Source organism: Anser brachyrhynchus (assembly GCF_964034855.1).
Source record: "Anser brachyrhynchus genome assembly, chromosome: 1".
NCBI lineage: Eukaryota > Metazoa > Chordata > Aves > Anseriformes > Anatidae > Anser > Anser brachyrhynchus.
This window is the reverse complement of record NC_137694.1, coordinates 130,922,714-131,066,892: the sequence shown is the minus strand read 5'-3', so window position 1 is coordinate 131,066,892 and position 144,179 is coordinate 130,922,714. Positions and strand designations below refer to the sequence as shown.

General features: G+C 41.0%; 1 protein-coding gene and 2 long non-coding RNA genes across 4 annotated transcripts; 2 read left to right on the top strand and 1 right to left on the bottom strand.

The window, feature by feature from the left end:
- Positions 1–38,246: 38,246 nt before the first annotated feature.
- Positions 38,247–44,940, bottom strand: LOC308198488. 2 transcript variants are annotated; one of them, XR_013953963.1, is made up of 3 exons: positions 44,238–44,940; positions 40,722–40,829; positions 38,247–39,885 (listed from the first exon to the last, which is right to left on the bottom strand). It is a non-coding gene; the product is annotated as an uncharacterized lncRNA (long non-coding RNA). The 2 variants fall into 2 exon arrangements; XR_013953964.1 differs by lacking the exon at positions 38,247–39,885 and having other exon boundaries at positions 40,543–40,829.
- A 10,255-nt stretch (positions 44,941–55,195) lies between these two features.
- On the top strand, positions 55,196–87,806 carry GRPR (gastrin releasing peptide receptor). Its single transcript, XM_080557779.1, has 4 exons — positions 55,196–55,664; positions 55,756–56,259; positions 75,725–76,076; positions 79,307–87,806. The coding sequence occupies exons 2-4, from the start codon at positions 55,841–55,843 to the stop codon at positions 79,697–79,699; spliced, it is 1,164 nt and encodes a 387-aa protein (XP_080413905.1). The 5' UTR covers positions 55,196–55,664; positions 55,756–55,840; the 3' UTR covers positions 79,700–87,806.
- Positions 87,807–104,571: 16,765 nt separating this feature from the next.
- LOC308180076 lies at positions 104,572–106,293 on the top strand. The gene is made up of 3 exons (XR_013940719.1): positions 104,572–105,080; positions 105,206–105,259; positions 105,598–106,293. It is a non-coding gene; the product is annotated as an uncharacterized lncRNA (long non-coding RNA).
- The last annotated feature ends 37,886 nt before the right edge of the window (positions 106,294–144,179 follow it).

Here is a 144,179-nt window from a genome sequence, read left to right as displayed (position 1 = left end):
ACTTTGGGGGAATGGCTTATCCTGACTCCAAAACCATGCCTGGAAATTGTTCGGGGAACGTTGGGTGGTTCAGGGCAAGAGTACAACAGAAACCACTCTAAAAATTTATACATATCTAGTTTCTGTGACTGGGAAGCTTTTCTGAAAATATTTACTTTACAAATAAACAGAGCTTGAGAGCTCCAGAGATCTAGGTAGACTTAAATGTGTAGAGAACAAGAAGTGAAGGACCTGACCGTGCAATACTTTCAGTTTATGATTTATCATATGTCAATTGTGTAATACAGGGTGTTCCTCTTAGATCCCCAGCTCTGGGCCACTGGTTTCTGTATGAGAAGTTCAGCTTCCATTGCCAAAAGAAAAGATTTCAAGATTCACCCTTCTCTGTTGGAGAAAGCCTGAAATCTTGAGAGAGCCTGAAGTGTACTGGAGATCAGGAAAGAGAGAACTAATTTTACTTTTATAAGTCTTCTGACCTGGGGAAAATTAATTCACCACTTAGAAGTATTTGGCGATAACAATGCTCTTAATCTGAAATCAAATGCAACTGAGTGAGTGTAAAAATAATTACTCTTGATATTGATTATTGGATATTGTAAAGTTGTATATTTCAAAGTAGAATTGCAAATATTCCTAAAGTTCCTCTGATGTTAGAGGAAGGAGTCAGCTCTGGAGTACTTGGTGTACTGGCTCTGGCTGGGATGTTACCTGTCCCTGCAGCAGCCCACACAGCGCTGTGCTCTGCACTTGGAGCTAGAACAGCACTGGTATCACACCAGTGTTGTGTCTGCTGCTGAGCAGTGCTGGCACCGCATCAGGACTCACTCCAACCCCCCCAGAGCCAGCAGGCTGAGGGTGGGCAAGAGGTGGGGAGGAGACACCACCAAGGCAGCTGATCAAAGAGATATTCCATACCATGTGGTGTCACACTCAGCAACAAAAGGTGGGAAAGGGGAAGGAGAAGGGGGGGCTGTCATGAAGACATCCACCCTACCAGACAACTGCTACACAAATCGAGACCTTGCTTCCCAGGACGTGGCCAAACATCACTTCTTGATGGGAAAAAGAGAATAAATGTTTTGTTTGTTTGTTTGTTTTCCTCTTTGCATCCACATGGCCTTTGCTTCTTTTCTCTCTTTCATTTCCATTTAATTAGATTATCTATATCTCAACCCTCGAGCCCTTTTCGTAGTATATTCTCCCCCTTTTTCTTTGAGAAGGGGGAGTGAGAGAGCAGTTCTGGTGGAGCTCAGCTGCCCAGCAGGGTGAAACCACCACACTTGGCACACTGATGGACTCAGCTGGGTCCATCCTCAGGAATGAGAAAAGCCAAGAGGCAACACTAGTGTCAATTCTTACATCACAGCTTTGCTCCCCTTATGAATCATCCTTCCAGCTGCATCAGAAAAGAGAGGACATTTATTTAACCCTCTGACTCAGAATGTTGTTTTTTTTTTTAAATATATATTTTGTGCTGCTACTCTGAGGCTGAGTAGTTCAGAGTTGAATTAACAGTATTGTTATGAGAGTGCGTAAAACACTGTTGTGATTTACCCCTTGACAATGACCTTCCTCGCCTAAGAAGAGCATCATTTCAGCAACACCACTATAAATATGACACAGACCTCCACTACATTTGAGGGACTGCTCATGCAGCACCTCTCCAGTACAGTGGAACATGCTCCAGAGCAGGATGACATGGTTTGCTGCCCAAGGAAATCTCCCCACTGCTAAGAGGCTGAGGGCTGGGTTCATCTCTCCTGGTGCAGCCAGTCAAGGTGAAATCAGAGATCTCTTACTAAACCCAGGCTGCAGTCTGATGGTGATTTAGCTCCCTGAGGCTGAACTCCCGCATGGACAGCACCCAGGGCAGCTCTCATCCCATCCCCTCCAGCCCCCTCACACCCTCCACCTTTCTGCCTCCCTCTCCTGCTCAAAGCCATGTGGCTTCAGGTGGCAACCTCTGATGCAAATTAAAACGTAACACGCAGCCGAGGACATCAGCCTGAAAACGGATCCCTTTGGCAACTGGCCCTTCTGCGGGTGTAAAATAGATGGCCTCTGCTTAGACAAATGTTTACAACTTTAAATATGAAATATTAAGTTGACAACTGCAAATTCGCTAATGCTTAATATTTATGTGTTGCATATACAGCTGTGAATTTGTTGCCTGTTGTGATCGATGAATTACCCACTAATTAAGGTCACCAAATTACAAAAGGCCTCGCTTTCCCTGTCTGATAGCCCTATTCAAGTTTGTTCAAAGGCTTTGGAGAGACAATACAGGGTAAAAAGAGGAACTGCAAACAGACTCTGAGATTTATAAAATGTGACATTTTATTATAAGTAATAAAGTCAACCTACAAAGCATAGATAAATGTTAAATGATACAGTTATGCATTTTGTTATCTAGGCAAATATTTTTATTGTGTCAGCTTCGGTTGGGCCTACGCAAGTTCTGGCTGACCATCTTTGTGAAACAGAGGAGATATTTCTTCTGCTCATAGCACTATCTCCATGTGAGTTATCACTTTCAGCCATTTCCTTTAATGCATGTCGTTAACATCTTTCACAATGCATCAGGTGTCTTTTGCTTATTGATGCATTATACTGCTATTAAACCATAAACATTAGTTGCTGTGACATTATTTTTCTTTCAAATCTTCACTTTAATCAGTATTCCAAGCATGTAACTTCAGTCCTTCAGCTCATAAAAAATAAAATAAAATAAAATAAAATAAAATAAAATAAAATAAAATAAAATAAAATAAAATAAAATAAAATAAAATAAAACCCCCAAATACATTTGCTTTTCAGAGTCTGTCAATCTTAGCCCCCAAATTTCCATTTGAACCTCACCAATATTCAAGTGGTATACGACTCTGTGGGTTGTTATGTGTATATATTATATATATATATGTATGTATACATAATATTTCTAAATTCACAATCCTCAGCCATCTGTATTTATTCCCTGGGCTAATTCCCTATATTTAAGTAAATATAGTTCTAGGTTAATCTGCAGTAAGATTAAAGTCTAAATGATTCTTCTTGCATCTGCCTTGTGTCATTGCTTCATCTTAGAAATGGTGAACATAGCAAAAGAAATAATATTAAATAGAAATTACAGATTAACATTTTACTTCAATGTTTCTGCATTTTAAAAAGCCAAGAACATGTACTGACACATAGTACCAGTGCAGTGCTGGGTAGACCAGACAGTTCTTTTAATGTCTCACTCCTATTTTGTGTAGAAATCAAAGATACTAAGAGTAAAAGGAAGCGATAGATTCATCATGTACCAGCATTCTCTGGTCCTGAAGGGCATCAGAGCTCAGCTAGCATGCACGGGTACCTGAAGGACATGAAAGTTCTGGTTTGCTTGAGCAGATCACCATATGTTGGATGCTGTTGGCTGAAGTGTACGGGATGTACACGAGAACTTGTGAAGTGAGCTTGTTACTTTTCCTTCAGATTGTATTCAGAAATATGGAAGTTTATTTTCTCACTTGAATATTTTTTAGCTCTTTATTCTCCTTTCTTCCCTTTCTCCAGGTATGATGACTCCCAGTTTGCTTTCTTTTTTTCCTTTCCTGTTCCATAATTGTCTTTTAAACAATGTAGCAAACTTTATTATAGTCCTGTAATATCCCATATGCATACATTATCTTCAGTATCCTCCATTCATAGTCTTTGGGTTAAGGACCAGTTTTTATGTCAACATTTTTAAAGAACCATGCACTGAGGAGTATTGTATGTGACCATGTACCATATACATTCTGACAAAAATAACTTAAAACAATTACTATGAAATTAGTCATTACTTAATATTTTTTACAGCTAATTATGTTCGTGATGCTTTCTGAGCAAATATCTTGATTACACCCCAATTATGTGGTGGGATGAATCTTGGGTACACAACATACTCCCTTTGGAAGGAAATCCAGACACGTGGTCACAGGACAGCTGCATTTTAATCCAGGAGTCTGCTGAGGCTCCCTAACTGGAGCTAAAAAATTGACTTAGCTGCCCATGATATGGTCATAGCCTGTATTCATATCTCTTGGAAAGCCCCAAATTCATATTCTGATCATTTGATCAATCAATGCATTCAATCCCACTCCAGCAAGTTCCTTTTAGTCTTTTTCATCCAGAACAACTGTGTCTTGGCATTTGGGTTAGAAATTACAATTCTGCCCCTTGGTTTCTCATGCTCTTTGCAATAATTTGCAAAATACTTTTTGATTTGCCCCTTATCATACTTATTTTACTAGCTGGAGAGGTATAGACTTTTGCTAACTTCATCACTTTCTTAACTCAAGCTCTTTTAAAATTTGAGTACTTCCCATCTTTTTGCTGTTCATAATTCTATCATCACCATTGCTTTATCCCAAGGTTTTTCTTTTTGCTAAAAGAACATGTATAGATTTTCCAGCCTCCTCTTATGTTTGTCCTACTTTCAGTTCTGTGTGGTCTATTGCCCAGATGAGATACTCAGGACTCAGAGTCCTGTTGCTATAAATGTCTTACAGGTTAAAAAAATGTATCCACCTCTTCATGACATGTTAACTCTATCAACATCCCATTAAGTCTCTGTCTTCTCTGCTGACAGAAAGCTAGTTCAGAACACTAGTACATCTCTAGTTGTAGAAACTGTAAGGAATAGTAGGAACTTTTATATGGATAGGAGAATTTTTACAATGACTCTGTTTATTATCATTTCACATCTCTGACTTACTACTGTGAAAGGTTTTCATTCAAGTTAACATTTTTGTTGTGTTCTTGCTGATGTCTTAAAGGATGCAGAAAATACCTGTTTTTCAAATGATAGAATAATAGATTGTTAGAATATCTGGATATATATCATTCACACAACTGAAATGAATAGCCTCTTACATATCTTTCAAGAATGACATCACTTTTAAAATGTAATTTTTAAGGATGAACAGATGAGTACAAATATTATACATTCACTTCCTGATTTTCTCTGTTAGAGCACCTATTTAGTTTGCATTAAGACATCCCAGATATGAGTTTTTCAAGCTAACAAACAACGACTTTTGTGACTGAAAATCATAATAATGAAATGCTGGATGATGCTGACCTTGTCATAAAATCAATTATAAAATGTGACACATTATCTTTAAACACAGTAATGTAAATGTAAGTACAGTTGAAGCCAAAAGTCTCTAACAAACAACCCCAATTAGTCTATAATCCCATGTAGGCAGAGTTGTTTCCTTTCTAACAGTCCTTGCATAGAGACCATACATAACTCTTTGTTTGTATTTGCTGAGCCTGGCTCAGCTTAAAATACCTGCCCACCAAGTTTTGGGGAGTCTTTTCTTCTTCTAGTTGTGCCATCTGGGCTTGATGGGTGCAGCAAGGAATACCCCCACACCCTGTGCATAAAGTAGGGTAGTACATGTGTTCCTTGTTCACCATGTCTGTCAGAGGGAAGAAATGCAATGTTTTCCAGGGTAAGTTTCATCTCACTTAACTTCAGGTGTGTGCAGCTTCTTTAGCTTCTCTTACCTGTGCTCGGTGCCTAAGCTTCCTTTGCTATCAATGGAGGGAAGCAGACATTTCTAGCGCATGAGTCACCTCATCCTAATACAGACATCTAAGATAGGTCAGACATTTTGTCCTTTCTCTCTATCGCCTAGGGTCAGTCTATCTTTTCATCCATTCAGCTGGAGCAACAAATCCACCATATTTTTTTCTGAAGCAATTGCAAAAAATGTCCTGGACCAGCAGCTGCTCAATCTCAGGTGTCACTAACTGTGTTTTAGGTGAGAAACATTCAGAATTCCCAGCTCCTTCATGACATCATGTGCAGTGTTTACAAGTCTTTGTGACCCAGGAATGGGGGAGGTTGTTCACACCTCCATTCCCCAGAGCCCTGGGCATATCTCAGTGGTAAATATGCCACTGTGGCTGAAAAAGAACAGCTAGTACAGTGTCCATCTCTAAAATTATTCATTTTAGAAAAAGTTAACCTGACAGCTTTCACCAAGTTTCATGTAGCTGGGGGTTCCTTGGCATTTTTGCAGTTCTGGCACTATGTCTATTTTGTCTCCCTCACATCTACAAGTGTATTCTGAAATGTGATCAGTTGCAGTTCATTGTACGATTGAGATTGCATTACCTCTCTCAGCTGAATGAATTTGTGGTGCTCTTCAATACTGTGCTAGCAAAGGAAATGCTTATAAAACTAAGACACTGTTCTGAAATATATTTATAGATCATAGCTTCCTGGTTTGCTTTTAATGAGAAATATTCCCCCTTCCTGACAAGAACACCAAAGTCAAAGGTTTCAAAAAATTTAAGTTATTTTTTGACTCCATATTTTTAATGGAGATTAACTGGAAGAGTTTGCTTAGATTAACAGCCCTCTTCCACTCCCTGCTTGCGATTTCTCCATGTCTTGGTCTTTTGTCAGAAGAAAAAGTGGATGTGCAAATCTATGTCTGTCTGGACAAAGTTTTTGAATGTCTCAGTAGCTTCAGTATAGAGGGACAGCTAAAAAGAGAAGAGGGACCAGAGAATAAAGCAGCTGAGCAAGCATCTATGCAGCAGTAAATTAATCTGGGCTATAAACAAGCAAAGTAGCTCTTCACTTCAGTGATTCTCTTTCAAAAGGTAGGTCAGAAAACAGAGTCATTCAGGAATGGGGCATGGAATTCACCATGGTGAAATTTTCAGGTTAGGACAAACTGCAGTGGCTGAGTCTCTTCTCTTCATTTTGGAGAGGCAACAGGGGAACTCCATGCTGGAGCTATACAAAGCTACTTACAGAAAGATAAAATAAAAACCAGCAACTTTCAGGGTGCAGTGCCACATGCTCAAAGTTTAGCAAGTGCAAGCTGCATCCATCTCCTTGAGTGTTTTCAGTCTGCCCTAGGTCTGTCCACACTGTCCCTGGTGCAGACGCTGCTGTGCATTAGTCGCTGTGAGCCCCCGTGGTGGGCCGGTCCCCACAGCTGGGATCTCAGAACACCCATCCAATATTTCTTCAGCTGCTCAGTGCAGCTTTGCAGCCCTCCTTGAGGTTTCTGGTACTGTGACTAGACTGCTTTGGGCAGCTGAGTTAACCATCATAAACTGTGCTCAGGAATGCATTTGTTTGACTTCATTTACAGTAATAATCCCAGTGTAGGCATACCTACCGCAGGTAATTACATGATATCCATTTTTGCTGGGAACCTTAGCTTGTTCAGTACAGATTTAGCAGTTTTTTGTTGCTGTGTTTTGTTCTGCTTTCTCGCTGTTTTGGCTCCATGTTTTACCTCCTGCAGGCTGATGAAACCACACACTGGAGGCAGAATTTCTCATTTCTTCTCATGATGCCTAATGCTTCTGCATTCGTTAACAATTTGTGTTTCTGTTATACTGCCACCAAATGAGCAGGTCTCCATTTTCCAAACAGGGAGCTGAGACACAGCTATTAGAGTAAAAAATATTTTCCTAAAATTTGAATATCTAATTAAAGAGACTTAAAACCACATTTTTTTCAGAGCATTATGTAACACATTTTAATTCAAGCAGCAGCCCTGAGTGTTAAGTGTTTTGGTAGATCAGACCCCAGGGTCTCAAATCAGATATCACAGAAAACAAGGAAAGTACCATTTTTGATCATGTATGAAAGTCTCATCAGATGCCCCACCTGGTCTTGCAGACGAGCACAGTGTCAGAGGCAGGGATTGATGCTGATCCCCTACAGGGGCACTCAGCCACACCAACATCGTTTTTTTCTCCCACAGACGCCTGCAACTCCAACCACCTTCTTTAGTAAACAGCGAGAGGTCCTACAAGGAGCTGTCTCCTGTACTGCATATCCCAGATGTACCCCTAAAGAAGTTTAATTCCAGTTTCTCCCTGACCTGACTTTCTCCTCCTTTCTTCCACTTCCAGCCTTGGTGTCCCCCCTCTGATATTTCCCATCTCTGTCTCTGCTCAGGCTGGCCTGGAGCTGCAAAGGGGTGGATGCCTCAGTTGCTCCACAAAGAAGGAGACCTGGAGATGTGGACATCCAATGGCACAGAGCAGCCATCGGGGTGGATATTTAAAAGAGAAGAACCTGTTAAGTCCCCAGACTTTTACTTCAGTTGGAAAGAGTAGAAATTCCTCAGACTGAAGATGCTGCCAGATATGCACAGATCTCCCCACAGTCACAATAAGTACGTTTCCAATAGAAAGCCCACAGGTCCTAAGACCCTGAGCCAGAGGACGCAGGTTTTGTTTCTCTCTGGAAATGAGATTATGGGGCATTTCTTAACACTGAAAACTAGCTGCTGCTTTTTCTTCTTTTTCTTTTTCTTCTTTTTCTTTTTTTCTTTTGTTTTTTTTTTTTTTTTTTATTTTTGCTCCAGTTGTTTTCTTCATTCTCAGAAATGGCTAATCTGCTTTACCTGAAACCTTAAAAAAAATAATAATAAAAAAAAAATCAGCTCACAGCAGGCATGTAGCACTGGGATTTTCAGCCTGATGCACTCATGTTGGACAAAGTTAGAAGCAACTGAAAACAGAGTCTCATAACAGCAAAATCTGAGCAAGCTTAATAATAGGAATCTGTACCATTTCTGCCTATTATAATGAATGATCCAAGGAAGGTAACTCAAAGGACTCTCATTTGCCCTTTCTCAGAAGACAGGAACAAGACAACATTAAATGAAATGAAAAGGCTGAAGGGAAATATTCCTCATACAGCACAACAGCACACAGCACGTGAAACGTGCTGTCACAGGATAATGCTGAGAACAAGAATTTAGTAATTCACAGAAGAGTCAGATACGTATAATGAGAACATCTACAACCACATTTGATAGGACACGTTTATAGAGGGTATTTTTCTTCATGCTTGAGGACATATGCCAAGTGCTAACTGCCTAAAGAAGAACCTTCCCTTACAGTCTCATTGGCCACTGTCCATAACAGATCTGTTCTTCCAAAGCATCCAGCATTATTACTGAGTGTAAGTTGACTATATTCAGACCCACCAGTCCATTTTTATGTGGACTTAAATAGACCATTTGTCAGATCTAGAAAGGTGATTCGAAGGACCGTGATGAGAACTCCTGTTCTTTCAGCTCTGTCTTTCTGCCCTATTTTTGTTAATCTTTTGTTTTTGTCAGACACTGTTGTTCTTGCCTTTTTTTTTTTTTTTTTTTTTTTGCAAACAGTTTAAATGAAGTTGACTTACTCTATTTAAAGGATGAAACATTTAAACGTTTGCAACTTTAGGTCCCTTCATGAATGAAATAATTACAACTTTAACATCAATATTCATTGTTCCCCAAATAAATTGAAACTACAGTTATTTATTTAAAATATAACCTCTTTTCTTGATCAGTATCTCACCAATGGTTTTAAACTGTAACATATATCCTCTCCTGCAGACAAGGTATGGTATAACACATTTCAAAGGAAGAAAGTCACAATCACCTTTCACAGAGAACGTCTAAAATGCAGCGCACTCTTTAATTGTCAGCTTACCACCAGATATTTTCTGCTACTTATCTAAAATACTGCTGAATGTTGTCATCAGTGGCACAGATGCCTAGTAATAAAACAAACACAGTTATCTCCCCTGGAAGCTGTTTACCCTGCCTACACTGATATGATGAAAATGTATGGGCATTGTATTTAGAATTTATTCTTTAGCTATGTGGTTCATTGTATCTGTGTAATAACGTTCCTCGTATAAGCAGAATACATTGTCTTTGAACCATAATAGCCTAACACACACTAGCTGTGAGTTTGAGATTAAATCACTTACCTTTATCAAGTTGTGCCATTTACATTTGTGCATATACTTTTCTTTATCTGGTAAACCTCTAGCTGCAGCTAACAGTGGCTGCTGTTAGTCTTGTTCTTTAGAAAAGAAAGAAACAAACAAAAAACAGTTGGCATGTGTGTTAGCTTAAATTAGTCTTGATTCAGCAATTCCAGCTGGGCTAGAAGTATTCCGAATAATGAGTTTCTCTCATTTGAATATCTCAGTATGCTGGTGGGCTTTTAAAATTAATACTTGTTTACAACTCACGTTAGATATAAATCATATCACAGAATCATAAAACCATGGAATCATCAAATCATAGAATATCCTGAGTTGGAAGGTGCCCACAAGGATCATCAAGTCTAACTCCCGGCTCCTCACAGGACCACCCCAAAATCAAACCAGATGTCTGAGAGCGTTGTCCAAATGCTTCTTGAAGTCCAGCAGGCTCAGTGCTGTGACCACTGCCCTGGGGAGCCTGAAAGTCCCAGTTGTGTCCACTGAACTAGCCTCCAGTTGTGTCCACCGAGCTATGCCACTTTTGTGCGTACACCATCCAATTTACCACAGGACTGCTCAGACCTGGTGGGGCACCCTTCCATCCATATAGGAGGCACTGACTCCACAAGCCCCTGAAATGCAGCTGTCTCAGGTAGGAATACAACACCTTCTTCACAGTACATGGCAAGCCTTACTACACGCATGGCCAGAAAGAGAAGACCACCATATACCACTGAAACTGCAGGGGCACTATTCATAACAAGCACAGAAAAAAAAAATAGGATCAAGACACAGAGCCAACATACATACTTTTGTTAAAAGATCAGTACTTGCCTCTAGCACTCAGTGCTTAGAAACCCAGCATAACGCTGTGTCCCCCAAATACACTGTAATGCAAAGCTTGTTCTAAACAGGAGACAAAACAAACCAGACAGGAGACAATGAGAAGAGCAGAGGGACAAAGGCTGAATAGTGTCCCCGAGAGCTTTAAAATTACCTGTATTTTAACTGTACTGCCAGATAACCCTTCCTAAAGGACAATTGTTATGGCTGCAAAATAAGCACCAGTGTGTGTGGGTTGGGGGAAATTTTTGTGAGGGAAACAAATTGCTATTTAAAGCTCTTTTACATAACATAGCTGCAGAATCTCTTAATGGCTCTTAAAATACTTTAACCAGAAAAGCACTTTGGATGACCAAGAAGCACAGGGAGAATGAAGTGTAGCTGTGTTCCCAACCTGATGTCTGTGAAACTGTTTATAAAGAAGCAGCATGGGAATATCTCACACTTGTGCTGTGCATCACTTTCATTACTCAGACACCATGGGAAGCACTTCGTTAAAGAACCAAAAATGCCCAACTTCTAGCTGTCTCTTGTGAACATGTTGACATAACAAGGTAAAGCTGAACTAGTTTTTTTTAGGTAAAATTAAGAATTCATGGGATGCACTGGAAAAAATGTTTCTACAGCAAACTTTTGGCAATCAAAAGCCAGCATAAAAAAGCTATTGGATTTTGTTGTTGGTGGTGGTTTTTGTTTGCTTGTTTTTGTTTGTTTGTTTTTCTCCTTCTCCCATTTGTTTTTAAAGGAAGTTTGAACCTTTTAATAGAGAAGAGTATGGTCATTTTTTATCAGTTTTTTTCCAGAAAACTGTTTATTAATGAGCTCTTGAGTATAAATATACTCTGGGTATAATGGATTTTTCCCCTACGGTTTCTTGCCTACAGGTCCCAGAAGCAGACAAAATCACCTGTGGGTCACCTCTAGCAAGGATGCAATTCTCTGTTGTCTTCAAGTTTGCTAGGCCTACTATCCATTCATTTCTTAGTGAAGTACTGGATTTTCTTCTCTATTCTACTTTTTCAGGACATGTTCCCTTCTTAGTGTAATGATCAAGCTGTTAGCTAAACTGTTGGGAAGAAAAAAAATCAGGGCTGGAAAAAAACATTTCAAAGAATGGAAAACATTGACTGATTTATCAAATCATAACAAGATTAAAATTGCTCCATTTGAAGTCCTGGAAAATATAATTTAGCTCCAGGAGTATCCAAGCGAGTATCAATAAAAGCACTATGATATGATTTCACACTTCATGTCAATGCATTATTATTCTTGCTGCAGGTAAGCTAGAGAGAGAAAAGTATTACCAGTGCATATTAACAAATATGTAACTCTGATGAGTTGTGCACTGAATGCACTAGTCTTAGAAAAATAAAGCTTCTAGAACCTGGGAAACCAACATGCTCCCTGAAAGACATCCACCCAAGGTCCACACACCATCTGGGCTAGTTGAAAGGCCTGCTTTCCTAATTAAAGCTGCATGCTTGCCACAGTCCTTTCTCTGGTAGAGCATGGGCTCTGCTTTTGCCGGTGGGACAGGAGCTCTTGCACCGTTTCAGGAAGAAGCTGGCGTGTTCATTAGTTGCTCTTTTGGGAGCTGCAGGGGGCATTCCTCCAGTATAACATGGCTTTCTAGTACTAACATGAAAATTCTTGAGACAAAACTTATATACAGTGTAAGCCTAATACCAGTAGCTCAGCTTGGGCTGACTTCAGCATACCTCCTTCCAGGAAGAGACACAAGTCCCCATAAGGCACAACTATGTGGTGGCACAAAACCAGGTCTCTATAACTTTGGAATGAAAGTAAAGACACAGATGTAGACAAGCAGGAAAAAAAAAATATATATATATATATAAAATCCGACCGTGACATAACAGAGGTCACCCATTTTCATTTAATAACAAAATACTTCTCAGACGGTGCTGTCATCACCTGTGGAGGAATAGGACAAACCATCCTTCTCACTGTGGATAGCACAAAACCATCACCACTGGAAGGTTAGGAACTTCTCTGTATAAAAATGCAACACCTGCTCTAGCCCTATCTCTCATGCTGTTTAAATTACGCGTCTGTGCTGCAGGGCGGTCAATGCAGCCGAGGCACTAGGGAGGAGATTTGAGATTTCTGGGGTAGCATGGTTCTAATTTAAACACCAGATTCTTGCTCACTACCAAGAGAAAAGCTTGGTTATTTAGCTGTTTTTAACCGGGACATTTGGCTGTTGTTTTAACTTAGTATTTGTGTGAGAGGATTGAAAGAAAATACTCTATAAACTCAGCCTGATCTTGCAATACTCAAGTCACAATAGGTGTGTTAAGGCTACAAAGGCAGACCTAAATGATTCTTCTTGCTTTCCGCTATCAAGAGAGATGCTAAACCAAGCAGTTTCAAAGAACTTCCTAGGACTAAGTCTGAAAGCGCTTGTGAGACTAACTGCCACTGTAACAATGGGGTCAATATAATTTAGCTTAATTTCTTTTCTCCGTCTAGTTTCTCAATTCACTTAAGCTGTTACTCAAGCTAACTCATTATTTCAGGTGATACAGAAAGGTTTTAGCTAGCAATTCGTACAATGCAGTATGAATTGTAACCTTTGATGTCAAGGGTTACCACCGTTGAGGGTTAGGGATGGTGTTTTGCAAGATAGAATATGCTGAGACCCAGTAGATCTGGGGCTGCCACAAGAAGGTGAAGACTGCCAAGAGCTTTCAATATTGACCAATTTTTGGTGGGAGCCAGAGATGGGAGGCCCTGTTGCACCTGGTCACCATTTAGGGTAGGCTTTGGGTTAGGGTTTTGCAAGATAAAAAATGCAGAGCCTCTCTAGTTGTAGGTATGTGGATGGGTTGCCAAGGGAAGGTGAAGTCTGCCAACAGCTTTCATTTTTGTCCACTTTTTGGTAGGAACCAGAGATGGGGGCTCCTGTTGGACCTAGCCACTGTCATAAATATCACCAAAGCATTACTTTATTTTTGTCATCAGACTTTTAAAACATAATAAAAAATGAGAGAGGACAAATAGGTTTGCATAACTGGGATTTAGATCTAGTTTTAGATACACCTGTCTTTTATGCAGGATATCGATCAGTAATTGACAGACTCATAACAGTTCATCTCTTTGTCATAACCTCTGCTTTCCCAATGTCTAGTGATGAAGTTTTCCTCTTCTGGACCAGAAGCTGCATGCCAGTCTTGACTTTGACAGGACATCCAAACAGGCAGTAACAGGCAGAAACAGTGAGTGCAGTGTCTGCGTGCGTGCTGCATTCCCCAGTGCAGTCCCCTGAGCACCTGGAAATGAAGAATCAGCTAGTGACAGCACTGAAGCTCTACAGCAATATTTAAAACCTCACAAATTAATAATTTAAAGGGAAAGTATTGAGGTGCTCAGGGAAAAAAAAATCTTGTTCAGATTATAGGGTCATTAAAGGTTGTCAGATTTCTTTTTTTTCTTTTTTCTGCACTGAATAATCAGTGTAGTAATTCAATTCACTGAAGCAAAGCTAAATACGTGCAAGAAGGATGCTGGAACTACTCAGAGCTTCTGCAGGTCTGCGTAAGCACCAGAGATATGTGTACTGCTTAATTAGTAAGAGAAAAGAGTCAGAAGGAAGCAGCTGGAAATGCAGATAAACTGTGGGAGGACTGGGCATTCTGATCATTTGCTACTTCATATTACCGGGTCTCACCCTCATGTCTAAATTGTTTAATATTTTCATTAATCAGTGGTAAAGTGGATGAAATTTAAAAAATGTTAATTTTAGTGACATTTAATTTCTGATTGTAAGTAGATGATATAAAATATCTGAAAGGAAAAAGATATGGAATGAACTTAAACTGCTAATAACTGCCCAATAGAAGAACAAGATCTTTTCAATATATTTGGAAGGAAAAAAATCAAGAATATTTAACAGACAATGGGACTGAACAGGTCATTGCATATATATGAGGAGTACCTTCGGCTGCTGCAGATTTATATGTGTACATCGGTGTGTGAACATGTGTGCTTATATAGTACATAAATGTATGTTTGAACATATATTTATTTATATCTATATATTTATGGGTTTGTTTATATCTGTATACATAAGGTGTATGAAATCACTGGAGAAGCCAGATGTTTAATTTTATAAGTGGGAAACATTCTGTGTGCGAAAACCTCAATTTTCTTTCTAATCTATCAAGAACACCAGTCAAGGATAATTATCTGATGTCAAAGTGATACCGGTGGGAAGCAGAAGTGAGAATTTTCCTCTTCCATTGCAAAACTATGCAGAATATTGAATATCCATTTTTTCCCGAGGTGCAAAACTGGTTGAAGAGGTTCTCATCACTGTCCATTTAGTTCCGTTACTATAGAGTAATTTACTGCCCTTTCAATTAAGACAGTCCACATGTTAGTGAGTCTGCAGTGTGAATTACACAAGTGAAATCAACCTGGCTAAAAATAACACACATCGAGTGTAATTTTTGTATGGATATTATTAACCCAAATTATTCCAGCGTTCTGGCCTGTACTCGAACATGGAGTTGAAGTGAGAGGCAGTTTTTTTGGGGCAGGAGGAAAGAGCAGGCACAGTGAGGACCACTGAAGCCAGATTTGCATCATGTATAGACATACAGAGTTAAAATCCATAGAACTGAACCAGACACACTGAAATGTCTTTCTAAGCTCCAAGAGCATCTGGGAAGCAGCCTTGTCTTGGTGAGGGATCTGGCCATGCTGTGAGGGAAAAGGTTCCCAGTCTGTGCTGGCCTCTGAACAGCAAGCACTGAAATCTAAAGGTGAGATGATGTATGGCCATCGGTGCCCATGCCATGCAGTGCTGCTGGGCTAGTGTGAGCCACCCCATCTGCTTGCCCATCAGCATAATTTAACTTGGCTCATTCGCTGTTCACAGGTGAAGTTCAGGTCACATCCCCTGATTTTTTCTCAGTGAATTTCTGCAGAGAGAGATGCCTGCACTGGTCCAAAATCTGGGCATGCCACCAGGGCCAGGGTAGGTAGGAGGCAGCATGGGCAGCAGCTGCGTGCAGCTGAGTCAGGCAGCTGGGACCACAGTGACTGGCAAAGACACATGGGGAGCAGGGCATGGGCACCTGGCTCCTGCAGAGGAATGACACTCCTGTATGCTCCATTGGGCAGCCTAGATGTCATTTCCCAATAAAGCTGCCCTGCTTGCATACAAAATCCTGATAAAAAGTCCTTTATGTAAGCATTAAGACCAAACATCCCCAGACATACCCCAGAACAACCAAGTTAGGTTCAGCAGAAAGGCTGGAATTCAGCTGTGTTACACAACAAAGTCACCATAGCTACAGCAAACCCATAAAATGCCTTTAAAAATCATCTGAATCCTTGTAAGGCCAAAAGGGCTCCAGTCAGCTCTTCAGAGTTATGGGGTGGGTGGTGTGCCTGGGGAGACACCCTCAGTCACCTCAGCACCTGGGGTTTTCTTCAGCACTAAACTTCTGATCTCTCTGTGGTATCGAAAACACCAGTTTCTGGTATAACCTCCCTATAACATTTTTGTCACCTTGAGGATTGTTCAGTGCTAACCCCAGCCTAACTGATCGTTGCAGCAAGGAGCTGCTGTGCTGTGGGACATGCGCATGCATGACTGAAATCTCCGGGCTTTAATTCACTGGGAAATCTATGCCATTACATCACTCTATCTGCACACTACAGCATGTCTTGCTGCTACTTCTAATTTTATATGACTTGCAGCCACCCCTTTCCCGTTTGGTCAGTAATGCTTCAGGACCAGCATATCAGCTGGAGTTAACCAGCACAAAATCACTTGTCTCCATAGAACTATGCCACTTTGCATCCACCATCTGGCCTAAGGCAGTTATGATGACTCTTATGTCAATAGTTATAATTTTGGTTCAGTTGCTTTCACTTATCTGTGACATACCAGCTGCTAGACACAACAGCTTTTTAAATTTTTGATTCTTACTCCATATGGTAAAGTGCCTGAGTATTTTCAGTACAGTTTGACAAGCTAAGAAAGTGCCAAGTGGTCCAGTCTTACAGATTGTCAACACTATTCTACCAACCTGTCTAGAAGGATAATCTTAGGCCATAATTTGCTATGTAGGTTTTCTTTGTTTTTATTTACCATATGCTACATTTGAACTATTCTGCTTCAGTGTGAGGTCTGTACATGGTTGCATGGCTATATGGAGTACGGCAGTGTGAAAATATAGGTGGATATTTTATGGTTTATTCAAAGTGCAAGAGATCTCTGCACTCATGCAATCTAATTCTCTCTCCCAGGTTAACTCAGCTTTGGGGCATACAAAGGTCTTTGCTACTTCAGCTCTTTGCTGTCATTTCCATAATGAGCTGTCATCTCTGAATTTGTAGGTGTAATAGCTAGTTTCTGCTTATTTTTACAGTTTCATTGCAATTTAAGAGATGGGGTAAAACTGACAAATCAATCCCAAAAGAAACAGCAACAAATCATATGTGTACAACCATGCTAGTGTCAGCAAATACACAGGAGGATTTGAATAATGAGAGAAATGAGTGAATAATAAGAGAGATAAGGGAAATGTTTTCATTAAGGTAATTACCCTGGAAGCAGTTATTGTTTGAAACAATATAAAGATTATATTTTGCTTAGAGTTCAGTTTAAAGAAATTATTTAATACGATACTTATGAGAGTTCTGCTGCTTTAAAATAAAAACAGTACAGTCTGAGGCTGTGCCCAGGGAGTTAATGACAAAACAAAGTCCTTCAGCCTGGCTCTCACTGACATTAAAAGCATTTTACATTGCCCTGCCAGTCTCAAAAAGCCAAACCTGTGCCAGGATTAAGAATTAGAAATAAATGTGTACTTTTGCACATTTGGATGAAGTTCAAAAAGTATCTGAATACTGAGTACATTTTAAGCAGGTTAAGGTAGCTTTACATGATGAGAATGGTGGAAAAGCTCATTAGAGCAAATGGCTATGAGGTGCAGCAGCTTCAGATATCCACACTCAAGCCCCAAAGCCAGAACCACATTGTGCTATTCTTACCAACTCCCACTCTGGTATTTATCAGCTTTCCAACATCAGAGATAGCCCTGGGTACCAGTACCACTGGGACAGATTTGGATGCAGCGTTTGAGACGTCCCGAGAGAGCAAAGAAAGGTGTTTTGGTACAGAATGCATTAGCTGCAGTAAACACAGTCTTGGGGTATGAAACATAACTGTTAAGGGAGTTTCTTTTTCCAGATTTGTGTGGTTTTGCCTGCAAATTAAAGCAGTACAAAGGAGTTTTCCAGACTTTGAGCACTGTACATCCCTAATGGCAAATTGTTAGACAGGTCCTAGGTATGTTTCTGGTCCGGGCCAGCCCCTACCTGACAACCCGGACCACCATTTGGGAGCTAGCATGGACCAAGGACATCTATAAAAGCTCGTAGTTTGGGTAATGCTGTTCCATTTTGGAGCATCCTTCAAGGGAGTCCAATGCTGTGGACATAGGCTGCTTCACATCAGTTTGATGCATAGGCATAGACAAAGTGTGCCTATACAGATGGTGACTGGGTCTCCTATGCACCATATCAGCAGGTCTCCCTCTCTCTATGCCTCTTCTTGATGTCAGTACCTCTCAAAAGCAGCCTATACAGTCACAGGCTGAAAACAAGACTTCTCCCTTAGAGCATCAACCAGAATTCTGAAGACGTTTAAGATGTGACAGAAATACATAGACCAACACTTTCCCCTGATTACGCACTAAGGTCACATACAGGTCTTCAAACTGAATAAACAAATTAGCAGTGTTACTGTGGAAATTCCTCCCAGACCCAGCTCTGCACAATGGAAAACTTGAAGTTTTATCACACTATGAACAAAAACAATTCTACTAGTATCAGATTGTAGCACCAAAACAAATTTAGTAAAAAACAAGCCTTTCAAATGTCATGGAGGATTAGAATGAACCTGCAAAATCTTTATCTTTTAACAATGATTTAAAACTCTGCTATATTACATGGTGAATGAGTAGAGCAAAAAGGTTGGACTAGATGATCTTAGAGGTCTTTTTCAACCTGAATGATTCGATGATTCTATGAAAGAAAAAAAAAAACAACTCATAATCAAAAGGAAAACCAAAAAGCAGACTTATTTCAGCCTCTTTGAGACAGAAACAAAGCCAACCACACAGATATGCTTCTAGTGAGTTATGTTCAAGTGACAATGATTTACTTTTGAAGAAAAGTCTTACAGTTCCAAAAATAAACCTGAATTTAAAACTGAGTATAAATGTTATATCATCTTCTGAATTGCAGTCATTTTTTTCAGTATCCCTGCCTTCTCTGCTGGGATGGAAAAACAGTCAGTTGCAGGGTAACTTTTGCATATGTAGATTGAAATACAAAGTGCATGCAAGCTCATAAATGTCAGGCTCCTTTTTAATTACTCTTCTGCAACTCTCATGCTAAATTCCTGAATATTTCACTGCTCAATATGAAGAACCACACCTGTAGAACTGCAAACTGAAACTGGTTTTAATTCTGTTATAACCTGCTTAGACTCTACACCCTTCCAGAGAACTTCATCCAAAAGAAAAACAAACAAACAAATAAAAAAGTATTGACAATATAGTAAGGAGGATTCCCTGATTATATGAACACGTCGAAGTCTGGAAGATGTTTCCTATTTGCTTCAGCAGACCACTGAGTAAGTCTTACAATGCTTAATAGTGTTCCTATTGTGTTCTAGAGACTGAATGAAAAGATTTAATGAAAAGGGTACTCTGTGGCAAATAATTCTTTGTTATATTGTATGTTATTTTATGCAATGTCTTCTGAACTTTAATCCTGCTTTAATGCTGGAACTCATCCTCTTAAGAATATCCATAAACAGTAATGGGAGGATGTTGTTCTGTGGAGTGCACACAGACCCCTGCTCTTAATTGCCATTCCAGATACTTCAGCTTGATGCAGTGCTCAGGCTAATAGATACCGCTGAGAGGGAGGGAATTATAGCCAGCACGTCAAAGACCTAATGCATTTAGTCTGTTCCTGGAGGTGACTTGGTACATCCATGTAGACCTGTACAATGCTTAATTGGTTGTGGAGATGTGTCTCAAATATACATAAACATTGACACATTGGCACAGGTCTGAAGAGACAGCCTGGCAGAAGACGGAGCATGTGTATTCTTGATATATTACTTAGGAAAATGTCATTAAACATTTCTTTCAGGATACGCCAACATCAAAACTGAGGGGATGGGATTTGCAAACTGAATATATATGTGATTCAGAAACTCTCCTGGACTTGACATTGAGACAATAATGAATTTCGCTTCCAGTCACGTGTCCTGTCTGTTGATACTCCTTTAGAGTTTCATGCTAAGGTAGTACCACATAATAATATTTAATGGGAACCCCTTTGCAAGCATTCATTAACCACCTTAATGATGGCCTCTTCATAAAGTGGCTTCAAAGGATGATTATTCAAGAGACACTGACAAATGAAGCCTGGCACATACTAAGCAAGGAGGGGGTGTGAGTGAAAAGCCAGACCGTTATTAATGCTCAGGGTAGAGACCTCTGCCTCCTTCCATCACACACAAATAAGTCATTCCACACTTGTCTCACCCCAGCCAGGCCAATAACGACAAAAAAAAAGAAATCTCATAAAAATGGTAATGCACCCAGGAACTAAAGACTGCTTTTTGGTGCAGCTGCAATACAGCAGGTGAGGGTACCAGCCCAGGTCTTGGTGCAGTGGCCACAATGCCAGTGCAAAAGTCCCTCTGCAAAGCCCTGCAGAGAGAATGGTGGCCCCAGGCATCCACATGCTCCTCCTGTAGACCTAAAATCACCATTTTATTCCTTCCATTAAGACCTATTAGTTATTACAGCGACTATAAAGTAGCAAGAAAGAATCTATCCCTCCCTTTTAAGTGATTTCACTTAGAGTAGCAAAGCTTCACCAGAAACAAACATTGCAAGAAAGAGATTACTCCCCTGTAACCAAAACATAAACTCTTGGTGAAGGAACAAGATATGTAATAAGAAAAAAGCCCATAGCAATATTTTGTTAAAGCAGTGAGGCTGAGCATGAAAACATGATCCAGATGATGCCTATTATGAGGGCATAGTGAAGATTTAGCTCTATCTTACTCTACCTGTTCAGAATGTCCTCTCCTAATAGCGTGGCCCTAATGGGGCCATGGCACTTCAGCATTTCAAAACCTGTTTAATCACTGAAAGTCTAAGCAAAGGGTGTTTCTTGGACATTTAGTAGAATTTGTTGAAAATTTTCCATGGGGAAAAAAAAAAAGAAAAGAAAAAAAAAGTAAAAATATAGCTTTGATGGGAAAATGTACAGATCAAATGTCTCCCTACTTAAGTATTTTGAAGTTCATTCTTCTCTATGCTCTCACGTATCACACACCCATCAGCCTTCTATGTATTTTCCCTGCCAGAAGTTAATGTGACACAAGTTTCCATAAAGATAAGTTCAGTCAGTCCCACTCTGCACTGAAAGGGTTTACCAGAGGAGACTAATGACTCTTCGAAATACTCAACGTTTTTTCAGACTGTCACAATATCCATCAGCTTACTCTCACCTTTTGCTGCACAAGTTTCATTGGTCTCATTTATACTTGATAGAAAGGACTGGGAAAGAAACATGTCAGAAAAGAAACTGAAATATTTAGAACATCAAAGAAGAGATCAATTTTTCTTCCGCTCAGATTTTATTTCCATTTTTACTGTCTTCCATCTGGGAATGAGAAAGAAAGGAAGAAAACAAATTGTATTTGGTTAATACATGTTTTCTTATAAATAACATTAACTAAATTCAGTGATATTGAGTTGCTGGTGAGGATATCATTAATTTTACAGGGTATTGAGACAATATTGTGCTAAGAATTATGTGTCTTTTCTGGCTTCGCTCTGCGTCTCCAGCCTACAAGGTCCTTCTCCCAGACCTTTATAGTAAGCTCCTATTCTCAAAATATGATGTAATCACGAAATCATAACCCAGATATCCTGGTCTTCTATTATTTTCCCCACTTTAAATGTAAAATTGTCAAGCCACTCTATTAAAACTGTCTTTGTATCAATGTCAAAATCATATTTTCAAATAACAGTAATTGTTTATCATTAAGCACCTACCTCTACTATTTAATTTGAACCACTGCAAATAAAAGTAGTAGTAAATTTAATCCTGTTGAGAAGCATTTATGGAATCATTCCGTTTTCCACAAACACATGTAATTTCTGTAAGCAGTAGCAAATGTTTTCTCTGAGAGTATTTTAACAGAGTATTTTTTCATTTTTCTGTCTTCAAAAGTACTTGGCTGAAAATTTGAGGCAGGCGAATAATGGCTAGAACATTCCAAAAGTTTGAAATGCAATATTGGCACCACAATGATTCATTAAATTAGATAAGAATTCATTAAGGTTTTCCTAAATTTCAGGAAGCTGTCTCACTTACTATAAGTGATAAATATTGTTATGAAAATAATTGAAAACCAAATCACTGCTTTTATTCCTCAAAACATTCACAAATCACTCACAGTAATGAGTCAAGATTAAATATACATTTAATGCTTCTGGAGCATCTCAACTTTATTTATGAAATACCTGTCCTTCCTGTCTGCTGCCAGAGGCTTTGTCTAGGGTGGGATCTCAATCCTCGTTAAGCTGTCCTTGCCCAGCACTGTAGCATACTGTAAAAGGTTGGATTAAACCAGTGCCGTTTCCATTTGAGCAAATTCAGTGTGCATTCCCTCTTCTGTTAAAAAGTGTTCTCCTTGGAGATCTGACTTACAGTGACACTTGGATCACCGCTGATGGCCAAAACCTTAGCAATAGGCATGATTTACGAGGCAAACCTGGGATATAAAATTCACAGCTCTGCTGGTGCTCAACATCCAGGTTCCAGCAGGGATGCTGATTCTGTGGCACGGCACAGATTCCTGCACTGCACCCATGCAAAGCAATTGAGCCCCTAACGGCATGGATTACCAATCTACCTTCCCATCACACAGGACTTCTCTTTGCTACTGCATTTCCCCACTGCACTCCCACCCACTCCACAGGGATGAGATGTCTTTCTCTCTCAGATCATCCAGCAAAAAGCACGGTCAAGCGCAGCTCAGCACAATGACTCTCCACCCATCCTGAGTGTTCAGTTTGGAGGGCATCTTTCAGACAAGGATGATTTGTGTACAGTGTATTCTGATAAAATAAAGGATACACTAAAACTTCTCTACAGAGAATGAAAGACCTGTCACAAGTTTAAGCATATAAATAAATGATTTTTACATTTTTGGTCATGATCCTTTGTTTGTGGCCATGACACAGTTTTCTCACTGAAGACAATTTCTGACTTTGTGAGCTGAAGATCCTGAAAGAATTAAAATCCATACATTTTGCCTTTCTTATTTTCATTCTGAGGCTGGGGAAAACATTGTGTAAAACAAATGGTAAATGTAAAGGTAAAGCTTAGACAAGGTCAAAAACACTTTGGAACTGGTCAGTGGCTGTAAATATCTCCAGTTTTACTGCAAGTAGGCAAATAAATTTTATGTTTTGACTCAGAACAATAAAAGATTTTAAGCGTATTTCCAGCCAGACTTTTTCACTGCAGCTGCCAGAGGCTTGAGGCAAAATCCTGCCCTTCACCTCCAGCCTTGTCTATGCACAGCCCTAGGGCACCTGGCTGATTGTTGCTGTTCACCTCCCACAACAATTCATGTTCGATAGAAGTCTATTTACTGCTTGTACCAAACCACTGTACCTTGTTGGTTTCTGTTCTACTCAGGCATCTCATCATCACAAACACCCTTTGAAAGTTGGCTGGGTGTTGTTCTTTTTTTTTCCATTCCATACAGTTACACCCTCCTGTTGCAGATGCATCCATTGGGAAGCCCAGAATAGCCGTGTTTTGCTGCTCACTGACCCTTTGACGTTGTTAGCAGCTTATCTGCCCACCTTACCTCTGAGTTTAGGAACGGGGCTTATTAATTTAGTTTGGAACATTTCTTGGCGGGTGCGTTTCCTTTCTTTATCAGCAAGGATGGATAACCTTCTGGCAGGTTAAAACATGTCTGCTGTAGCATGTTGAACAGGCTCATAAAGAGATATAAAAGAGAGAATGGAAATAACGCAGAGGTGGGACAATCCATACAAAAACAATATGATCTAGATCCTTAAATATGCCACCAATCTACCTTACCCCATACCTCAAAAACATGCAACATCTTTCATATTTCTTTCATGGTGAGTTAGCTGTTGGAGTGCATTACTGAATGAAAATCATCCATTTCCAAGAAAAAAGTCATAGGATGTCTGGTGGATTGGTTAAGAATAAAGAATTAGGTGGTAAAAGAATATTAAGAAGAAGAACCTTGCCTCAAAACCAGGTAATACAGCTGTGAGGGTGCTGGTGAGGTGGAAGCAAAAGAATGGGGTTTGTTGTAGGTGTTGTAGGTGTTTTGTTGTAGTTGGTTGGGAAGCCAGCTGAGATTATAACAGCCAATTATACTGAACTGAACCAAAGCTTCAGCAGAGCCCTGATTTTGCAGAGGCACCAAAGCGTTTATCAAAAGGTATTGATTGACAAAATGAATATGTCCTCCAGCCATTGGAACATTATCTATTTAACTGGAAAAGAAAAAAGAAAAGATTAGCTGCAGCAGCAAAATTCACTGTGGTAAATTCTGTAGAGTCGGTTTATCTGAGACTGGAAACACTCAGGTAACTGTGTAGTGGTGAACTTCCTACCAAGACTATAAAGAGTGTTCTAGAAAAGAGTAGCAAAGTCTGTATCAATTAAAGATGCACTGTAGATGTTGGCCAAAACAAACTGACACACTTCAGTAATTTAGCTTCAGAAATATTGAAGAGATTACAACATTGCAGATGAATCTGACTCAAAAACTATGGCTACAGAATTGATTGTTGTTCAAAGGAAGGACAGAAGGACAAGGAAAGATGATGACTGCAGGGATGAAACCAACAGTGAGTTTCTGGCAGTACCTACAGGGACTTCAGCCTGAAAAATGCTACTAACTAAAAGAGTGCTTTGTCAGAGTGACTGACTCCATGTGTCTTTGTTATTAAAGAAGGACTGTAGGGAAAACAATTAAGACAATAAATGATATAAAGAAGAAAACTGTCATCATGGATTTTTCTATCTGAAATAGTTACAGCAGTAAAGAAGATCTATTTGACTGTAACTGCAACTAAATTATTATTTTTTTAATGCATGAGCATGTTGGAGGTTTTTTATAACTACACTGTTGCTTAGACTTTGAGCAACTCAGCAATCATCTCAGAAGTTCAAAGCCAGACATTCCATAGCTTACATCTTAAATGTATAAAACAGACACAAATTTAATCTTAATTTTCAATAATTATTAATTTATTACCTAGGTAAAAGAAACTAATTGTAGGGAATATCCATCTCATGCTGTTTGCTTCTGTTGTTGTTGTCTAAATATCTTAGGAAAATTTGAGCTCTGTTGTATTTTTTCAGTTCCTATGCTTTTCTCTAAAGGCCATATTCTGGAATTTCTACTTTCATTGTTCTTATTTTATTTGTGTTCTATTGGATCTTTAGATTCAAAACCTCACTGTAATAGGTATCTCTGATGCGATACAAGGCCAGCATATACTGCAACATCAATGCAGTAAGGAGTCAGAAGTGCTCTAGCACAACGTTTTGTGTCAAGGATGTCCCTAGGAATAGAAACGTAGGGAAGCTTTGGCAAAACAATGAATGAACAGATTTGAAAGAAGTTAGCCATCACATGGTGGAAGAAGGTACTTTTTAAATGTGCTGTGTCAAAGTATCAAAGATTCTGAGAAAAGAAAGAAAGAAACTTGAATGAAAAGTATCACCTAATACAATGAAGGGAATGCACAAAGAGCGAAAAAGATAGAGTCGACCAGTGGAAAGGACACACACCAGAAAGAGGTCTACAGTGATAGTAGGTCAAATGGTTGTTGTTGTTTTGTTTGTTTGTTTGTTTGTTTGTTTTTGGTTTTGTTTTTTTTTTTTAAAGGAGGGTTGCGACAATGCACTTGCCACACATCATCACTTAATGCATGACCCATGAGAAAAGATGACACGGATAAAAAGTTCCTTTGGAAAGGGCAAAAGAAGTAGCAATTTTGGGCAATCATCAAAGGGTGTAATTGCTCTGTTTGTACTGAATGAAGAACATTCTGCAAAGGAGCCAATTTACATAATGTGCAGGCATTTACTATGATTTATAGATCTGCTTTAGAGGCAGTGGAGTGAAAAAAAGCTGTCATTTAAAATCCAGCTTTTTATCAGAGGAATAATTGCTGTTGGACCAGAAACTTCAAGGAACAGCCAGAGCTGGGAGACAGAAGCCCAAGGAGAAGCTGCAGAGCTCTGGGCCATGCTTTGTTGCATGGTTAGCCGAGGCACTGCACCGACACCTCTCCCCTACCACTGTCTTGGGGATCAGGAGGAAAGTGCCTTGCAGCTATAGTCAGAGGACACAAAGCACTGGAGACACTTTCCCCTGGTGTGCTATTTTGTGGTGCAAGAGTGGGTCATGCCCTCCACCTTTATCATGAAGAAGCAGCTGTCTGCCCTGCTGCCACCACTGGAGATGTCTGCCTGTGTTGATACCTTCACGCCTGGTATCTCGCTTGGCATCTTCCACCCTCAAACTGAGGGCAGTGGGATGGGGAGGATAAGGCAGCGCTGGGATGAAAGGGGAGAGTACACTGTCACATATCTATTTAGATGTTGGAGGTTTTCCTACAAGTCAGAAAGTGGGAGCATCTTTTCCTTCTCTAGCTTTTTCTGGCATGCTTCCTGTGTGTGCACTCTGCTACATGGTCTGGGAGGCAGAGCCCAGCTTCCCTCAGCCTCAGGGCTCATGCTGCCCTCCTTATCATATTCTAATATGCTCTTCCCAGGCTCATCACAGAAGACAGCTGTTTCCTGGCTCATCATTTACCTCTCATGGAGTACCAGTTACCTCCAGCACATGGTGAGAATTGGCATAAGTTGCTGAAAGATACAGACCCTGTTTTTTATCATGAGGCAAGCTCCAGTGCAATGTAGGCTACCTCTCTGGGCCAAAGCCTTCACCCATCGCAGCACCCGCTGATTGAGGAGGGTCTGGCCTTCTTCCAGCAGCACACAGCTCTGAACATAATACAGCTTTCTGAGCCCAACCAAATTACAATCAAGTGAAGTGGAGATAAAGTGTAGATAAATCAGGACAGAATGCATTACACAGGTATAACAGGGCTGTCCAACATTGATAACAGGGAAAACTAGCAAAGAAGATCTGGCAGAGCTGTGAGAAAAAGCTCACTGAAGGTGGGTTGCCAGCCCTCCATGAGCTGCATTACTCACTTCTTGCAGGGATGAGTGATTGATGCTGGGTGTCTTCTTAGTTTGATGAGCCTAAAGTTGTAACACTGCCTTGTTTCTGGAGCAAAGACATTTTTATTTCCAGGCTTTGCTCCAGCAAAGTGACTGCTTTTCCTGGAGAGCTGCTACCCCAGCACTGGTGACATTATTGCTCTGTGCTGAACCCTTGGTACTTTTCCTGTTTTGCAGTTTCAGAAGCCAGGACATATTCGCTCTTTGCAGCTTACAAGTGGCTATTCCCATCAGTCCCACACTGCTTATAGGATAATCTCCCTTTCAAGCAGATCTGGTTTACAGTGCTGCTCACATTCCTGCTGGGATCGAATTGGTCACGTGCTTATTTGTCTTACATCTCAATGTGGTCATCTTTTGATTTGTCCATGGATGATATTTACTACAGGCTTTTAAATGGGAAACTTCTTGCCTTATTCTTCAAGACGTTGAGCACCCCCAAATCTCACTGATCTAAATGACTAATCATAATCCCTTGCATGACAAAGGAACAATCTTGGTGATCTTCTGATGACAGTCACTTAGAAATGGATGAAAGCTACAGCTAGACTGTCTTCTTTTCAAACTTAAAGTACTATTTACTTGCCTGAAAAATACTGGGTTTAGGTTTCCTCAGCAGAGCACAAAATAATTTCTGCCACACAACCACTTAGGGAAGTAAGCTGTTCATGAATTCTTTTGAGAGATGTAAAAAAACAGAATGAGAACATTTTTGTGAAAATTACCACAGATAATGTTTTACTGTTTATCTTTGAAAAAGCTATGTTACACTAAATACTCTGCCTCACAGTGTCAAGAGCTTCTACTAACTGCAAGTTAAATGTTGATGGTGCATGTAAAATCAATACCAGATAACTTAATTGTTGACTAATATCAGTTCACATGTTTCCAAGAAAAAATACACTAAAAAGCCTGCTGTGATTTTTATCATAAGAGTTTGGTTAACAAAACAATAAAAAAAAAAGGAAAGATTCCTTCCCCAACCCCCCTGGCTGTTCTACAAACTTTATAGATTGTCCTCTGAACACAGCATTCTGCAATAGCGAGGGAAGAGGAATTATACATCTGACAGAAAAGACACTTGTGTAAATCATATTTCGAACTCCCTTCATAAATATTTTAGCTTTCTAAAGATAGAAAAAAGATTTACCTCCACATGTAATCTAACTCCTAATCTCTGTCTGGTACTATAGTCACCACACTTGCAATTTGAATGAATTAAATAATTTAAATAATTTAAACTCATTAGGAACTACAAGACCATCATGTCCAGGGAGCAGTGTTTTACATCATGAGTACTCTCACGGATCTTACCTATGCAATAAGGTATTGGCCAGCCTCACTAAAGATGCTGTAGCCTGGTCCCAGGTGCAATGGTAGCCAGAGTAGAAAGAGCAATTGTCAACGTGTTATTATGCCAGCATGAAAGGTCTTAGTGTTCCCAATCTAATCCCCCTTAGTCCTGAACATGCTCATGTCACACAACTACTGTGGGATTCACAGCTATTTCAGAGTATCCATGACTCAGTTATAAATCTTCACAAACAAGAACAATTGTCAGCATGGGCACAGGTGAATTTGCCATTTTCAAGGAGAAATAATCATCTATTAAGAAGTATATTTCTCATTTCACATGTTAACACAAATACAGCCTCACGTCATTCAGATCTACACCCCTTAAAACCTGCCCAGAGAGAGTATGACTGCACCTGGCATGTAAACAAGAAGCTTTCAAGGAGCTGAAGTGGAGCCACTGAAACACATAGAGGAGGGATGGCAATGAGCATTAAACCCAGCAAAGAGATGCATGATGCAATATAACAACATGGAAACCTTGACAGAACAAGAATTGTGTTAATAGCTTACAGTGTTTTGTTTTGTTTTTAAGGAGAATAAACTTTATTTCCAGAGTGGTTAAAAGGTTTTTTTGTGTTTAAACTCTTTATAATTTTCTTCACATAATAGCGTTTCATGTATTTTTTTTCTTGGAATCCCTCAGACAATATGCACTGCTGTTCTGCACAAGCATTTCTGCCAAAGATAGCACTCCAAATATTGATAATCATCTTACAGGGGGATGAGTTAGGTTTCAACCGTCCTAATCCATCGTATTTTCTGTTTCTCTCTTCAGTGAAAGAAAAGTAAGTTGCCACATACTTCACAGGGATTTGCTCCAATGGCCATGAAATTGCTGAATGATGACACTGATACAGATTTGCTTATCTGGATGAGGCTGATATTTCTATTAAGTCTTAATAAATATCAACAATTCCAGAATTAAACCATTCTCCTCTCTCCTTCATCTGATAAGAACTGCATTTGTAAGGGAAGATACTTAACTTTCAGTACAAAACCTGTTATCAAACAGAAGTCTACCTCTATTTATAGCCTTTGACGCCTGACCTTAAAAGGAAGCATCAACCCATTTTAGACCCCCAAAAATGAATTAGATAAGGGACATAAATCATACCCTGCATCTTTTCCCATAGTACAGGGGTGGAGCCTGTGTCCTTAATCTAAAAATCCAAACACCTTTTCACTATTCCTAATGAAAAATGAACTTGGGTGAGGTGAGGTGATTTTCTGAATCCTGATATCTAACACAGAAAAGGTGGTAGTACTTCATCCCTGACAGGTATCTGCAGAGAGTTTGCCAGCACGCCAATTCCTCTTGATTAGGGCCATTTGGGCCAACTCCAGTGAAAATGTCAATGGCTCTACTGAACCAACTACAGGAATGGTAAGACCAGAGAAATTATTATTGATGGGCTGGCTGGTGCGATGACTGCTGCTCTAGGGAAATGTGCTGAGCCAAAAGTGTTAACAGAGAGTGCAAGGCTCAGGAATGGGAAGAAAATGAAAAGTCAGGGTGAGAAACGTAAGGAGAGCCAATTGCCTCATGGTGTGGGTGCCCTGGTCCCTGGTCCTGGGAATGAAGTGGGAGCCCAGGTCCCACTAACATGTGTTCCCCTTCCCCATCTTCCCACTGGTTCAGTCCTTCAGTGTGCCATGAATGAAACAAAAATATAGAAACATCTTTATTTTCTGTAGTCACACAGTGCTTTTCACTCATGACCACTACCTTGCCTGTGCTGAAGTCAGTGTGCATTTTCCTGTTGATTTCAGTAAGCTTGGGTTCTCACCAACCATATTTCTTCCAAACCTTGGTGATCATTGTTAATCATTTCCTGGAGGAGACAGTGGAGAGATGTATTTTTCAGAGGTGAAGAGATTAAAGACCAGGAAGTCTCCTGGAAGTACTGCACCACCATCGCTGCTTAGTTTGGTGGCATTTAGGGGTCCTGCAGCTCCTGGTGGGACCAGCATCCTTTCTCAGAGTTCAGTTGGGCAGACCTGGTCCCTTAAGAATCCTGCAGTTTTATCAGCTTAACTTGCAGAAATTATAATTTTCAGATGAAAATTTATAGTTTTGGAAGCATTCATAGATGTATACTGAAATACAGAGCAAATTTCCTACACCTCTAAATAAAAGTCTTTGAACTCCACAGACAAATTGTGAGATGTGATTTCTTAGAGTGGAAGACTTTTTCTAATAGCTTTGCATTGCAGATTTGATTAACCTCATATTACACTGGTTTAAGCACTGTTAATATCCATGCTGAATGAAAGAACAGCTTGGGCAGTGAGTTGAGGCTCCTGCTGTGTTAGCCCAGATAAAAAAAAGTGTTTGAAATTGCCATTACACACACAGACATCACTGTCAAAACAGGTATTGTCATCTACTAGCTCCCTCACAGAGATTTCATGAGAATATTTTCTAGTTTTTCTGGTTCTTTACTATAAGATTAGAGTTACTCGGATAGGAAATGTAGGTTATCTTTCAGTGTACAAGGAACTTGCTACCTTTTAGTGTCCAGTTTAGGCAAGGTTTCCATGGCAGGTAAAGGGCTCTGATTAGACGCTGAAAGACTGTGTTCACTACTCAGCATACTGACATTAATGCAAATCCTCCCTTTGACTACTCTGAGTTTGAAAAAGTGCCACAAAGGCTGTGCTGACTTTTCAGATGTAACTGAAGGTTTACGGCTGAGTTAGGTGGGGTGTATCTGAAAATTTTTCGATACCACAGTGGATATGGTCTCACTTTACCTGCATCATGTTTAACTCACTTGAAATGGTCTGTTTGCATCAGGCATTGCAGAGAGCAGCCTGAACTATTAATGCTGTAAAATGTCTTCTCAGTGCTAGGGTTTTTTCATCTAAAGAATTGAATAGTTTTTAGTTTTGGAAGGCAAAGTGTTTTATTTTTTCTATTCTTTCTTTCCATAGCATTGTTCACATTAGTGTGATATCTATGTTTTGGCAAACCCTGAAGACCAGATTGAATCAGATTAAAAGTTTAGCCTCACAGAAGGTGAGTGAAGGATGCTTTTGTTCTCAGTTACTGCCTGAGTTCCTAGCAAGGATTTGCAGTGAAACAGCATCACTGGTGTTGTACAGATATTGACAGTTCAAGTTCCTCTGGCAGCTTTTTTCTTTGTGTCAACTACCCTAGCAGAACTGTTATTTTCCTGAGAGTGGCTGTTCTCCTTTGTGATTCTGAATTATTTTTCTTGACAATTTCTTTGGAAAATAAATGTCTACTGAAGTTCTTATCTTTACTGTATGATTTATTAGGTGGAATCTGAGGACCCAGATTTCTCCATGTAGTCCACAAAGTGTAGATATTGTGTAAGATTTTAACTCCTTTGCCTCCAAAGAAGGGAATAAATTGGCTCCAGATGCATATCACCCATTCTCAACACTTTGGGTACGTGCCAGTCAAGGTTTTCTGATGTTTATTTAATTTTAACAAGACACATGCAGCCATTTGGGACGATCAGTATCAACAGTTGATAATGTGCCTCTCATGAGTGTGCAAGACTGTTTTTGCTTTTCTGGAGTTATCTGTACTGCTAAATGTTCCTGGTCTGGGAAGTGATTTCTGACTGTCAGGGCTCACAGGGTATCACACCTTCTGTTCAAGCAAGTCCTGTACAGATCAGCTGGTGCATCCACATTGTGCTGTACTGGTGCAGGCCTCCTCTGGATCCCAACATATGACCCATGTATTTTGTCATGTGTTTTCTCAGTCCATAGTGTCTGAACGTCTTGACTGCAGCCCACCTGAGTGGTATTTTTACAGTGGAACACCAAGAATATGCAGGGCATACTTTGGGATGTGGTGGCATAAAAACACTGGAGAATACCTAAGGATATCATACTCACAGAAGTAGTGTTGGAGGACCTTTTGGGGGTTAGGGAGGGAAACATGATGAAGCCTTAATCAAACTGATTGTTGAGAGTAGTCTCTGGTTTTGTCTGAGAAAAAACTAGTTGGTTCAGCCTTGGGGTTGTGATTTACGCAGTGTAGACAATCAGTGGGCCAAGATCTGAGAATGAACAGGGAAGCTCAGACTTTCGGCTATATAGACATAATTCATACATGTATTGTTCAGTCCACTCACCTGTGACTTTTCAGAAGATATTTCGTATGCAGTGGTACAACATCTGCTTATGATGGAGAACCTCCTTGCCCTTTCTTCCACTTTCACTGTAAGGGTCAGGAACAGTTTGGGAAGGAATTCAATTAGTAGGCAGACTGCCAATGATCAGTGTAAATTCCTTTGAAGTTCATGTGTTATATTTGACATTTGAGTGAAAAAATGCATATTCCCTACCACCTGGGAGGCCCGTGTTGTGTGAGGAAGTATTAACATTGTAGCTCCTGCCCTATTACTGCTGAAAGGTGAAGCTATTCTAAAAGTGACAGACAGCTACTGAGCAGATCGGTTTAATTCAGCTGGAAGCAATCTGTGAACACAAATTTACTGTCAGCTATTAACTGCTCTTTTGGGTTTTCTAGCACAGCATATTGTATCCAAATCAACAACACAAGCAAACTAGAAGTATACTAATATGTGGATTGTGTGGTGGATGAAAATCACTCCAACGTAAATAAATATCCTATTTGCATGTGTCTAAGTAAAGGGATCAAAGCACCATGTCACAGCTACTGCTCCTGTTAAATGACTGCATAGAGTTGTCTCTTGGTAGCAGAGCCTCAAAGCATTTCCTAGAAGCTTCCTTTATTCAAAGTTTCACTGAAATTCCAGGGTGATACATATACTTAGTACTTGAATTCCTGTCTCTTTTAGCGTTGTGGTCTAGCAGATAATAGGATTATTTCCATGAAATGAAGAAAAAGCAATAATTATGCTTGTGCTGTATTGTGTCGGAAGCCCCTTATTTGGGATTTCTATGAATAGGATGCTTGCTGAAGACCAGTGCTATGCTGAGGAAATAACTCCAAGTCATTTATTTCCCACCCGCTTGTCTGTCTGCCCAGTAAACTACTAATTTGTTTATTCAGTTAAATAAGTTGGGATACTGACTTGTCAAAATTTTGAAAGGAGTGTCGAGAGCTGTCACTACATACCTGAATGCAGATATTGTTTTCAGATGACGTTGAGCTGATTTTAGCTGAGGGTATATGCATCGTTCTCAAAGATCTTTCCATTTGGTACAGAAGGCGAGGCATTATGGCCACTGTTATAGCTGTAAACTCCAGGGATCTCCTGTCTCTCTTATTTCATGTAGGTAACATCCAGTGTTGGAAGCGGTGGCCAAAGAAGAGCTACATTTTAGTGGAATGATGTAACTGAACTGAGGTCTTTGTAAATCATATCCATTGGCAAATTGTCTACAAATCTTTTGTAATCTGATTTCCCAGTGAAGTTTAGGAACGTGTTTATGAATGGATTCTCCCTAAACAGAGTAGAAGTTGCACACTGTGCCTTTTTTATTCAACAAGTGTAGGGAGCTTTCTTCTGATTCAGGGCCAGATTTTCCAAGTGCACACATATTTCTGCATGTCAGTCTTGACTCTCTCTGCAGCTGCTATAAATGCATAATACAATTTGTTGTGCATTGTTATGTACACTTTTATGGTAAATCAGGACTGTAATCTGCAGAGTTCAGGGAAGTTATGCCATTAAAAAAACAGGATGAGATCAGAATTGGCTCTCTGTCTCATTGCAAGCAAAGCTGTGCTCCAAATAAGACAAAACGTGACCAGTTTCACACTTTCACGTTCTCTTCTGATGCAGTATCTATTCTGGGGACAAAAGCTCACCCTTGTAATTCTATTTCAAAGTCTTCACCTTCCACCTGCTTTCTTTGTAGCTAATCTAATTGCTTGTTGCAAATGATTCATTTTCCTCTTTTCTCCTGTTATTAGTTCATCATAGTTTAGATGCTCAGAAATACCACAGGACTGCTCTGAATCTTTCAACCCACATATTTGCTGAAGTTTTTTATACAAAGCACTCCTCTGAATACACTTTCTTGGCCAATTAGCCTTGCCGTCCTGTAACAGAGTCCATCCTTCAGCAGACACCACAGAACCTGAAGCAAGGATGTGATCCCACGTGGTGGGGCTGCAGCAGTGGTCCTGGAGTGAGGAGATCCCTCCCAGACCCAATCACCAGGCGCTTGCTCCCAACCCCACACCGGTGCACACTGCCTCGCTGCCAGACTGTGTTTTCCTCATCCACCTTTCTCTTCCTTCTCAGCACAACGGTGGAGGAAGACGCCATCAGTGGAGAGAAAAGGGGAATTATTTAAGCCAGTGTTATCCCCAAAGCCCTGCATCAAGGACATACTGAATTGTGTCCCGTTTCAGGGAGAGCATGCACAGACAGGTAAGGTAAGATCATTTCATCCACCACTGGTTGGCCACTCATTGCCATGCCGTCACTACTGAACACTTTATTAAATTGACAGACTGATCCAGTAAAGGTGTGGAAGGCTTTGAATAATTTTCCAAACGGCCGTAACCCCCCATATATTTGCTTTTTTCTTCTTCTGCTTCTTCTTCTTCTTCTTTTTCTTTTTTTAAAAAAAAAAAAACTCCACTTCCTGAAGTCTTTGAATTCCAGAAAATCCCAAACCCATTATTATTATTTTCTGTTACATTGTGATCTTCATCCATTAATGGAGCCCACTGAAACCAGCAGATCTTTAGCTACAAATTTCTTTGACAGATTTGCTGTCAGATGTACTCATCTAAATTGCTATGGTTTGGGAAAGTCATCAAATGCTTCCTCCAGCTGTTCATAAAATGATAAAATAGTAGTTTGTTGCAGCATACATTTAAATGTTATTCCAAAGCAATTCAAGACTCTGTGCATTTTTTTTTTATATATATATTAGTTGGTTTAGCTTTTTTCTCAAGGGATGATAGCTTAATTTATTTGAGTCTGAATCTTATTTTCCTTCAAGAGCAGAACGATGACTGTGTAGTCTACAGCAGGGACAGAGAAAGCAGAATGTGCACGGCATGCTACAGGGGCTTTTGTGTTTTTCATAAGGATGACTAACTGAAAATACAAAACCAAATTTCTCATCAAGAATGTCTAAATCAAGTTTTAAATTTTGGGTTGGTTCAGACTAGAATCTTCAATTTTCCTAAACAGATCACAAATGTCTCTTTCAGAAGCAATTATAAATATATATATATATATTAAATTACATTCCATATTAGTCTTCCGTTACATGCAGCCGTAATTTATGTTCCTATTCTCTTTTATGGAGTTAGATGTATTTTCCAGGGTGGAAATGCGTTTTTTCTTCTGAATCTATTATGTGCCACATCATGGAGGATGCCGTAAGATTTGGATTAAAGGAGATAATTATGACGGTTGGCTCCCCAAATAAAGGTTTAACACAGTCATGTCACAAAACAGGAAAAGCAATTATTTATTCATCTGAATTGAAAAAAAAATAATCCAATTTGTTGAAAAATTTGAAATAAAATGTTTTTGATAAATCCAAATAACAAATCTTCAGAATTTTGATTGCATGTCCTTATTTGGGCTGAAAAAAGACTGGCTATCCCAGTTTTTGATGGGTATTTGGGATTTCATTCAGCGGAGTTGAACGTGAGACTAAAAAAATGGCTGCTATCACAGAAATCCATATTTGTCTTATATTGCAACTCCTTTTCATTGCCTTTCTGTCTAGCTAATTAGAATATCTGATAACAGTGGTAACAGATACTGATTTTCAATTTTTTTTTCTAGTATTCTGACTTTTTAAGCTTATGGCACCTTTGGCAGTCAATGCAAACTCCAATTGATGAGCAGATCTCTGAGCTCTCTCAGGTGTCACCAAAGTGGTGATTATGTCAGGGATCATCTCTCTCCTCTGAGCCCCAAAATGAATATTGACAGAACATAACCTTTATCTTAGGTTAGATTCTGATGATATTGGGATATTCTTGACAGGGATACATTGGTTAGCACATTGGAAGAATACAGAGCTCATATCCTGCCTGTCTTCATAGACAAAATATGAGTTTCCACCAGAGAATATAAGCCTTGGATATGTCAATATGTTAATTAGTACAAGAATGTCAAGAGCATCCAAACATCATTATTTAAAATTTAATCCAGGTCTTACCAGCTTTTCAATCTATAGCTAATGAATAAGAAGACAGCTGTAGGTGATTGGCTTCACAAAGCATTTAGATACTTAACTCCCAGTGTTCACACTGGGACTTATATTCTTAAATGTTTTTGAGGATCGGGGCCAATTCTGCTTATATGTCTTTATGATCATCTTTCAGATGACTTCTGGAGGTATGGACAATAATCTCCAGGGTTTTGGTCACACACAACTAGTTTCTCAGCATGGGACAATGTAAATATTTACATTAGAAAACACTAAAAACTAAAGATTGCTAGCCAGTGCTTCATTATTGACCAATTTTCTGCTGGATTGCAAATAAATATGTCCCAGCAACCTCAAGCACTGTCATGTGATAACTGTTGGCAAAGGCAGATTAAGGCATTCCATGCCATGCAGAGCAGTTCCTATTCTTTAATGCAATTAGCGCTATCATTTGTAAGGGGCAGGAAACCCAGACATTAAAATGAATTACTCATTCCCTACTTATTCCTTCATCTTTCCTTCCTTGTTGTTTGCCTTTAGGTCTGTGTGCATTGAGCTGATGTTTTTGAGTATTAATCACAGTGATTTCAAGGTTGCTTTTCTTACTGGAAACAGGTTGTTTAGATCCCATCAAATATGGGTATGATTACTCAAAGTCATTTATTCCCATGAGTATCATATTGTCTTTCTTGTCATTTATTGTCCAGCCACACAACCCAAACACCACATTTCCTGCCAGTCTCAGCAATCAGTTTTCCTTGTTAGTGCTTTGAAGAACTCAGGACCATCAACAGACTTTGGCTCCTTACAGATCACTCCCTTTTCTAGAATATTTATGAATATTTTGGGCCACACAGAGAGTAGGAGAGCTTTCCAGAGTGCTCTGGATGCCTTTCTTCTTGGAGAAGAGTGACTCATTTCTACTCTTGATTTCCTATTTTGTAGGTGTTATTAAACAATAACTTCCTGAATGCTTTCAGAGAGTCCAAGCTCACAGGTATCATATGTTTATCGTTAGATACAGCCTCCTTGCCTGTTAACTTAAACAATATTAGTTTCATAAATTATGACTTCCCCTTATGAATGTTATGTTGAGCTTTCCCCAAGACCTTACATTTCTCCACATAGCTACTGATTATTTTTTTTTTTATTTTAGCATACTGACATATATGACATCATCAAAAGCAAGGTGTCTGTCCTGTGGCACCCCGCTTCTCTCTGCACATGTTTTGGATGTCAGTATGACAACTGCATCATCTTTCTGTATCAGGTTTACATGGCAAGGTTTTGGTAGCAGGGGGCTTCAGGGGTAGCCTCTGTGAGAAGAGCCCAGAAGCTTCCCCTTTTAAGAGAAGGGCCAGTTTCAGAAGGCTCCAAAGGGACCTGACACTGCCCAGACCTGAGCCAATGACTGAAGTTGTTTGTGCCTCTGTGAGAGCAGATTTAAGAAAGGGGAAAAAAAAAACAACTGCTGCACAACAGCAGCTGGGAGGCAGGAGTGAGACCCAGCCCTGCAGCCCCCCAACTCAGTGCAGCAGGAGGGCAGGAGGTGCTCCAGGCAGGCAGCAGCAGTTCCCCTGCGGCCTGTGCAGGGAGAGGCCCCTGGTGGAGCAGGCTGTCCCCCTGCAGCCCATGGGTCCCACATGGAGCAGATCTCCACGCTGAAGCCTGTGGAGGAGCCCCCGGTGGAGCAGACCCCATTCCCCGTTTCCCTGCGCTGCTCAGGGGGAGGAAGTAGAAGTGGATGGATGGGGGAGTGGAAGGTTGTTATAAATGACTGGGTCCCAAATAGGATTACAATCAGAGTTTACAATTTATTAAACGAATAGAGGCAAGCAAACAGCGCTGGGTGCGCCGGGAGTCTCTGCTCCACCGGGACGCACACCTGTTACGTAAGGCGGCTGGTTTTTATGCTCCTAGGCTAATACATATTCATTACTACTTCTAGAAGAGGCAGGGTTATTATAATTGGTTTCCCGAATCCGAAGTCCTCCCAGGTGCGCCTGCTTATCAGTCTCTGTTAGTTTCTCGGGGGCCGCTCGGACAGGGAGGCTCATATTCTTCCTCCTTATCTAGTGGTCTCTTGGCCGGCTGTCAGAAGTTACTGCATGTCCGTGCAAAGTCAGCAGTTTTTCTCTGAAGAAATCCCTTTGTTCTCTTCTCGCCTAAACCCAGGCCTCAATGTTAACCCTTCACACCCCTTAGTGGCACGAATTGCTGGACTATTCCTTACAATTCCTCCCTTTTTTTTTTAATATCATCAATTCGTGTCTCTTCTTCAACTTTTGTTAGTAGCAATTGGATTTCATCAGTCAGTTCTCGGGGTGTCCATTTCTTAAGCATCATTATCGACACATCACCTTTTCTCTCGCAAAGTCATCACAAATTGGGTGCTATTTATTATCCGCCGTATCAACAACATAAAGCAAGGTATCATACAAGGTATAAACAATAATGTCATTACACCACATAAAAATAAAAATAGCATTCTTTTAACCCATGGTCCACCGGGCAACCATGAAAAGAAATCCCAATCCATACCCTTCCAAGTTTGTACTGGGACGTGGGCTAGCTTTTTAATTTCTTTTGTTATCTGCTTAACTACTTTTCCATTATCATCAATTTGTAAACAACAATTAGAATCGTTCAGTTTTCCACACACTCCCCCTTCTTCTGCTAGTAAATAGTCTATGACCATTCTACGTTGAAAGATAGCATTCCTCATCTGAGTGGACTGATCAGCCAGAAGATCCAAGGCCGTCGCTGTTTGATTGGTTACAACTTCGAGGATAGCTTGCGACCTAATTATTCGGTTCAAATTATAAATAGGTTCTCGGGCTCCTGATACCAATTCATTTGGGTTCCAGGTAGCTGGCCCATAATGCTGTATGATTGGGCACTATCCCCGGATAAGGAAGTATCAATAGATCGTTTTAGTCTGTTCAGGTCATCATATAATCTTATTCCTAAATGATTTCCTTGTGTTTGTGACAATAAAAAGAACAAGGGTCTTATGTACCCCACATAGCATATTCCCGACCAGTTTCCGGGTAGCCTCTTCTAAGCATGTTTGCCACACACCCAATAATGTCCCTTTAGGGCCCACGTCCCGTTTGGAAAATGACCATCCCATCCATCTTTACCCTTTGGGGTGTGATAATACAGAGTGTCCTTGTTACCGAGTGGTCCTGTTACAATGTCTGCCCCGTTTGTACTCGTATATGCACGCTTCCAAGCTCCCACGTTGGGTTTCCACTTACAGTCACAATTCAGTTCTCTTTGGCGACCTGTCATATTATAAGCCTTTTTCGCCGTCCAATCTTGAGAGTGTGGGAAGCTCCTTCAATCATGGGGTTGGGCCCGCTTTCAGAGCTTGTGTTACCATTCAGCCCTTCAGGGTGATCCAGCTCCTGGAAAAACTAATCACAATTTTATTATGGGTTTAAAAGGTTCTCATGTTATTTTTCTCAGGACAACCTGATCTTAGCGCGGGAGAAGTCCGGTCGAGGCACTCTCACTCGGCGGTCAATACCCATAGGGGTTGCCTCCCTCGGTAGACCATACACGCCGCAGTGGAGGGTCCTACCCCGGTCTTGCCTTCTCCCTTTCCTCCCTTCAGCCTTGTCCTCTTTATCCAGTGCCCTTAATTCATGCAGAACCTCACTGCTGGGATATCAGTTCCTCTTTAGTCTCAGTTTCAGTTCCCCAGGAGTGGACTCAACCCTCCAGGCTTCGGTAGTTATTGGTCCTTTTATTCTGGATGCGTGGGTCCAACCCCTTCTTGCTGTTCTCACAGCTGTTTCAGTAGTAAGTAAAACAAGGTACAGTCCCTCCCATCGGGGGTTCAATGATTCTTCTCTCCAGGTTTTTATTAAGACCTTGTCTCCTGGTTGTATTTTATGAATAGCAAATCCTAAAGGTGGTGTCTGAGTCATCATCCCAATTTCTCTTATCTCCTGTAATCTCCTTCCAATGGTAATTATGTATTTCTGGATACTATGATCCTCAACTACATTGTTCCCTAGGGGCATCCCTTGAGAATAAGGCATACCATATAACATTTCATGTGATGATAATCCAGTCTCACTGTGTGGTTTAGTTCTTATGTTTAAAAGTGCCAATGGTAAGCATTTCGTCCAGGGCAGCTGTGTCTCGATCATTAACTTAGCCAATTGTTGTTTTATTGTTTGATTCATCCTTTCTACTTTCCCTGAGCTTTGTGGGTGCCACGGAGTGTGGTATTCCCACTGAATACCTTTCAAGGGGTACATCCTTCAAATCTTTGTGGCTGGCGTATGTTCGATTATTTCCACACAATTGTGTTCCAACGGTCCTTCTTCTGGAACGGTTCCTAGAAATACTGCTGGATATAACAGGTTAGTCGTTTTCAAGGTTATGTCATCTTGTTCAGTTAGGATTGCCTGATATTTCATCATCCGGCTGGGTGATAACCAGTGCCCCCCCCCTTTGTTCCAAAACGGTTGTTACCATATGTGGTCCAAAAACTTCAATACGTTTCCCCATTTGAAGGCAAATAATTTTCTACTATCTTTATCAAGAGGTATGCAAAAGAAGGCATCCTTTAAATCTATCACGGTAAACCATTTATATTTCTCTTTCACAGATGTTAACAATGTGTAAGGATTAGCTACTACTGGGTGAATATCCTTTGTTATTTCATTTATTGCTCTAAGATCTTGTACAGATCCATACTCGCCATTCGGCTTCTTTACTGGAAAAATTGGAGTATTGTATTCCGATTTACATTCTTCCAGAATCTGATATTTGAGAAATTTGTCAATAATTTTCACTATTCCCGTGCCTAGCTTCTATCTTAAGTGGATATTGTTTGATTCAAACAGGTTTGGCTCCTTCCTTTAATTCCACCTTTACCAGTTGTGCCAGTTTCGACTTCCCTGGTACATCTGTTTCCCGTACTGTTGCTATAACTGCATTTTCTACTTCTCTTGGAATATTAACAAAGGGTTTATCTTTGATCATTAGGATTTGGCCTACTTTGGACTCAGGTACCTTCATTATTAATTCTCCATCCTCAAAGGTTATTGTTGCATCTAATTTGGCTAATAGATCCCGTCCCAAGAGTGGCATCGGGCATTCTGGTACATACTAAAATTTATGGGTTAGTTCCTCACCCCCAAAACGCAAATCAAGGGGTCGTAAGAATGACCATTCTTCCTCTTTCCCTGTGGCTCCAATTATTGTAGTTGTCTTAGTTCCTAATCGTCCTTTTAAACTATTTAACACTGAATATGTTGCTCCTATTACATTTACAGCCTAATTAACACAGAGAAAGAAGCTCCCATAACCAACAAAAAATTCAAGCCTGTCTTCGTTTCCTAGCTTTATTTCAACTAGTGGACCTGCTAGGGTAGATGCCCCAGGTCCCCATCATTCCTGACTGTTGTTTGTCCTGCAGCCTAAGACAATTTCTTTCTGATATCAGGGGCTGATTGCCCTGGAAAGAGGTTAGCCAGTTGCCTCTCTCTTTTTTTTTTTTTTTTTTAAGCCAGGTCCATTTTTTTTTTTTCATTGCATTTCAAAGTTGGTCCAGAAATTCAAAAATTCCATAAATTCCATAGGGGTTTCTTTTGGACCTTGTTGGAACAGATTCTCAATTCCCAATAGCCAATTTAACCAGATTTTAGTATTTACATAATTTCCGGGGTGATTAGGGTCTCAGTGAGGGGGTCGGTCAGGGGAATGCAATCGTTGAAAGTTCCCTGAGCGGTCCCATTGGCAATCTGAGCTCACACAGGAACTCAGGTTGTTTCAAGAGTTAGCTGCTTTTCTGTTTCCACGACAACTCTCTCGGACCCATCATGGTCCCTCCGCCCCAGAGGGCTCACACCGTGATTTTGAGATCTCAGCCTCGGGTTGAGGCGGAACTATTAGCATTCCTACATCCTCTTTCCCTGCTCATTCAGCATCAAACAGCTCTGTTAAATACTACATGCCACACAACCTTTAACACCTTCAACAATCCTTTTAACACTTCCTTTATCTTTCTCCAGCCCGTACTTTTCTAATGCCAACACCAAAGGCTCAGTCAGGGGCCAACTTAATTCCAAACCTTTTCCCTCCAACATGCTGAAACAACATATCACTATACAACATTTCATCCTATTTTCCTTCTCTCGTCAAAAACATTAATTGCAAGACACTGTTATAGTCGATTGATCCATAAAGTGGCCATTTAGTTTATATAGTGGCCACCATTGATTGCAATACTTAGTGAAAGTCCTCTTGCTTTCTGTGCCCCCATTTCTAACAATATCCTTCCAATGTGCCAATATGCACCCAAGGACGTCTTTTTTTTTTTTTTTTTTTTTTTTTGGATTTTCCCCTTTTCCTTGATTTCCCATTCCCTTTTATTTATTTATATTAGTTACTGTCCCTTGTTTCAATTTCCACACAAACCTTTTTATTGCAGGTTTTTACTATCTTTCCTAATCTTCTTCCCAAATGTCCCAATTCTCTGGGATTAAACTCTTCTTTCCACATACAAACTTTACTATTTCAGATTATTAATGAGCCCCATTCCAATCATAAATCCGCAGGACTTCGGAAAAACACCTGAAGCACTCAGCCTTCTGTCTTCTAGACAAACAATAACACCTTTTCCACAAAATTTACATTTCAATAAGACCGAATTTCAAGCCAAATGCTAATTTTTCTCATGCACTTTGTTAGTAAGCCTACACAAAACAAGGAATCACTCCTGTGTATCCGTCAAGATGGGGGTTTAAAAAGGTATTGAGGCCTAAATAAATTCGCTCTCCCCCTTCTTACCAAATTCCCAGGGCTCAGGCCCGAACCACCAAAGAAGTGGCTCTCCGTTCTACCACTTTGATAATCAGTCAGCCCCCCACCCCCGATACTTGGGAAACTGACCGAACACCACCGCGAATATACCCAAACTTCTAAACTGTTACTTAGATAATGCTCCCACCTTCCTCCTTGACACAGTCAAAACATTTAAGAACAAAACAGGATTACAAGATGCACCACCGGGGGTGGATTGTTAGGATATAGAGGTGGTAGGTTATCCAATGACTCCCATTCATCATCTTTTTCTTTTTCCTTTTTTTTTTATTTTTTATTTTTTTGTTCTCTTCTTCGTCAAACTTCTCGTCTGCTTTTAGTGTAAATATTGAGGCTGGAAAAGGACGTGAGATCCTGATCCATAATCCTGCATAATCACTTTCCTCCCGGCTAAAAGGTTCCTTTGAATTAACATGTATATTTAAGGCCTGGCAAACCCAGTCTTCAAAGGATCCGAAAACGGGCCAAAAGACATGTGGTCTTAAAGGCTCCTTTGGCCATTCTGTCATACAATACTGAACCATTTTTAATTTACTTTTTCCCTTTTCTGGGGCCCCTATCGTTCCAATTTCTAATCATTATCCCTAATGGACTTTCTGGTGGTATGTCTGGTAATTTGCTCCCTTTTCTCTGGTCCCGGGTCTTCAATTTTGTCTGACCCATCTAGGAATTTTACTGTGGCAATTCCTACAGCCCTTGGTTGCCTTAGTGAGAGTGTCTTGCAGGGGGTTTAGGACCTATCACCCACCCACGAATCCTATAGGAATCGCTTCGGTCCTTCACCGGCCAAGTCCCTCGCGGGAGATTGGAACCGCGGTTAGAAGACCTCCACAATCGCTTCGGAACTACGTTCCGTCTCAGTCACACTCTCACACACACAGGCAACCGAAACCCACCCAACCGAACGGTATACGCCCTAAATACTTACGACTCCGTCGTCTTCGTTCGGATCTTCGCGCGCAGAATTACGGGCAAAATATAGTGCTGCAGCCGGCAAAGGGAGCTCATAAAAAAATCTAAATCTTTGCTTGCCCTTATTCAGGTTCAAGATGGCATTAGCCCTGACCTGACTCGAACAGGAGCCACCAAATGGTGGGGGCGCCCCTCCTAGATCAAGTCAGAATTCAGGAACCAAGACCATCCCGGACGAGCCCCCAATTGTTATAAATGACTGGGTCCCAAATAGGATTACAATCAGAGTTTACAATTTATTAAACGAATAGAGGCAAGCAAACAGCGCTGGGTGCGCCGGGAGTCTCTGCTCCACCGGGACGCACACCTGTTACGTAAGGCGGCTGGTTTTTATGCTCCTAGGCTAATACATATTCATTACTACTTCTAGAAGAGGCAGGGTTATTATAATTGGTTTCCCGAATCCGAAGTCCTCCCAGGTGCGCCTGCTTATCAGTCTCTGTTAGTTTCTCAGGGGCCGCTCGGACAGGGAGGCTCATATTCTTCCTCCTTATCTAGTGGTCTCTTGGCCGGCTGTCAGAAGTTACTGCATGTCCGTGCAAAGTCAGCAGTTTTTCTCTGAAGAAATCCCTTTGTTCTCTTCTCGCCTAAACCCAGGCCTCAATGTTAACCCTTCACACCCCTTAGTGGCACGAATTGCTGGACTATTCCTTACAAAGGTGTTTTTAGTTTGTTTTCTTTGTTTTTCGCTTCTCTAGATTGCTAGTAATTGGTAATACGTTTCTTTAATCTCCCTATGCTGAGTCTGTTTTGCAGATTATGATAATTGCTGAGTGATCTCCTTGTCCTTATTTTAACCCTTGAGCCCTTTTCATCGTATTTTCTCCCTCTTTCCTTTGAGGGGAGGGAATGAGAGAGTGGTTGTGATGGAGCTCAGCTGCCCACCTGAGTAAAACCACCACATTTTCTTTCTGCTACCCCTTGTCAGGTTCAACATGGCATATTCTACAGCACTAAAAATGCCATTTTAAAAAAAGAGTAAACCCATTTCTTTGCACAAAAGCCAGTGCTGCTATATATGTAGGAGGTGTTTTAAGAGACTAGACTACACTGGTAGGTGGTTTTGCTTCCCAGAAAACAAACAAACAAACAAAAACATTCTGCGTTTGTTCCTCAGGCACACTAACCTGTGCTTTCATATTTTAAGTTAGCTCAAGTTGACCAGTAAGAATGGAGCCCATCAGACAGATGCTTTGTTGATATTCAAAGACACTAAGATGTATCCTGCAAATGGGTGGTGAGATACCGGAGCACAGACCACCAAATTAAACCCAGAGTTTAATTTAACTGAGACAAGAAGAAAAGGTCTGCCTTGCTTCTGCCTCTTCCTCTCATTGCTGTAGGATTATCCCCCAAACAGGGGCACCCATCAGTGCAGCAGAGTGCTTTGCTGGCGCTCACTTTTCCATTTTTCTGCATACCCCAACACAGTAGTGATTTCCTTTCAGTCATTTCTCTGTCCCTGAGGGTGGACTTGTTTTCAAGTGTTTTTTGCTTGGAATGCTTTCCAAACACCTTCTAACAGTGCCCACCCTTCTAACCCAGATTTATTTGTGACCTTGTTGAATATTTTCTGTGTCCTCTAGGGTTGCTATCTGCTCCTTTCCAGCTTCTGTCTCCTGCAGACACAATGATTGCAGGGAAGAGATCTATCTAATTATCCACTTGTGTGGTCTCTTGCTACCCAGGGTCAGAAGATAGACATTAGGGTTGCTGCCTTATATCTGGAGGGAGTTGGCCCTGTGATTAACACCCAGCCCGGCTCTCCAAGTCCTTTTGCTTTGCGGGGAATATATACCCCACCAGCGGTCATGCCATGAAGTGGAGAGAGCCATGTCCACGTGCTACCATCCCCTCACAAAGGGACGTGCCAGTGTACATGCAGAAGACTTAGAAAACCGTTCTATTGGGCTCTGGAGAAACAGCAGGAGCATGCCAGCCCCTCCACTTCGTAGTACTGCTCACCCTGCACCGTGAAGTACCTACTTACCCCTACCCCACTCCATCAACGGAGCAAGCCTACGCATCATTTAGCTTAATGCAAAGTGGATAGAAAGCCAGAGCACTGCTCAGCAAAAAACGTATGTCACCCATGTCCTCTAGTGGCCAATATTCTCAGACAAAACTCCTACCCTCAGCGTTTCTGTAAGGCTGTATGGGTTTGAGGTTTTTTTTGTTTTGTTTTGTTTTGGTTTTTTTTGTAGTTGTGGAGTTGTTTTTTTTTTCTTTTTCTTTGTTTTTTTTTCTTTTTCTTTGGTTTTTTTTTTTTTTTTTCCTTCTCTATGGGAAGCTGCTGTGCCACACATCACAGGGTGGAGGTCTGGGCCCAGAGGTGCAAGGTGGATCCTGGGATTCATCCAGGGCTCAACCCAGAGCATCTGTGGGGTCTGCTCCCTGCTGTCACAACTGCAGCTGTCCTCTGTTTAAAGTTAGGAGGCAAATTAGAGCCTCTATCTGAAATCTCCTCTCCTTCTCATGAGAGAGAAGATAATAGAAAGCAAATCAGATAGTAGATGTCGAGAAAAACAATTTGTTCAGAGTTATCGTTATCGAATGCCTCTGTGTTATGTGATTTGCTTTCTGAAACATCCCTCAGGTACAGTATAAAGATGGTAAATGGTAATATTACATTGCTGTGTTTCTCCAGTGCATTTCTTCAGGATTTTTGCCAGCTAGCTTTGAAATCCCTTTTTAAGAAAAAAAAGTTTAAACAACCTTGTTGACAACAAATTTTACTTTTTTCTTTTTTTTTTTTTTTTTTTTTCTCTTAAAATAAGTAGTTGACACTGTGGTGTTTCATTTGTTCCCATCTCCCAGAGTACCACCTTTATTATTAACAATAACAATATTGCCATCTTTGTCTGTCTTTCTGTAGCTGGGGAATTGTTCTCTCCCATGGCAACTAAGATTTAAAAAATAAAAAAATGCATCTCCAGTACATCTTTCATTATAAAATGGAAAGAATAGCATGCATTCAGCAATAATTTATTGCACCAGCTGCTTATCAGCAACAGCACTGGAAGAGAGAATGTTCAAACTCCAAGAGCCCACACGGGAGCACTGGGATGGGACAGGGACAGGGGTGAAACTTGAGTGAACCCATCAGCCCAGGGTAGGAGCTACAAGGGCTTGCAGCTCCTGAACACTGCTTCTGCGTGCCAGGGGCCAGGAGAAACAAATGTCTGCAAGGTGATACAGCTGGGGAAGATGTTCACAGTTCAGGGTTTCACACAGATGTTAATGGCCTTTAGCATTCCTGTCCAGTCTTGCCAGTGTTAATATTTAAATAAATGCTGAGGCTGACTCTATCCAGATTTCACCTACCAAGTAAAGTCTATTAAATCAGCACTGACATAACTTCCACCTGTCCCAGTGGACTTCACAGCTCTCTAAAGAGAAGTTTTTCAGCAGGTCCTGAAAAAATGTGCCTCTAAGGTAGGTTTTCAGCCTTGAAGTTGGTGTTAGAGCCTTAAGATTACCTGTTTTGCAGCCTTCCTGTGCTCTGCTCTACTTGGCTGTCTCTCTAGGGCAATGCCTCCACATCCCTGTTAAGTGCCAGCAACTTCAGGAAAGTGCTGGTTCTGCTGGTGGCCAAGAGCAGGAGATTTTTGCCTTCACCTTCCAGGAACTCCTGACCAAAGTGTCTGGCTTGGAAATGCCCTCCAGAAATAAGTAGAGAACAGAGGAAAAACATGGGGTGTGTGCAATTTCCTTGCCCTTTCTAAAGCTGCTATCCTCATCCTTTCTAGCACAAAAGTCTCTAACTCTTTCAGCCTAATCTAGCTTAAGTTGTACACTATCCTTGGCCAATTATCTATTTAGGATAATATGCTTCAACATACACTTAACCCAAAATCTTGGCCTTCCCTGATTTATTCAACTGACCTCTCTTCTCCTGCCCACTTCTTCCCTTCTGAAGCATTTCTAATGGCTTCTTTTCATCTTGCTCAGATGTCTGTGGGGTTTCAGGGTACTCTTCAGTTGGTTCTCTTCTTTTCCACTCTGAGCAGTCCATATCCACAATCTCATCTCTTCTCTTCCTGCAGGTGACTCTCAAATCTCTCCAACTTTGTCTTGCCTCCATCTGACAGGACAGGAATCTTCCCCTGTGATGTTTCTTTGGTAGTGATCAGTTGCCAGCAGAAGCTCAGCATGTTTAGCAGAGATCTTGTTTTCTCTGCACCAAGGTCACTCTGCTGCCATCTTTCCTGATTGCTTATCACTCAAGCCAGCTTTCTGTTTGTTTCTCTGCATCCTCATAGCTATCACTTTTGAAGGGGGGAGGAGAGAGTCTGTATATAGGATGAAGCTTTTCCTATCTCTTTTACTGCTAGGGTTTTGTATTGGGTTTACGTGCCAAGGTTTTGGTAGTGGTGGGCTTCATGTTTGGCCTCTGAGCAGAGCCCAGCAGCTGCCCCATGTCAGACCAGAGCCAACTCCAGCCAGCTCCAAAAGGGACCTGCTGCTGGCCAGAACCAAGCCAGGGATCAATGCTGGGTGGGCCTCTGGGAGAGCAGATTAAAGAAAAGGGAAAAAACTGCTGTGTGACAGCAGCTGGGAGAGAGAGGAGAGAGAAGCAGCCCTGCAGCCCCCAGGTGAGTGCAGCAGGAGGGCAGGAGGTGCTCCAGGCACACAGCAGCAGTTCCCCTGCGGCCTGTGGAGAGGCCCCTGGTGGAGCAGGCTGTCCCCCTGCAGCCCATGGTGTGGGAATAAAAATGTTGTTTTTGCAGAGTTACATTGTTTAAAGGTAAGGAATGGGGTATTGAGATATGCTTGCAGTGATAAGAAAACTTAGCAGGCGACCTTGTAAAATGCAGACAACCAGACTCCTTAGAACAGTTAGGTGAAAATCACGGTGTTAAGTCAGATAAGTGAAGAAACATTACCGTTCCAAACAGTAAAAAAGACAAAAGAAATTTGAAATTTAACGGGCCGGCAACTGAAGGCCATGCATTGTCTGTGAAGCATCAGATAGATTGTGAACCTGGATTACCCATTCAGTGGGGAAACAGGGGAGGGTCCTGTCATCAAAAAGCATATAAACTATGTTTTGGAACCAGTAGGTGCGCTCCTGCTTGTGGGACGCCCGCCATTGCAATCGCAAATAAATTACTACTTCACTGAGATCCTCGCCTGAGCCTAAGTTATTGGCTATGGAGTGTTTCTCACAATGGGTCCCACACAGAGCAGATCTCCACGCTGCAGCCCATGGGTGGAGGAGCCCCCGGTGGAGCAGGTGGATGTGGCCTGGAGGAGGCTGCGGCCCATGGAGAGCCCCCGCAGGAGCAGGCCCCGGGCCGGAGCTGCAGCCCGTGGAGAGGAGCCCACGCAGGAGCAGGGGGTCTGGGGGGAGCTGCCGCCCGTGGGGGACCCGTGCTGGAGCAGTTTGCTCCTGGGGGATGGATGGACCCCGTGGTACGGAGCCGTGTGGGAGCAGTGCTTGAAGAGCTGCTGCCTGTGGGCAGCCCCCGCAGGCTCAGTTCGGGCAGGACGGCATCCCGTGGGAGGGACCCCACGGGGAGCAGGGGCAGAGAGGGACCATGAAGGAGTGGCAGAGATGGAGTGCTATAGACTGACCGCAGCCCCCATTCCCTGTTCCCCTGCACCTCTCGGGGGAGAGGAAGTAGAAGTGGGAGGATGGGGGCAGGAGGTGTGTTTAGTTTGCTTTTTGTAGTTTGCTTTTTGTTTCTCACTGCTTTACTCTTCTATCAATAGACAATAAATTACATTATCTCCTTATTCTGAGTCTGTTTTGCCCATGGCAGTAATTGGTGAGTGATTCCCTTGTCCTTATCTCAACCATGAGCCCTTTTTTATTGCATTTTCTCCCCCTTTTCTTTTGAGAAGGGGGAGTGAGAGAGTGGTTCTAGTGGAGCTTAGCTACACTTCTGTGTGAAATCACCACAGGTGCCCAGTGTCTCGTATCTTCCCGGCTACAGCATTGTTTTCTCTGATCTCAAAAAAGTGCGGTTGTGCTCTTCCAATATATGCAGAGGGCTGCTGCCAAGGTCATTTCCCTTTCTGTTTGCTCACACGACACTCTTCCTGCACCTTTTCCTGTTGCTCCATCCTCAAGAGCATCTCATACATGTATTCTCAAGTCCCTCCTCATCCTACATTTGCAAAGCCTGGTCTAGTTCCTTCCTCTTGCTGGTCCAACACTCAGCCTTTGTCTCGCTGCATTTTTAGATGCTGTTACGCTTTTGCTTTATCAAGCCTGGCAGGAGATTCCTGTAAATAAATGTCTGCATGCTCTCTCCTTCAAATCCTTCCTTGCCTGTATGCACATATCCTAGGTGCTATCCAGTTCAGACGTCCCCTCCAGCCGTGTCTGTTTTTGATGACTTTGTGTCATGATGAGATGCTGGGAGTGAGTACAGGATTTATGAAGTTCAATAACAAACTGAAGGAGTTGTCTAATTTAAGATGAGTAAGCTGTTTTCAAAGGCACAGTAGGAGTGCCTCACATTCTGGGATTTGCATCTTCTGCTTGATCAAGGAGCAAACCTGACAATGCTTCATTTCCATATTTACACATACAAGAAATCAGCATGTAATATACACTCAAGAGACTTCTGTACCATGGGTTATATTCAGTTTCCTCTCCACCCCCTCTGACCTCCAGTTATGCAGGTATGAGACCAGATCATTGTTTGAAAAATATACATTTTAATGTAATTATCTTGCTGTAAAGCTCTACTGTAAACCAGATCTCTGGAATGGACTAAGTTAGAAAATTACCCTTTTGTAAACAGTTACTGTTAACTTCAGTGACTGAAACAGAGAGGTGAACTGAGACAAAGATCATGATGTGAACGGGTCAGGGTAACAGCAGTGAAAATGAAGACCTTACTTGAACAGATCATAGGAAGGATGTTCTCCATCACTTTGTTCCCTCTAGGAGATAATTTGCTGAAGGGAAATATTTGGTAAATCAATGGATGAGCTCAGCAAGGAACAATCCCTTGTCACTGCTCCTAGCCCCAGTGACCCAGTTCTCAAGGAACAGTAGAGCCCTAAGTCCAGAGACATCCTTTCTGACACTTGACTGTGGAAGGTATTTTATCCTCCTCCTCCAAGGAGGTGCTCAAGAGGCTGCTACAAAGGAAAGTCTTACTAGTAGCAAAGTAATGAACATGACACCCTCAGCAAAGAGCCATGCTCTCCGGGGGATGACCCCCATCACCTCCACCTCTGTGATTTCGAGCGTGCTGCTGGCTCGAGCCAGCCACAGAGTCTGTGGGTGGTCACAGCAGCGTCCTCTGCCTCCCATCACCAAAGCATCTCCTGTGGGACCTCACAGGGTCTGTGTTCCTGAAGTCTGCGAGGTTTCTTAGCTGTTTGGAAGGTGTCCCACATCTTAATTTCTCTGGGGAAATTTCCACTCATCTTAATACACAGAGAGTAGTTTAGTGCTGTGCTTGTTGGACTAGATTTTCAAAAAAAGCCAATTTAGATATGAAGAGTAAATGATCAGTGTCTTTCAAAAGATCTCAGTACACTGGGTGTTTGAGCTCTTTGATAATCTGCCTGTGGCTGTCACTGTGGCAGCTGCAGCTTGCTGAGTTCCTTTGAAAAACGGGTCCCCATGTACTTCTCTCAATGTGGGTTGCATTCGTTTAAAAATTTGGCTCCATTTCTGGGTGGTGAGTTCATGAGCAGTGTAGAAGCCTAAAATTCATTACTTTTCAAATAGGTTTAACTGCTTTTGAAAATTTTACTCAAGGACCTTTTTTACAAATTTTGTGCACAATTAAGGAGAAAGAAGATAGTCTCTTTGCAGCTATCATTTAGAGGCTGGTTAAAGGTTGAGAACTGACAAAAGCATCTATTGAAAGTATCTGTGGAATCTCTCATTGTCCAGCAGAAAAACATTACAATGCAGGACCAGGCTTGGGAGACCTGCATTATTCTATTCACAACTCTGCCAACAGCCTGTTAAGTAACATTGTGCCAGTCACTTTTTGTCTGCATGTGACTGAAGGTTACCCCCAGCGAAATATGGATAATGATGCTTACCTTGTTTTGGAGGGAGGTTTGGGATCTTGAAATGAACACTACAGCAGAGGTGCCTATGCTCATTTAAAGGCCCAAATGTTTTGTCTGCTCAGGGAAGATAATGCTAGACAGCATTCATTTTATGATGAAAGAAAAGTTTAATAATTAACAAAACTTCTCATATACAAATTATGACAAGACAAAAATATCTCTGGGAAGCGTGTTCTACATTTCTAAGTTACTTGTGGGGAAGTAGGCTAGGCAAGTGTGAATACAGCCTGTGTCCTGCATGCTGGTAGCAGGCATGTAACCCAAAGCAGTCTATTAAGTCTGACATAAACAATAAATATTTTTGTAATCTGAACTAAGTTTCAGGCTTCACAGAACCTGTAGTGTTTTTTTCTTCTTTTTTTTTCTTCTTTTTTTTTTTCTGTGTGTATTTTCAATTTCTCATTCTCTATGATCAAAAGAGGTTGTCCTAAAACCTGAAGCCTGGTTTTATTAAACCCCCAAAACTAGAAATCTTTTACTTTAGACTCGAAAATTTTCTTGGAATGAAATAGCTGCCTTGCAATGACAAAGGTGAAGTGGATCTTCTCAGAGAACATGAAAGCCTCTTCCATCACATGTGAAAACACCTGGGACATGCTGATCTGCCTACACTCATCTCAAAAGAACAGAAGAGTGACCCAAATCCAAGTCTGCTGGAAGATAACAAGTGGTTCCAGCAGGGTTTTCCCTTTCCTGTCTTTGTTCACCCCACAAAGTTCACTATGTAACAGTATGAAAAATGTCAGCATATAATCATTTAAACTGTGATGAATCATGACTTAGTGGCTGTACTAGAGGATTTTTGGCAAATGAATCATATTGTTGTCCATCTGGAAGACTAAAGGCTCGTGGTGAGAGCTGGAGCTGTTATGGCTCTCAGTTGTGGGTTTACAAATCCCAGAGGTTCACAGAATTACAGAATGGTTTGGTTGGAAGGGACATTAAAGTTCATTTAATTCCAACCCCCCTGCCCTGGGCAGGGACACCTCCCACCAGACCAGGTTGCCCAAAGCCCCATCCAGCCTGGCCTTGAGCACCTCCAGGGATGGGGCATCCACAGCTTCTCTGGGCAGCCTGTGTCAGTGCCTCACCACCCTCTGAGTGAAGAATTTCTTCCTTATAGCTAATTTAAATCTACTCTCTTTTAGTTTAAAGCCATTATCAGTTGTCCTATCACTACGCCCCTGACCAAGAGTCCCTCCTCAGCTTTCCTGTAGGCCCCCTTTAGGTACTGGAAGGCTGCTGTAAGGTCTGCCCTGAACCTTCCCTTCTCCAGGCTGAACAACCCCAACTCCCTCAGCCTGTCTTCATAGGAGAGGAGCTCTAGTTCTTCAGTCATCCTCGTGGAAGCACACATTCTTCTGTTGTGAAGTCCCTCTGACCAGACTCCCAACAAACCTGGGGGAACTCCTGGGAGAGGTGTCCCACTGCGCAGTGTAGACAGGCTGCTTTGGTAGCCCCGTGGTGTCTCTCCATGCCCCCAGCATGTATTCTGTTGTGCCAAACCCTGTGCTGCCTCCAGCTGGGCTCTGCCCAACCTGGCAGCCTTGCACAGGGCTGGCCCCAACCCACTGAAGCACTTTTTCTAGTGCACCTGGATCAAATAGCACAGTTGCTCTGCGTCCTCTTTTTTTTTTTTTTTTTTTTTTAACATTGGAAACCTAAGGTCTATTTTTTAAAACAGGCTTTTGTCTGAAAGGAATACCAGAAAATCTGGCTTGTTTTCCATTCCCTTGAGCTCTCAGCACAGCACTCTCTCGGGTGCTTGGTTTGAAAACATATGTAAGTAGCCCTTCTTAAAGTTAAGGGTACACATAAGTCCTTTGTTGACTGAGTGAACAGCAGCAAAGCAGCTGAAAACACTGACCTGGGTCACAAGAATGAAGCAGAAAAACGGCTCCTGGAGTCTCCCTCTTATGATCCCTTTCTGGGACATGGCTCCCAAGTGCCTGGATATTTTCCAGATCATGTTCTGATATATTTCCCTTCTCAGCAAATCAATTATCACACTTTTGTCGTCTAATGTCTGATTTGAATCACCATCTCCTTCACTTCCAAGTACTTCTAGCAGTTGATAAAACATTCTTTTTGCCTGCAAAAATGAGCAGTTGCAAGGGGAAATGTAAATTACAGCTTCATTTAATTTTGCAGGCTGGATTCCAAATTAGCTGTATTTTTCTGCAGTCCAGAAAGTCCTTGTATATAATCATAAATAGCCTATCTGATATAAAGCCGTAAGCCATCAGTGTTGGTTATACCTTAATTAAGCTCTAAGAAAGAGCATTTCCAGACTTTTGTAATCTGAGCGAGTCCCTCTCTGCTGCATCTAAACATGTGTTACCTACAGATGCCATTATGATGGGTATCTCATAAATAGCAATGATCACCTTGAACAGTAAACTTTGTCCCTTGCTATTGTTACCTCCAAATTAAAACATAAACAAAAAATGTGCAGAGTTCAGCCTTCCATGGTTAACTGCAGGTGCATGGTGTTAATATGCATTTGCCTGCTTTAACTATGTTGCTGATTTTATCTTAATTGGCTTTATTCGGTTCATTTACCCTGGGGGATGAGTTTGGCTCCATATCATTATACTCTTTCATTGGAACAATTGAATACTGGAGTGCAAACAAAGTAAGTGTGCTCTCATTTAAGAATGCCCAAAAGCTGTTTTGGTCACATTATTTGCAGTATGAAATAAACTTTTATTTTTATTATTTTTATTTTTGGCGAGGCGGTGAACCTCATCTCACGAGGTATTAGTGAGCAGACCTTTTTTCATCTAAAGAGTTAACGGAGATTTTTTTTCCCCCCTATTTTTTCTCCTACCCAGGCAGTGATGAGATTGTCCAGTAGGTGGCTGGCATTCCCCGGCACTAGCCGGCGGCTCCCACGGAATGACTGCGATCATTTAAAGCAATCCTGCTCTCATCATGGGAAGCCGGGGAAGAATTGACGTCCGGAAGATCCTGCCTATAGGATCCGAGCCGTCAGAGGAGCCGTGCTTTTCCCTCACTTTAAATCCGGCCGGGGAGTGCAGGTGCTGAAAGCCAGAAGATATGGGGAAAGCAGCATGACGGCAACTACCAAAAGTTCTTGCTGGCTGCAATTCCCTCCTTTCGGACTCCGTTCTGCTCGGCAGACCTGGAGCTGGGAAATTAACTAGCCTTGATTTTGAAAATGCCTCCCACTGACTGGGCTTTGAATGTGATAAATGGCCTTCCAGAGCTGGGGAGCAGCTAACAGAAAGACAAGGCAACGAGGAAAAGACAAGTTCCAGGATTCAAACTCTGGTAAAAGATGTTCTCTTTTCAACTTACAGAAACTGTACTGGTAAGCAACGTGCAGTGGCTTTTTTGTTTTATTTATTTTAAAAACGTTTCACAAGGTGAAATGACTTTTAAACTTTTCTGACTGTTTAAAGCAACCAAGCGGCAGCAAAATCAAAGGAAGAAATTTTATTCAAGGATTTTCAAAAAGTTGTCTTCTGAGAAAAGAAAAGTAGGACAATGGCATCTGGAGAGTGCCTTCTGCTGGACCTGGAAACGGATAGCTTCATTCTCTACAACATCTCTGTCAACCAGAGTGCAAACCTCTCCATCCTCAGCGATGAGTGGTTCTACCCAGCCTTCCTCTACGCCATCCCCACCATTTACGGGATCATCATTTTGATAGGCCTTATCGGCAACATCACTTTGATTAAGATCTTCTGTACTGTGAAATCCATGAGAAATGTCCCTAATTTGTTCATCTCCAGCTTGGCTCTGGGAGACCTGCTGCTCTTAGTGACTTGCGTGCCTGTGGATGCCAGTAGGTACCTTGCTGATGAGTGGCTCTTTGGCAGAATCGGATGTAAACTTATCCCCTTCATACAGCTCACTTCTGTAGGGGTGTCAGTCTTCACTCTCACTGCTCTCTCAGCTGACAGGTAAGCCTGCTGCTGTAGCTTTGAAAACTCTGCATATTTCCAGTTCTGTAAAATGCACAATTATGGACATCTATTTTCAGGTCACAAATACATTGCTCATAAGTGACATTTTTAACCTAACATTGGAAAAAGAACACATTCTTTTAAATTTCTGCTGGTTATGAGCACAAAACTTGAGGAAGAAACAAGCTGAATGCAGGTTACTTTTTCTGGGTTAAACTGTGCAGTTTAGCAACTAGTCTAACTTAATTAAAAGAAAACCAAGAACAGATCAAGCCCAGAGAGGAAAAACAGCTATTCATGAAAGAAGCTCTACTAAAAGACAGCATGTCCATATTTGCCAAAAAGATAATTGATCCATACTTCATGAAGTGTGAAGGCACTGGAACAGCAATTTAAAGTGCAGTTAGAATCAATTTTTTCTAGTGGCTTGCTTCCTTAGGGCTAACACCATATGAGGCAACATTTCATGAAATATGTTCAAAGTACTCAAATAAAGATGCCTGAAGTCAGGCATCTCAGTTCACTGTAGTCAGTACATTTCCCTTGATTAAATGCTTTGCCCCGTAGCCAATCAAAAATGATCTGTGCTGTTGGTTTGGAAACTTTGTCTTCCAATAAAGTTTGGTGAAAAGAACATGTAATAGCTGTGCTATTTTAGGCTATATGAGAAAAAGGTTTTCTGCAGATGATAAGCTTCTAATAATCCAACTCTGTTTTGGATTTCTGTGAGGATTTGGAAAATTATCTCAGAGCATTTAGATTTAAAATCAAAAGACCTTGAAATCAAATGTTGTTTTGAAGAAGGAAGCCTTCCTTTATGAAAAGATTTTAAGTATTTGTTAGACTGTTGGCCTTCACAGAAGCTCATATGCACATCATAGAGGCCAAGATGTCTTGTTTCTAATTTTGATGCTTCAGAAAGAGACTAAGGAATACATTGTCACCATGTTAAACATAGGAAATTTCACAGAAATACTAAGATTTCATATGAGAAAAATCCTTATAGTTTTGTCTTGGTCACAAGGAAGTGGAAATAGCCTTGTTTTAGGTAGTGCCTTACATGCCATGCTGTGTGTCTCCTCCCAACCTCCTAGTTTAAAATATCAGACTGTTTATGCTCAGTTTTCAGGGTTGTTCACATACACATTTCAATATACCTTATGGGATTTCAATAAACGCAGATCACACACTGTGTTTCAGAGACAGAGAATGGTCAATATGTTTTGTATCACAGCAGTTCAACTCCTCTGCGATAGTTATGTATAAAAATAGCACCGCCTGCCCAAATAGCAGATAACAAACATGCCTATGTGCAGACAAAAGTCTTCAGACAATTTACTGTAAAAACACTGGGAAAATGGGAAAACTGCACAAACTCTTTACTAAAGGATCACCTACACTTTCACCCTTGAGTTTCTTGTGACAGCTGGAACCCTGCTCTGGAGAAAATGTTAGGAAAATAAGTATTTCTCCAGGGAATTCATCTTTCCAAAGCTCTGGTCAAAGTTGTTTTAAAAAAAGTGTCAGGGAAAGAAAAATGCATCATAAAGAAGATTATATTAGAGAGATTTGTTGCTGTCTCATCACGCCACATAAAGTAAACAAGGCAAATGCTTTTACTGAGCAGCACATCAATAGTGTTTTTTGCCTGAAGTAAGTCAACAGAGCAGAAAACAGCAGCTGTAGCAAGCTTGGGTTTAGGCGACTTTAAATTCCCAACTTCAGCATTGTCTGAATCCTCTTAACCATCATGCTGCACTGGTAATCAAATTTTGCAACACTTTTCCAAGCCAGTTGGCTATAAGGGAGGTGGGCACGTGTGTGCGAGAAGACTTTATGTTCCCATCTTCAAGGGACAATTTTGCTGTCTTTGAATGCATCTCTAGTTCAGTGCAGAAGGAGATAATAATAAAACATTTACCTTTATTAGATCTATGAATCTTAACTGCTGTGCACTGGACCACAAACAGGATTTATATATTAGGTTTACTGAAGTTTTCATTTTGGTATATTAGCAGCAGTGCTAGGATAATTTTCTCATGGAATAATATGGTCTACATTTTGCCAACTCACAGACCATTAGTCTATCTATATTTTCTGAGAAATGTCACCCCAAACTCTAGTACACAGTATTAATCATTTCAGAATCATTAAGAAAATAAACTTAAAATGTACAGGGAAAACTTCCAAGACATGCTTTGGCTGTGAGCAGCATGGTGATGCTTGCCTGAGTCCACAGAGGGACCATTAGTCCAGCATTCTGAGGTGGCCCCTAGGGCAAGGAGATGCTGACCCTGGAGTGTGGAGAGGTTTCATAGCAGGCTGCTTCCAAGGTCAGATGTGGCCTTGCAGAAAGGGTGAGCAGCAGCTCAGCCCTGCAGGGAGATGTCTGAGGGTGTTGTGGTCAGAGCAGGGTAACAGGAGGACTCAGGAGTCTGGTGGGTGACACTGCTCAGGCACAGCTCATCTCCCTCAGCTTTTGCTGTCTGAACGGAGGAGCCCCTCCAGGATAGCCAGCAAGGTGTCCCATAGTCCATGGAGAAAGGTACCTCCAGAGGAGATAGGATAAACCACTGTGTCAGGATACTTCCCTTCCTCCTTGGGTACAGACAAAGTCTTGCTGTTTAACATGAAACCTGCCTGAGATGCTCACATAAAACACGTGAATTTCCCTGTTCTCATGAATCAAAGCCATGGACCTTTAGAGAGAAAAGCCTCCTAACCCATCTGATGTGAATAACACTTCACAGCACTGTCTCCAAGGAAAGGGAGACCTGTCGGTGCACCACAGACTTTTGTCTATAATTCATTTTCTGAGGAAAAAAATAAAAAAAAAGATAAAAAAACGCTCAATTATAGTCAGCTTCTATTAACAAAAAGCTAGTAGGAACAACTGCAGGCATTGCTGACAGTGTCGTGGTAATGCCTAGAGACCTGGTATCCCTGGGATCAGAAATCTGCTGTGCAAAGAAAAAGCAGTGTGATAGAACAGGGTTATTCCCATAGAGGTGCCCATTGAAACATAGTACGAAAAGCAATGGGTGGATGTGATGAGCCAATACGCTATGGCAGAGAGTGGTGAGAAAAGTCTGCTAGAAGTTACCACAGTGCCACAAACCATCTCTGTTGCTTTACATCCCCTTCTGAAGACCAGGGGCCCAGTTTTAATACGTTGTGCTCACCCCACATCAAGGGGGCAGAGGTGTCCTGAGGTACACTATTATTCTTTCCATCTCCACTTCATCATGTGTTAGGCAGGGTCAATAACACCGACTCTGTCATCTCCTGGTGACTGCAGATGCTGAGGTAAGTGCCAGCCTCCACCACAGAGCACTCAAAGCAGCTCCGTGGTTTGACCCACCAAGACCCAGAGGTTATACAGAGGATTGGTTGCTCGCTTGCAAACCTTTCTCAGAATAAAACAGAAGGACAAACTGCCAGCTTCATCTTTTCCTGCGGTGGGAGTCTCCCAGGCTGCGAGGTGCTCTGTGTGCACATGCACACGTGCAGATCTGCACAGGTTTAGTTACATAGGACATAGCCATGGGGTCCCTGGGTGTTCAGCCTGGCTCTGTGTACAACCAAGAGATTGCATCAGGCTAAAGTTAAATTATTCGAGAGTGTGAGGTAGGGTAAAATAGATTTAACAATATTAGAAATGTATTTTCTTCCAGACCACTCTGATGGCTGCATAGTGTCCTCATCTCTCTGGCCACATTTGTAGGAGCAGTGGGAGCTGCCTGTGAGACTTTTCCTTTGAGCCTGGCAGATTTACAGAGCAGCCAGGACAGGGTTAAGGCCTGTGGTGTGCTTACAGCCACCCTCCAGGAGCGATAAGGTGCCAGGGCTGAGTATACAAGAGCAAGGAAACAAGCAGTCGATGAGTGTGTATGCATGTTTGTGTGTTTTAGAAAGGCTGCAAACGAGGCTGACAGGGGAAGGACATCTGTCTGAGCTGCTCTTCTGCTCTGACAGAGCAGCAGATTTCTTCAGCTACTCTTCAGCTCACCCCTGCAAAGAGGGAGCTTCAGTTTGCTTGTCTGCCCTCCTCCTGCAAGAGACTCAAGGTATAGAGGCAGCCTGCACGAGCGATCACACCTGGGCTGAGAGCCCTGGCAGAAAAGCCGAAGCTGGCTCGGCAAGTGACAAGAAATTAAGGAAAATTTCTGCACAGTAAGAGGAAAAGCAGCCCATTTAATTGCCCTTGTCATGGGAGATGTCTTTATTTAATTGACTGTTTCTCCCATGACTGACAGGGTTTAGACATTTGCATTTAAATTAGGCAAGCTGTCAGGCACTGATCATACTTGCCCACTGTTTTGCTGAGATTGTAAAAAAATCGAAATGCCCTGGTGCTCATGCAATGAAGCCTTCCTGAAGTAATGTTTCTTTTACAAGTACACAACAGAGCAAGTGTAAAGCGTAATTGGAGTTTGCAAACGGAATCTTTACCTTAAGCACCTTGCATTATCCAGATTTTAGTGCTGGAAAACTGCAGGAATGCCTGACACCCTGAGCTGCTGCCAGCCAGTCATAGGAGGCAGTGACATTTATTGTGGGGAGACACATGGGGTGACGTTATGAATATGAGGGTAGGTGGCTTACCTTGGTGAGACCAGCTGGAGACAGCAGGAATTGCAGTAATACAGGAGCTCTGAGGCCTGAAATAAGGCTACTAACAATGGCAATCAGTCTTGCAAATGTTGACCTCAGTGTTTGGATGCAGGTATGGATGCAGGGATGCAGCAGTGGGTCCAGATGCCCTGGACCCCTTGGAGTGGGTCACAGCCACAACCTTCTGATGTTCCTCTGAACTCATGAAGAAGTTTGTTTATGTAAGAAATAAAGACCCATACAATCCTCTCTCCCCCCCCCCCCCCCCCCCAAAAAAAAAATAAAAATCAGTGGTGGAAGGAAAGAAACAGACCCAGAATTTCTAGAAGGAAGTCTCTGAATATGCAAAAAATATTTGTTTGGTGGACTCATCCCTTTTGAGCTTTAGATGTCTCCTGCTCCCACTATTAATAACACATACAATACCAGAGAAGGAGTAACATCTACATGTCAGTTCGTTTTATTTTACAATGCCAGATTATGGCTCCACAAGAGGATTAAGTGTTCCACCCTGAAATAAAGCTATGAAAAGCTTTTCTCGCTCTACTCTGCGCTGGTGCGGCCTCACCTCGAGTACTGTGTGCAGTTCTGGGCACCACGGTACAAAAAGGACATTAAACTGTTAGAGAGTGTCCAGAGGAGGGCGACGAAGATGGAGAAGGGCCTAGAGGGGAAGACGTACGAGAAGCGGCTGAGGTCACTGGGCCTGTTCAGCCTGGAGAAGAGGAGGCTGAGGGGGGACCTCATCACAGCCTACAACTTCCTCGCGAGGGGAAGTGGAGAGGCAGGTGACCTATTCTCCGTTATCACCAGTGATAGGACCCATGGGAACAGTGTTAAGCTGAGGCAGGGAAAGTTTAGGCTGGACATCAGGAAGAGGTTCTTCACCGAGAGGGTGGTTGCACACTGGAACAGGCTCCCCAGTGAAGTAGTCACTGCACCAAGCCTGTCTGAATTTAAGAAGCGTTTGGACTGTGCACTTAGTCACATGGTCTGAAATTTTGGGCAGACCTGTGAGGTGCCAGGAATTGGACTTGATGATCCTTATGGGTCCCTTCCAACTCGGGATATTCTATGATTCTATGAAAAGCCAAACTGATTTCCACAGAGTTGATTTACAGAATGATGCTTTTCTTTAATACATCATTTACAAAGTGTCAGGTCCACGGTGGTTATGAATTCATTCCAGGCAGTCTAGTAGCAACATTCATGAAATCCCTTCAGGTCACCAAGGCACAATTTTGGGGCAATTTACTTGTGCTGTAAGTTAGTGTGCAGCCTCAGGAAGGTTTTGAAAGGGTGGCTGAGAAAGCCGCTCTCTGAACTACCAGGACAATCCCAAGTCTGGTCAATGCAAGCTGGCAGAATGATACCCTCACACGTGCATTTTGGATCCACCAGTGTGATCTCAGCCAGCATATCAGTCCTTCCAAACCAGAGAAGAAGTCCTGAGGGGCTTTGAATGCCATCCCAAAGCCTTCTCTCCCACTGAAGCACGGGGCAGGCACTGCCAGTCGGTGCTGCTGGCATGGTGGCCCTGCCGCTGCTCTTCCTGTGCTGATGGCAGAAGGTGCACACAGGGAGATACAGGTATCTCTTTCATCCCATTCTCCAAGTCTTAGATACTGTGTTGCTGCCCAGTGTCAATACAATACAAACACTCTTAACACTCTTGGTTTTAGCTCTCATTTCCTAAGCTCCTGCATCCATCTGTACCAAGAGAAACAGATCAACAGCACAAACTTTCAGAGTATCTTGATTAGCTGGAGCAGATGGCTAAAACATGATAGATGCAGTACTATAGCCAGGAACATTAGAGCTCCCATTCATATCAGTGGGACCAGCGCACGAATCCAGGGCTAGAGTCAGTGCTAATGTGTTGGAGACTGTCAATATTTAAGCAATCAAAAGGAAGAAAAGTTGGATTACCTATTGTTTACATTTCAGTAAAACCTGAAAACCCCAATCAGTTGTCATGGTCTCGTGGTATGAGGTGCTGTGTGCACCGTTAGCAAGGAGAGCAATTGGCCGCAGAGAATTTGCCAGTCCCATCAGCTCAGGCATTCGTACGTGGAATTCAGAGGTGGGCAACAGCCTGGCCAAAAAGAGGAAAAGGGATTTCAGCTGAAAAAGCTCACCTGCATATGCAGTGAAAAATCCTATATCTGCTTTGCTGGCAGAAAGCCTCTGGAATAACCTGTTTTCTTTTTATTTTGAAAAGCGACTCAAGCATTAGCCCTGCAGAGACCCCTCCGGTTGCCTCTCACCAATTCTGAACCCGCGTGCCCAGCTCACCCATGTCGTGTGAGCAGCTGGGGACCACGGGGTCCTGCCCGAGCTCCTGTCAGCAGGCTCTTTGGTTTGCCCCCACACCATCTGATCGAGCAGAGCAGGGAATTTCAGTGTCCAGAAACCAGCCTGTGTCTTGGGCAGAAACCAAAGTGATGCTTCAGCCCATTCCAGTGGTGAAGCACCAAAAGGAATCCTAGCACCAGCCGATATGTGTGATGTAGAGAAAGGCAGAAAGATGGAGTCCCTTGCAGAAAACTGCCTTCCTGACCACAGGCTAGCAGTCAGTTTAGCCAGAGTGCAGCAAACTGTCAAGAATCAAAGGGAAAAGCATTGCCAAAGCTCTGTCCACCCTGTCCTTGCCTGCCCTCTGGACAGTCCCTGTGGCTCCTTGGGAGGGCAGGACGAAAAGCAGCAGTGGCACTCTAAGAGTGAAAACTATTTCTTCATACCTGCAGACAGCTCTGAAGCATGAGATTTAGCCATGGCTGGTCAAATGGCCTGGAAGGGCCAGAGATGCAGATGCTGGGCCAGAACTGACGGCTCCGGCCATCCAGATCAGCTGCTTTTCTTGCCCTCACCCACACACAGAGGCTGCTGCGTATCTCATGGCATTTGTATTAAAACAGATCATTTCAGTGACACGAGGCAACATTAAAATATTCTAACTAAAGGTGCCCTTTCCCTCTCATTGGTCTCCAATATTCTGCTATCCTCACTGCTTGGAAATTGTCATATTTCAATCTAAATTTGTCTGACCTCTGACCACTGCATCTGTCTATGCCTTTCTCAGCAGGATGGAAATATCCCTTACCTCTGCTTATCTTCTCAATATGAAAATGCATTCTTGTGGTGATCAAGGCTCCTTGGAAGGCATCATCCAGCTACACTGGCTTAAAGCTGTATTCTCTGATTCGATCTCCTCTTGGCAGGCTATTCTGAACTCTTCCTGCTATTTGATATTCTTCTTAAAAGCATATGGTACCACAGACAGACCATTCACCATGGTCCTACAGTGCTGGAGGCACTACAGACACCATCACTTCCCTGCTACTATTAATAATTGAACTAATAACAGCAGTAAAGGATAGTGTTAGACTATTTAGCCCCAACATGGAGCTAAAAGTTGATATGGAGGTAATGGCCTTTTGGGACACCTATCTTTGATGAAGCCACAGAAAGGACATACACATCATATAAGCATAGCTGACAGCTTTATACTAGCTAGCTCAGATACTGATTGCTCCAAAGCCATAACACCATAAGAATGGCATGGGATATTTGATTGCCAGGTGTATAAGAGATGCTCCAAAGTCTTGTTCTCCTTTCCTTGAAAGCCCCCCAATTATTTTGCCGTAATCTGCTCACTTGGGTCCTACATGCACTGCACTCATATGAGTTAAAATGGCTTCTGTTAGACTATGGGCAGTTATCCCAATCACTCTGACATATTTTTTTGCAGTCTGCTCAGTAACTGTGCCATCTGCAGACTTTCCCAGCAGAGGCTTCATACCTTGCCCAAGGCACCTGATAACTGCAGTAAATAGTACTGCAGCTAGAGCAGGTTCCCAGGACCCAGGCTACAAATGGCTTCACGCACTGCTACAATTTTACCAGCATGTTTGGGGACCCTCTGGGGTTGCCAAGGGGCTCGGGGTCCTCACCTGGACCAGCTCCCCTTCTTGAGCCAGGGCATCTATTTTTAACCCTTGTTTCATAGGAGAGAGGCAGGGATCACCTGGGCATGTATGGAGAAGGGAAGAGCATGCATGTCTGGGCACACTCTTGGGCAAGTCTACATCTAACAAGGTCACCCATGCAAGCATGCCCAAACAGGCTGCTCGCTTGTATGCCAGCAGGGCACACACCCTTCTTACATCACCTACAACCTTGTGACAACAGAAAAAAAAAAAAAAAGAAAAAAAAAAGACTAACCTTGCCATACATTAAACAACAAGGATTAATATTAATTGTCATCTGTTAGTATTATTAGCCTCTCCATTCTACCATCTACTACTGGCCTTGAACAGCCCAAATTCTTGCACTTTTCTCAGTCACAACTTCCACCTTTTTGAACTTCACAGTTTTGGAGCCAGTTCCCCAGTTCTCGGGAATTTCTCTATTTTTTCAAGATATGTAGAAAAATTAAAAAAAAATAAAAAAAATAACACCAGTTATTCCCCAGCTGGTTCCTTTAATACTCCTAGGTGCAAATTATTCAGGCCTGCTGGTGTGAAAATGTTTTGGGCTTGCAGATGTTGGCTCACATCTTCTTTAATACAGCTGGTGACTTTTCTGCTACATCTAGAGCACTGCACACAAGCTATGGATACCTCCTCCACATTTGGGCTTAAATATCTAGTGATTGCCTTTCACCTTGTCTCCATCATTGTTTATATCTTCACTGTTTATATGTACGCCTGACTTAATGATTTTTTTGTTCCCGATGTATTTAAAAATGCACATTTGTTTGTCACACAGCGACCTTTGATATTTTGTTGGTTCCTCCAGCTTTCCTTATCAGACACCGACATTTTTAAACTCCAATATTTGCTGTCATTTACTTTTGTTTTTTTTCCCATCTGTTGCATATTGATTTTTTTTAATTACTTCTTTGAGGTTCTAGCACAACTCCTCATTTTCTCTCACTCAACGTAGCTTTTTGCCCTGCATGTTTTTTTCAGGGCAAGGTGTGGCAAGGGAGGAGGCTGGTGGTCAGCTGCTATTGTGTCATTAGCATTTCTCACTTTACATTTGCATTCCCAGTCCATTGCACTGGCAGCTGTTTTTAACTTCAAGAAGCCTGCTTCTTTTAGGTTCCATATATATACAGCGTTTTGTCCTTTTTCCACAAAATAAAGATAAGGTGCCATGGCTGTGCACTGTAGTGTAAGTGCTACGGTGTAAGGAACTGTTAAGTTGTAGGTCAGTGATGAGCTCTTCTTTCTCTGTCAGAGCAAAGTACAATATTGATTTATTGCTCATCACAGGCAGGACTTCTGGGGCTGAGAAACTGCCATTTTTAGAAACTCCAATGAATTTCGATTGCAGGCTCTGTAAGATATTCAGCAGTTACCTCATGTGTTTAGGTTAACCACTGATGCTCCTTTTGTGCACTGAAGGCTGTGCTTTCCAGAGAAATTAGGCTGACTCTCTAGTGAGATGAAGGGTCTGCACCTGAGGCCCCAGCTTTAGCTTCCCTGTTAAAATTTTAGTTCCATGCCCTCAGTCCTACACCACTGACAACACTGGAGACTTGTCCTGTTACAGCAAATCCTTAGATGGAAAGCATCACCAGCAGCCCTGGCATGAGCAAACCACACTGGTGGTGCCTGATCCCACACCATGCAGTGTGGGCACCAGCACATCCCCCTGTCCATACCGGGTGCTGAGCACTCAGAGAACTGCACAGCAGTTAGCTGGCACCAAGGAGCTTCTCCAGCTGGGGCACTGGCTGTGTTGGAGAGCTCACTAGTTTTGAAATCAAAGGAGGTATTTCAGTGCATAGGTCCCATCCCTCCCTCAGATAGCAGGTCTTATGTCCAACTTCAAGAACTGCGGCAAATGGCAAGGCTGACCCAACCGAAATCTTTGACTTGAGATCAGGGTTTCATTCACAGGCGTGAATGAAGGTCACCTGCAGAGAATAAATACCCTAGGTGCTAGGGGGTCTTTCTAATAAGGACAGCATTGCCCATGGGACATCCACTATTTACTCCAGTGACCTTTATATCTGTTGCTTCCTATATGTATAGTTAATTTTTTAAATATCTTGTCTTCTGGGTAGTCATGACTAGGAATAACACAGTCATTACTAAATAGTTACTATGTAAGCCTTCTTCCCCCCAGTGTGTAGTCTCAGTGTCGACCCCAGTCATTCCTGGATTGAAATTCCCATTCATCCAGATTTCAGACTAATGTAGCAGTGTGCAGGTACATGGACTGAAATTGGAAAACATGCTTCAAAAATTCAGAACTACGCCACTCCGTTCATTGCATCCTGTTTCTTTCTGTTTGAATGTTAATTACTGGAAAGAGAGAGAAAGTAGGCAGTACCTGCCAATGTATGTAAGACTAGCCCGTCAGGGATGTCTTTGTGCCCATGTGCAATTTACTAAAGATTTTAATAACAGATGTTCACCCAAGAGTCATGCATAATAATGATAATCTTAACTAAGTATGCAGAAAGCAGATAGGCCCAAAATAGATTGTCGTAGGGTGCTGATGGCTTAGACAGTCTAGCAATTTTGTGGATTTATTCAATTATTTATCTTTGGAACTATAAATATTCATAACATTCAAGCTGGAAACAATGAGAAAGTTTTGGACATCACATTTCTCATAAAGTTCTTCCAATATTTAGTAAGACTTTTTTGTTGCTTTCAAATTCAGACTTCACACTCAACAAGGCTCCATGTGCTTCATTTATGCAGTCTTAGCATAGGATCAACTTTTTTTCTGTTGCTTGAGGCTTTTTGCATGGTAATTGAGCCAGTCCTTCGTATTGTGTGGGCAAAATGATAATGTGATACTAGCAGAACATAATTACAAATTTTTAATTAGAAGATTTTCATTCAGCCTATTCACAGGCCAAGACCAGATCAAGGTGCACATGTTAAGCTTAAAACTGGGACAATTTTTCTCCCTCTTTCAGTTACAGGTTGGAACAGAAGAAATACGTGGACATCCTGACTAAGAGGCAGCTCTTCCATCATCACAATAGGAAGTGGTTGCAATTTCAGAAGCTCATTTTCTAGATCTGGGAAGAACTCAGTGTTTTTATGTAACGGCAATTTAAATGACTATTTTTGTAAGGCTTCAGTCCATTCTAACAAAATCCTGCTTTTTATTTAAGTTTTAGGTTCACATTTACTCAACATCTCAAAATAAAGCTCAGTTTAAACAGATAAAAAAGTTTGTAAGTGGCTTTCTACCTTCAGAGAAAAAACAGAAAGTGGGTCTGAAATATGGAAAATCTTTCTGTGAGCCTGATGCAGTCTAAGCAGTGTGGTTGGTAATGAAGCAAAGGTAGGCCAGGTTTTGCAAATTTCATTTGTTCTTGGCCACAGAGGTACTATTATTACAGCAGACACAAGTGATTTTGTCTGAAGTTAAGATCTATCAACCTCCTCATTTTAAAAATACTGCAGGAGGTGGTATCTCTGAGCATAAAATAGCCTGCCTTTTTATTTGCATCCCATATCTACCAAGTATACAATGAGGACTGTATGGAACATCTATATCACTTGTAATTACTGACGTAAGAGAAGAGGGGAAAGCATTAATACAAAGCAATCATAAAAGAGGAAAGCAAGCTAAGGCTGCCTACAGCACAAGCTTCTCCACAAAGCATGAAGTTACCTCCCTAAAAAAAAAAAAAAAAAAAAAAAAGAGGAGCTAAATTAATTTAAAATCCAAGGGAAACACCAGATTTTCGTCCTGTGCTTTTGTTGTTTTAATTTCATTTTTGTGGCTGATGTAGCAGGCAGCAAGTAAGTGGATGAAGGTGGCAGGAAAAGAAACATGAAAGATTCACTGGAGGTGCCATTTTAGGGATAAGTTCCTTTCTCCCCTAGTGTGAGTGTGAAAGCAACCCTTCAGATCTCTGTGCCTAGGAACATACAGGCAATACCACTTTGAAGGCAAAGTTCATTTATACTTCAGCCAATGTGCATTTTCTTGTCTCAGCTGTGGAGCACAAAGATGGCTAGAATATTTTGCACCAGCAGAGAAGCTGCATCTAGGAAATTGACATCCATTTGGGATCTTAACTGTCTTTTTCATGATAAAGCTACTTCTGTGTTTATATTTGAAGTTGTGCCTTTGGGGCTAAGTGTACAGTATTAACCAATGTTTGCATAAAGTTTTAGAGTACATTATGTGGTGTTATCGTTAGTAGCATTATTATTAACACAAGGATAACGACACAGTTTTCCAGTTTCCCTGACTTATTAACCTCAGTGGGAAAAGTATTTACCACAGAAAAACCTTGTGTGGGTGTCACGCTTTGGTGGTTTATGGTCATTTCAGTAGTTTCAGTTGTGAGAAACAATTGCTCAATGAGCTCAATAGAGATCCTAAGAGACGCATGTAAGATATTTTCCAGAATTCAATGAGAAGTACATACTTTGGTAGATGGTCCTAACCATCTGTTCTGGCATATTTTTTAATTCTAACTGTTAAACTTACAAAAGTCACAAACTGAATCACTGGGATTAGGTTAAGAAGTGATTGTGCATTACATGTTATTGAATTCTTGCATTGAAGATGCCATACCAGCTCAGGTTTTGTTTCCAAAATACCTCTGGCCCAAAACCCTGCCAGCCCCATCTCCTAAGGTGGAGGAGTCACTTTGCAGTATGCAGGGACAGATTTTCGTGAGCCCTTTTCATGGTTTGGGTCATCATGCTGAAGCAATCCTCTGACCAGGCTCCTCTTGGTGGTCTGAAGACGTGGAGAAGAGAGACAGCACTGGAGCTTCATGTCCAGTGGAGGGGAGGATTGCCTTGCATGTTGAGTCCTCACAGCATCTTGCAAACTGTTTTGATCTGCCAGAGCCTCACAAAGAGGTGCTCAATCTGGCCAAAACTCTGACCCACTATTTCTGAGGCTATCCTATCATTGCATTAATTGCACTGAAGACAACCCCATGTGTAATTTCTTTGTGCAGGCTGAGACTGAGACCATGAGACACAGAGATGTGCTGGCATCCATCCTGGCCAGAAGGTCATTGGTGTCTGTTGTGTGTGAGGCAGGCTGCTACCTAGCAAGCACAGTGAGAACAGAGAAGTTCAAAGACTGAGCAGTAGTAAAGGTCAGAGCCTCATTCATATTTCCTGTCAGATCAGCAACCCAGTCACTTTCATCTGGGCTGTTTGACAACTGGAGAGATTGGAGTTGACACAAATTCTTGACTGTGTCCTTTTATTCAACTGAATCTTCAGAAGGCATGTTTTTCCTTTTAAGTTTTGGCCTTTGTTGTGAGGCATGAGTCATACCTTTGTTTTTTAATCTCTTTCAAGATTTTTTTTTTTTTTAAAGCAGGCAGGGGAAAGACTACAACAGAAAAAGATCAGCATCATACAAAAATTATAGAGAATGAAGGTGAAAGCAAGCAGAGGTGATAAGTACATGACCATAACTGGATTTATTGCAGACAAGCTGAGATTTGGATTGGATTACTTAAATGCTGGAGGTTAAACATGGGAAAGTATCTATCTAAAATGAGCTATGAAACTCATTATCTCATTGCCTGAGCTCTGTCTACAGAAAGCAGAAAGAGGGGCAACTCTGGAGGACTTATCACCCCACTCCTTTCAGGCACCTATTTCTGGACTGGAGGAATTACCCCCTGATTCACCTCTTTCTCTCCATTGACACCAAGGCTGATGCCCTGCCTTTGGGCAGCTGTAGTAGTAGAGATGTCTGATGCAGACATGGAGAAGTGGATTTGATTCATTCAGCCTCAGTCAGCCCTCGGGTGGCCATTCACACCTCAGCTACTTACCTTCAACATGTGCTTGTCTCAGGAGATAAAATAGAACACGATAAGGAGTTAAAAGGCATTTGCTGGAGATGTAAATGGTGTGGATTAGATATCTCTCATGTCCCAAAGGGGTAGCCTACCCTAGAAAACTGGATGCATTCCAGAGTGTGTAAATTGCTGTGATGCTGATCACAACTGACGTGACTGTGCAGAGCAGGAAAACAGTGCACAGCACTTAACAGAGAACTTGGCCACCACCATGTCCAAGCAGTGCAAAATGAAAGGTAACAGCCACCAGCACCAAAGCTGTCCTTTTTCTGTTTTTGTTGTTGTTGCTGTTGTTTGAGAAGTGGGCATGCAACTGATCTGAAGCTGGTAGGTGAAAGGGAAAGACTATCTCACTGTAAAAGAAATGTCAGTGGACAAAGCTGTGGAAAGCTTTGAAGAGTATTTGATGCATGCGCTGGAAATACACAGTCTGAAAAACAGGACAAGGTGCTGCTCAAATCCAGTCTACCTTGTACTCCTTAAGCAATGTCAACGAGATGTTAAAATCCAAGGTTGACCCTACCATGTAAATTGTATGAAAAAGTAAAGGAGCAAAGGAGTTTCTGAGCCCACCCCCAAAAACTAACCAGGAAGTGCAGCATTTTCACTCCCTGAGCACACACCACTGGAAGATCCATCATCCTCTCAACACCAGCCCAGCTCAGGAGGTCAATCTCTGATGCGTGCCCACCTTGTGCCCTTGGACAGAGCAATCCTCTGCAGCTACTGTCCACAACCAAAGCTCATGAGGGAAAGCAGAGCTGTTGAAATGCAAGCTAAGGGGACACCCATCAACCCATCCATGAGGCAGCTGGAAATGAAGACTCCCACCAGATCAATACTAAGCAATTAAACATTAATACTCAGGTTAACATAATTACTGGAGATTTCTGAATAAGTTAGCCCACCATCAGAAAAATCATGCAGATAGTCAGCAAAATAATTTGACTTAATTGTTAGGTTCTTAAGAAAATATGCACCCGTGTTCCTATATGTAAGAACCTACATCTTCAAATCCTTTTTTTTTCTACAGTTATTTTTCCTCTTTTTGTTGTTTTTTTTCTTTTTTTTTTGTGCTTTTGACCTCATGACGGTACACCTTGTGAGCAAAAAGTCTCTCAGATCATCTTCTGTAACTGTTGTAGCAGGCTTTATAAAGTAAACTAAATGCCTAATAATCAGTGCCAGCGTTCCTAGACATTTGCAATTACATTCTTTCAAAATTATATTGTCTGGAAATGCCATGTCTAATTAAAATGTACTAATAACCTTAAATGAATTAATTTTCTGACTCTCCATAATCTATTAATATTAATAAAAATAAGTCAGACTCTATCTTTCTCTGTATACTTTAATTCATTCATATTACTGGAAATTAATACTGGAAAATATTCTCTCAGCTGGCTATATTATATCGAAGAAAATCCCTAAAGTAATTATGTTAACATGCCATGTTGATAAGCATACAATAAACACCTGCAGAAATAGCTTTGAATTAACTAAATTTATGAATACCTTGATATGTAATTCATTTCCTTTTGCATTTATATTCTTTAGGGTTTACTGAAGATGTTCATTTAGCTACTGTTTCAGTAAATAATCTGGTGAAACTGACTATAAACTGAGCTCTTTTAGATGCCTTTTTTTTTTTTTTCAGCCTAGCTCTTCCATTTTTGTACTGTAGCATTTGTAACACCATATTTGGAATCATAGAATCATATAATATAATATAATATTTTAAGAGCAATAGGATATCCTCAGTTGGAAGGGACCCACAAGGATCATCAGATCCAACTCTTGGGTCCCCAAAGGACCACCCAAAAAAAAATCAGACCCTATGTCTGAGAGTGTTGTCCAAATGCTCCTTGAACTCCGGGAGGCTCGGTGCCGTGACCACTGCCCTGGGGAGCCTGTCCCAGTGCCCGACCACCCTCTGGGTGCAGACCCTTTTCCAACCACCCAGCCTGACCCTCCCCTGTCCCAGCTCCATGCCGTTCCCTCGGGTCCTGTCGCTGTCCCCAGAGAGCAGAGCTCAGCGCCTGCCCCTCCGCTCCCCTCGTGAGCAGACATTGCCTGACCTATCTTCCAGTGGCCATACACTTTCTTTTTCCATCTAAACTCTAGAAGAAAATCCCTGCTCAGCCAAGCTGACCTTCTGGTCTGCTTGCTTGACTTCCAGTATCTTGGAATTGCCTGTTCCTGTGCTCTTAAGAGATGGTACTTAAAAATTGACCTGCAGTGATGAACTCCGATATCTCCAAAAGCAGACCTTACTAACTAGTTCACTGAGCAGCCTGAAGTCTGGTCTCCCTATATCCAGGTTTGAAGTCTTGGTGGCACTTTTCCTCCTATTACCAAAGACTTTGAACTTGACTGCCTGATGGTGACTATTGCCAAGACAGCCACAGAACACCACTTCTCCTATGAGACCCTCTCTGTTTACAAGCAACAAATCTAGGAGGGCATCTTGTCTAGTCAGCTCCCTTTGTACTTGTACAAGAAGTCATCATCAAGGTGTTTTAGGAATCTCCTGGACCTGTTTATATCAGCGCTGTGTCACTCCCAATTTATGCCTGGCAAGTTGAAGTCCCCATAAGGACGTGTGTGGCTGATCTAGAACTACCTTTTAGTTCCTTAATAATAGTTCATCTGTGCTGTCATCCTGTCTGGGTGACCTATAGTAAATTACCACAACCAAATCTATTTTATTTGACTGTCCTTTAATCCTTACCCAGAGGCTCTCAACCTTGTCATCTCTAGCTGTAAGCTCTCTACAGCCCAGCTCCTCCATTACAAACAGCACCACCACCCCACCTCGCCTGCCTTGCCTATCCCTTCTGAAAAGCCTGTAACCATCCACCATAACACACCAGTCACAGGCCTCTTCCCACCACGTTTCACTTATGCCAGTGATGTTATAGCTCTGGGGCTGAGCCAAGGCTTCTAGCTCCTCTTGCTTGTTCCTCATGTTGTGTGCACTGGAATAGAAACATCTCAAATGTGTTTCATTGTACTCAGCACCTTGTGGAGCAGACTGGAGAATCTCACTAGCGTGCAGTCCCTCAGATTTTGGCATGCCATCCCATAGCTTGTCGCTGATAAGCCTAGTTTTATCCCTTTCCCCTTCAAATCTAGTTTAAAGATCTATCAACCAGCCCTGTTAGCTCCTCTGAAAAAAATCCTTTTCCCTCTCTGAAAAAGGTACATCCCATTAGGTGCCAACAGGCCTGGTGTTGTGTAGACCATCCCATGATTGAGAAACCCAAAATTCTTCAGGTTACACCATCCTCAGAGCTACATATTGATCAGCTGGGTCTGTCTGTTCCTTTCAATATTGTTCTCTGCTACTGGAAGGATAGAGGAAAACACTACCCATGTGCCTGATCCTTTAACCAATTGCCCCAAAGCCCTGTTTAATTGGCCTTGGACTTCTCTTTGAAGAAGAAGCCTGTTCCAGTGTTTGATCACCCACAATTTAAATATAAACATGTATGTATTTATGTGTGCATGCATGTATTCATGTGTGCATGTATGTTCTCATGTGTGTTTGTAGGTACATGTACATGAATAATACATGTACATAAATATGTGTGTACAACATAAAATACACATACACAGATGCAGACATACACACATAGAGGGAAATGATAGGTACATTGAATAGGGTATGCTTATAACTAGAAACTAAACATGTGTTTATCCCATAAATAATGCACTTAACCAGTTAAAACAGTGCAGAACTGATGTCTGCACAACTCCAGAGCATTGTACTTGCTGCCTCAGTGCCTGATTCAGTTGGCTGAGAGTCAGGACCCTGGAAGGAGATTATGAAAGGACTCTGGAGCACCCACGTAGGGATGGATCATCAATCTTCAGAGAGCTGACAGTGACTAAGGGGCCAAAATTGTCATGGGCAGTGTGAGGTGGATCCTGGAAAAAAGTGTTCAGCAGACAGCAATTGCTATGATAATTAGTTTAAATAACAATTTGTGAAACCTGTAGGTTTGGAAATTCTTCTCAATTAATTTTTTCCTTCTACTGTAGTCTTCAAATGCATATGTAAATTTTGGCTTACCTGGTGTGTACACTCCTGCCAGACCAGGGCTCTAGCAGATATGAAACTCTTCTGTTCTCTTGTCCTCTTGTTCCACACATCGGGTTCAAATAACTTGGCTTCTTTCATTTTCTTGGATTCTAAAGTGCAGTATTCCAAAGGGCTGAAATCATGAAAGACAAAATTGCAAAACAAAAAATATTTTCTACATGCCTAGCATAGCAAGCAATAGTGGTGTTTTTTGTTTGTTGATTTTATTTTCTTCTGTTTATATTTATGTTTTTGTTGTTTTTGTTTTGTTGTTGCTGTTTGTTTGCTTTTTCTTTCTTTCTTTAAGAAAGCCAGTTAGCATCTCTGGCTAATTAGCCTGGGAGCATTTAGTTCTGGACAATGGACTGTTGCCATCTACAGCATCAGGCAGCAATTTAAATGGGCAACACTCTTTGTAGACTGAGAAAGCATCAGAGTTTGCTTCCAGAAGGTAAGCATACTCACAGCTCAAAAGGAAGTGTGCTACAAAATCTGGAAATTCAGTAATCCATTCAGTTTCTTTCAACAGTATTTTGCAGTGGGGTGTAAACTGTTGTATGCCTTTGAAGAGAAGTCTGTGACTGTACTTCTGATCTTAATGCTATTTGGACACATACATATTAATGTCAGGCAGTACTGTGCTTCTTTGGGTCGATTACAAATTACATTAACTCAGAATCAATACACATGAAACTGAATGGATTCATAACAGTTATCTCTGCTTTAAAATGAGAAATCTTTTGAAAAAGGTAAAATTTAAAATAGCAGAAAAAAAATTCAATCTTGAGTAAAATAGGATATTTTGTTTGTTTGTTTTTAAATGAAAGGGGTCTGTAAAGAATGAGCAAGAATATGGTGCCTGAATTTTATCCATGACCAGTGCTATGGTCAATAAATGATTTCTTTTTTCTTTCTTTCTTCTTTTATTTTTTTTTCTTTAGGTATAAAGCTATAGTAAGACCAATGGAGATCCAAGCGTCCCATGCACTGATGAAGATCTGTGTGAGAGCTGCTATCATCTGGATTGTCTCCATGCTGCTTGCCATCCCCGAAGCGGTGTTTTCAGATTTGCACCCTTTCCATGACAAAGGGACTAACAAAACCTTCATCAGCTGTGCTCCTTACCCACATTCTGATGGGCTGCATCCAAAAATCCACTCGATGGCATCATTTCTGATCTTTTATATCATTCCTCTATCTGTCATATCAGTTTATTATTATTTCATTGCTAAGAATTTGATCCGGAGTGCTTACAACATTCCCGTGGAAGGAAACTTACATGTGAGAAAACAGGTAGAGACTTGGCTTTCTTCAAAAATCCACACTCCTGATGAACCTAGTAGCAAAGAGGGCTCATACGGGGAAAATGACATGAGGGCAAACTGCATCTGTTGTGTTAATTTTATTAGACTGTGGTCTAAAAGAATTGCAATGGTTGACACAAGCTGCGGCACAACATTAAAGACATCTCATGTTTCTAACTCTGGAGACTCTGACAGGGTGGTTACCACAACAAACACAGCAGGAAACTCAGGCCAGAGCCTGGGAAGGTATTGACTAGGATGCAGGAGATGGGGCAGAGATGAGCATGGTGTTGTGAGATCAAAGCTGAGGGGTGGCATGGCAGAAAATCAAAACTCATCAATGTTCCTTCATCAGAGAGAACCTTGGATAAAGTCTTGCCTCACAAAGCAGTCCCTCTTCCTGCAGAAGGAAATTCTGGCTCTTATTCAGTCCTCAGCATGGAGACATGACAATGGGGTGTCATCTGCTGGTGTTGTGCCATGCTGAGAAACCAGTACAGGCTGGAGAGAGACTAGGGAAGTGGAGACAGGAGGATAACGGTGCTGTGCATAGGGTCCCCAGGAAGGAGGACAGAGCAGGATAATGAGGCCTCCTAATAGGTGCACTGAAGTTATATGTCTTGTGGATGGTGTGATCTTTGCAGTGGTGCAATCCAGGCTGAAGTCTCAGGAGAAAGGGAGAGGCCTGTCTTCTTCCCCTGAAACCTTTCATTTATTCTCCATCTATCAATGCCTCTTTTTCTATGGTCTGCAGAGGGGAGTGGTGTTGCACAAAACAGCCTGCCCCCTTGTTATCTGCCCTCTAATAGACCAGATTGGTCAATCTTCTTCTGGTCCAATAAGTCATACCATCAAGTTTCACCTTAAGACTGATTTGATTTATATATGTAAGACATTTACTCTGGACCAGTGCAGACTCTTAACCTCCCCTTTGTAGCCTTGAAAGCAGAGATACCTCTGTTATTATCACTCATGAGTGTTTTTTGTTTGTTTGTTTGTTTGTTTAAATAAAATTCCCTGAGCTGTGCCACCACAGAACTCAAAGCCAGGCTGGCTCAACTGGGATATATTACAATTGAGTCTCATGCTCTGGTTGAAAATGTGTGGCTGAAAATGTGCAGGGGATTTAACCAGGATTTGGCCAAACTAACTCCAGGCATTCAGCAGGCGACTGTTCACTCTTGGCTGCTCCTTTTGTAAGCCACTAGGGAGAAAAAGTTATCTCCAGGGGTAAATCCAAATCCTTCATGTGCAGCTGAGTGTTTCTGGTCACTGCTTAAATTGGGATACATCTAAGCCTTGGGCTTGTCTAAGTAAGAAAGCAACAGCAAGGTAACTTCTTTCTAAACAACTTATTTCCATTGACAGATCCCCTTCCTTTCAACTGAGAGGTTCTTCAACCTAAGCTAAACTGACACAAGCCATTCTTCAGCTGAACAAGCATCCATATAATTGCACCAAGTTGACATCTCCACCTTAGGTTGACATAACACAACCATCTCTCACAGCCTTCCGGTACTAAGTTGAAACAACTGGGATGGAAAGCTATGTTTTCTGCCCATTAAGTGATGTGCTGTCCCTTAAATCCTTATTCTTTTTCTCTTCTGAATGTCTATAAATCTTTTCCACTACAGGCTATGTTTTTGCAGATTCAATGACTGTTTTGATTAGTGGCAATAAAGTGAGTTGTAAAAGCAGCCCTTTCCCCCTCTGGTTTTGGGGAGAGAGCTCTAAAGAAAACAAAAGGCCAGGCTACATTCTAACACCATCAGTCCATCATTCCTGTCCTGCTGTGCATTCAGGAGCTATAGGTCTCCATCTGAGATAACTGGTATTGATTTCTTTATTGCGTTGCTTCCTTTCTTTATAGTGCAGATGTGGCCTCAATAGCCCTGTATCAAATTAAGGATACATTTAAAAAGAATATATGGTTTAGCCATGGAGAGCCCTTTCTCGAAGGATTTAATTTTCAGACCGCTCCCTGGAGACATTATCATCTGGTACATGTCAGTTCTTTCTAAGCTCAATAGCTAGTTTTCAGTTGGTGCCATTAAAGGGGCACCAAATAAAGTCCAAATGTGCACATCAGGTCTCTCCTGCATACTCCCTCCTTGCAGCTGTCCTGAGCAAAAACCAGCCTGCGTCAGCTGCTCAGTTTCTGATCTAGCTCAGAAGTTTCTGTGTAGCTCAGAAGGTAAGTGAGGATGAGGAGGTGGCCAGGAGCCTGGCCAGGCACTGCTGCAGCACCAGCACCAGAACAAGGGCAGCGTAGTCAGGGATGGGGAAAGTTTCAGGCTATTCAGGTCATTCTCAGATACAGGGAGCAAGCGGGTGGCAGCAAATACCCTAGAAGTGTCTGGGAAGAGGTGCAGAAATTACCAGACAGGAGAATATTATGATCCCTGTAAAGGCACCAATGTTATACTTGCTGTGCAGTATAACCCAGTGAGCAGAGCATTTCAGCAGGTCTTTCTGGGCAACTCCATTCATCCTCGGTTTTTGTGTGACCTCTGTCATGGATCTTGTCTTCGTCAGGAAGAAACGTGTTTTTCAGTGGCGTTATCTTAGTGTGCAGCATTGGTGGACAAAAGATAAGGTATGGGTTACCTCAGCTCCCCTCCGTTGAGCAATACTTTGGGTTGACTCCAAGCCTGTACATGTAAGGAAAACAAAAGTGTGGCTTGTTTGCGTGAAGGTTATACTGCGAGCTAGCTGACATCATAACAGCACCTTCCCCTTGGGTAGATACAGCTATGCTAAGAGAGGTGGTTGGTCATCTATCTGGTCACTCCCTACAGCCACCTGCTCCTTGTGACCCCAGCTCTTTCAGCTGAAGGGTCCACCGTGCTTCTGCCTTAGTGTTTCTGTAGGCGTGAAATCTCCTCTCTTGACTTCTCCAGCCCCTTCAGCCTCTGAGTACTGCGTTTGGTCTCCAAGGGCTGTAAGCTGTTGGCAGCACATTTGTGTACATATACCACATGGCCCCAAGGCAGAAAGTCCTGCCTCTGGGCTCTGTGAAATATCCCAGACCCCTACTCCATAATTAATATTAATATTTATTAATATTATTTTTTCTATATATTACATAGTATGTTATATATGGGTAACTAGTGCAGGTGTCACGTGCTAACCCTTAAGGTGCAGCATTGGGAAAATATAGCTAGCTATTGGTCCAAGCTAGGGATATCTGCTAACCTGCATTTCTCTTTCTTCTTCCAGATTGAATCCCGTAAGCGCCTGGCCAGGACAGTACTAGTCTTTGTGTGCCTCTTTGCCTTCTGCTGGCTCCCCACTCACATCATCTATTTATACCGGTCCTACCACTACTCAGAGGTGGACACCTCAGTGCTGCACTTCATCGCCAGCATCTGTGCTCGGATCCTGGCATTCACTAACTCTTGCGTCAACCCATTTGCTCTCTACCTGCTCAGCAAGAGCTTTCGGAAACAGTTCAACAACCAGCTGTTCTGCTGCAGAGCTCGCCTCCTCATCCGGTCCCAGAGCATGGCCAGGAGCACCACCCGAATGACCTCCCTCAAGAGCACCAACCACTCCCTGGCCACCTTTAGCCTTATCAATGGCAACCACATCTGCCATGAAGGCTATGTCTAAAACATGCAGCTGAGGACCACTGCATGACGTACCTAGTGCAGCTGCTTGGTTTTGCTCCGTGGGGATGCTGAGTAGCACACATATGCACACATGCATGCACACTTGTGTGTGAGGAAGTCTGATGCACTCTGAGAATTTGCACTCGGAGGAGCTGGAAGCATCCAACATTTCATCCCGGACTGTGGCATGTCTGGAGCAGCAGGTCATTTAGCACCTGCCCGCAGGAGCTCCCTGGGGTGGGCTGCGTTGCTTCAAGACCTGCTGCTTTTAACGAGAGTGAAGTGAGCGTCTTAAGATCAAATCTAGTTTGGCTCTGCCAGTTCTTCATCACTTTCTGCTCAATCCCAAACTCAGACAGACTTACAGCAATGACAAAGACTACACCAGGTGCACAAAATTCATCAGAACAGTTGCATCCAGCAGTTCATGGCATAATATTTTTGACACCAAAATAAATCCATTTAAATAAGGTAAATACTTTTACAAAGGAGTTCAGTGTAGATCATTTACAGACTTTTCAAGTATTTATTAATGTTTGGAGTACAGTATTAATTCATGGTATAAAAAATATCAAGAGTTTACTGGGGTATGTTGGTGGCCCCATCTGAAATAAATGAGCAGTATCTTGCACTACGTCAATGTGAAAGCAGTAAAGTAAATAAATGTGAGTTGGAATATGTTTACAGTTTTCAAATGTGTGAGCTTTTGCCATGTTATGGAGGAGACAGAAGGGCATTTTCCAAGTGTTACTGCTTTGCTCTTCCTGTCTTCAAGGTGGGAGATAGTGAATGTGTTTTGCCACTTAAGGGATACCACAGAAGTTTAGTCGGGTCTGGTTAAGAGTAGATATCTGACAGAAAATGAAGAGCAGCCACTTTTCATGCAGTAGTGCTTTGTGAAACTCACCAGTTATGCAGTAGAAACCATCAGCAATGCAAGGTCTGATCTCCAGACTACAGTTTTTTTCCTTCTATCTTCACAGAAATTTGTGGAGACCGAGTGACAAGGCTGGCTGGCAGCCTGGCGAGGCAGGCCTCCTGTAATGTTGGCTCCAGAGCAGATCTTGTGCCAGGCACCAGCTGTCCTGGAAACATGAGCAAAGTGTCCTGCAGATAACAAGCTCTCGAAGCGTGTGGGCTATAGGACAGGCAATGAGGCTGCACACCTGATAAAGCAAGCTGCTACAAATGAGGCTATAAACCGATCCCTGCAGCGGAATATTGAGTTTTTAATGGCCCTCATCCTCTGTGAGGATGATCCTGTTTCTTACCATGGCAAAAGAAAAATGAAAGCTAGAAAAACTTTGTGTTAGGCTTGCTGGGTGAGTGTCGAAAAGGCATGCAGCGTAATCGCACTCAGCCTGGCACCCATGGGTGCCCAGGGATGCTGGCGGGACCTGCTGTCTGCAGGGGCTGCAGGCTCAGAGAGTAGTGTCCCCTGGGTGAGGATCTCCTTGCCTGAAAAATTAACACAGTGGGGTCATTTTCCAGCTGAGTCCACTCTCTTTCTTGTCCAAGTGTGTGGCTGTGGCGTTAATTGCAATTCACTGGGCTGTCTGAGGCCTTTGTTACTGCCTTTTTCAGCAGGATGGTGCTTTCCCTGAGCTTTAACATGAAGCTCCTGATGACCAGCCTGGCCTGTGATCATTTCAGAGAGTTTTGTTGAGTTTTGAGCTGTTTACGATATTTCAAAATGAGAAGAATATATCTTGCCTGAGACTTTTTTTCACTAAATATTTTCTTCAGCCATGTAAGTATATCATGGAAAGCAAGCAGGAATTGCACGTTTCACCCACAGCCGCAGTGACTGTGCTGCCTTGTGTGTCCTGACTGGTAATGAACAACAGATCACTGTTGCTCTACGAGAGAATTCAATAATTTCTGAATTCATGTTTCTGAGGGAAAGGGGAAAACAGAGCTCTGATGTGAGCAAATTGTAAACATGGGGAAAAGCACTGGCTGTAGCTCCCTCAGGGCTGTGCTGAATACGGCTACACTGTGTTGAGCACAGCAAAATTATGAAAATGTGGCACCATGGAATTAAACAAGTGCTGTGGATTTCACTCTTTTCTTCTTAGAAGAGCTAGTGACCCCCCTGAGGACAGGAAAGAGGGGGTTTTGGCTATCATTTGGAAACTGGTTTCCAACAATGCAGCTGCAGGTGTTCGCATGTGTCACAGCCACACCATTGCTTCATTTCCTCACAATTCCTTTTTTTTTTTTTCCCCATTTGTTTTCAGAGCTGTTAGGCAAATCTTTAGAGGGAGCGCCATGTAAAATGTAAAACTTCCATTGAAACCTAAAATGTCTGCAACTTCTTTGAGTTTCCAGCAACATGGGGCAGGCCTTTTCAGTGGAAAACTAGAGTATACATTTTCAATGAAATTCTTTATTTTATTCAAATCCCACCCCAGTCCCAATTTAATACCTTTAAGAAAATTTGGTGGTTTTGTGAAAAAAAAAAAAAATAAATCCAGTGAAAAAAAGTTAATGGTTAAAAAGAAAAAAAAAAAGTATTTTGGAATATATTTCACAAACTTACACTTGTTTTTTAATACCTCAGAAAGAGCAATTCTGAGTCTGAAATTATTCCTATTTCATCCCTGTGTTAAAGTAATTAAAACACTCGATGCAGCAGTTGAGGTCAGGGAAAAGAGAACCCAAGAAAGTTTTCAGAAATATCCTAGCACGTTACTGCATTAGTTGTAGCTGTAATTAGTTTTCTGCCTCTTGCTACTTGTCTCATTACCTTGGTTTCAAAAACATGATGTACTTTATACTGCTGCAACAGTCCAATTCCTTATCTAGAGCTATTTCGATGTTTGCTGTCACACCTGCAGCGCCGATTCTTTGAACCTGGAGCATTGTCTGCAGCACTGCTTGCGCTCGATAAATTTTCAAAGAGCACAAAGATAAAGTCCCTGCCTGGCAAGCGACTGCAGAGACATGCACTCAGATGCAGCCTGCTCCTTGGCAATGATCTGGTTCAGGACAGGAAAAGCCCTGGGGACTGCATTGGTTGGGAAATGCTGCATTACAAGGCTCTAAAAAACACTTTTCCCAAAATTCTGCAGCGTGTGGGTGGGGGACAAACGGCCCCTGGGTCAGGCTGTTGCATGTCACATGGTGGGGTGTGCTACTTTCTACTATGAGGATGCGGTGCTTTCATCCTGGGTCAGAAGTGCTGCAGGGTTATTAAATATGTGTAGCTGCCATTAGATGAATCAGTGTGAAATATGAAACTAATGTTTTACAGGGACATCTTGAGTTCTGTCCCTGCTTTCTCAGAGCAGATTAAACAGGGCAAAAGGACAAAACATTGTTCTTCATTAGGAAATTGAATTTTCTGAAATTCCTGAATTCCCTTTGCTCCCACCGAAGGTAGTGGGAGATGAAAGCACTGAATAAATCACAGCTTTCAGCTGTTCTTGCTTTAGGATTATTAAGCACTGTTTTGGTTAAAAATGTTTTCTCATCAGTTTTGAAAATCACTGCAAAGAATCAAAGAGATTAGAATCAAGAATCAGAAAGAACAGAAATTTTCTAAGACTGACACCAAGAGAAGGTTTCAGAGTCCTTCAGCTCTGCCTACAAAAGGGTATCTGTGTTGCAGTGTTTCCACATATTGCCTTTTAGGAAATGTTTAAGTATGAAAAACCAGATGCATGTGATTCTGCTGCATGGTAACAGTTGTAAGCAAGAAAACTGATGGAAAAGAAGGGCTGTATTGTTGAACACAAATATTTATTTCAGGTTGAAAAAAAACACCAAATGTTGTATAAGGTAATGAATATTTCTTTGTGTTAAACAAACAAAAAATAACTTGAAAATCCTCTATTTACCTAACAAGAAAACATATGTGTGATCCTGATTCCCCTAATTAGTTTGATTTGTATGGAATGAACGTTTTAGTTACAAAACAGAAAGATTGCATTTTTATGCATGGTTTGGCAGAAATAATATACCTTCTTACTCATTTTTCTGACAAAATACATTTTTTTTCCTTACAGCAGAAAACCATCTGTGTGTATTCAGTTGGGGAACAAAAACAGTCTTTCAGCCTTCTTTAAAGGCGAGAAGTTCAGTGCAGCTTATCTGAGCAGTAAGCAATCCCCTGAATGTTAACTGTGCAGCTCATTGTTAGTGCTAGGCACCACAACGATAAGAGGGCAGCTCACCCTCTCCATCCTGGGAAATCACTGCAATTGATGGGCCTGTATCATTCTTCAATAAATCGGTAGAGATCTCTTATATCACCATATCTCCATTTCCAAGAGAAAGAAGGCAGGAGGCAAAGGAATATTTAGATGACTTTATTCAAACCTGAAAGCTTTCTGCATGTTTACTGAAATATTTGTGCTACCTTTAGCCTTTCTTTTTTTTTTCAACGACAGCAGGTTTATACATGCTGCTATCTTTTAAAAGCATGCATGTAAAGAAACAGCTGATTTGGGCCATCTGTAAATTGATATTTATTTAAGATCACAGAATAGGCTGTTGGGCTGTAAAATGCATTTTAGCTTGGGTAGCTACAGCCACAAGAGAGTTCAGCCAGCCTGCAGGCAGCTCTCTGCAGCGGATGGTGAGCTGGATGAGCTGTTCGTGCAGCATCCCTCCCTTGTACACAGCATTTCTTGCGCAAGGGCTCTACAGCTCACGTGCACGGATCTGGCCAGACTGTTGCCCCAAAGCCAGTGGCCCTGCTCTAGCTGGGTGTCCACATATCTATTCTGGAAAGACCTCCTTGCTCCCCAGCCCCTTTCTCTTCCCAAAGGAGCTGGCAGGGTTTCACCCCTGCTCGTCCTGCCTGTAAGCAGCTACACGGGAGGAGCATGGGGCTGCGGGCACGGCATCCTGCAGAACCACAGAAAAGAGAGGCTCATCTCCAAATCACACTTCGGGCATCCCAAGTGCTGTTGGCTTGGGTCAATAACTCCAATAACTTATTCCTTCTCTGTAGCAGTTTCCCTAGAAAACCTGGAGTGTATTTGTACAGGCCACTTTGAAAGACTCAGCACCTTGAAAACAGTGGACTCCGATGTGGATTCACACTTAACCCGAGAGTCCTCACCCAGGTATGGCACCTGTGTAGGTCATACTACAGAGGGGGTGAAAGTGTCCCCTTTGGAAAGAGCCTCTGCCTTGGGATGTCCATCTCTGCTGGCTGATTGGCTTGTATTTATGTCCCTACCTTGCACTTCATCATAATCCATCATCGCAATTGTAAAACCTGTTAAGAATAGAGACTAAATACCACCCTGCTTTCTGCTAAGATTATCAATGAAGACTATGTCTAATTTTATATTAAAATCACATCCAAAACTCATTTTAAAAGTGCCTAATTGCTTGTTTCTGGAAATAGCTACTTCAGACAATTTCTGTGATTAGTTTGATTATTTCACCATAAGTAGTTATGAATTAAAGAGAACCGATCATAGAATTCTTTTGAAATAAAGGATTTAATCTGTTTTAATGTAAATTAATTACACTTCATGCTAAAATGCCCGCCTTATGCTGAACATCTTTTAGTAAGTGCTACTGCGTGTTTACAAGAAAAGTCAGTCCCTTACGTCCTTCCAAAATGATGCTTTGAAACAGATGAACCTGGGCTTTGTGCCAGCACTTCTAGCTCCAGAGTCAGACAGTGTATTATTGCTGTTCACACCACCATGCCTCTGCAGCCTCTTTTTAGTGGGAGGTGGATATGACACCAGTCCCTGCACTAGGAGGCAGAGAGCAATGATTAAAGCACCTGCCTGCTGGACAGAACTTCTCATCCAAAGGGTCCAAAGCATTTTTTCTGGGAAAAAAAAAAATGGAAGAAGGAAGAAGAAGGAAAAAAAAAAAAAAAAAAGGACATTTCTACCTTCGTTTTATGAATAGCCTAAAACCAAGCCAAAGCAGGCTCTGACCTACTGGCCCTGAAGGTTAACGACAGAGTTGAGCACAGTTCCCACTGTGGGGTGCCTATCCTAGTTGTTGCCCTGAAAAATCTGGCACCCAGCCCTTGAAGATGGACAGGCAAATCATCCCTCTTGTTTTGGACACATCCCTTTTCATGAGACATGGTGCCCCATCTCTCACCTTTACTGCCCACACCAGCTCTAGTTGGTCAACATAGACTAACTAATTTTCAAATGGCTGATGTCTGTCCAGATGAATCCTTCTGCACATCTCCTGTGGCAGTCAGCCCAGGCCTGCCCTGCCTCCATGCTGACCAGCAGAAGGGCACACGTTCTTTTCCTCCTTCTGTTCCCACCTTGCAGCTTTCTGTTCTTGCAAGAACCTTCTGTTCTTGCATGCAGCCCTGTCACCACCACCTGATGTCACATTAAACAGGCCATTAAGATGGTTTAACAAGAAGGAGGCTTTTCCTCCTCATCATCAATCACCTGAATGTGGCACGTACAAGACCCCTCCAGAAAGTGGTTCACAGCCCTTTACTCATTTGCTCTAGGGTTGTGAGGCTCCTTGCTGGCATGATAGAGGAAGGCTGCTGTGAATACACCCTTACTGCCAGTCATCCTTTGTGTGACCTTAGACCGCTGGCGTAAATTTGGTTAGACCATTAGTCTAAGAGCAGTGGCCTGTCTTCCCTGTGCCATGTAGTTACTTATGTATCAGACTGAACAGGAGGAAAACTAAGAAGAATGTCTTTATTCCCATAGGCTCATTCAGGGTAAGATAATAGAAAACTGAGAAAAAGTATCAGGCCAATCTCATGCCTACGGTGCTTACACTTGTGCTATCTATGCCACAGGTTGAAGGTGAAGAGCAAGAGACATGGATAATCATGACCCTTGGTCTAATACACACTAATATGATATTTTCCATGAAAGAGGCAAACTGTAAGCACTGTAATTTAATGATGTCCAAAAGGAAATGCGGTGCTCTTTGGGAAAATTGAGTATATTTCTCCCTGTCAGTGTTGTATTGCATTTAAGGGAAGAGGTGAGCTGTGCTGCACAATCTGAGGAACAGAGTGTAGGTTGGAAAAAAGCAAACAAACAAAAAAACCACACCACCACCAACAAAAAATTACACTATTGTAAAACACTTCCCTCATTCAGTGATTAGGAGTATCAGAGGGGAACCCATCTTTCTTCCAAAAAGCAGATCCCTATGAATAGCAGGTGGACTCCAGGCAAGCATTTCTAGTTCATTTGGTTCCTCCTGGAGGAAAAATCAGTGTGTGCTTCTAATTGTTCTGAATGTGCATTCAGGACCAGTTGCTGGCAGTCTAGAACAAGCCAAGAATCACTTCAGGAAGCATGGTGATCCGTTACCATGTTATGCACTTTAAAAAATATCTTCAAGAGACCACAGAGTATTTGCTTTTTATAAAATCTATGACACAGAGAACCAGTTACATATTATAGATCAGCTTTATCAGCAGTTCACTCTGAAGGCAGCTGAGGACACAACCCACTTCACATCATTTTCCTAGTGCATGTGTGGAAAAGCTTAGTTATGAACTACAAGATTGTACATATTTTATAAAGTGTAATTTTAATATCTCCTCTGAATATTACTTATTGCTTTGTAAAGTAATGTTTGTGTGCATTCAGCCATCTGTCTACAATACAAATGTCTTGAATTGCTGTGTACAGAGGTAATGCAGTTTATTTTACTGGAAACATGCTTTGCTTTCTCTTTTCCAGATGCTGTATAATCTGGTATGAAAAAAAAAACACTGAAAAAATAATTTCCTTATCAAATGAAAATTTGCATAAAGGCTAATGTTTCAGCTCCCTTGAGGTAACAATTAGAAGGGGATTTATAAGAATGAAATCAAAATGTGAAAGCATGTGTTCTATTTTGATTGGTTTATTTTGCCTTTGGATATATTTTCTAATTTTGTACACCATGCTTTCAAAAATGTGCCTGAGTGACCTCTATTGAAATATGGACTCAAACTGAACACTCTATCAAAAGGTAAATATTGAATTACACAAAACTTCTAGCTAATAAAGCATGATAGATTAAATAAGAAGGCTTTTGTTGCTTTCTATTTAGAAATCATCTCAAGCTTCATAAGCATGTTTATTCACTTGCTTTTTTGTCAATTTTCAAACACTAGAAAGAGTTATCTTCCAGCAGCCAAACAGACAAAGACAGAGGTGGTATCACAAAAAAAAATGCAGGGATTCTCTTTACCCACTGGGCATCCTCATCCCAGGTCCAGTTTGCTCCTGCAGGCAATGCTGCACTGACAACAGATTTGCAGACACTAGGGACTTGGCAGAGGTTTTCAAAATCTTCAGTGCTCCCATTTCTGCTGCCACATATATGTGAGGGGCTGCAGATGGAGCAGGGCTTGCAGAAGGCCACTGCCAGTGAAACACTGAAGAAAGCACTGCCTATGAAAGCAAAAGGCTCAGAGCAATTGCATTGCAATTACTGAATGTGCCTAACAGCACTGGGCCTTGAAACTCAGCTGCTCTGGGTTGACTAATTAAAGGAAATATACAGAGGCAAGTTATGGAAGCTGACTGGTGCTACATTGACATCAGTGGCCTTTGCATCTGTCTCATTAGAAAGAAAATGTGAGTGGTCTTTGCTTTCATACCACTTTGCACATCTGTTACACAACAGCTTTGGCCCTCCAAGAATCAATTGCAGCTCTCAGCTTGAAGGAGACAGTGCTCTTGTTGGGCTTTATTGCATTTTAGGCATCAATCTACTCTACCAAGCCTTTAACATCCTCCCCATCTTTACTGCAAACACTGTGAGCTGGACACAGGCTTTAGGTGTATGTTTGCTGCAGGAGGAAGAACAGAACAGAACAGAACAGAATGGAATGGTTCAGTTGGAAGAGACCTTCAAAGACCATCTATTCCAACCGCCTAACCACTTCAGGGCTAACCAGCAGTTAGGGCACATTGCTGAGGGCATTGTCCAAATGCCCCTTGAGCACTGACGGGCACGGGGCAGCACCCAGCTCCCCAGGAAGCCTGTTGCGGTGTGTGACCACCCTCACGGCAAAGAAACGTTTCCTGATGCCCAGCCTGAACCTCCCCTGGTGCAGCTTTGTGGTGTTCCCTTATGTTCTGTCATCATCATCATCATCTCCCTGTCACCAGTGAGAAGAGACCGGTGCCTCCCTCTCCACTTCCCCTCCAGGGAATGTCATATTAACAGATGCTGTTTGTCAGAGCCCTTCTTATTTCAGTTTCTTCTCCTTGGCATTTTTTGATTCATATTTATATTGGTGCTCACGTTGCATTCTGTATTTGACAGAATATTGATAATATTACATAAAGCTTAAACTGTTTTTCTGTTGTACAGTGTCCACTGCTAACATTAATTACCAGTTCATGGTATTTCTGTTGGTGTGGGAGGTCTTACAGACTCTCTACCGATAAAACTTATTTTTGGTAGGTTGAAATGTTTTCTGCCACAGATTTCAGTATTTATTGATATATTAATTAAGAAAATACTTGAAAACTCTACCTTGTAGCTCCTCAGATTATTGAGTTTTATTAAGTTTTCTGCCACAGGTTTAAAGGAGACTCTTACCAGGCAATGGAGCTAATGAAACCTATTTTCCCATACATTTATATTAGGAGGATTAGCTGCACTCTCATTCAGAGCTGTTCAAATGTGGCTAGGATATTTTTACTGAGAGTTATTTCAGGATCCTTCAGGCTACTTAATCAATTGAGTTTAATTAATATGATTTAGAAGTGATCCTTATGCTTTCCCCTTAATGTAAGGCACAGTCCTGCGAAGTATTATGCAACCTTAGCTGCCTTCTAATCCTGTTGGAGCAGAAATTATTGTGATTTAGAAAGACTGTGATTTAGATAGATTGCTATTTTCTCTATTATCAGTTTAAATTTATTAGTAGGAACTGTTCTAAATACTTTAAAAATCCAGGAAAGTTGGGAGTGCAGCTTTTATCTAAGAAGGGAACAGATAAGAAGTGACTATACAGTCACACACAGGAACAAATCTTTGAAAACGCTAAAAAATTCAAATTAAGGGGGAGTATTTACAAATACTTCCTCTTGCACAGAAGAAGGAAATATAGCATATTGTGTTGGTAGGAACAAAGAAACATTTACTAACAAACAAACAAACAAACAAACGTTTCCACTGCTGTCTCATGAGCCCAGTATGGCATTCCGGATTGGCATTCACCAAAGCTTTTCCAATACACAGAACATTTACAGAACCAAAATGAGTTTATGCAGGAAGGACTAAGTGAAAATTTGCTACAGCTGAGTTGTGGTGTGTCAGCAACTAAGAAATTTCAGCTGAAACATTTCCAATGTTGGAGACAAAGTATTCACTATGGGAAGGAAACACTTCCTATTTATTCAATCTAATCTCGTTTATTATATCTTATTAACAAGCCTGTCTGAGTCCAAGGTTGTAATGGCAGAATAATCTTAAAAAGACTCCTGAATCAATATGCTTAAGACTTTTTTCAGCTCGAAATAAATGAGTGCAGGGGTAACTCAGTAAAAGCATAGGTCCACCTGCACAGACCTGTGCCGCTTTGCTGCTTACACTGCTAACAGGGAGAGCTGAACCAACACTCACTCATGTTGTGAGACCCTATAATGTACCATTATTCATTAAATGTGATATCTTCTGCTTACTTTCTGGAGCAGGGCCTTGCTGCTTTATGCTTAGTGTGTGCATACGGGCAGATACAGATCCAAGCATTACAATGGGTGAGCTACCTACCCATCAGTGGTCAGGAAGGAAGATCTGAGGACGGGCTGGGAGCATGCTGGGTGTAGTACACAGAGGTGATGGAAAGTTCCAATAAAATAGCCCCTGTCAGCTCTTTCCCAAAGCACTGACTTCTATGCAGATTTCTTCTAGATGCCATGTAAAAATAAGGCTTCAAAGAAAACTGCATAGAAGGACAAGTTGAGTCCTTTCAAGCAATGTGAGATGTTTTATTGAGAAAAGCAAGCCAAGTTGCCGTCCTTGGGAAATGAGCAGGGAGATAACTATTAAAAAAAAAAAAAAAAAAACGTGATAGAGAAATCCAGGAGGAAGGCTGAAGTTTGCAAAAGCCAGCATTATTTTTAGCGAAAAACCCAGGGTTATCCTGTCTCCCTTTTTAAGAGTCAAAACCCCGGCTCTCTTTTTCAGAGTCAAAACATATGATATTCCTCCTCAGGATGCTTCTCAAAGCAAAGCAACCCCTGCCATTACCGCCAATGGGGGCACCACGGTGAGATACAGCTGTGCCTTACCTAGCCTTGGCTGAACCTTGCTCACTGAACAGAAGGAGTCACACCGATTTCATTCCCACCAGACATTTAAATCCTTCTGATTACACTGTTTGAATGTGTATAATTGCTATGCTGACATCCTCTATGAGCACAGGACCAGATTTTCAGCAGAACACAGCTGTTGGCACTATATGGAGGATGTTAAGGTGGGTCTAAAGATCATTTCCAAAGAAAAGCAAAGGCACATGACTAAAGATAAAAATACAGTTCTTTGTTTTCAGAGTTTGCTTTCCATTGCACTGAATATGATTATTTACAAGATAGATAAAATGCATATATCAGGAAAACAATGTTTCTGTGCTTTCAGAATAACAGTTATTATAAGATCTGTCTCCCCAGATGTCAGAGAAGGCTTGGCTTTCTACCAAGATGAAAATAAAAAGTTAATGTCAATGTTTCTAATGTTCATGTTTCTAAATTATGAGCTGTAGGAAACCTTGACAACTCCTTATAAAGTAGTCTTTTTGATTAACCATGTGCCAGTCTTGTCAGTCAGTCTAAGCTACAGTGCTAGTGTTCATCTTCTCCCTGTGTGCTGCAGTGATTATGAGCTGGACACGCCACAGAGCACAGCATCACCTCTAACTCACTTTCGAGATGGATTCTATGTCAGCTTCAAGGATACCATGTGAATCCATTAGACTCTTCTTACAGAAAGATACAGGGAGTCAGATATTGTCTCGAATTGAATATTGCCTTCAGCACCTTCCAAAGGGAAGAAACATGAGCCTCCCAAATCCTTAAATGAGGCCTTCTCCTAGATGAGTCTGTATGGCCCTTGTCTACCAATAGTTGCTCTCATATTTGTCTGGCAGTGTTTGAAGTGTAGAGACACAGCATTCCACATCTGCAGATCTGTTTGCATTTAGCTCCCTCAGATCCCTTTACTTCCCAAAGTTCTCCCTGCAGGGTCCTGTCAGGACACTTTTCCACAAAAGGTAAAAGGCTGAAGGGAAAGCTAGTCAGGGTGGTGTGGATTTAGAGAGGTTAAAAAGAAAAGGTTCACAGAATCACAGAATCTCAGATTCACAGCGTGGCTGAGGCTGGCAGGGCCCTCTGGGCTCACCTGCTCCAAGCCCTGCCCAAGCAGGGACACCCAGAGCAGGCTGCCCAGGGCCATGCCCAGGCGGCTTTTGAAGACCTCCAAGGAGGAGACCCCACAGCCTCTGGGCAGCCTGTGCCAGCGCATCACCCGCACAGCACAGAAGTGCTGCCTGGTGCTCAGAGGGAGCCTCCTGTGCTCCGGTTTGTGCCCAGTGCCTCTTGTCCTGGCACTCACACCTAACCATGGACACCAAGGAGGTATATGCTCTACTCTGTCAGATCTCTGAAAACTCACAGTCCGAGTTACCTTCTAGTAACTTGCTTGTATGAAAAGAAAACAGTAAATACCAGTCACACAGAGATTTCAAGGACACTTTTCAATGGGGATATGCCTGCATTTAAGATTTATAACACCCTGCATAAAAACATGACTTACTGCTTATGCCATGGAAATTTCAGTTACCATCATAATCCAATCTTCAAACCTTGTTAAGGGATGCTTTATTGTACTCCTTCAAGTGGACCACAATGCTTGGAATTCCCATTAGATTAATTAAGCCACACTTTGAAGGTACACTTCTAACACACTTTGTGAGAGCCCAAGATGAGAAATAAATTTAATTATGGCACCTGCTCTGGTACCACCTTCCAAAATGCCAAGCCTTTCAGGGTGACTCATCACTCAAGTGCCATGAGCGAAACATTGTAATATATTCCACATCTGTCCTTCATGTCTTTCCAGAATATTTATTGAATCTCTCTAAGCACAATTTCTGTTAATATTTCTATTTTATTTTAGAACTTCCAAATGGTTTGGATTTTTCAGCAATCGTGTGAACGTCTGCATTGTTTGAAATACTAGTTTAGTGTTATAAAAAAAAATATCTGTGCTTTAATAGTGAATTATTATTATCAGCAGGATATGAGGATATCATCCAGTATAATATTTAGGAAACTAGGATATGAGAAATAGCAGCGAACAGAATCCTCATAGAACTGTGAGAGAAATATTTGGGGTATTTATTGCTTGTTATCATGGTTATTTGCCGTAGTGGTATCTCTGAAGGTGCTGGAAAGAAGTGAGAGAAAAATCTATTCTGCTATGGTTTTGTCTGCCAACTCCTGCTGTCATTCAAAGTGACCCACAGCAGATGGAAGAGTAGGCTCAACTTCCCACTATTGTGATTTGCTGCCTAGCCAGAAACACATATTACTTCTGTCCCCCTAGTGGATGTTTGTATTTGTGGAATCAGAGGACTTTTCGAATGGTCAAAGATGGTGAGTGAGGCAGAGCTTAATTCTTTTATCTGTGTCAGATGAATGAGAACAGACACTGTAAAAAGCTCTCTAGGGCTCTCAACCTGGGAGGTGCAATTTCTTTTTCCCAAAAGCTACAAGGAAGAATAAAAACATTTTTTTTTAACTTTGCTTTTTATATTTTAGACAGCATCCCTTTGGACAGTTTATGAATCATTTGGTATTACCTCTCTGTCTTGGAAATGTTTCCCAGCAAAAAAACAGCCAGCTGGCAATGTGTGACCCCAGTTTCTGTAGCTGTGCACACCCCACTCATGCCCTTCTCCAGCCCTCCCTCAGGTCAGCCGTACTCATGGCCCTCTTCAAAGGGAATTGGTTGTGACAACTGGATCCAAAGGCTTTTAGAATAGAACAGAATAGTTCAGTTGTAAGGGAACACCAAAGACCATCTATTCCAACTGCCTAACCACTTCAGGGCTGACCAGCAGTTAGGGCACATCACTGAGGGCATTGCCCAAATGCCCCTTGAGCACTGACGGGCACGGGGCAGCACCCAGCTCCCCAGGAAGCCTGTTGCGGTGTGTGACCGCCCTCACGGCAAAGAAACGTTTCCTGATGCCCAGCCTGAACTCCCCGGCGCAGCTCTGTGCCGTGCCCGTGCCCTGCCAGCGGGTCCCAGGAGCGGAGGCCGGCGCCTCCCCCTGCGCTTCCCCTCCTCGGGAGGCTGCGGAGAGCAGCGAGGTCGCCTCTGGGCCTCCTCTCCTCCAGGCTGGGCAGCCCAAGTGTCCCCAGCCTCCCCTCACAGCACATGCCTTCCAGCCCTGCTGCCTGCTGTGCTGGCCTCCTCTGGGCGCTTTCAGGGACCTCAGCAGCCTTTCTGTGCTGCGGAGCCCAGAACTGCACACAGTACTCGGGGTGAGGCCTCACCAACACTGAATACAGCAGGAGAATCGCCTCTTTTGACCGGCTGGCTGTGCTGTGTGTAATGCACCCCAAAATGGGGTTTGCCCTCTGTCTGGCAGGGCACACTGCTGGCTGGTGCTGAGCCTGCTGCCGACCAGCACCCCCAGGGCCCTTTCTGCCGAGCTGCTCCCCAGCCACCCGGCTCCCAGCCTGTGCCTGTGTCCGGCATTGCTCTGTCCCAGGGCAGAACGTGGCATTTCCCTCTGTTAAACTTCATGCCTTTGCTGATTGACCAATTTACCAATGTATATAAATCCTTCAGCAAAGAGAGATTTTGCAGCTAATGAAAAAGAAAAGGGGGGGGGGGGGGGGCGGATCTTGGTGACCCATAGTTATAGTTCATGCTCCTCCGATTCCTTGCAAGGTCTAGTAATAGGTTTTGTAACCTCACACAGTGATGTGCAACGAGTAGTGTTCTCAGCTAAGTCAGACTTTCATTAAAATTTCATTATTCTGGTTCTCCAGGTCAAAAGACTCAGGAAAAGAGATGTTTATGGAGCAGTGACAGAAAGCAGTGAATGGGCAGGAAATGAAAAGGGCTTCTTCCCTGCAGCAGTTCCCACAGCACTGACTCACGAGGACACAGCTGAGAAGGGACTGAAATTGTTCTGATGTCTCAATTACCAGGGGGAGGTATGGCTTCTCCACTGCAGCACCTCATCCAGGAAACACAGCCAGAGCCCTCAGGATTGTGTGGTCAAAGGGAACAAAGTATGACAAGAAGTCTAACACGCGGTCATGACCACTCAGACATGATCAACATGTATCTGCTGCTCCTCCTTCCTGCCTTGGGTATTTTTCTGCTTCTTTCTCCTTCTACAGTCCTGGTTACAAGAAAATGCTGCCATCTGAATGTATTATGCTTTTGGTGATATTTATGCAAGCTGTACTGGTGTTGTACATACTTCATTGTATGTAACTGGTGTTACTTCATTTGTGCACATTTTAAAGGTATATAAAGCTTCTATGCTACATTTTGGTTGCCTGATTATTCCAGCAGTTTATAGATGTTCTCTGACCCAAATATATCAGAGATGGACAAAGATGGTGAGGCAGAGCTTAATTCATTTCCAATATCTGTGTCAGATGAACAAGAATGGACACTGTAAAAAGCTCTCTAGTGCTCTCTTGACCTGGAAGATGCAATTTCTTTCCCCCAAAAGTTAGAACGAAGGATAAAAAACAGTCTTTTTTTTTTTTTAACTTTGCTTTTTATATTTTTGACATCCCTTTGTACAGTTTATGAATCATTCGATATTACCTCTCTGCCTTGGAAATGTTTCCCAGCTAAAAACCAGCCAGCTGGCAATGCGTGACACCAGTTTCTGTAGCTGTGCACACCCCATTCATAAAAGTGCATGGAGACTGGAGGCAGTGCTTTGCATGCTGTTGACTGCAGGTGAGAGGAGGGAAGACAGCAAACCTGCCTACACTGGGCACAGGACCTCATAGTCTTAAATAAGCTGCAAACTGTGAAGAAGCAGAGGTGAGCAGGGGAGACTGAGCATGGGGATGTTTCAAGGCGTAAAGTCCTATGTGAGGAGTTTGCTGGCTGCAGGTAACGGTTTGGCTCAGTGACAGTGTTTAGGAGTAGTAAATGAAGCTTCCTCGCTTTCATTTTGCCTATGTAGCATTTACTCCCTTCTCTCTAAGTAGGCAAAAACACCAAATAAATTACTTTAGCTACTTTTAAATTTCATTATTACACAATAGGACCCATGGGGCAATCCCACACATCTGGGGCAAATATGCAGTAGATTTTGTTTGTTCATGCAGTAATCATGTTAAGTGTCACATTAGCTATTATTAAAGATTTTCAGCTGCTGTCACAGTCACTGGCTCAACTAAGAAGTATAGAAAGCAGGATAAACTTCAGAGAGATGTGTTAAGGGGTCTAAGTAGCTCCTCCTCTATCACAGGCATGAATCAGTGCAGTGCTTCCAGGCATGGCTAAATAGAGATTTTGCCAGACCCTTTCCTGAAATGCTCTTTTGTTTCTAGCAGTAAATATCACCTTGTGATTTACTTCTTGGATAGCTTCACTCAGTGAACGGTTTCTGATCAATCCACACTTCAACACATTCTACTTTACAACACCATCCTACTCCTCTCCTGGAAGAGAGAGAGAGAGAGACGGCTGTGTGTTGAGAAATACAGCCTGTCTCACAGCTCCAAACACAATGATACCAGTCCCCTTCTCTGAATCCCTTTGGGACCCTCACATCAGCTTTGTTTTGTCAGGGAAGAAGGCTCCATCCCATATGAGTGCCTTCAGCAGATTTCTTATCCCGAGAACAAACCACAAATTAGCTCAGTTGCCTTCCTCCTTTTCCCCTCCAAGCTTAATACCTTCAGTTTAATACCTTCCTTCTTGACCTGAGCCCAAGTATATCTCCTTTGTGGTAAGCAGATGGAGTATACTCCATCTTCTGAGTGATGCAAGTGCTGAATATGAAGAGTTTGGTGGGTAATTAATGATGATAAATAATACAAATTCCCAAAGTTTCACAGAGGGAATTAAAAGAAGCATGGGATTGACGCAGTGCAGTGCCGATGACAGGTCTCAGTCAGTAGTGTGCAGACTCTGGAGGCCACGTAGTGATCCTCATTTTCTCCGGTGCCCTCTGTTCTCATTGTGTCCCCAGGAGGCACCAGCATCCTGCTATGTTGGTTTGTTGGCTGCCCTGATGTGTGCCCAGGCACCGTGCTAGCTGGAAAGCAGTGATGAGGACAGGGTACAGACCATGCTGCATCCTATAGCCAGATTCCTGGCTCTAATGAAGCTTTTTTTCTGCATCATCTAATGCGGTGGGGACAATCCTGTAGGCAAGGATCTTTATAAGAATACAGTTATTCCTAATCTGTAAATACCACAAAGATGGTAACAGAGAAGGAATGAAACCATGTATATCCTCCTCCTCCAGACCCTCCAAGGAGAATGAAAAATGAGTCCTCTTGTGGCTAGGAGCTCCCACTGAGTGCGTCCTCTTCTCTGTGTTGTGAGGGTCTTAGAAGCCTAATGGAGCATGTCACTTCTTGACGATGCAGCTGGGGCCATATACTGCTATGGCATCATGTCTGGGAAAAAATGTAATTGCTGAGATCTGGACCCAAATGTTGGTGAAAAGAAAGGAACAGCGTATGTGTAAGTCTCAAAGCAAATATTATAACTGAGATGCGGTTGATAGCACACCAGATCCCTTGATTAAACATAAAGTTACTGTGCACAATGTAAGAAGCTTGGGAAAGGGAAAAAACTTCTGACTACTAATTAGCTGTAAAAAAAGGCTATCAACAGGTTCTTTCTGAAAAGTTGTTTATTATGCATCCCTTTTCTGTATTTAGAAGAAAGGGCTGACTTGCATCCTGGGCAGTGGTGGGGATGGAGAAATTCTCATCTGTGCTATAGCTGAGCTAATGGAGCAAACAAAAGACACAATGTGAAAGCACAACTGATTTTGCAATGCTCTTTTGAAACACACTATGGGAAGGCATGACTTAGAGACTTCTCATTCTGTGATAATTACAAGTGGAGAGTATAGGATGAATAGGAAAAAAAAATTGTCTAAGGATCAGATGATGAGAAAGCCTAAGGATGGTATGGCATGAAAGACCAGAAGTTCCCCATTGAGTGGTAAACAAGATCTTGCTTTGATACATAACAGAGCAGATTATTATGAAAAAATAGCAGCTATGCAGTAGTCATTAAAGTAAAAGGCGTTTAGAACATTAGAAACATTCAGTGTTTCTCTGCAGATATTCTTCCATCTGAGTCTGCTGAGGACAAGTAAAAACTAAAAAAATAAATTATAATCACAGGGAAAAGAAGAGAGACCATCTACTGCTTGCTTATTAGGAATTTTCTTTTCCTCATTGCATACTTTAAATCATTAAGTTAATAGATAGCCTTTGTACTTTGTAGCTCTTTGAAAGCATCCATGCTAGAAGTCGTGTTATTCCACATGTTCATAAGTCTTATGGAAAAATGAGGTAATGAAATTTGTTGATGACGCTCTATTATTTCAGGCAATAAAATAGAATTCAACTGTGAAGAGTTGCAGATGGCTCACAATACTGAGTGACTGGGCAAAAAATAGCAGATGAGATGCTGATAAATATTGCACATGGGTAAAACCGTTCTTAACCATGTATAACAGTGATGGGCTCTAAATGAGCTATCAGCATGCAGAAAAAGCAATGTTTGAGTTACTGTTGACAGTTCCATTAAAATCTCAATGCCGTGTTCAGGGTCCATCAAAAAGGTAAATAAAACATTAGGAATTCTGAAGAAAGGAACAGAGAACAAGCAGAATAATAATCCTCTGCCAATCCTTTTACCAGCTCATAAAGTATGTTTGTGTTGTGAATATTATGTGCTGTCCTGACTCTTTCATCCTCCAAGGGGATAGAAGTAGAAAATATACAAAGACAGGCAAGAGCCATTGAAGGTATGGAATTACTTTTATATAAGGAAAGTTTAAAGAGCTCAAAATGTTTTCATTGCTGAGAAAGGGCTAAGAGAAGATATGGTGTGTACAGTTGTGAATGATGTGTAGAAACGAACAGGAACTCAAATTCACTATTTCTTGCAACAAAATATTTGAAGGTCCACTGATGAAATTCTCAGGTAGTATGATTAAAACTTTAAAAATGGGGGTGGGGGTAAGAGATGTAAAATGAATAATTAAACATGGATTAATCACCACAAGATCTCATGGCTGCCTGAAGTTTAGATTGATTCAGAAACTGATTAGATGAGTTTGCAAGGAGAAGGCCCATGCAAGACTACTAAGCAGGCTTTATTTTCTTTCTGGCTCAGGAAATATACCTTCATATGTTCACTATTTTTATAACATTTCCCTCAACCTCCTTTACCAGACCCAGTCAAGGACAGGATACAGAATTAGATGGGACTTTGTTAGACTGAATGTGGGCTCTATGATGTTGATTTTTAAAAAGCGTGTTTAAAAATGTATATTAAAAAAAATAAATAAATGAGCAGACAGGGTTTCCTTCTCTTTTTGAAGGCACTGTGGTCAAATCCTCTCAGCATGTCTTGTTGTTTTTCTCCAACGAGCTCCCAGGATGATGGTCTCTTGTGGGACGCTGGACTAGCTTCTCCAAGGCACCCAAGGGAACAGAGATGAAAAGCTGAGGCTATCCTGAGGAATTCATGAGCTGGCTACCTCTCAGGAACTGTATGTCTCTCTGTGGAACAAGGTCAAATCTAGACCCAAGTACCTTTCCTGAGCAACACAAGAAGAAAAGATCCGAGTACTACACAAGGTATCCTTAGGGAGCCAACAGAATAATTGCATCATTCAGATTAAAAACATTCTCACTCACAAGAGTGGTGGACAAGAAGCAGACTGATACATGTGCACCTCAAAAAACAGCATCTCCATGTCACATAATTATTTGAAAGCTACTTAGGACATTTGATGGGGTAGATTCCTCATCTCTCACAGGTTACCCTTGCTAAGCTTTCTGAAAGAAAAAAAAAAAAAAAAAAAAAAAACAAAACAAAAAAACACATCAAGGGAAGCTTTACAAAAAGCCAGGGGGATCTGGGGATCTCTCTTCTCTCATGTTAGACTCCAAATGAATTTGAAGAGCTGTCTTTTGAATTACTGACTCAATTTGACCAGTGAGCACAGACAGAAGTTCTCTTTCATAAGGGGATGGCACGCATTTTGGACTTGGATGAAGGTCATAAAATCATAGGCCTTGTTTATTTTTATAAGTCAAACGCTACAGAATATTTCTGTGTAGTACTTGTTAGACCAGTCCTTGGTTCAACTTAACTTGGGCTAGTTAGTACTCTCCTGGAGAACTGTAGGGCATACCTGATGAGTCAGCGCAGGCCAACGAACTGTCTGCCAACAGCCAGTTTTACAGGATAAAGGAGTTCAACAGTATGGACACACTGTCATTCTTCTTTTGACACTCTTCAGTTGGCCTCCATTTTCCTTGACCCAAAGTGCCCAAAGCTGGACAAGATATTCTTTCTGAGGACTTACTGATACATTAGGTGTTTTGCCAACTCCAACAGTACATGTTATGTTCTGCTGGCAATACACTACAATCCCACAAATCCTTTTCTGAAGAGCAACCCAACTAGCTAGTACCTATGCACCTGAAAAATATTTTCTTCGGGCATTCCCTTGCAGTTGTCCTTGCTGATTTTTTTTCATGACTTTAATTTGTCAAGACAACTTTGAAACCTAAACCTGTTTCTCAACCCTGCCTTGGGTCATCTCTAAATGATAAAACACAGGATGGTTTGGGTTGGAAGGGACCGTAAAGATCACCAAGTTCCAACCCCCTGCCATGGGCAGGGACACCTCCCACTCCAACCTGGCCTTGAACACTTCCAGGGATGGGGCATCCACAGCTTCTCTGGGTAACCTATTCCAGTGCCTCACCACCTTCTTAGTAAAGAATTTCTTCTGAATATCTAATCTAAATCTCCCCTTTTTAGTTTAAAGCCATTACTCTTTGTCCTATCCCTACACTCCCAGACAAAGTGTCCCTCTCCAGCTTTCTTGTAGGCCCCCTTTAGGTACTGAAAGACTGCTATAAGGTTTCCCTGGAGCCTTCTCTTCTCCAAGCTGAAAAAAACAACTGCCTCATTCTGTCTTCATAGGAAAGGTGTTCCAGTCCTTCAGTCATCCTCATGGCCCTACTCTGGACTTGCTGTAATAGGTCCATGTCCTTCATATATTGGGAGCCCCAGAGCTGAATGCAGTACTCCAGTTGGGCCTCACAAGAGTAGAGAGGGGGAGAATCACCTCGCTTGACTTGTTGGTCATGCTTCTTTTGATGCACATTGCAAGAACACATTGCAAGTTCACGTTGAGTTTCTCATCAACCAACACTCCCAAGTCCTTCTCCTTAGATCTGCTCTCAATCTGTTTTCCACTGAGCCTGTATTTGTGCTTGGGATTGCCCTGACTCAGGTGCAGAACCTTGCATTTGGTCTTGTTGCACTTCATGAGGTTCTCACAGGCCCACTGCTCAAGCCTGTCCAGGTCCCTCTGGATGGCATTCCTTCCCTTAAGCATATCAGCCCCACCACACAGCTTCGTATTGTCTGTAAACTTGCTGAGGGTGCACTCACTCCCACTGTCCATATCACCAACAAAGATGTTAAACAGCACCAGTTGCAATCCCAGCTCCTGAGAAACATAACTCATCACTCACCTCCGCTTGGACATCGAGCAATTCTTTGAGTGCAATCATCCAGACAATAAATTATGAGCAGCTTCACTGATGCAAATACTGAGCCGAATCAGAGCAGAAGGAACTCTGTAAGATCCCTTACTACCTTTTTATATTTTGTCAATGAGCTAATTCTTAATACAGATACAGACCTTGTTTTGTATACAATGTCCAGTAATTTCATCCAGACTGTATTTCTTTTGCTGGTTTATAAGAATATCATGTAAGATCAAATCAAAAGATTTCCTAATGTGAAGTTCTATGGATTAGTTCCACATCTCCTTTTTTACCACAGAGGAAAATTAGATTATTTTTATACAATTTGTTCTTTATGAAATCCTACAGTCTGCTTCTCAACTATTTCTTTATCTCACAGGTACATTCTAACTACTTCATTATTTGATCTGAATTATTTCTCAGAGCTCAGGTTAAGCTCACTGATGTATAGTTCTCCATATCCTCTTCTTTTCACAGGGAGAGACACTACCAGTGACCTACAAAAATGAGAAGGCTCTTTCTTTAAGAAGTAGAAGGAAGGAAAATGCTTGTTATGGAGGGCATATGCCAGGCCAATTGACCAGGTCTAGTGTAAGTGATGAGAACACCCACTGTTCATGGTGGACTGAAGAGATGCCTCATGGTGGCCTGCAGCTTCCTCACGAGGAGAGTGGAGGGGCAGGCTCTGAGCTCTGCTCTCTGGGGACAGGGACAGGACCCAAGGGAATGGCATGGAACTGGGACAGGGGAAGGTCAGGCTGGGTGTTAGGGAAAGAGTGGTCGGGCACTGGGACAGGCTCCCCCGGGCAGTGGTCACAGCATCTAGCCTGCCGGAGTTCAAGGAGTGTTTGGGTAATGCTCTCACACACATGGTCTGATTTTTGGGTGGTGCTGTGTCGAGCCAGGAGTTGGAGTCAATGATCCTTTCCAACTAGAGATATTCTTTGATTGTATAGATGTCTTATGAAAAGAAATTTTTACTCAAAGGTGGAAGAGCCAAGAGGTCCAGGAATGCCCAGAGCCCTCGCTTTGAAATAAAGCAGACCGACAGACTTCTTGAATGGGCGTGAACTGTGTAACATATATATTTGACTGAAAGTAGGGTCTCTTCCCAGAAATTCTGCTGTAATAGTACTTCTAAATAAAGGAGTCAAAATAAATATATAGAAATAAATATTATTCATTAATTATTCCATTATGGAATTTTCTTTGCAATTTTCTAATAGAATCAATCCAGAATTTTATCAATTCCATTGCCTGTACTTCATCTGAAGAAAAAAAAAAAAAAAGAAAAAAAAAAGAAGAAGATAAATTTATTCTTCCACCTATCTTGCCTGCTTTTGGTGAAGTATTTTTTACATTATTGCTAAGCAATTTTTCAAAATTCCTAAGTTCTTATCAATGGGATTGGGACCATGAAGGACAGCACTTGCGCAGAACAAACTGCCTAATGATGGATGGGACCATCCATGGAGCATTTTTACATGGCCCAGACTGACATAAATTGCAGGTAAGATACCATAAAAGCTAATGTAAGGATTTGATTTAAAATAATAATAATTAAATTATAGAAATATAGTTAGTGTTGCTCAGCACAATTTTCTGGATAACAAAAATCTTGTCAAGCAAATATGATTTCATTCTTCAATAAGATGACATTTAATGATTAAATGTAAGTGCACTGACATAACAGACTTACAGTGTGTAAAGGCATTTGATTTAGTAACTCATGACACTCTGATTAAAAACATAGAATTATAGGAAAGAAAAAAGAGGCTGAAGAGAAAAATCATTATCTCATCGACAGATTTCAAGTTTCTTCCAACAGGGAAATCACTGAAGAAGGATTTATCTTCCTTGTAAATCTTCCCCATTACTCAGTAATCTCATCAGTGATCTGCAAGTAGATATACAGTCACTTCTGGTAGATCACAGACAGAAGTTAGTGAGGTGGTCAACAAACACTAAAGACCAGGGAAACATAACATGTTGGGTTATTCAGTAAATTCCCACATTGAGGAAAGTCCATTGGGTTGTAAGAGAGATGGGCATTCTTCTCAAAGAGAGGCCTGCACATGGAAAACCAGGGTGTCTGATAGATGTGTTGATCTTTCAGAAGAGAATCAAACCAATACAATCTTTATGGAAAATACCTTGGTAAAAAGGGTGAATAAAATTGGTCATCCTGCATAATGAACTGGGAAAGACCAACATTCAAGTGTTCCTTAGTACCATTAAATTGGTACTTACCAATTGGTAACAGAAATTAAAATGAGAACAAGGCTGGAAGGTGGCATTGAAAGCATGTTTTCAGATGCTCTGAAGCATCTGAAAAAATATATATTTCAGCTTCAGGGCAATACCAACAGCAGGAGAGTGCACTTGGACTGCTGCTGCTGCTGAGCCACCTAGGTACCAAACTACCTGTAAAGCACATATATACTCTTTAAGGTGAAGCTCTCTGAGTATGAGTGAACTTCATATGTAAGTGTTCTACCATGTCCACACAGAAAAAGGTGTGATGGCACAGCCTTCTGCTTGAAACAAAGAAAGACTAGATGTCCACACTTCATTTTTATATATTTTAACTAATCTAAGTTAGTCATGAAAAAATAAGTCTAATGAAAAAGTATGATGCATTGCATGGACTGAATTCAGACAGTATCTTAAGTTTTCATGACTTTTTTTCCTTGTAAATGCTTGCAATCTGGCAAGTGTTAGGCTACTTGTCACTACTGTTTGTCTTCTGAATTTAAATGTGATTTGCTGAAGTGTTTTGTAAGGTTCAGGCATAATAAAGATCTATGAAATTTCATAGACCATGCTGAGACCTTCTCTTACACTGCGACTTCATTTTATTTATTAGTGCTACAGATGTAATGGGCTCATGCTATAGAGAGGGAAAGAAAGGCTCTAAATAGGAGCAGTAAACATTTATGCAATGGCCAGAAAAGTGTAACACTGATTTATTATTTTATTGTTGAAAATGTGATTGTGCTTTTTAAATCTGTGTCTGATTACTAATTCATTCAGTGCCCTTGTCTTCATACCAGTTATCGTGAATGATTTGTGAAGGTGGATTGGATGACAGAGGAAGTGCTCTTGGCAGTGGTGACGATGTGAAGGCGCTTGTCATCCAGGCGTCATTAATGGCCTGACACTGCAAGTAGTGAGCAACTGCAATGCTTGCTGACTTCAGTGTAAGGCTTAAGCTTTCTGAAATTCAGGCTCTAAGTTACTGTGCAATGAACCGAACCTGCCAAGACAAACAATTAAGTCCATGTGTCTGAATTAATTATAGGGGCACAGGGTATTGTTAGCTGTGATTGATATAACCTGGAATTGATTGGAAACAAAGCTTTAACATTCTTTGTTAGTGGGAAACGTACACACAGTGCAGAAGGAAACAGACGCAGCATTATCTCTTTCATCTAGGCAGCCAGAGCACCAGGAAGAGCAGTCTGTGTAGTTTCTTTGAAGTTAATGGCATTAATTATGCTGTCTGAAGATGCACTAATATGGAGGCATGTTTTGAAGGCAGAGACACTGTGGTCCTCATCCTCACTGCATCCACTTGTGAACTCACATGAGGGCAGGATGTTTCTGAGTTGCACCTGCTCAGAGTGGCCTTCCTCCAGTTTCCAGGTATGAACAGCTTCCCCCCAAGGTTGTTTCCACAACCCTGTTGTGGACAATATCTCTTGCAGGAGAGACAAGCAGGTTCTCTTTACTTACAAGTGACAGAATGTCCAAAATGGTTGTATTTATAGGTAGAAAGCGAGACCCAAATGAGGACATGACAGTGGCTGGATCAGAGACAACAGGTGAGTGAAATCATTTGTTGACAGATATAGGAAGTTGAGTTTCTTATGAAAAGCTCCCTTATATGCTTCGTTTGCCTTTCCTTCCACCACTTTTTTACCTGCAAATCACAGCAACGACTCCATGTCACATATAATACATGCTACAGATCTTCTACTTCTGGCCTAGGGGGTAATTTTCATGTCACCAAACAGGCTGTTCTTGTTGGCAAGTAACAAACATGATAGACAAAGAAACATTTTCCCTTCATCTTTTAAATTCTACTTTTTTTTTCTTTTTTTTTCCCCCCATGCCTTGCCTTGATGTGTGTTCCTAACTCTCATTTTAAATTCTGTAACAGGCAGCATCCTAGAATTGCTGACACCAAACTCCACAGCGCAATCTGACACATGACCACTGGGGAGTGGGGAGAAACAATTTGGAGAGTTAATATATTTGAATTAATTGGCCCAGCAGAAGCAGAGGGAAGAAGACGGTGGAGAAAAAGGCGTGGGCTAGCTTTGTGTTTGGTACCGGTTGTCCAGTTTGTATTTGCTGATTTCACCGAAAATAAGCACCTGCTTCTAGTTGCCCAGAATTTTCGTTCACTGTGTTACCAGTTGTTACCAGAAGCTAAAAGATACATCCTAATTTCTACTGTTCTAGAGCAGTAACAAAAATGGGGAAAGACTGGTGGATTGGCTTGTTTTTGTTTTTGTTTTGTTTTGTTTTTACTCTTGATGATTGTATAAAAAAAAATAAAAATAAAAAGGGGGTTTATTGAAAGTGGGAATTTCAGCATGGAGTCTGCAAGAGTAAATGACAATATTTTGGATGAGGTTTGAAGCCTCAATGTTCACTAGACTTTTGAATGACATCTACTGTGTCATTTTAGACTTCCTCTTCTTCAAAATGACCAAAGGATGTGTTGCTTGGAGACATAGAAATGCAAATTATCCTTACTAGAAGTTACCACATCTTCTTGACTTCTTTTTCAATGACTTCCAAAAATTAAGTTTTCAAATGTATGTTTAGCCCCATAAATAACTGCAACAAAATTTACAAATATGCATTTTGAGCCAAAATTTGCAAATTTACTCTTCAGTGCCTTAATGTCTCTAGAAGATTCTTTTTAACTATCTGTATTTTTTAAAAAAATGTTATTCTTGAATAATAACATAATTTATGTTACCTTTAATTCAGTCCAAATTCAGTTATTTTTACCATCTATATTTAGTGTTTACTTACTGGAGCATGCTTAGTCTTCCTGTGTAAAATCTCTCAGTGAAGGTCAAGTCTCTTTGCATGTAAATTTTCAAAATTTAAGAGATGTATGGGTTAAGCAACTTCTTCTTTGGCAAACCCAACAGGAAAAACTCTAAGTTAGCTTGTCCATTAATTTTCCTGAAAAGCAGCAATAAATTAAGTTTTCTAAACACCCACTTCTGAAAAAAAAAAAAAAATATATATATATATATTTTAATGGTATTTGGATAGCAAAAGATTCTGACCATATGAATACACCTTCAAATCTAAACTGAGTGTTCTCATTCCTGATTTGAAAATTTTGCTTCTTCCTTTGCTAGCTATTAGAAGTAAAGGCATTCCTTATTACAAAAGTAGGAATGTAGATAGCCTTCTAAATTAAAGAACGTAGTCAGAATATTGTGTGCCCAGTAAAGAAGTGTGCACATTTGACTATATGCAACTCAACATAATCGACATAGACATTAATTTCCTGTGCAAAATGCTATGAAGTCAGTGATGACACCTATAAGGTGGGGGGCAACCAACTCCAAAGTTACGGTGAAAATGGCAGATGAGCACCATAAACAATTTGCAGGAGAAAAAAACTTCTTTTGACAGTCACAGGCAGAAGGAAAGCAACTCACACAGCAGTTCTCCTGAGTTGCATTAGAAGTCAGACTGGGTTTCAACATTCCCTGGAAGCCCTTAACAGATCAACAAAGAAAAAGAAAGAAGGAGAGCACTGAAGGGCATACCTACAGCACCTGAGACTATATGAGAAAAAACGACAGACATATTTATGGCATGAGCTTCCTTCGAGTTTGTATTCTGTAACAAGCAAAAGAGCAGCATTGACTCCAAGTGCACTGATTCCCTAAGAACAGCTACTCATCCACTTTTAGGTACAGCGTATCTTAGAAATGCATGTGCAGACCATTAAGAACAATGATGATACAGACAGGCAGAGTACAAGACTATTATTCCTCTCCACTGGCCCTGCAAATTTGCTCTGTGTATTTTTTGTTGAATAAATTCCCTCAAAATCCCATTGGAGTCCTCAAGACAGAATAATTGTAATCCATCTTTTTCCCCAGTGTAATCCTCATACAGTCATTTAACAACTTTGAGGGGGAAAAAAAAAAGAGCTTGAAAATAGCAATGACAGCTTAGAAGTGGTTAGAGTTAAGTGGTATAAAATTTCACAACAACCTGTTAGATTTTCAATATAAAATGTTTACCTTTCCCTTCCTTTCCAAGGACAGTAAAAGCAGAGGGGTAGATCTTGCAGAATACTATGTTTAGCTTAATTCTTTACCAGCAATCCAAGCTTCTTCCAGGGAAGGTTAAATGGACCAAACTGGAAAGCAACTTTTGTATTTGCTATTGACTGATTCACTCCAAATCTTACTGTCCACCAATATCATATGGAGCCCATTGCAGCTAGAGTTCCTGAGTGATAATTTCCTGATAAATATTTGGTGGTTTTCAGCCCAAGACTGCAGTCTTGCAAGAATACATCACTAAGAACAGAACTACAGAAACATAGTTCAACCTCAATAATAAATTCTGATCTAATGAAATGCTCTAGTTAATGAGATATACTGGTAAGATTTAATCAATTTCAGTACATGCCTCTAATCCCCATTTCCAAAGCACATGCTAGTGGTCTAAATATTTGAGTTTCTATTTCTCAACCTTCCCAAAAAGACTCATGGAAAACAAGACTGACGTGTCGAAGGATTGTGAAAATTGCACCCTTTCTCCCCTGAACACCTCCAGGATACTGAGTGTTCACCTATTCCCAGTGCTTACACACCCTCCAAGATGCATCAGACATGAATGTGGAAAGTATTAAGCTTTTCTGAAGTCCTGAATCTTGGTTAGTTTGACTCATTATGGAGTCTGTTAGTCTTCAGCTGTGCCTGGCAAATATAACCTCTGCCAGTTTCTGAGGAAAGGACGCCCCTTTTCCCTCTTTCACGTTTGTCAGAACTCCTGGCCAGCTCTTGCACCTTGGCTAGTCTTGAACTTTGAGATGGTGAGCCAACGTAAAATGTCATATATGCCATATGTTATCTGTAGTCCTTTAAACAATTCTGGGAACACTGGCCTGCCCTCCTTACAAGCTGTCTGTGGGCTTTGTTGCGCCAGTAATTTCTTACATCCAGTGGGCTTCTGGGCAGGTTCTCTGTGCTGGCAGCCCCCTGGAATGAATGAGTTACTAAACAGTAGATTTCTTGTACTGAAAGAGTCACCACCACAATCATGTTAACTGGCACAATGTATTTAATTGGCTGGTTCAGGGGGATGATGGTAGTCCAAAAGCAATGTTTTACATGCCATCAGGAGGATCATATTGCAGCGCTTTCTTAATGATATCAAAGAAATCAGTAGCAAAGAAGCTCTTTCATTACTCATAAACTATGACAGTAAAATGGAAAATGAGCAAAGATGATCATTTGGTTTGAAGTTTAATAAAGTTATGAAGAGCCAGCTAGCTCTGCTGTCTGAAATGCAGTTGGGAACAAAGAAGGAGGCAATAATACACAGTAGAGCAAAACTGTATTTTAACATACCAGCACTGCAAACAGAGATGGAGATTCTCAGCTTTGTCTTCCAGAAAGGGCCTGCAGCTCCGTAATAAGAAACTTTGGTGAATCCAGCATCCAGGCAAGGCACAGACAACCCAGCAACTGTTCTCTGTTGGTTACAGCTTTTAACAACTTTTGGATGCAGAAAGCTGAGAAAAGAGCTGACAGGAAGACACTGCAAGAAGCATCAACACTGGGACTAGAATGGGGAGGCAAAGAGCAGCTGAGGATAGGGTGGCCATGCAATGACAGAATTCACATTTCTTGAGAAAGGAAAAAAATAAAGCAAAATAAGCTGGCTTCAGAAAGTCAGCCTTCCAGAAAATCATCTGAGATCCAAATCTGGAAGGGGAAAAGGGAGTTAAAGGGAGCTTGAGTGTCCTCAAAGGAACAGATCCCAGGATATGTTTTGTGGTGCAGCTAGCTAAACAGACACTGGGCAGAGTGAATGAGAACCTAAGCAAAGAAAAGATAATAATTTCCTCTTCTTGGGAAGGACAGCAGCAGGTATATCAGATCTCTCTGATTAGGGGCCTGAGGATCTGCCCCCAAACAGGGGTAATCATGAGGCAGGCTGTGCTTTAGTACTTACTTCTAGTGAAGTTGAGTGTGCCTGTCCCTTAAGTCACTATCTAACCAGTTGTCCCTTCAGAACAAAGTCCATATTATCAAGTCAATCAAAATAAATAAATAAATAAATAAATAAATCTATGGAAACCTCTTATAGATACTCTTCCACCTCAGCCTCCATGCTGCTCTCTTCACTTCACCATGCATTTCTTCCTGGCAAATTCTTGCCCTCCTATTTCATCTTCTACCACCTCTTCAGGATCTCTGATGCCAGTTTCAAATCTCTGTACCTTTCATTGTACTCACCTTTCTGGCACGTATCTGACACAGCAGAAGTGCTAGGTTTTTATGCAGGAGTCATATTTTATCCTGTTTTCCTTTAAACTGCAGATTTAAAAAAACTGTCTTGTTCATTCCAATATGTTAAATAAGGATTAGATAAAAATAATAGCAGCAGTTTCTTCTGGTCATCGCAGTGCCTCTTCCTTAGCAAATTTTCAATTAATAATAATAATAATAATAATAATAATAATAATAATTTAAAAGAAGATTAGAAAGAGTAAAGACAACCACAAAGTTCAGGTGTGAAACAGTGGGTACAATGCTATCTATGTGGTAGTCGATGTGAGTTTTGTTATTGCTTCCAGCAACCTACTTAGGGCTCAAAGTACCCCACACATTACATTACATTACTATCATGTACGCCAGAATGATTTGTCCTGCATTTCCTGTAAAATCTCATTTCTTCCCTGATCTTATTATAGACATTGCAGCCATGGAGTAGAATTAAACATCCTGGTCACTTTCACAGATAAGAAATTTTTGGCTTCTGTTTCTGGATTTGGGAGGAAAAACATGTAAAATATATTTATCAGAAGTTGTCAGCACAACTAGAAAGGAACACCAACCTTCCACACAGGGCAGAAGAGGTGAGCAGTTTTAAGGGAGCAGTTCAATTGCGTCCAACTCTCTATATCTTTTCCCCAAGTATTCTATTTTATAGCATTAACACAGAAAATCTCAAGATCAAAACATTGCTCTTTTCCAAACTGTAGAAACTGAGCCACAAAGCCTTTAATAAAAAAGTTGCAGTTCAAGAATCAAAGTTAACTGAGGCTGATGTATCATGATCTTGCAGAAATAGGTAATTGAAAAAGCGGGTCTGGAGAAGGACCAGGTGATGGGGAGGAGTACTGAACAAGTGGAATCAGCAAACAAAAAGCAAGAGTAGATGAGGCAGCAGTGGGTACAGAGTGGATTAGGGTCAATCTCCAACCTCCAAGCTAAATAGGGACTGAGCTATGATGGCATCATGGATTTCAAAGAGGCAATCATCAAAAAGTGGGAGAGTGTGCCCAGAACCAGCAGAGGTTGTCTGAATGAACCCAAGCAGCTGGTCCATCTGGCTAAAGGAACTGAAGTTCCCACAGCTGAGATGGCCAATGCAGAAATGAAGACAAGAAACCCAGAAAAAAAAATTAAAAAAAAAATAAAAATGGGCAGTTAGAAAAGAAGTTGTAACAAAATTAGCATGCAGTCAAGGCACATAGATTGGAAGAAACAAGTGTTTATCTACTTTAAAAAACTCAAGGGGAGGAATATGCTTAGCCTTAAAAATATTGCTTTTTCTGTCTGTTTTCTTCAGACACTGCCTTTCTACTCCTCTTTGCAAGTTCAGTACACTTGAGCTGCGTGCAGTTTATATGCTGTTTTCTACTACCACACAGTTACTGTTTCCTTCTGTTCCTTAGGGAAAGATCTGATCCTCCCAGCACCAGTTCTGATTAAAAGACGTAGATTTCTTGTAACAAGAAAAAGTCTAATAGTATTAATTGATGCTTCTCCACACAGGCAAATAATGTTTTGCACATGTCAAAAGCTGTATTAAATAGCCATGTTAAAAACTCTCAGCAGAGAAATACTCACACAGGAAAGATTGTGCAGATGCAGAGTGCAGCACTTACAAACTTTGCAACATCTTACACGAGCCCAGATGCATTCATGCCAATTATTTGAGTAAAAATTTCCAAGAATATTGGCCAATATCCTTGCTTCATTTTATTTTGGGAATACCTGATAAAACTCTCTGTTTCTAAGATGTGGCATTAATGTTTTTTTATTACCATTGTCTCCAGTAATTTCCCCTTTTCCCAATCTTCCATCACTCCCACGAACAGTATGATGACAATGCTACTTTTTTCAGCAAGAACCCGCCTCAGCATGTCATGATGAAGATTGATATCCAGATCCTCAAAAAGTTCATACGTGCTCTTCTTAAAACTATCAAAGCCTCAAAATATGGCCTTGATGAGCTTCATTTTGTTATTGTATCACCCCACAAGCGCCTGTGGACTGCCACTTATTTGACCACAGTCTCAACATTGTGCTTGTGCCTGACCATACTGATCCCACCTTCCTGGAGACACTGTTAAATTCCTCCCTTGTAGCTGTCATTTGCTTTTCTTTCTGGTTCTAGCTAAAGTGCAGCATACCCTCTGTTTTATCCCCAGGTTGTTCACTTACTTAGGTAATAGTGCAGTGATTAGCACCAGTACACAGGCAATGGGAGAGCAGTGCATTATTTCCTCCTTTACCTAATATTGTATGCCTTTCTGAAAACCTTTTAGAGAGCAAATGGAGTGGGTTCTGATGGTGCACAATAAGGCTATTTTGCCAAGAATTGCATTTTTAATGAATAGCAAAGGATCAGGTGACGATTTATTAAAAACTTCATACTTTTCAATTGCTCAAAATGAAACTCCAGCCAGAAAAACAATCCGGAGCTACTAATGGTCTTCCTTAACTGGTGTGAGTAGCAGCACCGACACTTTTTTGTACTGTAAGCAGCACAGATTGTGATGCAGGTCAACAAACATCTAATCCTTGCTCACCTGGTCACTAAGCATAGTTAAACAGCATCTGCCTGTTGTGTCATTGAAAATATACCTGCTGAAGAGTAACAATGCTGAAAGACATTTTTCCATTTCACATTTAGACTATTAAGCATGTTCAGCATCAGCTCAGTGGAAATGTTTGCTGCTACACCTGGCCTTAGAAAATTGTTCAGCTCCAACTCAGGAATCAAAGCTGGCTAATTTGTGATTAATCACAATTCATCTGTTTCTTATTTCCTATTCCCTATTTTGGTTTGTTTTAAATAATGAATATCTCCATACCTTTCATAGCCTTCTCCTTGCTGGCAAATATCTGACCCAGCATAAATAATGAAAAGTTCAATAGATTTTTGTTTCTTGTCTTTCCTTACTATGTTCTTTTGAAGTACGATCTCAGTGCAATTCTTTGTAGCAATACCTCCCTGGTCATCTCACCAAACATGACTTAACAAGGTTACCATAGATATACAAAGAGGGAAAGTCTCTTCTTGGAAATCATTGAGCATTTTTCTCTTTTAAGCCACTTTCTCCTCTTTAAGTACTGGGAACTGACAGTAACTGAGATTCATCTCACTAGAGGTAGGTATTCACATTATAGATATCTGCATTGGAATTGTCATCCTGGGCTCCCAGTGCAGTCAATGAAGAGAGAGGGATCTCTGTAGCGTGATTCACCTCTGATCAACGAATGAATCCTGCCTGGAAATGTCTGTTTCTTTCCACTGCCCAGTGAGGGAGTCTGGATTCAGTCATTCATACATCATTCCAGTTTTTGACTGGTGAAACTCCATCAGCAAGATGAATCTCTAAGCTTTAATATTAATTCATACTGCCCAAACAGACAGAATGGTTTTGACTTGTGGACAAAAAGTATCCCACCCCTTTCTCCATGCCAGTCTTGCCTACTACCTATATCACATGCAAGGCATCCTCTGTGCTCTGGCTCTTGATACTCCAAGGTAAGGAGGGAAGTGCCTGAGCACGTCCATTGCTCTTAGCTGGACCCAGACTCTCACCCTTACATACTCACACAACACAACATGTCCAGAAATCAGCTTCTAAGCAGAGTGGGTGCCTCACCAGGTCTCAGTTGAGTTACTGGAAGCAAAAGCATGGTCCAAGCATGCAGACACAGCCCCAGGAGGCTGAGAGACTGGCCCTAGAGCATCCCCCTTTATAACGTGCTTGTTTATTTGTATTGCCCACAGCACTTTCACTGAGCTGTGTCGGTTGAAATGGCTCTTTATTCAGCACGCACCATATTAACAAAAGGAGAATAACACCTGAAACAAACTCTTGTTTCTCTAACAAAAAGAGACAGCATATATTCACTCTGGCCCCACGCTAGTTTAATTCCTTCAGACTCAGTGGTTAGATTAAATTGACATTGGAATGATACGTGGGTGAATTGGGACCAAAAAAGAAGAGTTGTTACACATGTGAGCTTGACTTCTCAAGTACTCAATGCCTGATGAGCTCAGAGCTCTTCTAAATAACAGCCTGTATAACAGCTGAACTCCTTTGGGAAGCCCTGACTCCAGTTGTGATGCACACACCGGAAAACTCACTCCTATGTGACAACAACGGGTGCGGCTTGGAGCATCTGTCATTTTCTCTTCCTTCCCCAATAAAAATCTGTCAGGCAGCTTCATCTGCAGTGCAAAGGGCACGTAAATCAACATGTTCAACTGCTGTTGACTGGTGGAGAAGGTGCTTGTCATTACAATAGGAAGTTATGCCAACTGGCACTCATCCATCTTGCTGAAATCTCATACATAATAGAGACTGTTTATCAAAGAGATGAGATGTAAAACAGGACAGTCTTTTTGTAGTTGAAGGGGTGCCAGAACATAATAATAAATAAATAAATAAACGAAACCCTTAGTTACAGCTATGTTTTTACACTCCAAGTGCAGGACTATCTGATCAACTGGCATGATGTCTGTCACGAGCTTGTAGCAAACACAAGAGGGACTATTTATATTTGCACATGTTCTGTGCAGATGTTAAAAAAAAAATCAGCATTGTTAATGTGGATTGTTCTGGAAAAGTAATTTTGCTCAAGTGCTGTAATATTTCTCAGTAGGTCTGTTAGTCGGGAAAATTTCTTCCAGGCATATGCACAGCTGGTTCCTCTGCTTGTGTATGGTCTTCTTAGTCATGTAATAGACAGGATGACTGTGAGAACTGGCAAATACTTTTTCTTGAAAAGAGAGACTGAAGAGTGAAATAAACTATCGAGGGTTGCACAGTATTTCAAGAGCTGAGGGGTGAGGTTTGCTGGTTGTCTTTGCCTGCCTTTAGACAGATCCATTAATCCTCTACTTCAATAACTATCGAACACACTCTAAATTTACAGCAAAGCAAATTACTTTTGGGAGGAGCATTGACTTTCAGGGAGAGAGAATGAGGGTGAAAGAGAAGGAAATGCATCCAGTGTAAAAGTAGGGCTTTTGTATTCTGCAAGTACAAATAAGTAAATAGAAGCTCTGGGGTTCATTAAACGAACTGATGGGATGAGGGTTAGGAAAAATAAGTTTCTTGCAAAAAGAACTTCCTCCCTTATATACAACAATGAAAAATTGTTAAAGCAGTGTCTGCCAAATCAAAAACATGTAAGTATTTCACACCTGTAACAGTGAGACACCCTAAAACTCACACAAGCTGCAACTTTTCCACACATTGCTTCTGAGCAACTTGTGAAAATCACCCTGGCATGGGAGGGAACTTCTCTTATCAGCTGGCAGCTAGTTAGTGCCAGAAAAGTACCTTATTGTAGGCATCATGTACAACCCTGGTCAAAGGGTTTCAAGGTTTATGCAGTTTTCTTGCAGCACTGGGAGAAGGGAGGGGAAAGCTGCCTGCAGGCACGGGGAGCACCCAGGAGCACAGGCTGTTAGCAGGAAGGTGGGAAGTGTGGGTCTGCGCAAGCTGTGGCTGCGGATGGACCCAGGTGGCTTTCTAGGGAAGAGCCGAATGTTCAGGCACCACCGGGGCTCACAGAGATTTTGTTAAAAAGCACTTTTGTCCTGTTTCACATACGTAAATGCAATAATTGTGCCATCTCGTTAATCAGAAGCTTACAAACGCTGTGGCAGTGTCACATTAAACAGCACATGCCTGGCCACGTCCAACTGAGTATTTCAATTTATGTTTGAATCTGACCTCTAGCTTTAACATAATTCAGGGATGAGAGAATTTGTTTTGTTTTGTTTCTCAACAATTTAATGAGAAGCATTAGCCCAACGGAGTAGTGGTACCTCCGTTAGGGAAGAGGTTTCAGGGTCTAAGAGAATCCTCCTCCCTCCCCCTGCCCCAGCACATCAGGCAGAAGGCCTGTCCTCATTGTATTTGACAGGTGAAAAGCTGAATATCCATGCTGATATCAAAAACAGGAAATCTAACACCCCTTTCTTCTGTGTTTTAGAAGAAGTTTTATTTTTTAAGATTTCCTTGACTTTCTGTCATTAAAGCTATCTGATTCTATAACCATGTGCTCATTTGGCAGAGGGGCAATTTATAACAGTAGACAAGAGCTGATTTTGCTGTCATCATGGGCAAAGAGGGAGGGAGAAAGCAAAGCAATTAATTGAGCATTTGGGGATATGAAGTAAACACAAATCCATTCTCTTCCCTACCTCCTCCACTACACCCACACACAATCGCACAGCTCTCTAATTTGCTGTTTTGCATGAGACAGGACTTCAGGGAAGCTGTAAGACTGGATACATTCTGTTTAGAATAAGCAAGAACTAACCCAGAAATCGGATTTTAGGCTAACAATATGTGCCAGCCCAGTCATTTGTTCCAGAACAAACTTCAAAATACTGTGGGTGTTGTAAAGCCTAACCTGAAGAATAAAGGAGCATATTGCAATTTAGGCTATATTTTGACCTCATAACCTTTATGGGACTAGAAGTTCTTTCCTATTTTCTGCTAACAAAGTGCCTCATTTGTTCATTTGTTGCCTCTCCACTGAGATGTCTTGACACTTCTACCAATAAGATATAATCCCTGCCCCAAAAAGCTTGAAATCTTTAGGGGTCAAAATGGGGAGAATAAAGGTGCTGAGGGAAAGATGAGAAAAGCACATCAGTTTTCAAGCTTGGCAAAGCTAACAGGACAAATTGATTTGCTACCTATAGCAAGTTTTTCATCTCCATCCAGCTTTCTACCTTAGTGCTGCTCGCCTTCGCTGCGGAGCAGAGAGCTTGGATGTGGAGATCCAGACACAGAGCACCAGTGCATGTTTGTCAGGGGTTAGAACAGGAAAGACCCACTGTATTTGCAGAAATTCCTTGCTGTAGGTGCAGCCTGACAGTAGTGCAGTGCTCCCACTGGTTCCTTGCTTTGCTGCTGCAAGTACAGGTCGCTTTGGTCCCAGGCATGTGACACACAACTAACAGAAGGGCGAACTAATGCACCAAAAAAGAGTTGGAGTCTAAAGTAACCAGAAACGTGCAAGTTATAGCAATGAACCACATCCGGATATTTAAGACATGTTTAGCTCCATGTCTGTCCTCATGCAAGTGTATCTTAGGGATTTTGACAGAGGCAGAGATTTGTCTCTCAATACAGGTGTTTTAATTGACCAAATGAATTACTCTAAATGTCACAAAATCAGTGTTAAAGAGAGTTTTCACTTGGTGAAAATAGTACCATTTCAAATCAAAGTTTCCAGAAGATCAGAAAAATTGGTTTGTTTTTGACATATATATTTAATATGCTAAAAAGTATAGCTCAGGTCATTCCAAAACTCACCACTGTTTCTGGCTGAGTTTCACTGCACCCACAAAGTAGCCACAATAGGGCATGACCATTCAGGCAGCCCCTCAGCAGTTACAGCACAAATCTGGGTTTAGGGCAGGTTCAATTTTTTCTTCTGGCCACAGGAGCCTGCCATGTGTCCCTTCTGCTCTCCCTCAAACCCCTTCCTCTGCCTGAAGCATCCTGAAACAGGAGCAACACTGGGGCTGTTTGTGTTATCTTCTGCAGGCAGTATTTTCCTTTGTGCACATGAGCTCTGACTTCAAATTGTTTAAGAGCTTTTTCGCAGACACCTCCTCCTGGGCATCTATCCCAGCCTGGCTACCCCAACAGTGTGAAAATTTCTCCTTAGTTCCAGCCAAAATGTACTAATACCTCATTTGGGGCCTTTTGTCTTCTTATTTAGAAGCGTAAAGAGTACTTTTCTTGTCCTGATATTTACTCCTACAAAGTTTTTAGAGGCAATAATCTTAGCTAAGCCTTTGTAGTTCTAGGCTGAACAAGAGAAAAGCTCTTTCATTTTCCTTCTGTAAAGGTTCATCCATGATCCTTCAGGTAGGTTATGTATATATGTCTTAGCTTTAATCTATCATTTTTTCACATCAGAGAATGGAGCTCCACATATTCCTATATCCTGTATCCCAGTATCTTATTTAACTTAACATGGAGGTCTCGTTATTCTGTTAGATAATATGCCCATATCTTGCTCCTCTTTATTTATTCCCAACTGAACAATACGTATGTGAAACATTTATCACTTATTCAGAACCCCTCCTTTTGCAATGAAAATTGATTTTAATTGAATTTTTAGAGCTAAACAAAACCATTCAGCCATGGCATTCAATCTCCATCACGCTTTCTTATTAACATGAGGAGAAATTTTGGAAAATCAGTTGTGCCAAAAGCTTTCCTCCTTTCCTTCTTCCCCCACCCCTTGCAAAGTTTAAATGGTTTTCATTTTTTATCTCTGAGACAATGTAGTGAAAACAACTTTGAATCTGAAACTAAAATCAAGAATGGAGGCGAGCAGTTGATGAAGCAAATGAAAAAGTATGCATCCATCAGGTAACATCAGTTGAGATTATTATGTTATTAGTTTAATGGGGTTCTAGCACACAATAATAGAAATTAATAACAGAGAATTAAAACTGTAAAATTATGTCAGGATCCATCTTTTAAAGCATCATCATATCAAGGGATAATTGACTGTATCCAAGAAGAATAAAAAGAAGTAAAAAAAACAAAGGCTAGCTAAAAGTGATTCTGCAGTTCGGTGGTGGAGGATCAGTCATCTGAATCCACAACAGTGGATAGATCAGGCAGCCAAATGAGTCTCATAGCTGTGGCTGTTTTTTCTTTACCACAAACTCTTCTGCAGATGCTGCCACCCAGGTACAAAGCTTTTTAATTCTCAAGCCAGAGCTTTTCACTGTTTTGTTCTGTTCCACCAAAAGATGACTCTTCGGCAAAATAAACAACATAGAACTGTAGAAACATAGAATCAGAAGATGGTTTGGATTTGAAAGGATCTTAAAGACCACCTGGTTCCAAACCCCTGGGATGGGCAGGGACACCTCCCACCAGACCAGGTTGCTCAAAGCTCCATCCAATGTGAGCTATCTAAAGTCTTTGTGTTTAAAGCTCTTTTTACAGAGTATGAATTTAAAAAAATAAATAAAATCTTGGAGAAGTCCCTTTCAGGATGGGCTCCTAAAAGGTTCCAGCTGTTCAGCTCATGGTGACACCTGTCACTTTTCATCCTGCTAGCTCGCTATAGACCCATGCAGGAGGCAAAAGCTGAGGAGAGAAACAGCAAATAGCTATTTACAGATTTATTTATCTTTTAATTATATAAAGTAGACGAATTACAAGAGTTTGTTTGGGCAATACAAGAAAAGAGCATGTAAAACATTTCATAAAGAAATACTTCCTTGCAGCACCTGATTCCACAGCAAGTCTTGCCACTTCAGATTGAAAATCAGGTGAACTAACAGGTGGCTGCTGCATACAGACTACATCAAGAAGGAGCATAGCCTTCAGGCTGCTGACATTGGAGGACTGTAGATAACATTGTAATGACATTGGAGAGGGAAAAATATTGACAACACGACTTAGTTCTGCAGAAGAGATAAAAACGTGCTTACTATATGGTTTACTAGATGTTGAGAAGGTTTAGAACATGTGTTATCTAGAATGAGTTTTTATATGCAAGCAGTAAGTTGCCCCCATTTGCTGATTAGTCACACCATGAAAGCAAAGCCAAGTGTAACTTAACTTTTCTTTATCAACTACTGGGTTTTATTCATGTGGGAAAAAGTGGAGGGTGGAGCCTTGAGCTTCTTTTCTGGTTCTTAAAACAGTAAACCAGCTGGAAAACTGCCCTAATGGATAACAGAGAAAGCTGCAAGAAAAGTATGGCTTCCACTCTCCATTGCTGCCCTCAGAAGTATGCCTGAGCACATAAGAGCATGCAGCAGCCTAAATGGCCAAGGACAAGACAGGACAGGAGGTAGCTTTCAGAAAGGCTTTGCCGTCCCTCAGCTCATTGCACTGAACATCAATCTTCCAGATGAATTATTGACAATAGCTGTGTTATCCTCTGCCTTCTGCAGCTACTTCGAGAGGAACCACATGCCAAGTTTGTTTTTTCTTTCAGCATTTCCAAGGGAAGTTCTCTCCAAGGGCAAAAGTAACGCTTTGCTGCTGCTGCTGCTTGATGAGATTTGCAACACAGGCACAGGCCACACAAACATACAAGGCTTGAAGTGCAAATGGGAGGGCCTGTTCTGAACTGCTATTTTGGTGCTTCTTTGTTTTCAGATTAACGTCATTTTTAATGATGTCTCACTTCCCTATGCAGAGATCTGAGCTCTGATTATTGGCAAGCAAATGCTGTGTTGAAAATCATCCATGTGTCTGGATTATGATTAGGCCATAATGAAGCAGAGAAAATATCAAAAAATGAAATGACTTGTGGAGATTATTTACACAGGGAAAGAAATTTTAGTGTTCACATTAGAATTAACCTCTCTTCATCTATTAAATTCTACATAAAACTATAAAGGAAATTATTTACATTTCTAGTTAGCACTTACCTGAGCCAATTCTGAGGGAACAGTTTTTACTTTTGGCTCCTCTGTCTTTGTCTTGCACAGGTATCAAGAGTGGAAATCTCAGAAATATGGAGAGCGTGAAATAAAAACAGCAAGCAGAGGCGTGATTTAAAACTGTCAAGCTCTAGTAAAATAAACTTCTATTAGTGAATCATAATGCTGAGCATATATTAAGTTCTGCTTTGCCAAATACAGTTTTATATATCCTCAAGTGAACCATCAGTGTAAGAATGTGAATTGTACTATTGAGTAGATGTTTATGTAATTCTTCCAGAAAACACAGTTTAACTCTCAGCGCTCATGCAAGCTGTACTGCCTTGTACTTGCAGAAGGACAGACACCACTCTTGCAGGGTGTCCCAGCCTGGCAAACAGTGGTCAAGTCCTTTTCCCTGCATTTATTGGGGACTACGTCCCCCTAAATGTACAGTGTTACAGCAAGTCAGTAGAAAAATGAAAGTGTGGGACCTTACTGTCTGAAGGAACATATCTCTAAATTTATAATTACAAAATCAAAATCAGGTCTTAGAGTCTCACTGGCCACTAATTTAATATGTTTAAAAAAAAAACCAAAACACTTCCTAGCGTTCAAGCTAACCTACCGTGGAGTAAGAATACCTCCCCATGTTGCCATAATTCTGAGCACACTATCTCTCAGCAAGGTAAAGTGGCATTTTTGTCACTAATCTAAAAGTCTTCCTGCCAGAATGGTAACAATCTCTTTTTTTTTTAATTTTTAACCATCTGAGGAAGCACTTGCATTCCTGACAGCTCAAGACACATGGTGGTTTTGCTGGAGATATCCAGAACATACGTGAATACTAATAACTTAGCCATGAACAAATGACCAAGTGTTAACATTTCTCGGACCTGGCCACCAGACATCATACACAGTTATTCTCAATCCTACTGCCTTCAAATGTCAGGCACAACTAATTTTCAACAGCCAGGCTGCAAAAGACCATGCACTGAGAGAAGCCGTGCTTAGACTATAGCTGCCAAGTTCAAATGAAGACCAGTACAATAAGACAATCAAGGAACATTACCTTTTCTTTTAAGCAATATTTTAGTGGTAGCACAAGACTTAAGCAATATCTCGTACCCCTTAGTTCTGAATTTGTTGTGGATGTGTAATGCCACATTAATAGCTACATGATAACTTGGGATTTATTTGAGAACAACAAATATATGACTTGTGGTCTATAAACACATTCACAAGCTAGAGTTGCACCAGAATTTTATCTTTTATTTATTTAACTGGGGAATGTATGTTGCCCCTGTTTGTTAATGAGAGCTTTTCAGTCCTACCAATGAGAATCATCACTCATCTAGGATGGCTCAATTTATTCTCATACATTTGCTGCAGAGCTTTTTGTAATTTATTTCCACAACAGTAATATACCATGATGTCACCAGGGGCTTCTGTGTGACTCTTTCTCTTTGAGTCTCTTTTTATTCATGAAGGTCTGTCTTGGGCTGGTTCTTCTCTTTTCTTATGGTCTCTCTAAATAATCTCACCCCTCATTTCACATCAGCATCTGCAAACGTATTTGCAGATCTGCTCCATGTTTACCTCCCACACTCAGAACAGAGCTCCTGTGGCTGTTCTGCCATCAGGCACAGGCAATGTTATTGTAGTTGATTTTAATTACCGGTGACTGTTGAAAATACTCTGGGATTCTGGGAACTGAAATATTTCTAGTCAAATTAAACTGGAGGAAAAACAAAATTAAATGTTGTAACTAAGGATTCTGACTTCCAAATGACTTTTTTTTTTTGGGGGGGGGGGGCGAGGGGGATGGGGAGAAATTAAAGCCTCCAAATGAACACACAGCTAATGGCAACAAGGCTATGAAAATTACCACAACAGTTCTGGGAAAGAATAAAATAAAAATCATGAGCTCAGATGAAACTGAAGAAGAAAACAAAGATAGGAATCAACTATTTTCTACTAAACCTACCAAATGAGTAGCAGTATGATAAAGAACAGTAAAAAAAAAAAAAAAAGAAAAAGCTATCAAAGGTGACTTGTGTCATACAGAATCTGTCTTCAGTAAGAATCTGGTTTTCAAAAAAGAATTCTAAACTGCACAATGGATCATACCCATCTGGACTTACATGTAATAGGTGACAAGCTGCCCCACATAATAATTTATTGCTGAAGATGGAGAAGCAAATATAAATATGAGCACTGCAAAGTGATCAATTGGATGGATTTATTTTTTCTTTTTTTTCCTTTTTGTTTACTTTTTTGTTGTTTTCATTATTTCAGAGATAAAATTATGTCAGGTATTGAAAATGGCAATACTGGCATTTGGGAGTTTATCAGAGAAGTTTTCAAAGGTAGGGATGAAATTTTGAGATTTCTTTTTTCTCTTTTCATATCATTTTCTCTTTTCTCTTTTTCATCATCAGTGATCTGATACATCACTGGGATATTTTTCAATGACGTTTACAGGTGGTTGGGGTTGGGGTTTAGAAAAGGCTTGGGAGACCATACATGAAGAACTGGATGACTTTGAGATCTACAATTACAGACATGAGCTGAAATTCAAAGAAAGAAAAAGAGAAAGAAAGAAAAATGCAATCCTAAAAAAAGTCAAGAGATTTCCAAAAGAGGTATTCTGAGGTCCAGAAACATCTGCGGTGCAGGAGAAAACTTAGCTGCTAATGAGATATTCTAGCATGGCGACCAGTAGTAGCTGAGGACGCAACTGAAGAGATTCCTTCATAACTAAGAGATTCCAAATTAAAAAATGCCCCAAAATGAAAGCCTTCTCTTACACTACTTCAACTATATCTTATGTAGGACATTGTGGGCCAACTTTAGACAAACTAGCTAGGCTGCATGTGAGCAAGATGAAAACTGTGTGTGGGATGCCAAACCCAAGAGAAATCCAATTCAACTACTCTGGTAGCTACCTTAAATCTTTACCTCAGTTGCCCACTTCCAGAGCAATGGCCGGCAGTCCCTGAACTCAGTAGCTGGCAGAAGGCTTGGGGTTGTCTGCATGCATCCAAAGCTGTTTTGCTTTACAGCATAAATTAAACATTTACAAAATAAATACTAAAAGCTCCTTGTTTTTCTGTCATTACAGAAAGGAATGTTTTGCTCAAGAAACAAATAGCAAGAATATGCTGTTTAATCGATACATGGTAAACACTTAGATTTGTTACTGTCTAAGTGACTAATGAGATACCCAATTTCCTTCATTTCCATAGAAAGCATAAAACACAAAACTTCAAACATGTATTGAAAAGTTGCCTGCCTGCCTTTGAGCAGGCAGTATGACCACTTAGCTTGGTAACTGCCAGAAGCATTTTTCCACTGGGGAGAGTGTCAGCATTTAAAAAAAATAATAATAAAATTTGAATGGTAAGTAAAATTCAAATTGGATTTATGTCTGTGAGGAGAAAGCTAACAAACCTCATCTTTGAAAAAGAAGGCATCTGAGGTAACAGAGACTGGTAAGTGCAGATAATGTAAATAGGAACAAGTGGTATCAGGGCATTTACATATAAATCATATTTGTACAAGACAATAAAATATTTACAGGTAGAGTTAAACTGAAAGATCATTTCTCTGTTAAAAAAAAAAAAAGGCAAAAGGGAGCAAAAATTTTTTGAGGCAAATTGTGTTATAATCAAGTTCCCAGAAATCCATAGGAAGGAAGAGCTATTTCCTTGCCTTGCAGCCCTGAGCAGAGAGCACAGATGTGGCATGCGCAGGAATATTTGCCCTTGTGATATTGCAAAAGCTTTTGAAAATATTCAGTTGTAAAGGGAAGAGGATTTTGGAGGAAAAAGTCTGACCTTCTGCCACCTTCCAGTGTCAGAGAAGGGAGAGGAATGAGCATGAAACAGGGGGCCCTCAAGATGGGCACCAAGATAAGTTGGCAAAAGGGCATCAGTAGAGACAGACACATGGCTGGTGATGGGAGGGAAGACACAAAGAGTAAAAATATGTGAGAGGAAGGAGTCAGTAAAAGCCAGTTAGAGCCAAGCCATCCTGGCATGAAGTTACACTGAGCGTCCCCTTCTTCTCCCAGCACTGACTGCTCCTGCACGTGGGCACTGGTTTCCTCAGCAGAAAGGAGCCTTCACTATGTTATTGACAAAGGAAATCCATTACGTGGGTGTTTATACCCATGTTGTGTGGAGCAGTGTGCTTTGTCATTTTTAAAGCCCATGACAACTTCTGCAAATATAAGGCAGAAGTAAAGCTCAATCTGGACCTGGATTAAACTTATGATACCATTTGTCCCCAGACACCTACAGCCAACCACAAATTTTATCTGGAGTGATCTCACTTCTATACCATGTGTGGTGAAATTCTGTCATTTTTATATAACTGCTCTCAGAAGAAAAGTTGCTCTGCGTTTTTGTCTGAAATGCCACCTGACAATATCAAAAAGACTAAGTGTTGCCCAAGGACTAAGCTGAAATGTCAGATGGTGGCTCACAGCGGTGCTCTGTAATACTATTCCAGCACAGTCTGGCTGATGGACTTATTGGCTACGTGGAAATATCCTCCAGTGGCATCAACAGCAGAGGTGCTAATAAGAAGGATCTCATTCCTGATCCATAGTTTTAGTATGGAAAATAAATGATAATTTGAGCAAGAGAATTGATGAAGCCCAATCCCCTTTGCCATCAGTTCCTTATGGATTTTTTTGGGGGGTTGACAATAGTCTGTCCACTATAAAGGCACTACTGCTGTCTCTTTCATTTACCCGGCTGCTTATTTTCAGCTGGGTAAAATATTCTAGTGTAGGTTGGAACTTGTCTGTAGTTCAAAAGTTAAGAGAGTAGAATAGAAACACAGACACATACAAACACACAGAGGCCAAGGAAGCTTTATTTCCTTTGGGGATCAGGCTTAACAATAAGCCGTAGCAATCACTTCCCAGACAGATAGAAACAAGACCCATCAATAAAGAGAAAATTGCAACCTAAATAGATTTTAATAGTGATCTCAGTATTTGGTATAGGATCGGCTGCTAAAACAGTGTACAGCACTGCAACTTTCAGGTGTTTACTTCACATTCAAACAGACTATTGAAGAAATAAGTCATCATGCCAACAGTCAATGGTGGAGTAAATGTTCTGAATATTTTTTTTTTGAAGACCAGATTTCTCTCATACGGAAAGCCATGGCACTACAGCCCACTCGAGCACTGAGACCAGGTTTTCATTAAAAAGTCCATAAGCTCACAGCTGCTCCAGGAGCAGTGCTGGGGGAGCCAAGGATAAATCACATATCAGACACAGTTGACAACCAAGCTCTTTCAAGACAAAGTAACACATGTCATGCCCACCTCACAGCACATCTTTGGTGCCCAAAGCACATCTCTCCTGGGAAAAGGCAGCATGGGCACTTTCCACAAGTGACCAGTGGCCTCCCTGAAGTGGTGGTGGGACAATGGCCAAAGAGAACAGGAGTGGTTTGGCAAGCACACGGTCTAGGAGGTAAGAAAGGGATCTAGCTTTGCTTTCCTGCATCATATCAGCTTTCCCTTGTCCCTGAACACACATCTAGCTGTTAGGGTCGGTCCTGGAGAGGGCTGTGTTTGCCAGGGTAGAGCTGACAGAGATGTTATGGGCAGAAGTCACCCTCAGCTCCTCTGCTGCTGTTTACAGCAAGCACCTTGTGTGACTCCCCACGTCAGGACACAAACCAGACTGCTCATTAATATTCTGCTAACAGCACATTTCCCTCTCCCTTCCCCAACAGAGAGAACATGAAAAGGACAAAATCCTGTCATTCTGTTTTCCCTCTCTTATTCATCCTACCAAGGGATATCTGGTCTAGTCATGAGAGATGTAGTAGTCCATTTTCAGGACTGAATCCATCTCCCTCTCCACCCCAGTTACCCCATAGTTCCCACAACACTCTGCAGTCAAACCCTGCAGCACCTTATTTTTAAATACTTTTTAGAGACATTCTAGCTCTCACTGCTTCCCCCTCTGAAGCTGAGAGCTCACATCCTTTCATTCCCTGTGATGGAGCATCTTTGGAACAGTTCCCTGAACATTTTTGGTTCTTCCTGGCAGCTATTTCTGCACCACCTCTCACCTGATACCACTCCTCAGGCCAGGAAATGTCCCCCAGGGTGCGTACTGAGTCTCCTTGTTTTAAAATCCCATGCCATAGAGGGTGTTTGGCATTAATTGTATGCTACAAAGCTGTGGTCCTCCAAGCAGTGCTGGCAGCCTGGTCCTCACCAAGACACAGACAAGCTATGTGGTGCTGTTTGCTGTACATCACTGCCGGGTCAGCTGTCAGGCGTGTGCTGCTGTGGGAGATGCCAATTAGCAGACCGGTGGGCTGGCATGACAATGATGGTGGTGGGAATAACTGTGGGGCGGGACCAAGTGGAAGCTCTTGCTCAGTTTATGGGCATCTTTCCCTGCAATAAGGTGCTTTTTGGCTTGGGGTCTGAAGAGTACATAAAGCCATGGTTTCCCCTAGGCCTTAAGGGACAAGGCATGCCTGTGATATTTGCAAATCAGAGCCTCAGGTCCCAATGCCTCCACCCATGTTATTTGTAAAAAATCAGAAAAAAATGAATTTAGGGGAGTTCATACACACAGTTCCTCTTCCAGCCCATCCTGCACCAGCAGACTGCTCATGCTGGTCTTGTCAAGGGAAAGAGAGCCCTGGGCAATCCAGTAAGACTAAGAGACACTGTTGCCAGTCTGTGCATGATGAGCAGCCTGTCCTCCCATGGGCTAGCTTAGGAACAAAGGGGCTAGAAATCCTTTGGAAGAAGCAGAGAACTGGAGACAGTTCCACCAAAGGCTTACAGATACACCTTCCTGTCTCATAGCAGCTTATTGCCCTTTTGGTTCTTCCTCTGCACACAAATGGGCATTTCAGTTGCAGGGAAGATGAAACCAGGTCAATAATAAGCGGTTAAGGATGACATGGTTTATGCTTGATTTCACAAGGTGTGGCCTAACAGCTTCATTATGTGAGCCAAGGTAAGGTATTTAATTGCACAAACCAAAGCTCCTGTCATTGTGGTTTTTGGTTTTGTTTTGTTTTTGTTTGTTGTTTTGTTTTGGTTTATTTGTTTATTTGTTTTTCCTAATTGTATCCTGTGAATAATCACTACCTTATGTTTTTCTATCTCTCTGTAAGCACTCTGACACAGCATAAGTTCATTCAATTCTGTAACACAATGACTATCACAGCATACATTAGAAACATCTTTTTCCACACTGAAAATGTCAATTTACTGGCATGCTCCCTAAGTCTAGCCTGAGATGAAAAGCCGTTGCAGGCAGCAGAGGCAGAAGGCTTGATGCCAAGTTGTATGATGCATTTCCTATATGTAAGAAGATCAGTCCACTCATGAATGCCACTTCGAGGAGATTTCCAGCTCCAGCAGAGAGGAACTATCAAGGAAGGAGAGAGAGATTCCACTTATGTGAGAACAGGCAGATATAGGACCAAGAAGAAGTAGGAAAGGGAGTCTGCAGAGGAAGAGAAATTGGAAGAAAAGAGGAACAGAATAAAAGGAAAGCATGGCAGAATGGAAGATGAGAAGTGGAAAAAAGAGAGAGCTGGGAAAAGAAAATGCATTGGAGTTGAAACAGTGTGGAGGATGTACCATGATGGAGAAGGGAAAAGATGTATGTAAAACATTGAGTGATGACGGGGGAAAGGAAGTCACTCTGCTTGTGTTTAATATTGCCATTCAGATCCTAAAAGTTTAGTTTGATTCTCTGCAGTGGAAAAGATCTTCAGTGGTATTTGGAACTAGTTAGCACATCAGTCAAAACAATGATCAAAACCCAAGACTACTGTATGTTACTGAGGAATAAGATATAAACAGAAATTACCACTTTAAGGGGCTATTAGTTGCAAGACCCAACATGACATATAACAAAGTGTATCATCTTCTCAGCCCAAATAACCAGGACAAGTGACTGAGGCTCCCTAAAGGGGAATTCAGACTGAGCTGGTTTTGCCACCAGACTCATTCATTGCCTTTCGTCTTAAAAAATGGTGTGTATAGGGTCATAATTTTGATTTTTTAATATCCTTACAACTCTATACATCTAGTCAGCAAGTAAAAGATAATAGTCCTCATTGCAAATTGCCATTCTAGACACTATGTACTCATCCTACACATGCCATCTTTTTCAAGGCAGTTAAAGAAAGAAAAAAAAAATCAGTTTCTATCCGTATTTTAAAAGGTATAAATGCACAAGAAGATCTCATGCTGGCCAGAGAGATGAGAAAGGCCAAGGTTTAGTCCAGCGCTGTTTCTCTGCCCCATGACTCCATGCAGCTGGGGAGAATATCTTAACGCTTCATCTCCTACATTTTTTCAGGCTAAGCTGTACATAGGATGTAAAATTAGTATTTGCATATGGGTAACATTTCCAAAACTTTCATTTAAAATCTCAACTATCCCTCTTACCTGGCAGACCAGGCTCTAGTTAAACGTGAGAACAGGTCAAGAGTCTGCAATATGTCTCTAGCTTCTCAGATTCTGTTGCAATATTACTGTATTGATTTCTTTCCCAAAGAGAGCTAAAAATGAGATTCAAAAGTTCAAGGGCATGAAAATCAAGAAATACTGACAACCATTAAGAAAGATGTGTTTTCCTCCTGTAGCTTTGTCCCAAACTAAAACCTTTAATTTCTAGCCTTCCTTCTCATGTGTTCTCTATTTCTATGTTTACATCCTTTTCCTAATCTGCCTGAGAGCAGGTTGTAAAGTTCTTGATTTTGACTTTGACAAGTCTTCCCCACCCAATACAAAGTGTGTTTCACAAACAACTGTTGTGGTTAGCTGCTTTCAGCACAGCGTTTACCCCTTTTTTATCCTTCTGCAGTACATCAACATAACTTGATTGGTCTTCGTTGGCAAGGTACTTTATCACCAAGGCTTACTCTGCAGAGTATTTCTTACACAGTTAATTTATAATCCTTTCCTTACACCCCAAATGATGTCCATCTTGACCCCCTACTTTAGATTTCTTTTTCCATTTCCATCTTGGTGATTTTTCTCTGTAACCTCTACCTTAAAATTTGTTTTCCAAATGCCTTCAGAATGATTTCCTTGTCTTCCTTCATATTACTCCTTATGATGCTCCTCTTTTTTGTGGTTTCTCTAAGCTTTTACCTACTACTATACTGCAGTCACTGTTTCACTCATTTTTTCCTTGGTTCACAGCTTCTGGGGAAGGTTCTTACACCCAACATATTTCTCAGTATCCATCTGTAGTCTCACAGTTGTCCCTCATCTAATCAGCTCTTAAATCAAGCTGTGGTAGCCAACAGGATGCTGGCTTCTGGACAATGGTTACTATATTTTCATTATAATTTGTACAGTGATGATGTGAAATGTGCAATCTTTGCAGTCAGAAAGGATGTGCTCACTGGGAGTCGCTAAAAGAAGTATTTTAATAAAGCCACACTACTTTCCTAAAGCTGTATCTTTTGACCACATGTAAAACAACAAACAGAAATAATTAATATGCACAAAATGTGCATGAAAAAATACACATTTGTATCAAAAATATGTTACATTCTTTCTTGTTACTTCCCACCAAGATAGAAATGACTCCACCAGCATGCAAGTAATGTGACATCTACAGTTAATAAGGACAGCAACGATATTTTTCTACCTACAATAAGTCTAATTCCAATCTTCCTCTTGGTGAGCAACACTATGTAATTTTCTTTTTAGTATGCTCTGAGTATTACTCCTCATTGAAAAGAGTACGGTAATCATAACTTCATCCCTTACAAAACAGTAATTAACGCTGTCTTCGTGTATAGCTGAACAGCATTTGTCACTCTTTGGATGTCAAAGTCTTGAGCTCAGGTAATGTAAAACAAAATTATTCCCACTTTTGAGACAGAAAGGTAAGCTTAGGTTAATTGAGCTGTGGGACTAGCAGTGTTTTGTATTCTGGTTGATTATCAAGGTAATACTGGATTTGGTTCAGTTTTGCTGAAGAAGAAACTGATAAACTCTCTTCAACAACTTTTTCTTAAAATTCTTGTCAATCTACTCCCTGACTTTTTGTGCTATGTTTAGAGTTTTTTAGAATCTAAATCTACAGACCTTTTCTAATTGAAATTTAAAAATGAATGCATATTCTTTTTCTTCTTTTTTTTTTTTTTGTTTCTTTTTTGTTTGTTGGTTGATTGGTTTTGTCTCCATCAGGAAGACATCCAAATACTGAAACGAATGACCTTTTCTACTAACATAGCTGAAAGGACGGCACTGTGCACTTTACAAATATATAGCAAGAATGGGATGGCAGGAATTTCAAAAACCATCAGAAAGGGACAGAGTGGAGCTTGGGGAGATCAGGAGAAATATAAGTGTTAAGTTTGTATTACATGTGACTGAAAAGTCAAAAGACAGGAAAACATTGTGCTATGAAAAATGTGTGTACAGTGAACATTGCAGGCATGAATTACAATGTAGAGAAAGCACTTCAAAAATGTAATTTGAAGAAAAACAAGGCTGGATAATGTCACTATTCTTTAGGAGCAAAAAAAAAAAAAAAAAAAAGAGAGAGAAGAGAGAGAGAGAGAAAGAGAGACATACCTAGATAGAAAATTAGATGAACAGAAAAGAAATCAAATCCCAGAGAGCAAGAGAAGGGAAACTTGTCCCCCCAGCACTTGGCCAGAGATTTCTGCATAAATCCTCTTGCACATTTCTTGACTAGAAGAACAAAGAAGAACCAGGATAGTGGCACAAAGCGAGGATGGAGGGAGAAAAAAAGAGAGTATTATAAAGAAAGGAGCTGCTCTGCTTCACCTTCTTGTTTCACCTCAGGAAGGACGGCATCCCGTGGGAGGGACCCCACGTGGAGCAGGGGCAGAGAGTGACTGTGAAGGAGCGGCGGAGACGAAGCGTCAGGGACTGACCGCAGCCCCCATTCCCCTGCGGCGCTTGGGGGAGAGGAGGTGGAAGAGGGTGGATGTGGGGAAGGTGTTTTTAGTTTGCTTTTTTAGTTTCTCACTGCTCTGGCTTGTTAGTAATAGCTAATAAATTATATTATACTCCCTATGCTGAATCTGTTTTGTACATGATGATAATTTTTTAGTGATCTCCCTGTCCTTACCTCAACCCATAAGCCCATTTCATCATATTTTCTCCCACATTCCATTTGAGGAGGGGGAGTAAGAGAGCAGTTGTGGTGGAGCTCAGCTGTCCAGCTGGGTAAAACTGCCACAGTGAGCCAGAAGAGAACTGGTTGATCCGTATTGCTCATGGCATCTGATAACTGAGGAATAAAACATGAGCTAAGCTCTTAGAATAAAAGCCTTTAGATGGAGTCTGTGATCCATGCAGATTTACCAAGGAGATCAACCAAATACAGAGTTTTGCTAATTACCAGCACACTGTGGATTCCCCACTTTCCTACTAAACCAGTGCTAAATGCAACAATGTGATAATAAGCCTATGTTTACAGCTCTTTCTTATCTCCACTCCTGTTGAGATCTCAAGTCTCTCTTGTTCACATTGGGGCCACAGACTCTCTTGTCTACCACCTTTGCATTTGGCTGATGATTTTTATAGACCATTTAGGCCTGTTGACTTTTGCTTCTGTTTCATGCTCCATGGGGAAGTCAGTGCTAAAAGCAACATAGTCATTAAGACATAAACTAAAAATAAAAGCTTGTAATTGGTGCTCAGAACTGATCTGACAAATTGTATATTATGTTCCTCTATATCGCTATGCTTAAATGGACAATTTTAATATTTACTTTACAATACTTCATGATCATTGTCCTATGCCTCAATGCTCTTTAGTTCAATGATCAGAGGAAACCAGAGACTGGTGAACACATCCAAGGGGATGTGGAAGAGTAGACCACGTACCAAGTTTTTCAGGACAACAAACACAAGACAGAATAATGAGCACAAAATCTGTTTTAAGCCATTCTCTTCCCCTTTCTCAGGTGCCTAATAACTAGAATTCTGCTACCCAACTAAAATCTACCTAATGTAAACAGTGATGTTCTTATTATTTATTCTGTATAACCCTTATATTTCAATTGTTTGATAGTTGTAGGAAAAAAAAAATATTAGGTATATATATCTACACAATGACTAGACCATGGACTAGTGCTGGGACCTGTTTTATTAAACATTCTTGTCAATGACCTGAACAAGAGAGTTCATACTAAAATCCCCAAGTCTGTAGATGATACTCAGCTCTTTGCAGTAGCTCAGTGCAGTACCAATGGCAAGCAACTCCAGGAAGACCTCATACAGGCAAAAAAGTTGTCTATTAAGTTCAAGGCATATGCAAAATGATGAAAAAAAAAAAAAATCTAAAGCTTATCTCCGTGATGTTGAACTCCAGTTTATCAGGGAAGATATCTTGGAGTCATCATTGGTAGGTCACTAAATCACTGAATGAACACTGGCAGGTGGAAAGGAGGCCAAGAACATATTGAACATCATTAGGAGAGGAACTAAGAATAAGGCAACCGGCATCATCTGGCTACTTTAATAAGACAATGAGCATCATTTTGCTACTGTGTAAGATCAAGTCTACATCTTGAGTCCTGTGGATAGTTCTGGTCTTCATATCTCAAGAAGAATGGAGTGAAGTTAGACTAAGTGCAGAAAGGTTTAAAAGGATGGAGTTCTTTGTTTTAGGAGGAGACCTACAAGAAGATGTTTTTGAGGTTCAAAAGACCTTTAAGGTGGAAAGTAAATTGAATGCAGAACTATTGATCATCTAATCTCACAGCATATCTCAACTTTAATGTCCCTTATACCAGAGTTTTGGATGCCAAGGTAGCATCAGGGTAATGGACCACTGAAAATGCCGAAATTTGCATACATTTAAATAACATCAACTTTTTCTAGTGTTGGATGTGGAATATCCATCTGGATGGGGCTTGATCTGACCTGTCAGGATAGTTCTTTGTTTAATTAGATCTCTGTCCCTTGGGCTGTGTAGTGCATCTCCTCAGGTTTCCCTTAGCAAGCATCAAACTGTTGAAGGAAACAAACTCTTCCTGCAGCTACCCTATACATTTTCCCCCAATTGCCACATGTTCACATAATTCCTAATATATATAATATGAAAATTAACTGATCGTAATTGTCCTTTTTTCAGTAGAAGATATGATAACTTGTTGATATAAAAGACTATATCTGCTCTGAAGAAGTGGATTATTTCATCCCTTCTATGTCCAGAATTAGAGTGCAGAGTGAAGGTTTTGTATTCATTGCATGTTTAGGGAGACAAAATATTTCTCTTTTTTGCCTGTTCACTAATACAGGCTTATTTTATAAGCATTCATATGAGATTAATAGCTGTACTGATAAAATCTTTCCTCTAGTGAACAAATGATGATGTTATAGTCATGGAAAGAAGCCTACTGTTATCTTTATTTTCACATTTGAAGAACCATTAACTTCTGATGTGACTACCAGAGCTTGTATTTAATGAGGAGCTGTTTACACTGACAACTACATACAGGCTGTTGAGCTGAAATATTCACACTGAGTTAAATGAGCAACAAGAATATCCTTATAACCTTAAGAATATCCTTCTTACCCATCAAACGGTAATAGTACTTACCTGGGGTAACATACTGCTGCAAACTGATCTTATATTCATTCACATATGATCTTTGTGGCACAGTTTCCCCTATGTAAAATGGGGATGATAACAGTAAGAACTTGGCTATAAAAGTAATGTTTTCTTCCATCAAAGTCAAGTTGTGGGGATGACTAATGATTGCACATTTAAAGTATTTGGGTGCTTTGCTCAAGTTGCTTGGTAGCTTCCTTGTGTGTGAATATACACAGAAATGGGCATAACTAATTCTGGAAACTTACTCTTGACATTTATTTTCAGGGAGTTTGGCTCATCAACTTCCAAAAGATCTGCAAGAACCAAGAGCTAATTTCATCAGAAAACTATTAATGAGACATGGTACCCCAAAGATTGCCTGTATGAAGATTTTATTAGACTATGTTATATTTCCCTGATAAATGTAACACACAAGAGGCAAAGGAAGTCTTCCTAACTCCTACTCACTTTATCAGTGAAGTTCTAATTGCCCTCTCTCACTTGAACTGATGCACATACAAAGAAACCCATTAATTGAGTTCTGCTAAGATAACACTCATGAGAAAGAGGAATTAACCTCCATGGTCTAAGTCTAAGAAAGATGAAAGCCTCTGTGAGTTATCTTATGATTTATTCTTTTTAGAAAAATTGTTCAGTCTTTCTGAAGATAAGATTTATTACTATTGCTATTGTTATTACTAAGATTTATTATAATGATAAAAAACAAAATAGAGAACAGAATGGGCAAAAGAACTGATAAGCAAGTTTTTTGGACAACTGAAAGGGATGACTGTGAGGTGACACTGTCAGTCTGGCTAGTACCACAGAAAAATATAAAGACAGAGAGATTTTTGACTAAACCAAGGTGCTAGTGTCTCTGGGTGAAACAAAATGAGTGTCAGTGGTAGAGAGTACTTGGAGCAGCTGGCTCCAAGCATGCTAGAGTCTACAACAAAGGTTAAGCATTTCTCCTTATTAATTTAAAGGGAAATAGATTTGCAATCTAATCAAATGTGAGCTTGTGGCATATTATCCTTTATCTAACACTACCTTCTATTTTAAAAAAAATATAAATTCTTCTTCCCAGCTAAATGTGTACATCAATCTCTCAACACAGTGAAAGCAAACATCACAGATATTTATAGATGGAAGACAATGTGTATATATAAAGCTATAATTTTTTGAATCTGGGCCATCAAACAGAAAGGTTTACCCAATCGTGTTTGGTTGTTTGTTTGTTTATTTTCAAGTGGGTATAAGAGACCATTACAACACTAATTTACGCAGCTCTGTGTTCGCTGAAATAGATATGACCATGTGTCTAAGCCATCCCAGACTGATACATGCATAACCCCTTCCCAAAAACCTCAGCCAGGTACTTAGCCTATTTCAGTGCTTTGCCAACTTTACCAGAGAGCTGTGAGAAGATGGGCAAGCCCTACATACTGGTAGAAGGAGCAAGCTACTTCAAAGAAAAATGTGAGCATTTCATCTCCACAGTGGGTGCAAACGCTTGTTGCAGGACATTGTAACTTCCTGCTTGAATATGAACATGTAATGGAAAATGTGACTGATTCAATATTTGCTGCCTTCCCTGGTACAGATATAGGGAGAGGAGACTGTGTGACCTTCTTACATGGGACAGGCAAAGCCCTAATAATCTGACCAATAAATTATGTATCTGTATACTAATCCAGGAATGCGCAACCAAAGCAATAACAATGACTGTAAGAACTTGGGCAAAAGTAGCTAAGATCTGGACTTTTCAATACAATGCAAATGTTCTACCACAGTAAACCAAGGCTCCACTGGCACTCTCCTTTTCGTCCTTTTCATAAAAGGTAAGTTTGCTTTTTTTCGTTTCCTAATGTCTCTGTACTTGCAAAAGAAAGGCATAAATAAAGTTTAGCTACTCCAGTGGCTTGTTTTACGTTCACAAGGCAAGAGAGGCTCTGGTTTTCACTCTGGCCCCTTTGAAGACAGAAGTTTAGCACCAGAACATATAGAAATGGACCTAAAATCTCCAGATGCTACACTCACATAGTTTCTTTCAGACAACAGGACAATAACAATTGTAGGTTTTGTACAGAAAAAAAAAAAAAAAAAAAAAAAGAAAAAAGAAAAAAAAAGAAAAAAAATAGTTAGACAAGGTGACTTAAGCCCTGAAGAAAGGCAGATATTATGTTGCCCTTGTGTTACTGTCTCCTGATGCATACGGCAAGTGTTTTGTCTCCCTTTAGGATCTGAGATTCAAGTAAGCAGTATGGGGTAATGCCTGTCTGCAAAGGCAAAGAGAATAAAATTGGACCTTGTCCTTGGAAACACTCAGTGTAGACAAAATGCATCATGGTGGCCAGGGAGGTGGGCAGCAGGCTCTCACAGAACTAACTCAGATAAAACATATTTATCTGAAATTGAGGTGCAAGTAGCCTTGGGGGCTTGGTCCCTGAACCTGTCACATGCTGAGGATTAGCAGGTTTGCAAGCAGTAGTTGTGAGAAACTGTGCAAAAGTCTCACAGGAAATCTTAATTTTCAGGAGACCGATAAAATTCTTATAATAATCAAAATGATACAAACAGCTGAGTTTCAAAGAGGAATGTTAAGATTGACCTTAATACAAGATAATAATTTGTTTTGTGAAATAGTCAGTCTGAAAAGGACACAGTCCTGACTGAAGTTTTCAGTCTAACTGAGCATAGACCTTCACATATTAGGGACTGCCCAGCATGCATGCCTCTAATTTCAGTTCCTCCTCATTTAACCCCTGTTGTATAAATTGTTTTCTATCACTGTCTCATAAAACTTCTTTTTTTGATTAGATGTGAGTGAGTGACTCACACTAAACCATGTGTTTAGCAGGAACAGAGAATTTTTTAGTTTGTATCCACAAATAATCTAATTTTTATTCGTTTCGTTGCTATGCCAAATAATTTAATGAATGCTTTCTGAAACAAAATGTCAGCTTGCGGCACGATTACAAAGAGTTCAATAGATGTATTCCTACCTCTAGTCATTATTCTTATAAATCTGCATTCAAATACTGGCTGGCCTCAATGATTGATGTAAACACTCAATGTCACGAATTACCTGAGCTTCCAAATAAGCCTTTCCTGTAGCTAAATCCCAGGTAAGCACTCAAAATTTATTCTGCCTGTATATTTAAATGAATATGATAATGCAGACAAAAAAAAATTGGAAAAGAAAAAAAAAAAGGCAGACTAAAGAGGAGATGAGCCCAGTGAAAACCACAGTAGAAGATAATACTTTCCCTCCAGACTTTTCCTCCCTCCCTCCTCACTGAAGAGATTCACTGCTGTGAGTCCATCTTCTAAGCTGTAGATTGCCCCAATCCTGGATACTAAAAGTATCCTTCTAGATTCTGAATTTTGTAGTCAAGTTGCTAGCTCTGTTAAAACCTATGGCAAAGTGGCCATAACACTGGGGAGGGTCAGAATGCTGCCCTGTGTATGAAAACCCATCTGCATTTCACAGAAACAAGCTCCTGTGTCCAGGGTTGCTAACGTGAGTCAGAGTGACAGAGACCAGTGCAAAACAGTGAGTTTTTTTCTTCAGTTTGTCTATCACTTCGAACCTGAGGCAGAGATTCATCATCAGCAACAAATGTTTAAAAGAGCAATTCATACATTTTTTTGTCTTTTGAATTTTAAAAAATATTTTCAATGTTTTTTTGTTCTTCTTTTTGATTTGCTTCTTAACCCCCATAGTAATGTATGGCAGAAATGAAGCTAAGAAGTGACTCTGCAGATACAAAATTAAATTCTCCACTCCTAAACATCATCAAACGACATCAGTCCCGTGTCGTGTTTTTATCCACAGAGGGCTTCTTCCTGTGCTTCATCACAGCATCATGGTCACTACCAGCATCATGTATAGGCTAAGACAGTTGTCCAAGTTCCCCATGTAGGTACCAGTTTCCCCAGGAAAACAGGCACTTTCAGAGGGCAATTAAACACTAACTTTTGGATACTGCAGATAGCTGAGAGGAATCCCATCAAAAAAAGAATAGAGAGAGACCCATACACAGCTCATACCACAGCCAAGTTAGCCAGGTGAAGACAGGGTGAACAGAGTGTAGTAGGAGCAAAAGTAGCAGCACACAGACCACAGGCATTTATAGCTACAGCCATTGAAAATATTTGGCTATGAGTGAATCATTATGTAAGGATGTACCATGCTTTGCTTTACTTAATGCTGCCTTTACAGCTAAATTACCTCCAGCATTTTCTGTCTCTTCAGAAGCTGGTGCTATTTTCCAAGTTACCTTGCCTACAAAGACTGAAGTCTCAGCAATGCTAGGATGGGAGAGAGAAAATGCATAGTGAAATTGATTTCAAATGTTGGGTCCCAAGAAAACAATGGTAGTAGAATTTTGAAATAAGAATTTTAAACCAAAATGATTTTTTTTTTAAATCTGCCAGCAGGTTTCATGGTTGCTGGAGAAAAGGGATGAGTCACATAAGCTAAAGATAGTGCAATACCATAAAGCCTATTCCCTTAGGAAATCAAGCAAGCAGTATACTTCAAAATGTCCACTAAACAATTTGTATGGGGGAAAAAAATAAAAGGAAATCTGTTGTCCCATGCGTTCTGTGTAAAACATGCCATGTAAGACTGTAATGATGTATGAAGGGTGGAGAGGACAATGTTCAGAAAGAAGAAAAATTAAATATGTTACTGCTGCAGGCAGAAAAATGGCAAAATGGATTCTTTCCAAATATACATCATGAATTTTCAACCTGGTATGATGCCAATTAAAATTGCCTGTCTCCAATTATGTGGCACTGTACAACCATTATTGCATACTGCATTTAAGAAACATTTTTCTAAGACCAGATGATTAAGTGGATCAAAAGCACCACATTTTAGCAAATATACATGGAAAGGTTGTTACTTTCAATCTTCATCTTCATTTACCTAAGCAGTGATGATGAAAGAACAGGATGCTTCAGGCAGACTCAGGTTAATAGGTATAAATTGTGCTCTGGAGTATTGACTCTCTCAAGTAAGTTATTGATTCCTATAAAACAGCCTAAACCTAATTATTTTTTATCTTACTGTAGAAAATGTATAGGAAATAACCACATGCATGTAAAGTAAAATTGTGAAATTAATATTCAGCTTTCAGTTCTATATTTAATGAAGTGTGCTCCCCCTGAAGTTCAGCCAGAGATCAATTGGAAGCTCTTCTCTGTCCATTGAAGCTTTCATTCCAAAACGCCCATTTCACACTGAAAGGCTGCGAAACACATGCACACACACACACACACACCTAGCAGCCTATCCAGGAGTTTGGTGTCTACATGCTGTAGAAGGTTGAGCAGATCAGAGCCCTGAATTTAAACTGTCCACTTCCCAGATAAGTGTGCTGACCCCTAGGCTACGTGCCAGTTGATGATGTGTTTATGTTAATCACATTTATTTTAACTTGGAATGTCATACTGGATACAAGGAACTTTCCCAAGGAAAATTTTCACAACTGGTGCATTCCTTCCAAAATTTTCATATCTGAAAAACTGATGTCTTGTAACAGAGGGGAAACAATATAACTCACGTTCCAAATCATTCTGATTTGTATTAGAGAGATCAAGAACTGCTGACATTGGGATGTCACTCTAGCAAGAGTGGGAGTGGTAGTGGGATTTATTGCTCAGACTGAAATAACTACAGTGTAGATATTGAATTAGCTACCCTCAAGTATTTCTATGATCACTGGTGAAAGTCATTCCGCCCTATCACGGAGAGCTAAAATAGACCAGATGACTCAAATCCCAGTAGTGCCTTTTTTCACTCTATTGCTTCAAGGCAACTTAGTGGTGACCAGCTAAAGTGTAGATTTCTGGAGAATAGTAAGGTATATCGCAGTCCAAGGGTCCTTGCCCTGAAGGGATAAGGGAACAGAGAAGGGAAGTTATTTGCTTGTTGTCATGCTCCAGACACATCACCAAGAGTATCTGTATTTCTCTAGCTACTAGACAGTATGGCTGCCTTTTCAGATTAAAATCCCATCCAGGACATTGGGGCAGTGTTGATGACTATTTGGGAGTGGCAGAAAAAACATTCACTTCATACGTAATTAGTTCAGTATCTATTGCTCCACTCATTAGGCAGTCTGGTTACATAAAATGTCTTACTGCTGATAAAGACCTCAGCCTGGCACTTGGACCCAGCAATCCTCATCAGGTAGTACTTAGCAACTGATGTACCATAAAATGTAACACTTTTCCTTTTAAGATGCAGATTTAGTTAGAATTAGGTGACATTCAGCACAATGAACATTTACACCTTAAGTATCAAAAGTAATAACTACACAATAATACAGCTGCTGTTTTCCACCTGTTCCACTCAGACGCATATCTCAATATTTCCATTTGTTATAATGAAGAACTTCCTTGGCAGAGGTGTTTCTTCTGCGGTTAGTTTGGTCTGTTTCAAGCTCCATGAATTTGCTTTGCATTAGCAGGGCTAGCCTCTATCTCTTTTAGCCTGTGCTCAGGAAACCCTAGCACACATCTGTCTGTCTCAAACTTCTGCTGCTTTTACCAGCTCACCGCTTCAGTCTTGCTGAGATGTTTCAAGAATAACTGGGATGTGTAGCCAAAGAAGCCAGAAAGAAACCTGTTGGAGGGGCCAGTCTGAAACTCAGTCTTCTGTGAATAAAGTCACAACATCCCTTTGAACATGTATGTTGTCTGACAGATCATCACATGTGTCTGCTTCTGAGCTTATGTCTTCTCAGCAGCAGAGCAATTCTCACTGTATCAAAACTGGTAATTCACATATGCAAAACGAATGCGAGTTTAGATTTAGTGCTCCATCTGAACTTCATTTAACTTAAATATCTACTTAGAGGGTTCCATTTTCTATTCATTTTTTGCAACATTAGCTTTGTCTTTCAGCCCCAGTGGAAATCACCTGCCCTCTCTGTGAATGAATTGACTCCGAGTGGCCAATTCATTAGTGTGTTATAGGCAGAACTTATCACAGAAACTCTCTGCCAAGCATTCCGGTTGGCCAACTGATGCAGAATAGTCAGCATCAGTGGAGTGATCATACCTCATTATCTGTCAGAATATGTATATTAGTAAGATTATATACACGAATAAGTGCTGACAGCATCTGTAACCTCTTAAGAGCATAGCAGCACAAATGTGTTGACGTTATAAAAAAAAATAAGCACACCACATATTATTTTGCATTTTTTTAACCTTCATTTGTAATATATTTTAAGATTGATACTATGAACATTAGAGCATTTATACAGGTCCATCTACACCATTGTCCCATCTGTACTGCAGATGTATATGTTTTTTGGAAACCACACAAGAAATAGGGGAGATATATTAATCTTTTTCTCCTTGCGTGTCCTCCCAGCAATCTGTGGAATAGGGATGTCCTGAGCTCATGGTTATGTGTGTGTTTAATTAGTTTAATCATTGGATTTTTCACACCTTTGATTATCTTCTTTTAACCCATTTATAGCTTTTGCCTCCACACGTGTTAGTCATTAGTTTCACTGCTTAATTATACATTTGGTGAAAAAATATTCATTTTCTTTTGCATTACAGTGGCTTCCCAATAATCTCACTGGGTACCTTTTAGAGACTGTGTTATGAGAAACAGTAAATGACTGTTCTTTAATCACTTCTGTGCACTAGCCATTATTTTCTGTTTTACTGTCTTATACTTCACATATTTCTCTTCCATCCAAGCCTGTTTAATTTCTTCATATGGAAACTGAGCTGGGCTTTTGATCATCCTCAATTCCATTTTCTGCAGTTTTTTTTCTTTCTGCGATATACGGAGAATTCAGACCAACTTTGTATGCAATATTCAAAATGTAAACACACTGTGGATTTATACCCAGCATATTAAGGTTTTCTGGTTTGTTCTCTATTCCTTTCCTAATAATCCTTAACAAGCCCATTTGATGTGGGTTTTTTGTATTTTTTGTACCACTGCCAAGACTGAACTATTCTTTACAAAGAATGAATGGCAATAGTCTCTGCTCTGAATGATAATAGATAATTTTGAGCTCGTAACTGTGTAAATATAGTTAAAGCTAGTTTTCCTTGTGTATCCTACTTCGAATCTGTCAATACTGAATTTCATTTGCTCTTTTCTCAATAAAATAAAATCCTCTAAGACTCTTCGATGAGACCTCCTTTTTTGTTTTCTAAATTCTGATCCACAACAAATATTGCTACATTATTATTCAATCTTTTTTCCATATCATTTAAAATACAAATCTATTTTGTACTTCATCAATAACCACTCTATTTTAAAGACTGACTTTAAATTCTTAACCTTTGCATCCTGCCTTTTAATAAGCTTTTAATTCTGGAAAGAATCTTTACTCTTACAACCATCTTAAGTGCAGGAATGTGAAAGAACATGTCAAAACTTTTTCAGAAACCAACGTAATACCATCTCCTTCTGGCTCCATGCAAGATTCTAACAGGCGTAATAAATTTTATTTTTTGGAAAAAATGGAAATTTAGAAAATACTGATTCTTCCCAATTTTGTTGTACATATCCAGGAGTATAGTAGTTCTCTTCAATAACATAATTTCTTCCAGTTTTCTAGGTAAAGAAAACATCCTAGTCTGTGATCCTCAATGACTTCTTTCACTTGACATTTTAAAAAAAATTGATATCACATTTCATTTGGACCCTTCTGTTCTTGTTGTAGTAGGACTGGTTTAAGAGATAGATATACATCACTAATAGTAGTTTGGGATTTTCACATCTGAATTCTTTGAGAATACCGTGAATTATTTGAGAATACCTGTTAGTCCTGTGTGTTCATTACATTTTACATTTTTTTTTCTAAGATGAATTCTTTGGCCACTCCAATTCAAGATAGTTCTTCTGATCCAAGAGACAAATGTATTTTCTACTCCTTTTGCAAGAAATTTAACACCTGTTCTTTTGATGTCTCCTGTGACATTACACATTTTACATTGTATTGTTTGTTGATTAAATGTTTGAATCACAAGAAAGTCTTTCCCTAGGAAGCTAACAAGTTTCACTAGCAAGGCTTTCTTAAGACTTACAGCATTACTTACTTCAGTGTTACCATATTTGTATTCTAACCCAGAAGCTTAAGTGACCCAAGGAGAATGCCATCTCCCCAGCTTAAACTAGTCTGTAGCAGTTTCAGATCTGTGTAATGATAGAGTCTAAAGTATATGAAGCCACTGCTCATATTTCTCAAGGAAGGTTTTGCAACTGGGATACATATTGCTTTTGAGCATTAGATTGATGTGAAAACAAAAGTCATGTGGTGGAATGATACGGATTATTGACTGCACTGCAGGGAGTATGAAAGCAGAAAGGAGTGCATTAGTGTGTACATATAGCTGAGCTAAACAAGGATGCCAAATGTTCCCCACTAAGAAGTATTTGAGCCATGACCTCTAACTAGCAATTTTCATTTTTTCCAAAATACTCTTTTTCAATTTAACAGAAATCACTGCTAAGGGGGAAGCCTTGTTTTTTTCCTGCTCATTTTTCAAATTGTTTAAGTGCCTGAAAACAGTTGAGCTGCTTAAGAAGAGCACTGAGAATGAAAGAAAAAAAAATCTGCCAAAAAGGTGTGTGAAACAGCTACTTTCACTACTTTGAGAGTAAAAAGCTGAGTTTCCTCTGTATGGGATTTTCTTCCTCCCATAAAAGCTCTATAAAGTGTTGTAAAGTTTCTCAGTGCACAGTCAGAAGTAAAACACAACTGCATAAGGACAGGCATAAATACTCATCCTTCATGAAGAGGTGTCAAGGGCACTGGCTTGGGGAGAAAGTCTAGAGTTTAGAAGCACAATCTGGGAGAAGCTGTTTATTTGCTAAATCTCCCATTGTGATTTTTTTGCTGGGAAGAAAAGATATGCTTAATTTTCTTAAACTTCCAAAACGGGGAAGCTTAAATAATGGGAGAGTCACCATTCACATCAGACATAAATAAGAGAAATAAGACCAGAGGAATGTGTTTGGGATTGGTTTTTGCCTTCTTCCAGCTGGTATGGAGGAAAACAACTGTATCTCTAAGAAAATATGGTACAAACCAGAAGGCCTGGGAAGACCCTTTTTCCAGGGGAAAAGAGGAAGTGGGACTGAGAGTTCATGTGGTATTAAAAGCAATCAGCTACCTCAAGCAGAAAGTTGGGA

Excerpts from the sequence above, each read along its gene's own strand:
- GRPR (XM_080557779.1), top strand. The coding sequence starts at position 55,841 with ATGGCATCTGGAGAGTGCCTTCTGCTGGACCTGGAAACGGATAGCTTC. Across the intron at positions 56,260-75,724 it reads ACTGCTCTCTCAGCTGACAG|GTATAAAGCTATAGTAAGAC; the intron begins GTAAGCCTGCTG and ends TTTTTTCTTTAG. Across the intron at positions 76,077-79,306 it reads ACTTACATGTGAGAAAACAG|ATTGAATCCCGTAAGCGCCT; the intron begins GTAGAGACTTGG and ends TTCTTCTTCCAG.